Source organism: Cricetulus griseus, chromosome 3 (assembly GCF_003668045.3).
Source record: "Cricetulus griseus strain 17A/GY chromosome 3, alternate assembly CriGri-PICRH-1.0, whole genome shotgun sequence".
Classification (NCBI taxonomy): Eukaryota; Metazoa; Chordata; class Mammalia; order Rodentia; family Cricetidae; genus Cricetulus; species Cricetulus griseus.
In genome coordinates, this window is record NC_048596.1 from 116,130,525 (window position 1) to 116,274,703 (window position 144,179).

Here is a 144,179-nt window from a genome sequence, read left to right on the forward strand (position 1 = left end):
ACTCTGGTTGGTACCTGAAGAGACCACCTCTAGGCAGGAGTGTGTCAGAATCTCTAAGCAAGAGACATCTAGGAAAGCATGGACAGGTAGAGCTAGAAGAATTCCTCAGTTTCAGTGGAGTGTGGTACCACTAGCCTGGAATTCCAGCATTTGTGAAGTGGAGGCAGGAGGGCCAGACGTTCAGGGTTGTCTTCAGTCACATAAATCCAAAGCCAGCCTGAACTGTGTAATCTTTGTCTTAAAAAATGGTCTTTTTTTCTTTATATTTGTGTGTGACTGTATTGCATGTTTGTGGACACACTGTGTTATGTGTACACATAATTGTGTGTATATGCACATGCATGTCTGGGTCTGAAGTTGGTGTTGGTCATCATTCTTGCTCATTCTTCCAACTTACTCACTGAGGCAGGCAGGGCCTCTCAATCACACCCAGAGGTCACTGATATTGTTAGTGTCCCCAACCAGCTCACTCTGGGAATCTTGTCTCCACCTTCCCTGGCTGGAATTAAAGGTAGACTGCCACGAACATATCATACAGTGTTTACGTGGTTTTGGGGTCCCTCCACTTGTTTGGCAAGCATTTTAACCACTGAGCCAGCTTCCCAGCCCCCTCCTGACAGTCCTTTTCTAAGTGTGAGAAGAAGCAAGTCCCATTAGTGGCTGGCAGTTTGCCTTGGTTTCCCTCATAAGCCCTTTGGGAAGAAGGGATTTATCATATGGGGAATTCCCCAAATATACAGTGCAGTTCAAAATACATCAATTATATGTGGATAGAGGACCTGAAGCTTTGCTCCCCTCCCAGCTTGGGAGATGACCCAATTGGCCATCTTAGTGGAGGAGGAACAGAAGATGTACAGCCATGCTTCTCAAGATAGCTTTCTTCAGTCTCTTGGGGATCCTATCCTGTTCACAAATAGATTCCAGGGCCCATCCAGTTAGCTGAGCAGACACAGGTGCTTGCTTCTAAGCCTAATGACCTGAGTCAATCCTCGTTGCACCTGGTGGAAGGGGAGAACCAATTCCTTCAAGTTGTCTTCTAATTTCCACACGTGTGCTGTGCCACCACAGCACCCCCTACCCAGTACACAAATGAGTAAAATACATGTAGAAAAAATGTAAATGTAATGCAGGAAGCAGTCTTTAACATTAAAAAATGACAACAAACCCAGATCCAGATTCTGGGCACTCAGTCCTGAATAGACACTGTGGCACCCCGAGTGCCTGACACCAAATAGTGAGGATTAGAGCCTCCACACCTGTGACAAGCCTGCGGGGCCTTCCCTGATACCTTTCCCAGGTGAGCAATAGGGATTCAACCAGAAAAAAAAAAAGTTATGATCAAATAAGTTTAGGAGGAATTACTGATTTAAATGAAGTAACTATTTCCCACAGGCCTTCTCAGAGCCTTTACTATTCTAACGGGTTTATGATCACCCCTCCCCTGACTAGAGCTTGCACTATTACTTGAACGTGGTATTTATTATCTAGGGATGCTTTCCTCTCAGAACACTGTGATTGACTGGGTTGTGGAGAACAGCTTTAGGCACGAATAGCTTGAGATGTTGAGGCAAAGATTCCGGTCCTCTGTGACCAAGACTCTAGATCCTTGTTGTATATCCTGGTGCCCTGCCACTTAAGTGCCCATCTGTTCAGAAGTATGCCAGGGGAAATAGGTGTGGCTCTCCTGTTAGGGAAAGAGAACAAAAGCAGTACCAAGGGACAGCCCTGCATCTGGCTCTGGGGATTTGCCAGGCACTGTGGCACCAGACAGCAGCTGGAGCTGCCGATTTCAGCAGAGCCTGGAGGATTCTACCTCCAGGATTTCTGTTTTTATCCTTGTTTGTCCGAGGTGGGACGTAGATGCTGAACTTAGAATAATTTTTACGTATGAATCAGCTTTGATAGAGGTTAGAGGCAAATCTCTAAGAAATATCAACACAGACAGATTGGGAAATTGCTCTGGGTTAAGTGCTTGATACATAAGCTTGAAGATCTGAGTTTGAATCCCCAACACCCACATAGCAGTCCAATCTCAGGATCCCAGGGACTCAAGGGTTAGTGTTGCCAAAACAGTGATCTCCTCCAATCTCACTGAGACTATCTTTTAAGAGAGAAAAGGGGGAAGCCATGGAGGGAGACACCAAATGTCAACTTAAGGTCTCTGCATAAGCACACATGTGTGCATACACATTTTTTGATCTTGGGATAATTTTCTCACAGAACGTTTTAATTGATTGGGTTGTGGAGAATAGAAGTTCTTAGATATCCACACTATCTTAGATCTTTGAAGACCTTGGTATGCATCAAAAATATGAGTCTATAGCTCACCTTTTCTAGTTTTAAATATTTTTCATAAAGTTTTAAACTCCAGTGTGGTAAAATTTATCATTGTCCTTTATATTTTATTCTTATTTTTAATTAACAGAATTTGTCCACAGACTGAGGCAATAGAAATGCTCTCTCCAAGGCTGGTAACATAGATTTATAATCCTAGCATTTGGGAGGATGAGAATTTCAGTTCAAGACTATCCTGGGCTACATGTCTCAACAAATCAAAACAACAAATTAAAATAAAGATGTCCTCTTATATTCTTCTTTAAAATTCCAAGAACAGCTTTTCACATTTATATATTTAACTATTTAAAATTTACATTTATTTTTTGATAAAAGTGGGGCTGATCCCATATCTTTTTAAAAGATAATTTTTTAAGATTTATTACTCTCTGTGCAGGTGGCGGTCAAGGACAAGTTGGTGTAGTTGGTTCTCTCCTTCCACTTTTATGAGGGTTGTGGGAATTGAGCTCAGGTCATTAGGCTTTTGATGGGTACTTCACTCACTGAGGCATCCTGTCACACTGATCTATTTTCTCTTATCAAAACAAACTAACAACAAAACCCTATTGTTTCTTCAATAAAGAGGCTGATGAAACTTGAACTTGAATGATACTTCATGTCCATCTTCCCCTGTGGTCTTGATTTCCTAAATGATTGTTTTCTCATCTGGTCTCTTGAAACTAGGAAATCATTTTCTCCCAGTAACCTCCTTTTTTATTCTTTTAGCTTTCTGCCTTCTTACTGTGCCCTGTACTTTTATATGTAGCAATAAAAAGAAAACTATAGTCTCTCTGACCCCTCTACTACATGCAATTTAAAACTGAAAATAACTAACCAGTTACACTTAAAACTAACTGCAGAGACAGTGCCAGGCATGTTGGACTCGAGGGATGTTTGTTGACTGAAGAATGGATGATTCTCCTGTTGTCTGCTCATCTCTGACACTTCTGCCAGTGACCATGGTGACTTGACTCTGGCACTATCATCTTCCACTCTCTGCGTGGCACATAGTGGATGCCTTCTAGTTAGGACTGTGCTTCCTGTAGAATCTGTTGGCATAGCCAAGTATGCACCCCACTCCCCAACCCCATCCTGGGAGCAGCCACTCAGCTGAGACTGATACTTCACATGGAAGCACACACACAAAGGTGCTAGAAGCAACCTGGGCATGGTGGTGCACACTTGTCATCACAGCACTCATGAGGTTGAGGCAGGAGCATCAGAGGTTCAAGGCCAATGTGAAAGCCTGTTCAAAAAACAGGGTGTGTGGGAGGGGTGGGGGAGATGACTCTCCAGCTAAGGTAAAAGCATCTGCCACCACACTTGACTTGCACTCAAGCCCCATGACCCACATAGTGGAAGGAGAGAACAAACTCCTGCAAGTTGTCGTCTGACTTCCACTTCTGTCCATATATACACACAAATAAATAACAAACGTGAAATGGGAAAGGAGGTTGGAGATGCTATAAGTTTTATGTTCATCAGACTGAAAACGGAAAACTGTACAGCTGGAGTTCTTGCTTTTTTCTCCTGTTGGCAAGGGGTCCTTGAGCGAGTTACTTAATTGCCTTCTTTTGTGGTACGGGATTGACCCTGGAGTCTGGGGAGTACTATACAAGGGATCTTGTTGATAATATTCCCAGCTCTACTCTCGAGTCTGGGGTGTAGGTGGCAGGGTCAGGTGGGGGCACACAGGCTAAGTTGTCTGGGCTGCCTTTAAATTTGCAATCCTCCTGCCTCAGTCTCCCAAACAGCTAAAGCCAAGCACAAGTTACTTCTTTGAACATGTCTCTTCACCTACCAAATGAGTTAACACAAGTGAAGGCCTTAGAAGAGTGCTAAGCACATGGTTGAGTGCCCAGAAAGACTGTGTTCTTACTGCTTCGGCAAGAAATTCAGCAGAAATTCACGTTCAAAGTTACTTTCTTATATGCTGGGAGCCTGGAAGTTTATTATTGTTTTCAGATACTCATTCCCATAGGCCTTTAGGTGCCATTTCAAGTCTCAGATTCTTATCTTGCTTAACTTTGGGGCCAAGGAGGACGGGATGTGAAGGATCACAAATTGGCAGCCACGAAGGTACATGGTGACCCTGGATTTAAAATTCACATTTCGGACATACTTGATGCTTATCAGCTAACCATCCCTTCCACTTATTTTTGAGGCAGACTTTCTTCAAACAGTAGTTCTTAGCTGCCTTCCAATGCAAGGCAATCTTCCTGCCTCATCCTTGATAGTATTGAGATGACAGGCCTAAGCCAACATGGCTGGCTGACCAGCCCTTCCAGGTGTGCCTTGGGCTTTCCAAGCACCTCACACACCCTCACTTAAAGTTCCTATGTTGTAGGCATCTGAGTGTAGCACTCTCTCAGAAGAGGGAGAGAAGACAAGCAAGAAACATAAGGTTTGGAGTATCAGGCCTATGCTGCTTGCTGCCCAAGATGGGACTTGGGGGTGGGCTGCTCCTAGGGGTATGGGTTCCCCTACAGACATCACCCTTTCTACTTAGGACAGCAGCTCTTAGGAAGGCACGAAGATGAAGACTAGCTAGTCCTCGTTGTCATTGAGTTCCCTCAACTCAATGCATCTGTCCCTCTTCTCCTCAGAACAGCACACTAGACTAGAGCCATAAGCATCCTTTCTTATCACCCTGGGCAGAAACCTACAGTACCTGCCTCACAAACCTTCCAGTAGTTGGCAGCGTCTTCTTTCCTACCTGTCAGGAGAAACCTTCAGTATAATACGTGCTTAATAAATAGTGTAACATATAAACCACTTAGAAATGTTCAATAAACTCTGGTCCCTTTCTTATCCACTCCAGTGCCAACCTCTAAGTCTCCAGCAACACCTTAAAAGAGACAAACAACTTCCAAGCTCTGTTCTCCATTCGTTACTAGTTTCCAGCTAGCTGCAGAATAAAAGCCCTTCATAAACTGGGCTCAGGCTTCCCTCCTGTGGTATCAGCATGCATTAGCTGAATCCTAGTCAGATTGGGCCGCTCAGTGCAGTCCTCCCTCTCCGCCTTCCCTGGTCTCCAGCCCGGAATGCCATCTCCGCCTCTGCGCTCGCTTGGGCTTCCGGTCCGCTCCAGCCCCAGCTGGCCCATGACGCCTTTCTAAACAACAGCCGGGCTCACCCTGATCTCCTGCCCCGAATTTTCTCAGTAAAGCGCTCTATCATATCTGGCGGGAGCGTCGGAAGCGGTTTCCCACAGGGAACTGCAATCCAAAGAGGATCGCTGCTGTCTTTGGAACTTTCCGGAATCCCCTGACGCCTGCGCTCCCTGGTCCAGCTCGCCGGAGATGCAGTTGCAGTCGGTCTGAAGTGAGGGCGTGTCTGCTGCAGGTGGGGGGTGGGGGTGCTGGGTTCGTGCAATGGGGCTTCCATCCGAGAGGTCACTAGAAAAGGAGGGGCGTGGTTATACGGTTTTAAGGAGGCCGCACATCACCACCGCAGCTGCATCGCAGAGGCTTGTAGATCAGTGAGGGAAACTGAGGCCTGCGGGAGAGTGACTTGGCCTGGATCTCTGGGTGAGGGGCGTGCTCAGGCCTGGATCTCCTGGCTCCTAGAGGTAGAGGTGGCCTGCAGCGGCTTGAGCCTCGGAATTCGCCCCCGCCTGGGTCCCCAGGCCCAGGGTGGGCGGTGGAGCGCGGGTATGGACGGCTGGAAGGAGCGCAGGGGGCGGGGGCGGGGGCGGGGCGAGGCCGGGCGGGGCCGACACAGGTGCTCCTCATCAGGCCAGCGCCTGTGCGGAGCTTTATAAGCCGCCGGGGCGCGGAGTCGCGCGCCGCTCGCTGCAAAAATAGTGCCCACGTGTGTGTGCGTCCCGCGCCGCACAGACCCGCCGGCCGGCCGGCCCGCCCGCCGCCCGCCCGCTGGTCCCTCAGGGCGACGCCGGACCCCATGGCGTTCTCTCTGGTAAGAGCCGCCAGGGCGGGGCGGGGCGGGGCCGCTGTCCCGGCTGCCTCAGCTAACGGTCCGCTCGCTGTCTCGCCGCCCCACAGGCCCCCACCGCCGCCCCGGCGAGCGTCCCGGGCGGGGCGCCGGTCACATGCCCACGGTCGTGGGCCTCGTGGAGCGGTGTGGGGCGAGGGGGGGCAGGGAGCTTCCTCGTGACTCAGGCCTTTGGGCTTAAAGGCGCCGCGGCCCTCCGGGGGCGGCCGCTGGGGCCTCGGAGCTGCGCTTGCAGACTCCCGGTGGCCTCGAACGTATGTCCAGACGGGAGCTGGCCGCGCGGAAGGGAAGCCGGGCGTCCACGACACTTCCTCCTCCCGCAGCCGTCGCACGTGAGAGCCGAGGCGGCCCGCGGCGCCGGCGGCTCACGTCTCTCCAGAGCCGCCTCGGCGTCCCGTGGGAGGCAGGAGCTGGCGTCTCGCGGCGGGCGGCGCGGAGGGCAGCGGAAGCCCCTCAGGCTGGGTCCGCGCTCGGGGACGCGCGCCACGACGGCGCCGCCGATATGGCTCCTTTAAAGCCGAGGACTCGGGCCCCTCGTGCGGGCCGCGCGCTTTCCGAGCCCGGGGAAGTCACGTGGCTTCACACGTTCGATTGCTTCTGGAGCCCGAGCCCTGAGGGTGGAGCGGGCCAGGTGAGGTCGCGCGTGCGTGTGACCCGGCTTCGAGGGCTAGCCCCGGGAACCTGGCGGGTCTGGGGGCGCGGGCCGGGAGGAGGAGCCAAGCAGCCCGCGAGGGGGCGCTGGCGTGGAGCCTGCTCGTCGTCGTCCTCCTCCTCCTCGGCGGCGTCCACTTTCCTCACTCTGCGGCCTGGCCAGACGCGCTCATGTGGCCTCGCGGGTGTCTCTCAGCTTTTCTCAGGCGGCAAGGCCAGGTGCCCAAACTTGGGGGTGTCGGAGTGTAGATGGGTTCGCGTGGCCTCCAGCAATGGCCTCAGGTTTGGGGGAGCTGGGCGGGGGTAGGGCTGACAGGCAGCTTCACTGGGGCCTAGACGCCACCCCGGGAAAGGCCCACGCCTGCCTCGGATCCCTGAGGCAAGGGGACCCAGGCCAGGAAAGTGTCTTTGGTGGTGGGCCGCTCGCTCCGTGTGTTGCTCGGGCCTTTGCCACCCGCGTGGGTTGCTCTGCGGTTCCAGTCACCACGATATTGAGCTTCCCTTTCCAGGGGACCCTATAAGGCCACAGTTCCTGCAAGTGGCCCTCAACACGAGGAAGCATGGCACACCTGGGCTCCAGGGAACTGTGCAGCTTCGTGTGTGAGCGCCATGGTCTGGAGTAGCCCTTTGCGTCTTGCAGGCTGTACCCCACTGTACTCTGCCCTCAGATAGAATTAAGCGTGTGGAAAAAGTCGGAAGCACCCGAGACCCGGATTAGCCCAGGGCTGCCTGCCTCAGGCCTCCCCATCCCCCACAGCGGCCTCCAGGCCGACTCTGATGAACGCATTTCTCTGGCAACTGCTTCTTTTGGTCTCCCTGGCTACCGTGCTGCCTCCCCACTCTCTTCTGGCACCTGGATAAACTGCTGGTCTGCGTCATTTGCTGGGGCCAAGGCAAGTGGGTCGGGTTTAGTGCTCTGGGAAGGCATGCATGTACCGGCTTTCTCCAGGCCATCTCTGAGGTGACTGGGCCCACATGTACCAACACAGACTGTGCTGATGAGAGTTTTCACTTCTTGCTTCTGTTCTGTGTGAGTGTAGGAATATGAACTGTGTGTTTAAAAAGAAAAGAAAGAAAGAAAGAAAAACGGGCAAAACAAAACCTCAGAAATACAAGCTGGTGATTGTTTTCCTGTTATGTAGAAGAGATGGACGGCTGACTTCTGATGCATACTGGGGGCTCCAGTCTGTCAGGAGGCCTAAGGATAGTAGTGTTCAGAATTCACCACTGATCATTTACCCTTCCTTTTAATAACTTGCCTGGGATTCACAGAGCATTTTCTGTATGGTTTACCACACTCCACCCCAGAGTTTGCACAGTTATCTCAATTCAAGTTATTTGACACTGAATGCTCTGTTGATAGAAAGCTGACAGATATAGGTAAGTCAGCCTTGAGTATAAAAACACTTGCATCCCCTCCCAATGATTGTTCTACAGACAGCTTCCTGGCAAGAGGCTCCCCAGTGTGGAAGGGAACAGATAAGAGTTAGAGAGCTGACACAGGCAGTTAATGATCATGGGGACATTTGTCGTTAGGAATGGTCCTGAGGTCCTCTCAGAGTGTGAAGGAAGAAGTTGTACGATGGTAAGAACAACACCAAACCTGTTAACAAAGAGCTATTGATAATAACTGCCTCAATAAGTGTTTTCATCACGCACCATCGACTCATTGTAAAACATCCTTAAGGAGGATTATAAACCCGGATTATACAACGGTAAAATGAGTTGAAGATGAGGGAAGAGTAGCACCCACTGACCTATAGTGTATATGTATATGCCTCTCTAAAAGAAACAGTCATTAACTGATTACTGAAAAACAACTGCACACCCGGAGTTGGTGGACCTTTGACACCCTCCCCCCATTTTGATGAATCCCTGGCTTTTAAGTGTAGCAATAACCAAATAACAATAAGGTTGGGTTCAACCTGAAAACTGGTTTGGAGTCTGTCTGTAGATATCTCTATATAGAGTTCCCTGTCTTACAGTTGAGGCTCAAATATCAACTCCCAAAGCTTATTAAGTGATGGAATGAGATCCTGGATCTTTTTGTTGCTTTATCCCAACCAGTTACTTGTGTGCCTGTCAAGGATCAAAAGGTTATTGGTGATGGATGACTGGGTCTGTGGGCTGGTCCCATTTTTACATCATGAACTCTAACTGTAGTGGTAGCATTCTCCTATTGCTGTGGAAGTCAGTATAGGTCTTGTGAGCATTAGTGCCTGGAAGGAATGTGCTGTGTCTACCATTCCATGATGTGTCAGAGCAGTTAGTTGATGATCCCGAGAGCCAGAGGTCTGAAGAAAGGCTCTTCCCAACCTTCTATACAAAAGACTTTCATTTTCAACATAGATAAAATTTCAGTAATTTTTTCCTCAGACAAGGCAGATTTGAAATGATATAATTGGTTTTAATTTTTATTGTATTTTTTAGTAATTGTGTGTTGGAAGTTGTGTGCATGCCAGAGTGTGCATGTGTGGGGCGATCAGAAAATGGTTTGCAGGAGTCAATTCTGTCCTTTCAGCACAGGGTCCTAGGGCTCCAGACTCAAGTGTTTTTCACCTGCTGAGCCATCTTGCCAACACTCAAATTTTATATAATTGTTTTAAGACTGATAAAAGTAGAGTGATGTTTAATTTCACTTTTTCTGTCTTAACTAAAACTCTTCTAGTGATGCCTCTTAGATTTCCAAGAATTAGTAAGACTTAAAATTTTGTACCTCTCTCCCTCCTACTCCCTCTCCCTCTCCCTCCTTCCCTCCTTCCCTCTATCCCTCCCTCCCTCCTTCCCTCCCTCCCCCTCCCCTCTCCCCCCTTTCTTTCACTCTCTCCCTCCTCTGGGTACCATATCTGCAGGGTCTCCTTATGTGACTTAGGCTGACTTTGAACTCCCAACCCACCTACAGCAGCCTCCTCCTGAGTAATAAACCTGGCTTAGTCTGGGCTGGGCTTTTTCTATTGGTGGTGGGTTTTGTTGTTGTTTGATTTTTTTGTGTGTGCAGAAAATTGTAAAATTGTAAATGTTAATCTCCCAGGGCATAAAAGGACCCTTACCCAGGAATGAGGGACTGGGTCTTTAATTCTGGGCAAGGCTTAGTATCTTTATGTCAGCATTATATCTAGTCATGCTAGTAGAGGTTGGAAGGGTCTAGAAGGAACATTTATTTCTGTATCTTGCTCTTAAGGCTTTAAAGGAGGAGTGAGTATATTCAAAGCCTTTAGCATTTGGCTTTTTACATGAGAAAACAGGCTCTAATATAAACAAGGCAGCTTCTTTACCCATGCTTGGAAGGTTTTAGTAAAGATAGGAACTTCAACTGTTGCCTGACCTTAGCCTCTACCAGCCAAGCAATCAGGTCTGAGTTCAGTATTAGCCGATTGGGAAAGCAGAGAGCAGTAGGTGAATCTAGGGCGTCTATATGGAAGTTCTTTGCTAATGTATATTTTAGTGCTAAGTGTTGTGTGTGTAAGCTTCATTCGATGATTTGAGGTCCCTTACATAATTGACCTAAAATTATATCCATTTAAAGGGCAAATTAGTGAATTTGTAATTCTTGTTAAAGTTAGGTGGGGATTCATAACTCCAGTCCTAATGTTTAGACTCCTATCTTCTGTAGCTAGTGGTGGAGGCAATAAGAGAGTCAGGATCAAGTAACAATTTTTTTTTTTCTGCTTTGGAACAGCTGTGGTAATCTCATCTATAAATATGCTTTTCCTGATCTAAACTGAACTGACTCTGGGTAGAATTTGCCCCAAAGCACCAGGGACAAATGAGAAGTGGGGTTGGACATAGAGCTTAGGGTGAAGCAGTTATATGAATAATTTGGGTTTTTAATCTGTTGTTTGATTTAAAACCAAGAAGTATTGATTGCACCCTTTTGGCATTCATTAAGTCCTTGGATGCTGCTACTAACTCCACCTCCTTTGCTTCCCACAGTGCAGCATTGGAAATTTCCTTTGTTTCCCCCAGCCGTTGTTTGCAATCTGTTTCAGTTAAAAGCTGCTTATGAAAGTCTCATCTTCTTAAGCACAGACCCCAAGTGCTGAAAGTTTTTATGTTGAAGATAGGACCACTGAGTAGTAGGTATTTCTTGATTTCAGTACACAGGTGTATGATAAGTGTATTATTTCATATTTTTTGCATTTACTTTGCATTTGCACTCATGTGTACGTGTGTGTGTGTGTGTGTGTGTGTGTGTGTGAGTGAGATGGAGGAGTCCGTTCTCTCCTTTACACCATGTAGGTTCCAGGTTTTGAACATAGGTGTCAGGAAGGTATTTGAAGGTATAGGAAGGTATTTTCATGAGAAGTTGATACTCACATTTCATTTTTAGAAATAACATTATAGATGTAATTTATAATTCTTTGGTGTTACCGGGATTTAAAAAGATTCTTGTTAGGGATTATGCTACTGCCTTAATATTCAGTATGTTTTTAAGTGCTAGGGTGGGATTGTTCCTGTTCCTGACTGAATAGTTTAGATTTCAACTTCACTTCTTTGATTATTTCCTTATGGGTTGAATAGCTCCTTTTGAAAAGATTTGCTTGTTTTTTTTGTTTGTTTTTGCCTGAATGCATATATGTGCACCATGTGTGTGTCCATGGATGGTTGTGAGTCCCTGTGTGGGTATTGGGAACTAAATGCAGGTCCTCTACAAGAACAGCGAATGCTCTTAACCACTGAGACATTTCTAGCGCCAAGTAGCTCTTTTAGAGTACACTGAGTCAACACTCTTTGTTTTTATTTTTAAGGCCTTTTGTGCTGACTTCCCTTGAGGTAACTGGAGACTCCTCAGAAGGTTAGGTCTAAAGATTGACTTGAGTGCTAAAAATGGGCTCACTGTTAATTTTAGGAATAACTTGACTAATAGCGTTACTGATCTCTTTATTTTTCACCAGCACAATATGCTGGTATGGTACCATCTGGATGGATTTAGCACAGCTCCCTACAGTCTCCTTTGATAAGGTTGTGAGAAAAAAAAAAACCTTCCTTTACCTTGGTGGGCAGGTGTGTGTATGTGTGTATGAAGAGGTTATATGTTTTGATACAAAACTTTGTTGTTACACCTATGCACCCTACATTTTAGTTTGGGCTCTGATACCATCTGTGTTCTGAGTTGGCCTTTTCTCCTGAGTTATTATTATTAATTAAAGCTATAATCATGGAAGTGTTTTAAAGCTCAAAACATGTTGGAGACCTGTCTGCTGGTATACTTTGGAGTTGACACCAAGTGCAGGTTATAATTTCTAACTCTTTAATGGATGGGGGAGGGGGAGGCTTAGACTTATTTCTAAATGATTGTTTTTAATTTTATGTAGCAGTTGGTTATATAGCAAGAACTGGAGCTCATTTCTTCAGGCCTGGGTGTTTCATCTAGATTGTTACACCTTGACCTTCTGCTATGTTGATTTTATTTTACTTAATTCCTGTTTAATTCCTAATTCCTAAGATTGAAACTTCCTACTTTTTCAGTCTGATCCATTTGGTCTCGGCACTTACATGCTTTTTATTTTTCCATCTTGGTGCTGTATTCCTATGGTTCAGCCTCTTGGCTCCTTCCTGCCCCTCTGTATGGCGGGGGGTGGGGTGGGGGGCAATGAATTTCCATAGCTGTACCCACTTGTCTGTCTGAACAAATTTTGGATTTTTTTTTTTTACTGCTGTTTATTCTCAAGATCTAGACATTGATCTATCTGATGCATGTTAAATGTAGGGGTGTGTGTGTGTGTTTGTGTGTGTGTGTGTGTATGTATGTGTGTATATATTTGTGTTGGTATATGTGTGTTCTAGAGGGTACATCTCTGGTGTTTCAACCACTTTCTGTATTTTATAGGCAGGTCTCACTGAACCTAGAGCTCACCAGTTCAGCTAGGCTAGTTCACCAAGGGCTGCATGGATCTAACACTCTGGGCCTCTTTGTCCTGTGATTACAGGAACATGCTGCTTTGCCCAGCTTTTTATACAGGTGTTGTGGATTTGAACCCAGGTCTTCATGCATATATAGCAAGAAGATTGCCAACTAAATCATCTCTCCAGCTTCAGGTTTCAGAGTCTAAAACAGAATTAGTTCATTCCTTTGCTCTTCTATTAGAGTTAATTTAATTCTACTCCTTTACACAATTAGTAAACATGTTTTCCAACTAAATGTGAGACTCTAGAGCAGTAGTTCTCAACCTTTCTAATGTTGTGACCCTTTAATAACAGTTCGTTTTGTCGTGACCCCCAACCATAAAATTATTTTTGTTGCTATCATCTTATAACTGTAATTTTAGTATTGTTATGAATTATAATGTCAATATCTGATACTTTGATGGTCTTAAGTGACCCCTGTGAAAGGGTCGTTCAACCCCCAAAGGGTCACAACCTACAGGTTGAAAACTACTGCTCTAGTGCTATCTTTTATGCAAGAACTGTTTGACTATTTCTGTTTTCTATCACACTAGGCTTGTTACAGAGTGTTGCTAGGGAAATACATTGTTGGAAAAGATGGGAACTTACCTTTGGAAACTTCTAGCTTCTAGAACTGTGAAGTCTAGGTATAATTGCATACTTTGTGCTTGCTGTGGCCCTTACATGCTTCCTTTCCTTCTCCATTACCTTTCATGAATACTTTCAGTTTGCTTTCCCCACCGTCCTTCTCAGCTGTTGTTGTGTATCCATCCATACCTGTCACTTTTGTGGTGCTCTATCTTGCTGGTATTACTTTTGCTTCCTGGACATAGCTCCCTGGTCCTTGGTCCTTAGTGGATTATTGTTCTGGTGAGAACGTTTTAGTGAATCCTTTCTGTCTTCACCTTCTCAAGATAAAGAGTTTAGTCATAAGTCTTTTTCTTCTCACCGTCAAAACTGTTACCATCCAGTCACTTCAGAATTTGGGGTTTTAAATTTGGATTAAAATCTGGAGGGATATCTCAGCTGTTAAAGGCCAGGCTCACAATCAAAAATAAAAACAATTCCACACAAACAAAAACAGAACCCATGAACAGTATAATACAACACTCAGGAATCAAAAATTAAAAACTCTTTTCTCATCATATGCCAAGGGTTACTCTGAGAATAAATAGTCCCTCTCTTTCAAGGAGTCAGTCGTATAATGGGAACACAGGCATGTAAAAAGTTTTCTGCTATATTGTAAGTAAAAGTAAATTTATACAGAAATAACATGGGTAGTTATGTAAAAATTAAAGGCTTTGCCAAAACAGGCTTAGTGAGGGAAGAAATGATATTATGTGTTTAAAAGAAATAATGTGTTCATCTGAGCAGCATGGACTAGAAGGTGACTTTTAGGGAACTAGTACAATATCACTAAAATTTTAATTCAAAAGTGTACCATAAAGGAACATACAGGAGAAACAAGTGCATCTGACTATAAAAAAGGTATGCATAGAAATAGTTAACAGTGAGTCATGGAGACAGTTCAGCAGGTAGAAACTCTTGACATTGAGCCAGATAATCTGAGTTTGATCCCTGTGACCTATGTAGCAGAGGTAGAGAATCAGCTCCCAAGAGTAGTCCTCTGACCCTTATGAATGTGTGTGAGCACACACAAGAGGAAGATAAGTGATTTTATTATTTTTGTTATTCAGAACAGGGTTTCTCTGTGTAGCTTTAGAGCCTGTCTTGGAACCTGCTCTGTAGGCCAGGCTGGCCTCAAACTCACAGAGATCTGCCTGCCTCTGCCACTGCAGTGCTGGGATTAAAGGCATGCACCACCACTGTCTGGTAAGTGTGATATTTTTAAAACAATACTCAGAATCTTAGTGAGAATATTAAAATCTAAAGAACAAGATGATAATGATGGCAACAAATACCCATTGATGGTCAGGTAATCCCAAGAACCATGCTCAGGTGAGGTTGTAGGGATAATAGTAGTTATACCAGTGGCTAAGATTTATTACAGTCCAAAGATACGGAGAAGAACCGTAAAAGCCAGAGGACAGCAATAATATCTACTATTTGAATTCTTTGCTACATGTCCATAAGTAGTATTATGAATAAGTTATGATTAACCCCATCTGTTAACATGAAGAAATTTCATACTGACTGGTGTATACCTATAATTATAGCTACTTGGGAGATAGAGGCAGGCCAGAATGGACACTTTAGACTCTGTCAAGAATTTGTTAAAAGGGTACTTATGTAGCTCAGTAATAGAGCACTTTCAAGTCACAAGGCTTTAGTAGTCCCTGTATTGGAATAATAATGAAGAAGCTAGACCTCCTAGGTGTGGGGTTGTATGCCTTTACATCCCATCACTCAGAAGGCAGAGCAGATGGATCTTCTGAGGTTTAGGTCAGCTGAAGCTGCATAGTGAGGCCCTTTCTCAAAACAAAAAAAATAATAATTTGAAAAGCCAGACCCCAGAGAACAAGATTACCTGTTCTATGACTTCATTTATAAGGAGTCCAAAAATAGGCTAGACTAGACTAGGATATAGCTTAACTAAGAGTAGAGTGCTTACCTGTCATGCATAAGATGTCCTGGATTTGATTCTTAGCACCACGTAACACAGAGAATAGCACTTAATGCCTATAATTCCAGCACTTGGGTGGTATAGGCAGAAAAATCAGTTTCAGGGTTGTCCTCTACTACATAGTCAGTTTGAGACCAGCTTGAGATACATGAGGCCCTGACTCAAAAGTTACAAGTAAACATGTGAACAAGCCAACAGAAATGAGCTCCAGGACATTGAGAAACCTTGTCTCAGCAAACAGCATGGACACCTCTGAAGAACAGGAAACTTAGCCACTGGCTTCCACGTGTGCTGTACAGGCATGCAAATATACTCTGAACAATAAGCCCTTGGGGAATGGGCTGAAACAAAAATGCAGTGTAGAGGATGATAAAGAGCACAGAAAAACCTACAGTGTAGAAGTGTCTTTATTTTGAAAAAACCTGCAGTGTAGAAGTGTTTTTATGTTGCTGTGTTGTGGTACTCAGATTTATACAAATATGCAAGCATTTATTAAGTTATATGGTTCAGTCTCATGTTCTTTATTGAATGTATGCTAGCTTTCATTTAAAATACTTTTTAAAAAGAAACCTAAGCTGTTACTAAGATGAAGGAATTTTTCATGGCAAGGTTAAGGAACTTGGTCTTTATGGCAGAAATTCTCAGTGCTAGGTATGTGAACCCCTGCACAGGTCTCCAAAGTCAAAGGTATTTCATAATTCTAGAATACCTGTACTTTTCCTTTTTTATTTTTGGTTTTTTCGAGACAGGGTTTCTCTGTGTAGCTTTGGAGCCTATCCTGGCACTCGCTCTGGAGACCAGGCTGGCCTCGAACTCCCAGAGATTCGCCTGCCTCTGCCTCCCAGTGCTGGGATTAAAGGCGTGCGCCACTAATGCCCGGCTACTTTTCCTTTCTTTTGAGACAGAATCTAATAGCCCAAGTTGCTTGAAACTGACTGTGTAGCCCAGGTTGGTTTCAAACTTGTGATCCTTCTGCCTCACTTCCCAAGTGCTGGGATTATAGGCATGTGCCAGCACACTTGGTCCCATCAGTTGCTTTTAAACTGTGTTGGTGTTTGCACTCATGATGCAAAAGTGGTAGGGGTAAATACAGCTACTGGCACCTTAGTAGGAATCATGGCAGTGTCATTAAATTGCGGTATCCATCATTTTACTATTCATACAACACCCCACTAACCAAGTTTACATAAAAGTGTGCTTGAGGAAGTAATAAAAAATCAAGCTTACTAAATCTTGAGTATGTGCTGTGACAAATGGGAAGCTAGTGGAGAGCACTGTTCTTAATATCCAGGTAGAGTGGTTGTCAAAGTATTTCTATGATTTTATTTCAAGAAAAATTCATCCCCTACTTGAAAGAACACTGACAAACTAGGGTTGTTCAACTTAGAGTATTTGTTAAACAGATTTTTAAAAATGAACAAAATGTGCCAGTCTCTTCATTAGAAAATGACTGGCTGTGTTTGTTGCCAGTGATAAAAATTTGAGCTCAGAAGAAATTAGAATTTTGGAAAACTTTGACACTATATATAATATCCTTAAAAGATTCCTGATGAGAGTTGTGGTACTGTCAAAAAGTATGTAAATTCTTACATGGTCTGAAGAATTCAGTGAACCCGTATTTACCACATGATTGACATAAAGTATTATCAAGTCATAATGTAGGTTAAAAAACAAGTCCATCCAAAGTGTGAATTGAACTTATAGATTTTAATCTAACAATATTGTAAGGACACATTCATATGTTTTCAGTTGTCATGCTGTTATTAACCTTTAAGAAGTTAATGCTTAGCCGGGCGTCGGTGGTGCATGCCTTTAATCCCAGCACTCGGGAGGTAGAGGCAGGCAGATCTCTGGGAGTTTGAGGCCAGCCTGGTCTACAGAGCGAGTGCCAGGATAGGCTCCAAATCTAAACAGAGAAACCCTGTCTCAAAAAACCAAAACAAAAAGTAGTTAATGCTTATAAGGTTTGATGTATCAAAAACTAAATAATCAAAATTATCTGAAAATACCTTCTTTCCAGGTTCTATCTGAAAATGAATTTTCTTGATATAATTCAAAACAGTACATGTCAATAGGTTAAATAAAATGTAGCCAGCTTCTATTAAATTGACTTTAAAAGTTGAGAGTGCTCTGGAGCATGGCTCAGGAGTTAAGAGCACTTGTTGCAACCCAGGTTTGGTTCTCAGCACCTACATGGTTGTGAACCAGCTGTCTGTAATTCCAGTTCCAGTAGTACTTTACAATGTTTTTTTTTTTTAAGTTGTTTCCTCAAATTGACAACAGTTTAATAACTTCAGCAATGGCAAAAGGTTTCAATGAGAAAATACTAATAGGTCTATTTGCACCAAGGCTCTTCAGATCTACACCCTTAAAAATGTTAGGGATGTGTAGAGAGTTCTGAGAATGAAATGTTTGAGAACTGTAGTCCTATATGGGATGTTTTCCTATTTGTGTTTTTCAAAGATCTATTAATAGGAACATACAGGCAGAAAGAAAATATCCTGAAAGGTTCAAGAATTGCCCATTGGATTTGATAGAGTACAAAAGCAGTCTACCTGTGATAGCTTTAACTAAGAATGACCCCCATAGGCTCATATATTCTAATACTTAGGCCCCAGGGAGTGGAACTATTTGAGAAGGATTAGGAGTTGTGACTTTATTGGAGGAAGTGTCACTGGGTGTGGGCGTTGAGGTTTCAGAAGTCCATGCCAGGCCTAGTCTCTCTCTGGTTGAGGATCAGGATGTCTCAGCTACTGACCCAGGGCCATGAAGACCACCATGCTCCCTGCCATGATGATGATCTATGAAGCTTCTGAAACTGTGAGAAAGTCCCCAATTATTTTTTATAGGAATTGCTTTAGTCATGGTGTCTCTTCACAGCAGTAGAATAGTGGCAAAGACAGTGACATGGCTTGTTGGGAAGGAGAATGACATCTTATGCTTAATTTCAAGAATTAAAGATACACAAGGGTGTGGGAGTTAGAGGGTAGTAGGTTTCTCTATAGAGAAGCTGGAGAAGAACTGGGTGACTGCCAGAGCAAAGAGTGTGAGGCTATGAATTAGTACAAACATTGAAAAGAGTTGATTCTATTCACAGAAAAGATGAATGTCTAACAGGAATGTCTAACAGAGAGGTCCCAAGGGTGTGAGGAAAGGTGGATGTCAAAACTGCTCTTTGATAGAACAGTAGAACAAGAGAAAAAAGACAGTAGTAGGACTTATGTCAAATTGGGGAGGGCTTGAATAGTATCTAGATGACCAGTTGTCTAAATAATGATTTTTGAGAATGTCATAGCTAAGTTGAAATCTTGACCAAAGTCACCCAGTTAATACGGCACTAGAATTAAAATTGAGAACCCAGACTTCAGATTCCCTTTCCCCTTTATCTACATCAGGTAGTTTGATAGACACTGGAGAGGAGATAGAGACCAGATTAGGGAATAACTCTGGAGCATTGGTGTTTTATTTTTGAGGAATTCTCTGTGGTCAAAACTTAAAACCCACATCCTGAGTAGTCATGAGCTTTGAAAGAAGACAACTAGTGAATATCTGGATACTTCTAAAGCATAAGAAAGGAGAAATTGCTATTTATGTAAGTATGATTAAGGTGGCAAAAATACCTGTAACGGGCTGGAGAGATGGCTCAGAGGTTAAGAGCACTGGCTGCTCTTCCCAGAGGTCCTGAGTTCAATTCCCAGCAACCACATGGTGGCTCACAACCATCTCTAGTGGCATCTGATGCCCTCTTCTGCCATAAAGGTGTATGTGAAGATAGAGCACTCATATACATTAAATAAATATTTTAAAAAAATACCTGTAACAGAAGTGTAGTATGGATCTAACTTTCGTGAGATATCTGTATTAAGATCTTGGAAATATATCAGATCTTAATGCTTGGTACTTCTGTGGAGGTATAGATACAGGCAGTCAACTGCCTTATCGTTCATCAAATTGGAGAGTTAGTGGTACCTACAGTTAATAATGACTGGTATATGTGGACAAGAGCTATAGTCATGATGGCCATGTGCTGTCAACTATTTTGAGCAGGTTTCATAATAAATATCTCCTTTTGGGAGGCTGGGGAGATGGCTCAGCAGTTATTCTTCTCTTGCAGAGGAACCAAGTTCAGTTACCAGCACACAACTGTCTGTAAATCCAGCTCTGGTCAATCTGCCACCTTCCCCTGGCATCCATGGGCAACAGCAGTCATGTGCATGGGCATCACAAACACAATTTGAAGCTGAAAAATCTTTAAAACGACTCCCTTACTGTTCTCATAAGTGTATCTGAAGACTGTACTGTTTTCTTCTCAGACTGACAATAGAATTAATGAAGACTGTGTTTCTCTGTGGAGCTTTACAGCCTGTCTTGGAACCTGCTCTGTAGTCCAGGCTGGCTTTAAACTCACAGAGATCCACCTGCCTCTGCCTCCCAGGTGCTGGGATTAAAGGCCTGTACCAGCATCACCCAAGGTTTTCTAAATTCTAATCCATGGACTCTAGCTTTAAAACTCTCATTTGGAGGAGTAAACTGTGTATCCTTCATAGACAAACTTGAATTATTTTTTTTCTTTTTGACAGGGTCTCTCAACTAGTAGACCAGGCTGACCTCAGATTAACAGAGATCTGCCTGCTTCTGCTTTCCAAGTGCTGGGATTAAAGGTGTGTACCACTATACCTGGCCCAAACTTAAATTTCTTTCCTAGGTTCTTACAAGTCCATAGGGGACTAACAGTAATTCTCTTGAAGTCATCTCTCTAGTGTAGTTTTGTTGTTGAGTAAAAGCAGACCAAATAATAACTAGAGATGGTAGTACTTCAGTCATTGATGAGAATTGAGTGTCATCCAGCCAGGATTTTGATATGAGGAATGGTCACCATGTTCTCGGCCTAGAACATATACTGTATCTGAAGGCAAGGCCAGAGTTTTCCAACAAAGCAGTTCTAGTTTTTCTTATACCATATACACAATACAATTTTGTGATTTTATTTTTTCAGAAAACATAATCTGCATGGAGTGGATTTACATTTTTACCCAGACAGAGTGGTAAATGTTTATAATGCCAGCACTTGGGATATAGGGGCAGGAGGACCATGAGTTCTAGGCCATCCTGAATTATAAGATCCCTTCTCAAATCAAACACACTTTAGAAGAGTCATAATTGGTAGCTTGAAACCAGAGGTATAAAATCAAAAGGAAAAAACCCACTTTATTTCAGTAAGATAAATGTTTCTTGATGAAGGTGGCTTGAATAATACATTGGAAGCATACTTGTAATAGTGATACCATTATCTACATGGAATTGGACATCTGCCAATAGTAAGTTATTTATTGAGAATTCTAGCCATTTAACTTATGATTTTTATAATATAAACTCTACCACTCACTTTTTTTTATACCTTAGGTAATTAAGGCTCACAGTAATATAAGGTGATGGGCCTGGTATTTATAACTCAGAGTCAGTGACTTTGTTTTAACATAAGGACTGACATTTTAGGAAAAGAGTATTTCATTGTACAAAAAGAAAAATGATGTTTTTGTAGCTTGAACTTCACTTCTGAAGTAACAGTTGAGGCTCAGAGTTGTAGGGAACCACTGTGGGCTTTTTTTTTTTTTTTGTATCAGTTGTTACCCCTTGAGAATTGAGGCTTGATCTAAAATAATTTATGTTAGTAGATTCTTCATGAGGCATTCTAATAACATGTACAAAGGCAGAACTAATTTTATTCTGAGGCCAAATTTTTTGCTGTATTATCGGCTTTAAGTTTGAAAAGAATTAGCATTTTTCTCTTTCTAGGATTGCCAAGTAAACCTATTGACTCTAATTTAGTGATAGTTTATCTCAAGTTTTTCATTCATATAAAAGCTTAAATTTTTTGTACACAATAAAAAGACTTAAGTTGAGATTTAAAAAAAAAAAGTTTGCTGACAATCTCATTTCATGGTAAAATATGCCAAGACAATCGAAGTTACCAGGCAATAGAAGACTAACTAAGAAAAATCTGTGTTATAGTAAAACACATAGTAAAACATTGGTCTGGCCGGGCAGTGGTGGTACACACATTTAATCCCAGCAGAGGCAGAAGCAGGCAGATCTCTGTGAGTTTGAGGCCAGCTTGATCTACAAAGCTACACAGAAAAATCCTGTTTCAAAAAAAATTTGGTCTTAAAACATTGGCCTGAATTTAGAACTTACATGTTGCTAAAAGTTAAGATAGACCAGTGGTTCTCAGGCTTCCTAATGCTATGACCCTTTAGTATATAATTCCTCATGTTATGGTGACCCCCCAATCATAAAATTATTTCATTGTTACTTTGTAACTGTAATTTTGTTACTCTTACGAATCACAGTAGGCAAACCTAAAGGGATAGTGACCCATAGGTTGAGAAACACCGAGATAGACTATATAAAGTCAATGTACTCAACTATGGAAGTAGATAGTTTCAATTTTGAAAATGAGAAATCATTCTTTTAATTGGTGTTTTAAAAGAATCTGTCAAATCTATGGTGGATTAAAGTTTTAGGTAGTTTAATTTGTATGCTGTCTTCAGTATTTTAGTTAAGCTTCTGAAGTCAAATATTAGGAATGCTACCCAGGCAGACAAGGGCATGGGGGGTCATCAAATAAATAGTTGCCTTAGCTTTTTTTCCCTTTTTGATTTTTCAAGACAGTTTCTCTGTGTAGCCTTTGCTATCCTGGAACTTGTTCTGTAGACCAAACTGGCCTCCAACTCAGAGATCCTCCCGCCTCTGCTTCCCAAGCACTGGGATTAAAGGCGTGCACTACCACTGCCCAGCAGTTGCCTTAGCTTTTAAATACGTTTTTCCCTTATTTAATGAGTACATGGATCCTTTCTTCAGAGATCCCTGTAGTTGCCTCTGACTCATGGTGTAATTATATTAGTACTGATAGCATTAATTTGCTCAGCATATAATTAGGTACTAGGCACTGTGGTAAGTACTACATGTGTATTAATTCAGACTCCACATGCCATATATTATACTTTCATGTGTAGTGTGCATGTAAGAAAAGTAATAGGACTGTTCTCCATCTAATACTGAACAATACTGGTTCACTTATCACCCCCCCTCCCGCCCCGTGTGGTTATTCAAGGCAAATACTGCTACTTGCTGAGCTATTTGGGGTATAAATTAAACACCTTGCTTATTTTTATTCTAGCTACACAGTTACCTTAAACAAGACCTTTAATTTGTGGTACATAAGAAAGGGGGCATGCCAAATGACATTGCCCAGTTTAGGAATAGGATGCATCTTCCCAATGGTATTAGGAGTGATGCAAAATGGCTGGATAGATTATTTAAATTAGATTTTTTGTCAGGCTACTTGAAATAATAAGCATTTTAGATCTTCCTCATGAAGAATGAATTTCTCTCAGAAGGCTTCCCAAGCCTGCATGTGTCCCCTAGACTATTGTCATACTTTTCTCATTAGTCCTCATCTCTCCTGCAACTGCTGCTGGTCTATTAAGACTTACAGTTAATGATTTTCTTATTTTCAGATGTGGCCAAGATCCTGAGATTTTTATTTATAGCCCTTGTATTATAGTAAACAAAAATTAGGAGTTTTTTTCATTGTTAAAGGGTACTTTAAAATTTTTGGTAACTTCTGATTTAGAAGACACTGATAAGTACTAACACTCTACCATACTGGAACACTTTTGATAATGCCTCTCTTTTTTTCTGTGTTATTCTTTAGACCTCACCCTTTATCCAGCTCCCAAACACATTGTGGATTAGAGGCAGAATATGTTTACAGCATGCAGTAGCTTGTGTTGTGTGTTTATTTACAACATGATCAGATCTTAGTTCATTCTCTAAACTTTCAAATTGAATCTTTGTCTCACTTCTTGATCCTTGAGGATCAAGGATAGATAGAGGGCAATTAACTGTAGATAGAGGACAATTAATTAATGTTCATTAGGCAGTGAATGAATGAAGTATATAGCCTTACAATCTGCAAGTTGTAAATTCATGCCTTTATGAAGTTACAAAGTGAAGTTGAGTATCCTCTTACTTAGAAAAGACCTTTTGAGTGGTGTGAGTCAGTAAGGGTTTGGCAAACACCCTTGTAGAATTGAGTATTCTGGTGGCCTTCAAAGGCTTCCAAGTGTTTCTGTTTTCAAAAGCTTGAAGCTTTTGAAGTAGGATATTAATTTGTCCACTCAATACCATTCAGCAGTTTTAAAACTGTGAATGCATTTAATCTTCCTCAATGATCACCTGGATTTTAATAGATTAGACAAAATAACAGCATGCTGTTCTGTTCTATTTTGAGGAGAGATGCTATAAGTTAGTGCTGTTTTTTCTTCACACATTATTTGGGAATGATTGCACTCCCTAAGCTGATTTGCCTTAAAAAGTTAACTAAGTCTGTCCACTGGGTGTAGAGTCACATACTTGTAATCCTGTCACTAGGGAAGCTGAAGCAGGAGGATAGCTATGGGTAACCAACCACCTTTCTGTAGCTCCAGGCTACATATTGAAGTTTGGGCTAGCATTTCTCAAACAGCAGTTAAAGATTGGAGTAATGGTGTAAGGAGTTCTGAGTCATCCTATGTGAGAATCTTTCTCAAAAAAAAAAAAAAAAGAAAAGAAAGAAAAAAAAGAAAAGAAATTCAGTTTGTCAACTAGTGTGTCATTGCTTCAACATGTGGCCTTGAGTGTAGAAAATGAGGGAATTGAAATGTGAAGAATGATACCAGCAAGCTAGCTGCCCTTGGTACTAATAAATGGTGATACTTCACATTTTCCAAAGAACACCAGAGTAGTTTTTACTAGGGTTTGTACATAAGTCTAGATCTAAGAGTGTTTTTTTTTTTTTCAGTGATCCTTGCACAGCCTTTTCTACTCATAAACAGATTTATCCCTTTGGATGCTGTAGGTTCCATTTTTGATGCTTGCCACATCCTCTCTTGTAATTATATCTTTAGTGTGGAGACAACTGCTATGTGCCAGGCACCATGCTTTGTACAAGTCATCCAGAAGTTGGTAGGTCATCTTTAACCATTTCATACAGTGAGAAACTGAGACACAGCCCATACATTTTAAACAACCTTACTGGGATGATGTATCATAATGTATGTATCAGTGTATAGTTGTGTCTACAGGGTGTTTTGTAGTGCTGAGGATTGAACCTGGAGTCTTGAGCATATTAAACAAACATACCACTGAACAAACGCCAAGCCTTTTTTTTTTAAAAAAACTTTTTACTTTGAAGTGGTTTCACTCAATGAATTCATGATCCTCATGCCTCAACCTTTCCAAATAGCTGAAATTACAGATTTTTGTCATCTTGATTGGTCAATGAGTTATTTTATGTGCGTGAGTATTTTGCCTGAAGTGTACCATCTTCTGTGTACCATCTTCCTGCCATGCCCACAGAAGCCAGAAGAGAGCATCAGATCTCCTGGATCTGGAGTTCACAGATGGTTATGAGCTGCCAGGTGGTTGCTGGGAATTGAACCTAAATCCTGGGAAGAACAGCCAGTGTTCTTAAATGCTAAGCCATTGCTCCAGCACCCCCAAATTTAAATAACTAATCTCATATACATGCAATGAATTTTTAAAAGAAAGTAATGAGATTCAATATGACATTTTCATACATTTATGTAATAATTTTCTCCATTATCCTTTCTTGTCCCCTCACATACCTGCTGGCACCCTTCCTTTTAGTCACCCATTTTTTTTAGTCACCCATTTTTATATCTTGTTTTTTTCTATTCTGGTGGCCTGGTGTGTCTAATTAGGGTTTTTACGTGGGTGAAGGGTCATTTACAGGAGTATGGAAAACATAGCCAGTAGAGACACCAATGGATGAAAATGTCTCTCTCTTCCTTTATATGTTGTCTTTATTGTGACTGGTTTCTTTCATGTTTTCAAGGTTTACCAATATTGTACCATGCCTCAGTACATTTCTTTATGTCAAACAATACCAATATTCCAGTGTGTGGATATACTGAAGATTTGAACCAAGTCTGTCTGGTTCTGAAGTCATGCTAATTATTGTATGTGTACTGCTGGATTAAGAAGTTCTTGAGAAAATACCTTTATACATTAGTTGGTACTCACAATGTTCTGAGTACTTTGTTCAGAATAAAGAATCTATTTAGTATTTTGATATGTAGGCAATAAACTAAAGTTCTAGTTGCTTTTTGAAATTTATGGTATTGTTTAAAAATAAGAGGGTTGAGTCTGTTTATCATAGTATAGAAAACCTAAACATGTATTTCTCCATGTCTAGGAAGAAGAAACAGGAAGGATAAAAGATTGCTGGGACAACCAGGAAGTTCCTGCACTGTCTACATGTAGCAATGCCAATATCTTTCGAAGGATAAATGCCATTTTGGATGATTCGCTGGACTTCAGTAAAGTCTGCACAACACCCATAAATCGAGGAATTCGTGATCATTTGCCAGGTAAATTGAGATTTGAAAATTGGGATGCACTGGGCTAGCCTAAAACTATTTCTAAATAGTTCATGGAGGAGGTTGTATGGGGAGGCCTATGAAGAACACGTTGAGTCTCTGGCAGTACTTGCCCATTTCATGATTTTCGTTATGAATTGGACCCCCTTAATGTGTAGAGACTGCCTGTGATTAGAATAAAGATAATCTGTTCTGCGTGATACACAGGAAGGGTTGAATTAAAAAGACAAACTAGTGTTTATATGGAGGGTGGTGGTGGTGCTGCTGGTGCAGGTGCAGGTATAAATGTGTAATTTCAGCTCTTAGGAGGTGGAAATAAGGAGAAATGTAAGTTTGGGAATAAAAAAAAACATAATCACCAAGTATTAGTCCGGGTTTTTAGACCCAGAACCACAAAAGAGTATAATATGAGCCATATTGTTAAAGATTTTGTATAGCTATTTAAATTGTGGGGCTGGAGACATGGCTCAGTTGTTAAGAGTACTTGCTGCTCTTGAAGAGGACCTGGGTTTGGTTCCCAGCACCAACATCGGGCTGCTCATGACATCTGTAACTACGGTTCTAGGGGTTTTGACACCCTATCTGACCCCTCAGGGCACTAGGTACATAAATGGTGAATATACATGTATCTAAGCACTCACATATATACATAAAAATAAACATTTAAAAAATTTAGAGTTGAAATAAATTTAATATTTAGTTCAGCATACATTAAATACTGCCTTGTCAACATATCGTCAGTATAAAGATGTTCTAGTAAGCTGTATTCCTCCTCCTCACTCTGCCTTACTCCTCTGAGCACAAGGCCTTTTCTTTCACTGTACCTGGAGCTCGTTTTGTTGGTGTCCTCACCCCCAGCTTCCTGCTAGACTGGTAGCTAACAGTGCCCAACAATCCTGTTTCTACCCTTCCCCAGTACTAACATTATAGGCACATATGGCCACCTATAGCTTCTTATAGAGGTGATGTAGATTCTGGACTCAGGTTCTTATGCCTGCACAACAATCCCTCTTACCCATCAAACCATTTCCCAGCTCATCTCTCTCTCTCTTACTAGACCTGAGAATTAAGTGAATCTGTCATAGTTGATTAGTTACATTTCAAATACTAAGTAACCACACAGTGACTAGTAGCAACTGTATTGCCTGGTGCAGCCTTTAAGACATAAATATAGGTCAACAGACATGTAGTTTTCCCATGTAGGAGACTGCTAATCAGTAGGGGAGGGGATAGCTCCTAAAGATAACTCTTGCCAAGAAAGTATGGATGCTATAGTGTTTCATAATTTTTTGTGGGAGTTGCAACATGTTTTAAGAATGTTGATGGAATGTTTTGTTTGAGTCATTTTAGAAGAATACATTTTTGTTAATAGGTCTTTCTTTGAACCTCCAGATCCTGAATAATGACACAGAAACCTTTTATTAGTTATGAAAGTTTGGCCTTAGCTTAGGCTTGTTCCTAACTAGGTCTTGAAACTTAAATTAACTCATTTATAAATCTATGTCGTGTCACATTACCTCATTACCTCTCTTCAGTACCCTACATCCAAATTCCTCCATGTCTGGCTGGTAAATCTCCCCTGCCTCAGATTCTTTTCCAGAGTTCCTATGTCTTCCCAGAAGTCCCGCCTGTCCTCTCCTGCCTAGTCATTGGCCATTCAGCTCTTTATTAGACCAATCAGGAAAAGTGCATACAAATGAAGATAAACATATTAAGTGAATTAATTTAGTCTCAGCAAGACAAATTTTTTATTTCCTGTATAGACCCTAGATTTTTTTGTATAGGTATATAAAAATGATGTCTGCATATATGACATGAAAGTAGAAGCAAAACTGTCTAGGAGAGTAAAAGAACATTTTGTTTGTTACTCTGGTCTTTTCTGAGTTCAAAGATAACACTGGGAGGGGGAGCCAGCTTTTGGGCCTCCCAGAAGTGATATATCTGGGTCATGTGGTAAATCTATTTTTAGTTGTTTTTTTTTTGAGGGACCTCCAGATTGGTTACCATAGTGGGTAGATTATATTCTCACCAGCACTGTGTAAGGGGCTATCTGTTGTCCATATCTGAGTTAGCATTTGGTGGTGTGTGTGTGTTGGAACTCATGCGTAGACCAGGCTGGCCTTGCACTCACGGAGATCCGCTTGCCTCTGCCTCACAAGTGCTGGGGTTAAAGGTGTGTGCCACCACTGCCCAGCTATTTTATTTTAAAATTGTGTTTGTACACCATTGAGTGTAAGTGTTCATGGAAGCCATATGTGTTGGAGTCTCTGGAGCTCAAGTTAGAGGTAGTTGTGAGCTGCCAGATGTGGGTGCTGGGAAACAAACTCTGGTCCTTTTTAAGAGCAATAAGAACAATTTTTGCTTATTTCATATATATTTTTATCTTTTTACTTTTTATTGAACTATACATTTTTCCCACTCCCCTTCCCTCCTCCTGTCTCTTTCCACCTTCCTCCATACCCCCCATGCTCCCAATTTGCTCAGGAGATGTCTTTTTTCCCATTCTTAGGAGGATCCATGTATCTCTCTAGGGTCCTCTTTGTTGCCTAGGTTCTCTGGGGTTGTGGACTGCCTGCTAGTTATCCTTTGCTTTATGTCTAACATCCACCTATGAGTGAGTACATACTATAATTGTCTTTCTGGGTCTGGGTTACCTCACTCAGGATTTTTTTTCTAATTCTGTCCATTTGCCTTTGAATTTCAAGATGTTATTGTTTTTTACTGCTGAGTAGTACTCCATTGTGTAAATGTACCACATTTTCTTTATCCATTCTTCAATTGAGGGGCATCTAGGTTGCTTCCAGGTTCTGGCTCTTAAGAATGATGCTTTTATGAGCATAATTGTACAAAGGTCCTTGTGGTATGAGTGTGCATTCTTTGGGTATATGCCCAAAAGTGGTATTGCTGGGTCCTGAGGTAGATTGATTCCCAATTTTATGAGAAAGCACTGTGCTGATCTCCAAAGCAGCTGTACAAGTTTGCACTCCCACTAGCAATGGAGGAGAGTTCCCCTTACTCCACATCCTCTCCAGCATAAGCTGGCATCAGTGCTTTTGATCTTGGCCATTCTGACAGGTGTAAGATGGTATCTCAGAGTTGTTTTGATTTGCACTTCCCTCATGACTAAGGATGTTAAGCAGTTCCCTGAGTGTCCTTCAGCCATTTGAGATTCCTCTATTGAGAGTTCTCTGTTTAGATCTGTACCCCATTTTTTAATTGGATTATTTGGTCTTTTGATGTCTAGTATCTTGAGTTCTTTGTATATTTTGGAGAACAGTTCTCTGTTAGATGTGGGATTGGTGAATATCTTTTTCCCATTCTGTAGGCTGCCGTTTTGTTTTGTTGACAGTGTCCTTTGCTTTACAGAAGCTTTCCAGTTTCAAAAGGTCATTGTTGATCTGTGTCTGTGCTACTGGTGTTATATTTAGGAAATGGTCTCCTGTGCCAATGCATTCAAGGCTACTTCTCACTTTCTCTTCTGTGAGGTCCAGTGTGGTTGATTTTATGTTGAGGTCTTTGATCCATTTGGATTTGAGTTTTGTGCATGGCGATTGATATGGATCTATTTGCATTCTTCTACATGTCGACATCCAGTTATGCCAGCACCATTTGTTGAAGATGTTTTCTTTTTTCCATTTTATAGTTTTAGCTTCTTTGTCAAAAGTCAGGTGTTTGTAGGTGTGTGGATTGATGTCAGGGTCTTTGATTTGATTCCATTGGTACACCTGTCTGTTTTTATTCCAATACCAAGCTGTTTTCATTACTGTAGCTCTATAGTAGAATTTGTCAGGTATGGTGATGCTTCCAGAAGTTTCTTTATTGTACAGGATTGTTTTTGCTATCCTGGGTTTTTTTATTTTTCCATATGAAGTTGAGTATTATTCTTTCAAGGTCTATGAAGAATTGTGCAGGGATTTCGATGGGGATTGCATTGAATCTATAAATTGCTTTTGGTAAGATTGCCAAGTTTACTATGCTGATCCTACCTATCCAAGAGCATGGGAGATCTTTCCATTTTCTGATGTCTTCTTCAGTTTCTTTCTTCTAAGACTTTAAGTTTTTGTCATACAGGTTACCCCAAGATATGTTTTGTCACTTGTTACCCCAAGATATGTTTTATGTTATTTGTGGCTATTGTGAAGGCTGATGTTTCCCTGATTTCTTTTTCATCCTGTTTATCATCTGTATGTAGGAGGACTACTGATTTTTTTTAGTTAATCTTGTATCTTGCCACATTACTGAATGTGTTTGTCAGATGTGGGAGTTCCCTGGTAGAATTTTTGGGGGTCTCTTATGTATACTATCATATCATTAGCATATAGCGAAAGTTTGACTTCTTTCCAATTTGTATCCCCTTGATTTCCGTTTTTTTTTTTTGTGTGTGTGTGTGTGTTACTGCTCTAGCTAAGATTATATTGAATAGACCATGAGAATTTTTAACCTAAGAGCCATCCTGCAACCTGTTTGTTTTCTTTCTTTTCCCTTCCCTTTTTCCTCCCTCCCTTTCATTTATCTCTCTCTCTTTCTCTCTCTTTCTTTCTTTCTTTCTTTCTTTCTTTCTTTCTTTCTTTCTTTCTTTCTTTCTTTCTTTCTTTCTTTCTTTCGTCTTTTGGAGTTAGAGTCTTGGCTGGCCTGGGATATGCTATGTAGACCTCAAACTCAAGAGTCTGCCTACCTCTGCCTCCTGCTCCTGGGGTGAAAGGTATGTATCACCAACCCTAGCCCCCTGTTGTTTTAATGAGTGTTCTGACTGGGGTGGAATGGATTGTAAAGATAGTTTTAATTATTTACTGATAGCTAGTGAATATTTCTATGTGTTTGGTAAATATTTGCTTTATTATTTTTTTTTAGAACTATCAGTTCATTAACCCATATTTTTGTTATTTGTTTGTTTGTTGAGACAAGGTTTCCTTTGTGTAACAGTCCAGCTATCCTGGAACTCTCTCTGTAGACCAGGCTGGCCTCGAACTCACAGAGATCCACCTGTCTCTGCCTCTTGAGTGCTGGGATTAAAGGCGTGTGACACAATGCCCAGCTTCATTAACCCATATTAAAAATATTTTAGGTTTAATTCTCTGTTTTACATGTAGCTAGCAAAAATTTTCTCCCATTCTGAAGGCTCTCTCTTCATTTGGTTAACTGTTTCCTTTGCTGTACAGAAACTTTGTAATTTCAAGGAGATCCCAATTGTCATTACTTTTTAAGTAACTGGAATCCCATTCAGAAATCTGTATCTGGTAGTATTTTCTCTGCTTTCCACTAGCAGTTTCAGAGTTTTGATTCTTTCATTCAGGTCTTTGATCCATTTGGAATTGATTTTTATTCAAGGCAAGATATGAGAATCTAGTTTCATTCTTCTATATGTAGATACCCAGTTTGTCCAGCATCATTTGTTGACAAAGCTGTCTTTTTTCCCCTGATGTATGTTTCTGTTATCTGTTAAAAAATCAGGTGGCATGGGGCTGGAGAGATGGCTCAGAGGTTAAGAGCGCCGACTGCTCTTCCTGAGTTCAATTCCCAGCAACCACATGGTGGCTCACAACCATCCATTATGAGAGCTGGTGCCCTCTTCTGGTGTGTAGATATACATGGAAGCAGAATGTTGTATACATAATAAATAAATAAAATCTTAAAAAAAAATCAGGGGGCTGTAGTTGTGTGAGCTTATATCTGGGTCCTCTCTTGTAGTTCCTTGATCTACACGGCTGATTTTGTGCACTATAATGCTGTTTCTGTTACTACAACTCAGTACTATAACCTGAAATCAACTATAGTGATAGATACTTCCAGGATTATTATCTTGCTCAGGATTGTTTTAACTATTTGTACTCTTCTGTGCTTTCATATTAATTTTAAAATAGTTTTCCCCAAATTCTGTTAAAATAATACCAGAATTTTGATGGAGATTGTGTTGAATCTATAGATTGCTTTAGCAGTGTGGTTATTTTTATAACATTATTTCCTACCATTCATGAGCATCGATTGTTTGCATCTATGCTTGGTTTTGCAGCCTACCTTGAATCTGGTTTTGTTTAATGTTAGAAAGTTAATATTCATTTCGTTGCATATTACTAGCCTGTTGACCCAGCACCATTTGTATGTGTGTGTGTGTTGGGGAATCCTATGTATATGTGTTTTACTGGGAGTTGAAATGAAGACTGTACCTATATTGCTGGGTAAGTGTATTATCAATGAGGTAAATCCACAGTCCAGAAGAGTATTCTGGAAGTATAGTATGTTCCAGGTTTGGACTGACAAGTGGCTTGAATGCTGTCTGGTGAGAAATACTCTGTTCTTGGGCCAGTGAGATGGCTCAGCAGATAAGCAGTTTGCTGTCAAGCCTAATGATGTTTGACCTCCTGAGCCCACAGGTAACACCATGGCACATGTGCACCACACATACAAAAAACAATAAGAATTCTATAAAAAAGAGTTACCCTATTTGTATGTAAGTGTGGTTTGATTGTTCCCTCTGAAAACTTTCTCAATCTTCTGCCTTCCACATTCTACCATCTATGTACTCTTTCCGTTTTGTGGATATAGTCTCAAAATAGGGAAGAGAGGAAAAGGAACAGTTTTGGAAAAACCTCAGTCTGCCCATTTCATAGTAAGTTTCCACAAAATAATGGTACAGGCTCTGGCACAGGTGACTTGAAACAAATCCTAGCTCTGCTGCTTGTTTACTTTGACTGTAGCCAACTCTTGAGTTTAAGCTGGGAACAGTAACAGTACTCATTTATGGGGTTTGTGAAACTTGGATGTTGGTTTTAAATGTTGACATTTACTTGTTTTGGCTGTTAAAGAATTGATGCTATAAACATTATTGTACATGAATCCTGATATACAAATTTATCTAGTGTACACTCTGAAGAATAGTTAGGTATGGGAGTCTAGACCGATTTTCATTCCCACCAGAAGGGTACATCAGTGCTTGCTGCGTGACATCCTTAACTATTACTCTTTCTCAAGTGGCCTTTTTTGAGGAGTGCAGTGATACCATATATAGATTCTTATTGTTGGCTGGCTCTTTGTTTTTTAGACAGAGTCTTATGTAATCATAGCTGGCTACAACTGATCCTCTACTCTACCCCAGCTTCTGAAGTGCTGGGGTTATAGGCATATGCCACCAACATAGCATTGCATGGTTTTAATTTTGTATTTTCCTAATTTCTGGTTCGGTTAGACATCTTCAAATTTTTATTGCCCTTTTGAAATACTGTTTCATGCCTTGCTTGTACATGTCCTTGTGCATTCTCACTGGGAAAATAAGTTTTGTAGGCATGTGTTTATTCTGCAGTGAATTTGTTGGATGTATGCAGTTACTCTTCCACTTGGCTTATCTTTTTGGCTGTCTAATGTCTGTTTGTGAACGTAAGTTATTCATTTTAAGATAATTCAAATGTGTTGATGTTTATAGTTAACAATTTTATTTCATAGTTAAACTTTGCCCTTTTCAAGGACATAATATTTATGTGCTATCTTCAGAAAACTTTGGTCTTTTTATTAATGATATAAATGTTACTTAATACTTAAGATTTATTTTTATTTATTTGTGTTTATGTGATTATATGCCACATGTATACGTGTACCTGCAGATACCAAAAGAGGACATCAGATCCCCTGGAACTGTAGTTCACATGCAGTTGTGAACTGCCAGTATGTGTGATGGGAATTAAACTGTGGCCCTCTGCAAGAGCAGGAAGTACTCTTTTTTTATTTTAAATAATTTTTTAATTTGAATTAGAAACAAGATTGTTTTACATGACAATCCCAGTTCCCTTCTCCCTCCTGTCCTCCCCTACCACCACCCCCAACTAAAACCCTATCACATATCCTTTCTTCTATTCTTCCCCTGACTCAACCTTTCTGCTCCCTCATGACCTCTGCATCCTTCCTCTTCTTCCCTTCTCATTCTCATAGCTCTCTCCCCGCTCTTCCTGGGCTCTCAATTTGCTCAGGGGATCTTGACCCTTTCCCCTTCTCCAGGGGACCATGTTTGTCTCTCTTAGGATCCTCCTTATTTACTGGCAGAGTGGATTGTAGGCTGGTAATCCTTTACTCTGTCTAAAATCCACATATGAGTGAGTACATATCATGTTTGTCTTTTTGTGATTGGGTTACCTTGCTCAGAATGGTTTCTTCTAGTTCCATCCATTTTCCTGCAAATTTCAAGATTCCATTGTTTTTTTCCCGCTGAGTAGTACTCCATGGTGTAATGTACCACATTTTCTCTATCCATTCTTTGGTTGAGGGGCATCTAGGCTGCTTTTTTTTTTTTGGAAGTACTCTTAACCACCGAGCAATCAATCTCTCCTTACTCCCCCCTTACCTCCCTCTGCATTTTTCTTATTTCTTAGTCATTTGCTAGTATATAGAAAGATAAGCTTATTGCATATTGGTACTATAGTCTGTAACTTTGAGTTCACTTATAGATGCTCTTACCTATGCCTTTATAGATTGTTCAGAGCTTCTATATATACAATTATGTTGTCTGAAGATTATGGTAATTTCAGTTCTTTTTATTCCTTTTTGTCATAACTTTTCCTTCTACCTTCGTAATCGAAGGCAAACTAGAAATGATAGTATAAGCATTTTTGTGTTGCTTTGTAGTCTTGGGGAGGAGTGATGGGTGTTGAGGGTTTAACAGTAGGTATGCTGGGGTTTATGGATATTCTTTAAATGATTAAGGAAATTGTTTTCAGTTTTCTCAATGGATTTTTTGTTTTGTTTTCTTGCAAAAACTAGAGTTTTTCTTTGCATCCAGACGGACTTGGAGCTGATCCTGCATCACAGGTTGGCCTAAAGTTCATAGCATTGATCTTGTCTCACCTCTTGAGGCTGGAATTAGAGGTGTGAGCTACCATACCCAGCTAATGAATGTGTGGGACTTTAAGTTACATGAATTTTTTTGTTATTTTTCTTTTATGCTTGCTTCTAGGCTGGGAGTACATCTCAGTGGTAGTGTGCTTGATTAGCATCCAAGTTCAATCTCCAGTATTGGAAAAAAAATGACTAGAAAGCAGGTTGAAGTTAATCAATCAACAAACATATTCTTACCTCTATAAATGTGTGAATTTATAGTATTTTGGTATTCAGGAAAAAAAACCAAAGTAAAACTAGATTTTCAGCCCTTCAGTAAATCCAAATTCTTCATAATACATTTTATTGAGCATGTTGCTAAATTTGATTTTTGTACATGTTGGCCTTAGGATATTTGTGTCCGTGAACTTTAAAAATTATCTTGCAGTTACCTTTAATGTATCCTGGATGTCAGTCATATTAGCCCCTTGAAGCAAATTAGAAATTTCCTTTTATTTCCTATTATTTCTAAGAGTTCTTTTTAACATTTTTCTGATGTTTCTGCTTAAGTTTTGATGAAATTTACTGGTGAAGCCATATGGATATGGAGTGTTTTTTTGTTTTCTGAGGTAAATTTTTAAAGTTGTAATTGCATTTTAAAAATAGATACAAAAGTAGTAGATTCTAGCCATTCTTCTCCAGAGCCTAGTTTACTGAGACCCATATTGTTCTACCCCTAGAAGGGGGCAAAAGAAAACAGAGGTCCACCTGAACGATAGTTTCCCATCATTGCTTTTTCTGAATTCCCATGTCCCAGTTTCAGGCTGATGGAGAGTGTGTATTGCAAGTTAGTAAACTCTGTTCAATGTTGTCTTTAAGGGGTCTGAAGTCCAAATGATAGTCCATCTATCATCCTCCTCAGTGGCCTTTTTTAAAGGGATGACACCAGCTACTTTGACACTAGTTGGGCTAGTGAAGATGACCAGGTAGAGTTGCGTCCAGACAGGTTCCAGGGTCCAGGCAGGAGGGTTCACAGGTGGGAGATAGCAGGATTCCTTTCATAGACCAGTCAGTGGCCTGACAAGCTTTCCAAAAAGCCTGCAAGGACTTGAGAAATGGGAGTGATTAGATAATTCTACCTGGGAAATATCTCAGAGATTGGGGAAGATGGGAGGTGGTCTCCCAAACATAATTTCAAAAGGAGTAAGCCCCTCCCAGTAAGAAGTACATTGGGTCTTGAGAAGGACAAAGGGAGGAGGTTAACCCAATTTTTCACTAATCTTTGGGACCAATTTATTCAGTTTCCTTAAGAGATCTATTCATCATTTTTAATCTGGCCTGATATCTGTGGAAATTTCCAGTTAATACTTAATACCTTTATCAGATTTAGAAACATTTTGGTCATGAAGGCTGGGCCGTTGCCAGACCCCAAAGCTAGGGGCAGTCCAAATGTAGGAATTATTTCCTGAAGACGTTTCTTAGTAACTATTGGAGCAGTCTCTTTTCATGTAGGGTAGGCCTCCACCCATCCTGAGAAGGTATAAGCAAATATTGATAGCCAAAAACACTAGACCAAAATTCAGTAAAGTCCAACTACCAATGCTCCCCAGGACCATTTATTCAAGCCCAGATCTCTTGTGGAATTTTCCTTCCGTCTTTGGGGTTTGCAAGTGGTGCATCTAAAATTGGTGCTTCCAAATTTGTAACATATCTGGATCTGAGGAATTCTGCCTGTCTGTGGCCCCTAAGTGAGTGGCTTGGTTGAGATCCATAAACAGTCACCTTCTGGCAGCATTTACCATCCTTTTTTATCCTATGTGGCCAGTCTTGTTTCTCTGTCCGTCTTGCACCGGGGTGCTTTCTGAGCACTCCAGTAAACTGGGCTCTGGTAGGGTTTCCAAGACTTGGAGAGAACCCACTGGTTCTAGGACCACTTTCTGGTTGCCAGGTCAGCCTTTCTTTTTATTCTGGCTTCTGGGAAATCCCCTATTTGGTGTCATTTGGAATGGATGATGGCCACCCTCTTGGGTAACCAGATAGCTTCCAAAAGGGCTGATCTCTATATTTTATTTTCCTGCTAAGGTTAGTGATCCTCTTCCCCTGTATAGAGCCCATGGACATGGGCCATTGTGAAAGCATATTGGCTGTCAGTGTCATAGCCTTGTCTTTCCCCCAGTGGAGTATTTTAATCAAAGCTAAAAACTCAGCTTTTAGAACTGAAGTTACCCTGATTAAAGATTCTGCTCTTCTCTTGGCTTACCACCGCCACCCCTGCATCCCTGCTACCACTGCTATCCCATCTTGGATGAAACTGTACTCATCTGAATAATACCTCATTTGGTGTTTCCAGTGGGGTGTCATTCAGATCAGGTCTCATAGACTGGATCAGGTCAGTCACCTCAAGACAATTAATGTAAGGGACCCTCGGAGTAATCATCTGGCAGGAGATGGCAGGGTTGAGAGGACTGATGTCTTTCTGAACCAAATGCAGGGTTGATGCAGAAACAAGGCTTGGTATTTGGTCACCTAGGAGTTAGATATCCATTTCTCAGGTGCTCCCCTTAAGGAATACGTCAGTAGAGTGAGGGGTTGTCAGGAGCAGTTCATGCCCTAAAGTTTATTAGCTTTTTTTATCGCAGAGCAGTGGCAGCTGTGGCCCTTATACATGCTGGCCATGTAGCTGTGACAAGGTTAAGTCTCTTGAGCAGATACTGCCAATGGATTTTTCCAGGGACCCAGAGTTTGCATGAGGACTCCCTAGGCAATGCTTCTGACCTCATCCATGTACAAGTGGAATGGCTTAGCAATGTCTTGAGGACCAGGACTGGTGTAGACACCAGGCCTTTTTCAAGGCCCTGAAGGCCCTCTGCTCAATCTCAGTCTTTTCCAAAGGCTGTGTACCCCTGGTGCAGACCTCTCAGCAGATTCTACCAATCAATCCATAGCTGGCAGCATCCAACTGCCTCCAGGAATTCCTGTGCATGTTTTGTGGCAGGGCAGGGTGCATTGGGGTTTGTAGAATAGCTGAAACACATTTTTGAGAAGAACCTCAGTATGCTCCTGCCCTTTGACAGTAGTTGGTTTGAGTATGCCAGTGTGGAACCCATCGATATGGAGAGCCAACAGTACTTTTGTTCAAAAATTAAACCACTAGCCCCAGCCCATAGATACCAGAGGCTTGTGGAAGTTTCATCTAAAAAGGTATTTTATGAATATGAATATTTTGCCCGTGTGGTGGTTTGAATAGGAATGGCCTCCAGAGACTGTCTGAGTGTTTAGTCATCCGGGATTGGTGCCATTAGGATATATATCCTTGTTTGGAGTAAATGAGTCACTGAGGGTGGGCTGTGAGGGTTCAAATGTTCAAACCAGGTCTAGTGTCTCTCTTCCTGCTGCATGCCAACCTAGATAATAGAACTCTCAGCACTGTGCCTGCCTGCATGCTGCCATATTTCCCACTATGAAAGATATTGGACTGAATTTCTGAATCTATATAAGCCAGCCCCAATTAAATGTTCTCCTTTGTAAGTTGCTGTGATCATGTTTTTTCTTCACAGCAATAGAAACCCTAACTATGCCTGCATGTATATCTGTGCACCACTCGTGTACCTGGTACCTGCAGAGGTCATGAGGGCACTGGATCCCCTGGAAATGGAGTTACAGACTGTAGGGAGATGTAAGTGCTGGGAATTGAATCTGGATCCTCTGGAAGAGCAGCCATTTCTCTAAACTGCTGTGCAGTCTCTTAAGCCCCAGAAGCCCCATTTTAATTTTTTGAGGGATATTCATAGATCCATAGTGGCTGCACTAATTTATATTCTTTTTTGTTGTTGTTGTTGTTGTTTTGAGACAGGATTTCTCTGTGTAGCTTTGGAGCCTGTCCTGGCACTCGCTCTGGAGACCAGGCTGGCCTCGAACTCACAGAGATCCACCTGCCTCTGCCTCCCAAGTGCTGGGATTAAAGGTGTGCGCCACCAATGTCCAGCCCTAATTTATATTCTTATCAGCAGTGTATACTTTGCAAGTATTATTTATTTGGATAGCCCTTCTGCCTGGGGTGAGCTATAATCTCATTGTACTTGCATTTTCTTGATGGCTGAAGATGTTGAGGTTTTTTTTCTCATGTTAAAATACCTTGATGCTAAAAATACTTTTTGCCATTTTACATTTCTGCTGGCAATGGGTGCGGACCTCTCCCCCTCCCCCATTACTGTTAATACCTGTTGTTTAACTTTTTTTTTTTTCTATTCAAAAGCAGTCCAGGGAGAAATGAGGGAGTAGGGGTGGCGCTTGGATCAAATCCAAGGTCTTGTGTATGCAAACTAAGCATTCTACCACAGTGCCACATCTTTAGCCCTTGGATGTGGTTTTGATAATGAGTTTCTCTTTGGACAAATTACTTTGCACTTTTTGTCCCTTTTATTTTTAATTTGGTGCTGGTTATTCAAACCAGGGCTTATAAATACTAAGCATATACTCTATCATTCAGCTATAACTGGACACCGCAAAGTTTTTTTCTATTTTAAGGTGAAAGTAAATTACAGTTGCATATATTTATGGAAGAATATTATATTTGCAATAAAAGTGAAATAATCCAGTTGGTTAATATATCTATTCAAATGCTAATTTTTGGTAAGAACAACTAAAATTTACCCACCTAACTTCATTTCCCCTTCACCCCCACAATCAAGTCCAGTTTGTATTGACCAACTACTCCTAGGCAGGAGGCCTGCTCTGGAACATGGTCAGTATACCAGATTTATTTATACCGTTAAAGAAAACTGGCTTCCTTTCCTAGAACCAATTATTAACCAATAGCTTCTCAACTAGGGATAGGACTTGTGCCTACTCTATCGTATATGCTAGGTTTTGTCAGTGGGTTTAAGAAGTGACTCTGCTAAGTAGCATACTGTTTGGATTTGTTCTTGGGATGTTCAGGAATCTAAGCCAAGAGCAGAGGTACCTGTCTATAATACATTGGTGACACCTCAAATGGTTTCATTAAGATGAATTGAGTCAGAATATTGTAGTGTTGGGAGTATAAATGCCCAAGTTTTGTTACATTGTTAGTGTTGACTGAATTTCTTGTGGACAAGCCCCCACCTGGTTTGCATTCTTCAGAAGTAGATATACATACACATGATTGTTAGAAATTTCCAGTTGCTTTTTGTTACTGGTTGCTTCCTCTGTTTCTTTTCCATATTGTTTATTTTGTAGAAATTTGGAGCCTGTCCTGTAGCTTACTCTGTAGACCAGGCTGGCCTCGAACTCGCAGAGATCCACCTGCCCTTGTCTCCCGAGGGCTGAGATTAAAGGTGTCTACCATCACTGCCTGGCTGTCTACCAGTATTTTTAATTAACTGATGATTATTTTTAGAGACTTTAGCAAACTTAGGTTTGACTTTCTTAAAGCAAGAATATTTCATAGTTGATATTTTAGCACTTGTGTCAGCAGCCAATGATGACCATACCTGGATGCATTATTATGTTATGGATTGACAACAATTTCCTGCCCCTCTCCTTCATTTACTAACTGATGTAATTTTGTAAAAATAAGCTTTTACTGATTGTTTAACCTAAAACAGTTAGGAAAGACAGGTAAATGGTTGATTATTCTTATTTACTTTGTTTCATAATACTGAACTGATTTCTCCCAAGTTGACTAGTATGCTTTCCAGTATCATGGCCTAATGAATTTAATGTATTGGATCTGTCTTAATACATTGCAATTACCTGTCTTTGTTCACACAGTCCTATCCTTGAACAGCTGATTTTCTACTTATTTAATAGAGTGACTAATTTTTAAAAATCTATCAAGATGTGGAAAAAGTGTAATTCTCATGTATTCTTGGTGCAGAATGTTTCTGCTGCTTTGGAAAACAGTATAGAAATAGACAAAAGGTCAAGTGTAAATTGCCAAAAGACCTAAAAGTTGACTTCAACTTTTATCTAAAAGAAATAAAAACGGGTCAGAGAGGTGACTCAGTAGTTAAGAGCACCTACTATTCTTTCAGAGGATCCAGGTTCAGTTCCCAGCACCCACACTGAATGGCTTACAAAGTCCTGTAACTTAAGATCAGGTGATCCAACAAATGCCCTTGAATACTCATGCATTCTCGTGTGTGTGTGTGTGTGTGTGTGTGTGTGTGTGTGTGTGTGTGTGTGTGCGCGCGCGCGCGCGCACACACACACACACGATTTTAAAAGTAAATTTTTTAAAAATCTTTAAAAACAAACATAGGTTCAAGGGCTAGAGGTTTATTTAGCTTGGTGGCAATGCTGCTTGCTAGTGTATGTGAGATATTGGACTCAGTCCCCAGCATTGTAAAGAATTTATCATAGGTCTAAGTAAAAACTTATAAACAGACTTTTGCATATAATTTTTTCATACTGTGTCAAATGTAGAAACAACTAGTGAATGGATAAACAAAAAATGTTGATACCAGTAGAGCATATTATTGAATGATGAAGAATGAAGTCCTAATTGGTATTACAATATGGATGTGCCTTGAAAACAGTCTAAGGAAAACAAACTTTTAAAATGCTGTATATTGGATTTTTTGGTTGTTTTGTTTTTGTTTTTTGAGACAGGGTGTCTCTATGTAGCCCTAGTTTTCCAGGAACTTGTTCTGTAGACTGATCAGGCTGGCCTTGAACTTAGAGATCCGCCTGCCTCTGTCTCACAAGTGCTAGAATAAAAGGCATTTGCCACCACTGCCTGGCTTAAAAGGCCATATATTGTAAGGTTCTGTTTTGTGAATGTCAAGAGGCTGCATTGATTTATTTAATTTGACTAGTGGTTGCCCAGAGGTAGGTGGTGTCATAGGGGAATAGGAATTGCCTCCAGATAGTTTCTTTGGGGAGTGGAAGAATGTTTTAAAATTTAGTAATGTGGTACTCTGGGTATACTAAAAACCACTGAATTGTATAACAAGCTTGTTTGTTTTAGTGTATATATGTAAGTTTTGTTGAAATTGTGTCTCAGTGTTTCCCAGACTGATTTGGAATTATGGGGTCAGGTGATCCTCCTGCCTAATCCAAGTGGGAGGACTATGCCTGGTTGACTTGTATAACATAAATGGATAGATGTTACTAAAAAGAAAAAAAAACATGATGCACAGCCAGCAGAGACCCAACATTCTTAAATTACTGTAGTGTGCTTGAGAATAAGAATAACAACCATGTTTAAAAACATGCAAAGAGACAATTCTTTAGTTGACACGTAATAATCAAGTTGTTCTGGATGCTGCGACTACAGTTGTGAGCAGATAACACAGTATCTGCTGTCTTGTAGAAAAGCTATGAATAGTATGTGTGTGGGTTCGGGAGGATGGTAGAGGGGTAGCACAAAGACCTTTCAGATTATTCAGATAGGGGCCAGATAGGGAATGACTGGGAGACAGGGTTCAGTGGTTCTATCATTTGTACAGGTGGAGATGGGGGTGAATTTAGGGAAGACACCTCTCCCTCCCTCCCTCCCTCTCTCTCTCTCTCCTCTCCCTCCCTCCTCTCTCTCTCTCTGTGTCTGTCTGTCTGTCTGTCTCTGTCTTTGTCTCTCTCTGCAATTATCAGGATGACAAATCTAGTCGTGTAAAGAGTTGTTTTGAGATTAAGACAGGATCTCACTATATAATAGCTAGATTGGTCTGCGATTCACTGTTAGCTCAAGCTGGTCCAGAACTCATGATCCTCCTGCCTTAACCTCCAATGTTCTGGGATCATAGGCATGTGCCATCAAGCCCAGCTAGAGTCTGTTCTTAGACAAGGATGAGGGCAAAACAAAAGGACTTCTGTTCTGATGATGATTAAAGGCATCATTCATTTTAAGGGAAGTAATTACTTCAATATTTCACCTTTGACGTTGTGACAAATGTCTTTATAGGCAAATCATTCTTAGCATTTCAGTTTATATAGGAATGGATGTTTGTTTTGAGGGAGAGGGTGTACTGCTGCAGTAGGGAGTTAGAACTGACTCAACTACTGAACCATACCCTGAACCCTGTAAGAGATTATTATATTAAAACTACTAGGATAAGGTTAAGCAGTTTCTCTTTCCCCTCCAACACACACCAAGCCATGGTTTCTCTGTGTAGCACTGGCTGTCCTGGAACTTGATCTATAGACCAGGCTGGCCTCCTTCACAGAGATTCACCTGCCTCTGCCAAGAGCTAGGATTAAATATGTGTAGCACCACTGCCCAGCTTCAAAAAATTTTAAACTCTTACATTTATGGAAATGCTATACTTTTTGTCCCTTCCACAATTTGAGAGTGCTGCGTCATCACCTGGAGAGTGAAGAAAATTATCAAAATGACTCATAACTACTGAATGTTGTAACTATGATTTTTACATCTGGATAAAGTAAAATTCTCATTTTGGTTTCCATTTCCTTAATAAGTGGAGCTATTTTTTTTAAGCTATTAGTCTTTTCAGTCTTTCTCCTTGGCACAGGAAAGCTACCAGGCTATCTGAAAAATTCCTTAGAGAGTTATGATTGCTGCTTTTGTTTAAGAAATTAAAAGATGATGGGCAGATTTTAATTCATTACTATCTAGTTCCCAATAAGTATAATACTCTGGGAAACTGCTACAAAGCCAGGTTATATAATCACACATCTTTTGCTGACAAATTGAACTGTTTTTTAAACAAATTTTGGCTATGAATGATAATGGTGAATTAACACATGCATAGTTCTGTCCCTAAGTATAAAGGTGTGCTCACTCATAATTTCTATTTAGAATAGCTGTGAAACTAGGTTGACCCAGTATCTTTAGTTTCTTTCCTAATGAACATAAAAATTCAAACCTGTAAACGGTAGAATTCAGTTTTATATAGATGAATTGAGCTTTTCTTGTTTTGTTTTGTTTTTTGTCTCCCAGCAGCTTGATAACACTGAACAAAATGTAACTGAAGTAACCATGTTCCGACTGAACACCAGAGAAATAATAGTTCTACAGTTTTAAATATTACCTAGTACATAGGAAATGTAATTAAGTTGTTTGGGGTATAATTTTTGTTTGAGTGTGATGTTCATTCTTTACAGAGGACAGTAAATGCTGACTTGCTGTAAAGGAAAGGATATGAGATTAGAATTCCTGATTAAAGAAAATAGGGCAAAGAATACAGCTCCCAGCTGTTTTATTCTATTTGGGGGAAAAATACTTAAACCATTTCATAATCAAGGACAGGGTAAATTATACTAACAAGATACCTGAAAAACATGCTTACCTGGAAAATTTGAAACCCATTTCACTCTAGTCCAGGAACTCTCCATGTGTTCCTTCTCTAGTTTCATGTCTTCCTGCTAACACTTCATGCCATTTGTGTGATTATTTGGTTTGTCTCTACTGTAAATCAATGAAATCAAGATTTGCAGCTGTTTTTCCTCCATTCATTTGCTTTCCTAATGCCTAATGCACAAAATTAAGTCATTATAATCTTTTTTAACCTATTATGTTCCTGGAACTTTGAGTAACACCAGTGTTAAAAAAAGATACAAACAGGGGCTGGAGAGGTGTAGTAGTAGTTAAGAACACTGGGTGCGTCTTCTGGAGAAGGGGAAAGGGACACGATCCCCTGAGCAAATTGAGACCATGGGAAGAGGGGGGAGGGAGCTACAAGAATGAGAATGGAAGAAGAGGAAGGATGCAGAGGTCATGAGGGAGCAGAAAGGTTGAGTCAGAGATAGATTAGAAGAAAGGATATGTGATAGGTAGGCTTTTAGTTGGGGGGGATGGTAGGGGAGGAGGGGAGGGAGAAGGGAACTGGGATTGTCATGTAATTCAGTCGTGTTTGTAACTCAAATAAAAAAAAGAAAAAAATGTGGGAAAAAAACAAAACTAAAACACTGGCTGCTTTTTCAGAGGACCTGGATTCAATTCCCAGCAACCACATGGCAACTTATACCTGCCTGTAACTTTAGTTCCAGGTAATCTGACGCCCTCATACAGACACACATGCACATAAAATAAGCTGATTATGAACCCCAGCACTCATGAGGCAGAGGTAGGCACATCTCCGTGAGTTCCAGGCCAGCCTGGTCTACAGAGTGAGTGCCAGGACTGTTGTACAGAGAAACTGTGTCTCAGAAAACCAAACCAAACAAAAACATAAAAGCACTATTTTTTTTATCATTTTAAAATTTTTAAACAATCTTTTCTCATTTTACATACCAATCCCAGTTCCCATCCCCTCCCCTTCTCCTACCTACCCACAACCATAACCCCTCCACTCAGGGTAAGGCTTCCCATGGGGAGTCAACAAAAGTCTGGCATATCACTTTGAGGCAGAATCAAGGCCCTCCCCCTTATATCTAGGCTGAGCAAGGTATCCCTCCAAAGAGAATGGGCTCCAAAAAGCTAGTTCAAGCACTAGGAATAAATCCTGGTCCCAGTGCCAGTGGCCCCACAGACTGCCCAAGCCACACTACTGTCACCCACATTCAGAGGGCCTAGTTTGGTCATATGGGGGTTTTCCCCACTGTCATATTAATGTTCTTCCCTCTCTTTGACTAGACTCTGGGAGGTTGGCCCAGTGCTTATCTATAGATCTCTGCATCTGATTCCATCAGTTTCTGGATGAAGGTTCTATGATGTTAATTAAAGCAGTCATCAATCTGATTACAGGGGAAGGCCAGTTCAGGCACCCTCTCCACTAATGCTTAGAGTCTTAGCTGGGGCATCCTTGCAGATTCCCGGGAATTTCTCTAATGCCAAGTTTCTGACTAGCCCTATAATGACTCCCTCAATCAAGATCTCTTTTTCCTTGCTGACCTTCTTTGTCCTTCCCCCATCTTGACCATCCCATCCTGTTCCCTCATGTTCTTTTCCTCCTCTCCTTCTCCCCTCCCTTATCCCCTCCTAATTTTCTCAGGATATCTTGTTCATTTCCCCTTCCCAGGAGGATCCATATCTCTATTGGGGTTCTCCTTTTTACCTAGTTTCTCTGGGGTCATGAACTATAGGCTGGTTATCCTTTACTTTACATTTAGAGTCAAGACCATTTTGGAGATACCTACAGAAACAGCTATCCTGAGCTATTGGGAGCTCACTGACTCCTAAACTGTTTATTCGAAGCAAACATGGTGGGGATGAGAAGTGTATCAGCTGGGCAGTGGCAGTGCACACCTTAAATCCCAGCACTTGGGAGGCAGAGGCAGGTGGATCTCTGAGTTCCAGGTCAGCCTGGTCTACACAGGGAGCTCCAGGACAGCCAGTGCTACACAGAGAAACCCTGTCTCAAAAAAACCAAAAAAGAAAAAAAAATGCATGATATCTTCCTTCTCCTTGGGTTTATAAGTTGTATATTCCTCTTAAATATACAGAGTAAGTTTTCTTGTCTGTTTTCCCCTCATTTGTGAAACTGAAGACTGTTTTTACTGCATTTCTAAAAGCCTTGGTCTGTGTGGCAGACATCCCCATCTGCTGGACTATCAGAGTTGCACCACTATGAAAACTTGATCATGCCTTAATCACTGTCAGAATTACTTGTGTTCCAGTTTCCAAGGTTAGATCTTCTGTTTTATTTGAAGAATGAATGAGTGCAGTTACAGGTGAGGAGGTCATACAGAGGTAAGGGTAGAGGCTTTAGGAATCAGTACTAAGCATGGCATTTAAAGTTTTGCCTATATGTTGTGCAATTTAATACATTTTGAGAGGATATTTAATTTCTAGAGAATTCAGGAGATCAATAGGAAATTATTACAAGGATGGAAATGGTGGCATATACCTGTAATCCCAGTACTTGGGAGACAGAAGCAGGTGGGTCTCTATAGGTTGGAGGCCATCCTGATCTACATAGCAAGTTCAGGACAGCCAAGACTACATAGAGAAACCCTGTCTCCCCAAAAAAATTACAACTAATTAAAAACAGATGTAAAGCAAATACTCAAAACAAGGCACAAAATAAGCATAAAGCAATAGTTTTCTTCATCCTAATAATAGTTAGAAATTTAAATGAAAAATTATTCTGTGCTTCAGGGCAGCACCTTAGAAATAGACACATAAATAAGTTATCTATGGGGAAACTATTCTGAAGGATACAAAAATAGTATTTGAATGAGTGGAAAAACTTTTGCTTCTGGAATGAGAAGGATTACTATTGAAGACATGGATCCTAAAATGATTAAGAACACAGAGTCAAACCAGTTTCTTTAACCAAAAACCTGGCATGGTACTCTTTTCCCACCCTTTAGTCTCAGATTAGATATTTAGTTAGTATCTCCACAAAACATATTTGAGGGATTTTCCCTCGACTTGTTAAGTGTCACCTGAGCCCTATGAGTTTCCTAGAATGTTACTGAGAGGCATTCTGGGGTGGGGAAAAAAAGATTGAGCATCTGGAATCTCAAATGGCAACATGTTGGCCCAAATGGAGTGAGTAATATCTGAGAACACTTGGAAAAGGATGCCAGAAATTGGGAGAGTAATATCTTTAGTCAAGAATCTGGCAGTATTCCTCTTCTCTCGGTCATATACCTGGTGTCTTAGAACTGTGATAAAACACTATGACCAAGAGCAAAAGTTTGAGGAGGAAAAGGTTTATTTTATTTCAGCTTACAACTCTGCGTTACACTCTGTCACTGAGGAAATTCTCAGGGCAGGAACCTAGAGGCAGGAAATGAAGCAAAGGCTATGGAAGAGTGCTGCTTACTCCAACTTTCTTTTATAATCCAGTACCACCTTCCCAGGGATGGTTTCACCAACAATGGGCTGGGATTGCCACATCAATCACTAAGACACCACACTACAGGCAATCTGATGGAGGCATTTTCTTATTTGAGCTTAGCTTGTGTCAAGTTGACAAAAACAGATCTAATAAGGATAACTGTCAAGGTCAGTATGTCTTAGACTTCAGTACAGTGATGGTGATTCTAATCATGTTCAGGGCACATTTCCCAGGGTCACTGGTTCCCAGTTCTTGGAATACTTACTACATACATGAGATAGGGCTCTAATACTTAGATCCCTGGGGGATGCCGCTCAATTTCTTCTTACCCGTTTTCTTCTCAGTGGATTTTTGTTTCTCATTTACAAAATATTTGCCTCTCTTTTTTAACCCATTTAACAAAAATTGTGCTAATGGGTTAAAAGCATGAACTTTATTTGTTAACAAGAGCTAAAACATTAGAAAAATGAAAAATCAGGGCCGGGCGTTGGTGGCTCACACCTTTAATCCCAGCACTCGGGAGGCAGAGGCAGGCCTGGTCTCCAGAGCAAGTGCCAGGATAAGGCTGTAAAGCTACACAGAGAAACCCTGTCTTGAAAAACAAAAAAACAAAAACAAAAAAAAAAAACGTTGCATTCTGCTTTGAGAGTATATAAATACAATGATCTACATTTTGAGAAGTATAGTCTTATTTTTTTCTGTCTTCCCCCCAAATTGCAATTCAAAGGACAACAGAATAACAGGATTGAGTCTAAATACACTAAAAGAGAGCCTACATTTCCCAGACTCTTCCTATGGGTTGGTATGATCCTGTATTCACTAGAGAGATGGGTGTAGTTTCTAGATTTCTTCCCATCAGAGCTGCTTATCTTTCTAGTTTTTGTTCTACTTTCCCGTGGAATGAGATTTTAACATCAGACCTGTAAACCAGCTTCAAAGATAGAGTTCATTCATGGAATCCAGTCACTTACATTTTGGACAGCTCAGCTATTCTAAAGTATTATATTCAAGAGAAAACTAGTTTCTTCATTGCCTTAATCATTGAGATTTATGTAGGTAGATAAACCTCATAAACAAGAGTGACAGGCCTAAAGTATAAACCTCCAGTTTACAAGTTCTGTTTGTATAAAGCCCATTTAGCCTACAAGTCAATCACTTTGATGTTAATTATGAACAGACAATCATCATCACCAGGTACTTAGGAAAGCTACATCTCAGAGACCAAGACCAACATAGGAAAGAAGGAGAAAATGCCTTCTGAGGCATGTAATTGGGGGAAATTACAAAGTTAAAAGTTTTGCCTTTTTTTATTTGAAACTTGCTGTGTTTAAATTGTATTGTGATCTTAATTTCATTTTGTCATTGACCTCATGTAAAATTTAAAATCTCATTTTAATATGGGCTTTTTTGCAAATACTAAAATAAAAATTCAGTTTTACTTAGAGGATGTTATATCTGAGAACCCTTACCCTACTTAGTAAGAAGTATTTTTTCCTAGTAATGTTGGTTGTAAAAGTTTTTGTAGAAAAGACAAAACATCAAGAGACATAACTGCTAGTGACATTTTGATCTATTTCCCAGTATTTCTCTAGCAGACAGATTTCATCTATGTGAAATCTTTGAGATTGTACTATGTATTAAATTCTCTATTTCTCTTCCTTTTTCTGTCATTAATTTTTAAGGTTTGTATGACATTCAGCTATGTAAATAGATGCACTATAGGAGCATTAGATGCATGAAAAGAATTCTAAGCTCCCGTTATTTATATAGATTAAAAACAAGTATCTGTTTTATATACTAGTAAGAAATACCTGAAGTTAAAACTTTTGCTGTATCTGAGGTTATCCCTGAAAGACGACCATTTAGGAATAAATATCCTTTTGAGCTTTCAACACACATCTTTGATAATCCTCTAGAAATTGAACAGCTTATTCTGCCACTGAGTGTTGGGGATTAAACCCAGATCCTTGTGTAAGTATTCTACCACCAAGTTACTTGCTCTAGCCCTCTAGTGATTTTTGTTTATTTAGGGACAGTACTAGAGATTGAACTTGGGCTTCATGAATGCAAGGCTATTACTGCCTCAGCTATACTGATTTGATGTACTACTTGGAGACAACACTAAACAGGATATTGGACTCTAGAACTATAAATTGGAAATGTAAAGATAGTCAGATTTAACTCCCCTTCCAAAGTTTGTAGATTATATTAAGCTAGTCTTGAATCAACAGGTTTCATTTTTGCTTTCCTTAAGGATGTAAAATTACCATCTTCAAGTATAATACATGCATGTAGCAGTGAGACTTGGAAGCATCAGAATAATCAAGTTTACTTTTTGCAGAGTAAGTAGAAAATTATAGGAAAAGGGAGGAAAGGAGTTAGAGTTATGAATTAAATTCTTGGCCTGTGGTTGCTGCACTTGCCTTTAATCTCAGCACGGCAGAGGCAGAGGCAGGTGAATCTCTGTGAGCTTGAGGCCAGACAGGTCTACACAAAGAAACCTGCCTTGAAAAGATTTTGGAAGTAAAAGATTGTCTAGTGGTTAAGAATATTTAGTGCAAGAGGAGGATTGCGGAGGACATGAAGCAGAAAGGTTGAGTCAGGGTAAGAATAGAAGATAACAAGAATGGAGATACTATAACAGAGGGAGACATTTTAGGTTTACAAAGAAATCAGGCACTAGAGAAATGTCTGGAGATCTACAAAGATGACACCAGGTAACAATCTAAGCCACAGAGGAGAGGCTACCTTAAATGTTCTCCCCTGATAAATGAGATTGATGATATATGCCACCCGATAGCCCTCATCCAGCAGCTGGTGGAAGTAGAAGCAGACACCCACAACTAATCACTGAACTGAACTGGAACCCAGATGCAGAGAAGGATGAGTGAAGAGCAAAGGGGTCCAGACCAGGCTGGTGAAACCCACAGAAACAGCTGACCTGAACATTGGGGAACTCTTGCTCCCCAGACTGATAGCTGGGATACCAGCATGGGACTGATCCAGACCCCAGGAACATAGATTTCAGTGAGGAAACCTCAGAAATCTACGGGACCTCCTGTAGCATAGGTGTGGACTTTGGGAGCCCATTCCACATAGAAGAATACTCCCTGAGCCAAGACACACAGGGTTGGGCCTAGGCCCTATCCCAAAGGATACAATAGACACTGATGACACCCTATGGAAGGCCTCACCATCCAGGGGGAGCAGAAAGGATATATGTGATAGGTAGGGTTTTAGTTGGGGGTGGTGGTGGTAGGGGAGGCCAGGAGGGAGAAGGGAACTGGGGTTGTCGTGTAAAACAATCTTGTTTCTAATTCAAATTAAAAAAAATCTGCAAAAAAAAATATTTAGTGCTGTTTCAGAGAACCTAAATTTAGTTCCTAGCACCCACATTGTAGCTCACAAACATCTGCAACTCCAATTCTATGGCATCTGACATCGTCCCCTGGCCTCTGTGGGCATTACATGTACATGTTGCACTTTATACATGCAGGCCAAACATTCACACACATAAAATCAATAAATCTTAAAATTGAATTCTTGGTAAGACAGGATGGATTTAATGAAAAGCTTCAGGAGGACCTGAGTGAAGAAGAGAACAAACTGTTGATAATGTCCTAAGAAAATAGATCTGAGGAGGATATATTAGAATGACCCTGAACCTTAGTATCACAGAATAGGAAATATGAGTATGTGTTGGTCATTGGATTTATTGGTGCCAACAGGTCTAGATTTGTATTCTAATGCTACCTTTAGTAGTACTGTCATTTCTGCTTACTCTGGGCCTTGTTTGTTCTCCAGAGAGCTTTTCTCCAGAAAATTTTTCAGTTCTTATACTACTTTTCTTTGTGGCTTTGCTGCCTGGTACTAGAACTTTAAGGCTTTTCTTCCCTGAGATTTTTGCTCTGTGTGTGCAATTTGCTTAGTTGATCAGTTCTTATGAAAGAGCCTGAATTACACAGAGGACTCTTACTTGAAGAATGACTAAATTAATGAGAACTAACTTTAGAAAAATAGTTTATGTTGGAAGGTTCTTAATATATAGTTTATAAAATGCAAAGGAATGTTGAAAAGCAGAGATGTGGAATATAAGACTCCATTGTCTTAACTGCTTCTTCCCCAAGGTGAGTATCTTAGTTAGGGTTTTGTTGCTGTGAAGAGGTACTATGATCATGGAACTTTTATAAAGGAAAACATTTAATTAGAGCTGACTTACAGTTTAGAGGTGTAGTTCATTATTGTCATGCCTGGAAACAGTGGCACTCAGAAAGACGTGGTGTTGCAGATGTAACAGAGTTCTTCATCTTGGATCCACAGGCAGCAGGAAGAGAGCATGACACTGGGCTTGGCTTGAGCTTCTGAAAACTTAAAGCCCAACCCCTAGTGACACACTTTCTCCCACAAGCCCACACTTACTCTAAGTCATATGTCCTAATTCTTTCAAATAATGCCACTTCCTATAAGTCTATTGGAAAGGGGGCATTTTCATTCAAACCACCACAGTGAGTTTAATTTTCTACCTTTACAGATTTGGGTTATATGCATATCATCAGGCATCACGAACAGTCGGGAAATGACTGTGTGTGTGTGTGTGTGTGTGTGTGTGTGTGTGTGTGTGGTCTTAGTTTTACCTGAGTCATGTTCATAACGGGCCTGGTTTCTGTAGTCAGGGGAATAATAGTGTTACCATGGCTTGGATATGGTTTGAATGTGTTTCCCAAAGGCTCATGTATTAGCAACTTGGTCCTCAGAGTAGGGATAATAAAACTAGCTGGTAGGGTATCTTTTTAAAGGGGTTGGTATTTTGTTGTTACTGTTTTGTTTCTTTCAATAAATGGTTTCACTGCATAGTCATGGCTGTCCTGAAACATGCTCTATAGACCAGGCTGGCCTCAAACTCACAAATAATCCACCTGCCTCTGCCTCCTGAATCCTGGGATTTTTTTTAAGGCATGTGCCACCACTGCCTGGTTTAAGGGTCTCACATAGACTAGGATGACTTTGATCTAAATCTGTCTCTGAGGAGACTTTGAGCTAGTATTCTTGCTGCCACCTCCTGTGTACTGCATTGTTAGGCATGGCACATTCTTGAACAGGTAGAACTTAGGGAGAAGTCATTAGATGATAGAGGGCATTGTTTCTATAAAGGACTGAAATGGTAGGAATATGAATTAGTTTTCTGAGAAGATTGTTGTGAGCCCTCCCTTATTTTTCTCTTTCTTTCATCAGGTGATCTCTTTGACCATGACACTGTCTACAGTAAGGTCTCGACAGAGTTAGGCTAATGCCATGTCCTTGAACCTCCAGAACCATATGAGACATTCAATTACAGTAACAAATGGACTAGTATACCCATTTATATTTTTGGTTGTGAGCCTAGCCTTTAACGGCTGAGCCATCTCTCCAGCCCTATACCCATTTATAGACTATAAGTATGTCTAGTGAGGTAGAATCCTACAAGAAGATGCGATTTGCCTTTTAGATCAGTTGAATGGTGTAAAAAGAAAAATAGTTCAACAAATAACCAAGCATATGGGAGATTTTCTAAAGGCATGATCTTAGAGATTCATAAACTACATAATATCTGTCTTCAAATATTTATGTGGAACTTAACTCAGACTTGTACTTCACAGCCAGGCAGTGGTGGTGCATGCCTTTAATCTCAGAACTTGTGAGGCCCAGGTAGGTGGATCTCTGAGAGTTTGAGGCTAGCTTGACCTACAGAGAAATTGTTAAGTACTTTTTTCAACACCCCCCCCCCGTAATGTACTTAACAATTAGTTAGCAATTTATACCCATTAGGTTAAACACTATAAGTAATAGCAAATCCCAAAATATAAATTATTGATGATGAAGTAGAGAAATTGGAAGACTTGTGCATTGCTGGTGGAAAATGTAATATTGTACGACTACTGTAGAGAATGTATAATGCTCCATAAGAGCTAGATACAGAATTATCATGTGGTTCAGCAATTCTACATCTAGGAAAATGCCCCTAAATCAGCGTTTCTCAGTCTGTGAGTTATGACCCCTCTAGGGGGTTGAATAACCCTTTCACAGGGATTGCATATCAGATCTGTACATTATGATTCTAACAGTAGTAAAATTAGTTATGACATAGCAACAAAAATAATTTTATGGTTGAGGGGATTAAACAACATGAGGAATTAAAGGGTTGCAGCATTAGGAAGTTTGAGAACCACTGCCCTAAATATTTGAAAGTAGGAACTCGAACACATATTTGTACATAAATGTTCATAACACTATTCATAATGGCCAAAGTGTAGACCAGAAAACCAGTGGAAGACAAATGAATAACAAAAGAAAGTATAGCACACAGTGAATATTATCAGCTTTAACAAAGAGAATGGTTTTGATACATGCTACAACATGAATTAAACTTGAAAACATTATGCTAAGAAAAATAACTCAGATTCAAGGGATAGCTTATAGAATGAGTAAAATAGCAGCTATCAAAAGCCTGGGAGAGGTTGGTACTAAATTATTAAATGGTACAAAGTTTTACTTGGAAGAACCAAGTTCTGCAAGTGGATAGTAGTTACTAAAAAGATAAATTATATACTTAAAATGGTTAACATTTTATATTGGGTGTATTTTACCACAGTGAAAATTTCTAATACAGAATAAACCTTGTATGTTTAACTAGGTGAAAAAAATCATTCATTAGATTTGAGATAATAGATCGGAAACCTGTCTATTTAAAAAATAGTTGGAGGTGTAATGTAACACGAAAAATAAATGACCCAGAGACAGATATTGGGGTTCAAGCTGAAGATCAGAAAAGCAAAGCAGCCCGCCACTAGCTTTTCCTCTACCTCAGCTCAGACCAAAGGGGGGTGATCCTCGAACTGCTGAATAGTATTTCATGGTGTGTATACACAGCATTTTCATTATCCATTCATTGTCATAAAACAGTAGGTTATTTGCATTTCCTAGATATCATAGAGCAGCACTGAACATGGCTGAGTATCTGTGGAATAGGGTATAGAGTCTTTTGGGAATACACCCAAGAATGTAGTACAGCTGCATCTTGAGAGTATATCTATTCCCAGTTTCCCGAGGAATTGTCACACCAATTTCCATGGTGGCTGTACAAGTTCAAATTCCCATCACAATAAATGTGTTCGCCTTTCCCACATCCTTGCCAGCATGACCTGTCATTTGTTTTATTGATCTTGGCCATTCTGACTGGTATAAGATAAAATATCAATATTTTTAATTTGCATTTCCCTGATGACAAGAATGTTGAATATATAAGTGTTCCTCAGCCATTAGTGTTTCATCTTTTGAGAATTCTGATAAATTCTGTATCCAATTTTTTAATTGGGTTTTTGTTTTGGTTTGTTTTGGGGGGAATTTTTTTTTTTAAGACAGGGTTTCTCTGTAGCACCGGCTGTCCTGGAACTCACTCTGTAGACCAGGCTGACCTCAAACTCAGAGATCCACCTGCCTCTGGGACCAAAGGCATATGCCACCACTGCTTGGTGGATTTTTTTCTTGTTTTTATATCTACAAAAATATCTCTTGGTAAAGATCTTTGCTCATTATGTAGCCTGTCACTTTTTTCAAATGATGATGTCCTTTGCTGTACAGAAACTTTTCATGAGGTCCCATTTATTAATTGTTGGTCTTAGTGTCTGTGCTATTGGTATCCTGTTGAGAAAGTCCTTTCTCTTGCTGATGAGTTCAAGCCTGTTCTCCACTTTTTTTTCGTCAGATTCTGAGTCATGTTTGCATCTTGGTTCTGCTCTTCTGAGAGGGACTCAGTTTGTATTGCTTACTCTGGCAGGGAAGGACCTAGTGAATCTGGCCAGTTTCAATGATTTCCCGAGGCCTATTTTGAATTGTTTACCTCCTATTCAAGGAGATTCCCTACTGAATGTAGTGTTTTAGTGTTGGAGGAAACGGTTACACATCATCATCCTTTCAAGTTCGGAAAAGAATTGTACAGGGATTGGGTTCAATCTGTGGCTTGCTATTGGTAGGATGGCCATTTTTCATGATATTAATCCTACTGATCCATGAACATAGGAGATCTTTCCGTCTTCTGATGTTAACTGATTTTCTTGAAAGTATGCAGAAATGTGGTTTTGAAATTTCAGATGACTGTTTATCTTTTCATTTAGAAATACCATGTTTTACTAGATACATCTAAAGAGTTGGGGGAAATTAAAATACTGTCTTTTGAAAATATACTTTAGCCATTATTAATAATTAAAAAACATTTGGTTAAAATGTTTTTTTCACTAAGATTAAGTAGGATTTTATCAAATCATGTGGCCTATAGATTTTAATGCATTCTATAGAAACATCTACATTAAACCATATTTAATAAAGTCAGTTCTTACTGTTAAGCCAATTAGTTCAGCCTTTAGTTTCTCAATATTTTATTCTAAATATTTCAGTCACAGAAAGAAAGTTGAAAGAATTAGAGAATGAGTGGGTACCTGTAATATCCTCCATGAAGGTTTGATGAGCATTTTATCATAGTCTCATTATCACAGAGCTGTTTACTCCTCTAGCTGTTTAAGAGTATGTCTTACTTTTATAATCCAGTCCAAAGTAAGCTATAGATATATCTCACCCTTTAATATTCAGTATGCACCATTAACTGTTCAGCACTTACAGATTTATATATATTTTTGATATGCCAGCATTTGTATACCTTTACTAGTAAATAATATTGCACTATATTAAAATACTATATTTTGTTTTATCTTCACTTCGACTATTCCCAAGTTTGGGCAGTTATAAATAAAGCTGTTACCATTCTGTAAAGTTAAAGAAATACATACTTTTTATTTCTCTTAGTTGAATTTCTTAAGAGTATAATTTCTGGGTAGTGTGTGTTTAATCTTATAAGAAGTTGCAACCTTTTTCCAAAGCGGTTGTTTCCAAAATAGAATTCTGGTAGGTAATAACAAATGCTGGCAAACTGCTGTTTTCATCTGAACAGTGTGGTTGGTAGGTGTGTCCTTATGCTCCATTGTGTAACTTGAGTTTCTTTGATTGCTAACGGTGGTGGGAAAGCTTTGAGGATCTGGTGCCTTTTTAAAGATGAGGAAATTTTTACCTCTGAGATTCCTTCTATACTCCATAGAATTAGCTATTTGTTAGGTAAAGTTGTAAATACTTTTTTACATTTCATGGCTTGCCTGTTTATTTTCTTGTAGTGTCTTGATCAGAACTGTTAAAATTTGATAACATATAGTTCACTAAAATGTCTCAAATGTTCATTGCATTCTGTGAGACCACATTAATTTTTGTAGGTAGTATGGAGCAGGACATCTAAATTCATTTTCCCATTTTTCTACTCTCATTTGTAAAAAGTCTTTTGTCATTGAGTTGCTTACAGGCAGGCAAGCAGGCATTTGCGACTATACTGATTACAAATTTGGTGGAAAATAACCTTTTGACAATATAGAATCTTCCAGTATGTGATGGTGGTATATAAACATTGTTTTTTTTTAAAGACTTTATTTATTATGTATAAAACATTCTGCTTCTATATATATCTGCACACCAGAAGAGGGCACCAGATCTTACAACGGATGGTTGTGAGCCACCATGTGGCTGCTGGGAATTGAACTCAGGACCTCTGGAAGAGCAGTCAGTGCTCTTAACCTCTGAGCCATCTCTCCAGCCCATAAACATAGTTTATTATATGATTTTTCTTAGGTTACAAACAAGAAAAATATATACCACAATAAATTTGAGTACTGCAAAATATAGAATTTTTTCCTCTTTAGGAGTTTACAATTCTCATTTTAAGTAAAATAACATAAGTAAAAGCAAGAATAGCTGTTGACATACCAGTTTTTTCCTAAAAAACATAATAATCTATTAATGCATTTTCCCCTACTACTAACCAGTGTGTAAGAAGGAGGAGTTGAAGAGTTTTCTTTTTTAGATCTATATTTTACTAGGGTCAATATATGGAAAATATCTAAGTGAAAGTTGATATAAATGTGAATCAATTATGGGATTCTGGTTAAAGATGGAAATAAAGGAGAATAATATATAAAGGATCTAAAACAAGCAAAAGAAAAGTTCTAGATACCATATAAACTTGGGCTTTCTTTCCATTTATGTATTTTTAATTTTTAATGTTTAATTTAAATTATAAACAATCTTATTTTACCTATCAATCCCAGTTCCCTTTCCCTTCCATCCTCTCATGCCTCCCACCAACCTCCCATCCCATCCCCCTGCTGCTCCCTAGGGAGGGTGAGGCCTTCCATGGGGGATCATCAAAGTCTGTCACATCATTTGGGGCAGGGCCTAGGCCCTCCCCTGTGTGTCTAGGCTGAGAGAGTATCTGTCTTTGGGGAATAGGCTCCCAAAGTCCATTCGTATACTAGGGATACATTCTGTTCCACTACCAGAGGCCCCCTGACACCCACAATCAGGGGGCCTGGTTTGGTCCTATGCTGGTTTCCCAGCTGTTAGTCTGGGGTTCATGAGCTCCCCTTTGTTCAGGTCAGCTGTTTCTGTGGGTTCCTCAGCCAGGTCTTGACTCAACCCATTGCTCACCACTCCTTCCTCTCTGCAACTGGATTCCAGGAGTCCGACTCAGTGTTTAGCTGTGGGTGTCTGCTTCTACTTCCATCAGCTGCTGGATGAAGGCTCTAGGATGGCATATAAGGTAGTCATCAATCTCATTATAGGGGAAGGGCATTTAAGGTAGCCTCTCCACTATTGCTTAGATTCTTAGTTGGGGTCATCCTTGTAGATCTCTGGACATTTCCCTAGTGCCAGATTTCTCTTTAAATCTATAATGGCTCCCTCTATTAAGGTATCTCTTTTTCTTGCTCTCCTCTATTCTTCCTTGGACTCAATCTTACTGCTCCCTCATGTCCTCCTCCCCCCTCCTCTTTTCTTCTCTATCTCCTAACTCCCTCTCTCCTTCCCCTTGCTCCCAATTTGCTCAGGAGATGTTGTCCCTTTCCCCTTCGCCGGGGGACCATGTATATCTCTCTTAGGGTCCTTGTTTCCTAGCTTCTCTGGAGGTGTGGATTGTAGGCTGGTAATCCTTTGCTCTATATCTAATATCCATATATGAGTGAGTACATACCATGTTTGTCTTTTTGTGACTGGGTTACCTCACTCAGGATGGTTTCTTCTAGTTTCCATTTATATTTTTAAACAATGGAAAAGTTAAGAAACAAGATGTTTTGTAGAGTAAATTACATTATTTTTTATGCTGCATTGAAGGAACTTTTATATTACAATCAGAGAGAAGTATGGTTTGTTTCATATTATGGAAATTATCCTAAATGAAAGCATTCCAGAGTTCTTTTATTTTAGAATATCCTGTAAACAACCAAACCACCAGAACATGTTTATACAACAGTAAAATGTTCTCTTGAATTAAACTGAAGACATTTTGTTTAATTAAAAAAACCAAGCAAGAGAATGTAGAAAGATACTTACTTAGAACTGTTAACTTTCTAAGTACACAACACTCTAAGTATTTCCAAGCACTTTAATTGCCATCATGAACAACAACAAAATGATTTTGTCATGCTTTTCAATTCATTGATAAGAATAAAGACAGTACCAATTGGTCAGAGTCAACAAACCCTGATGCCCAAGATTGATATTGGCAACTAACATCGCACCAGCTCATAGACTTTAAAAGGCATTCTTGTTCTTTTTTTGTTCTAAATATGTTGTCAGGCCTCAGGGTTACTTTCTCTTCCTGACACTGACATTCATTTTTCATCTAATTTCTTTTTGCTGCGCTTTGAAATTAGTTTTCATTTGATCATTGCACTGTTGGAGCTCAGCTTCAAAATCTTTCAGCTTTGCTCTTTGTCTAATAAAACACCCATTTATCTTCATCTTAACTACATGCTCTCTTTCCATTTGTGCCAAAGTGCCCTTAGTAAGTGATCTTTTCTTGTTATTAACTGCAAAATAAGTCACAACTGCAGATTTTCCACTTTCATCATTTTCATAGTGCATATCATTTATGACATTATTCTGTCTGTGTGTCTTCTTATCAATATATTGTTATGGTAAAATCAGTGTTCGATATTTTCAGCTGCAGTGACACTCAGGGTTACTGTCTTCCTGGGATCCTTTTACTATTAACCTCAGTGACAGGATTGCTACTCACTACTGTAAGAGCCAAAGAGTCTGGTTATCTTTTAACATATCATCATAGGTTCCAGAATTACTTACAACTTTCGTATTTTACTAGAGAAAAACTTTTGAAGCATATTTATTAAAATATGAGCATTACATGATCATAATACATAATTTTTCTTTTCGAGACAGGGTTTCTCTGTATAGCTTTGGAGCCTATCCTGGCACTCGCTCTGGAGACCAGGCTGGCCTCGAACTCCCAGAGATCCGCCTGCCTCTGTCCCCCGAGTGCTGAGATTAAAGGCATGCGCCACCAACGCCCAGCATACATAATCTTATGTAAAGATTATAATTAAAGATTAGCATATTGATTATGCTATGAGCATAATCAATGCATTCACAAATATTCTGTTTATATTTTTTACTTTCTTTTATGACTATAATGTCTTTCTCCATCACTCTCATCTTTATTTGCTTTTCATTTGTGTGGGCTTCTACTCGGAACCCTTCTGTGTCATAAACTGTCAACATCTAACCAGACAAATAACTCCCACCAGACTGTTGTGAATGTACCACTGGTAGCCTTTTTTTGTTGTTGTTCTTTTCAGCATCATCTTTTGCTTTTTCCTTTTCTTCTTGCCAACTATTACTAAGTTATTCCAATGTGTACTCTATCACATCCCAAATTACCTCAGCATAAAATATTTGGTTATATGAATATTCTTAGCTCTATAGGACTAGTATCTTTTATTATCATTCTCTTCTGCAAGGATTTCAGGTAAGATATTGAACTTGTTTGGCTGTTATCTTGATTGACTTTAGCAGCCAGATTGATAAACAGATCACTGTCACTTTCAATGAATTGAGAACCAGAATGCTTTTTCTTTGTCTCCTTAATGACAGAGTCATGAAGGGCAAGAAGAAGGTCACATGCAGACCATTTGTGATTCAGAGGAACTTCAACAGGCACTGAAGGAATATACAGTCTCTCATTGTTTAACTATAACAATCACTGTCTTTTCCAACTTTAGTTCTAGGTTTTTAAATTGTCTGGAACTGTGAATCCAAAGTAACTATTTTCATATAGAAAATTTTTGGAAAAAGACAAAAACCAGATTATACATTCATCTTCTTCTTTGACATAGCCCAGTTTCCTCAATCTGCAAGATTCCATGTGTTTTGCTAGCAACGTATATGACAATTGTAATCATAAGGACATGTTGCAATTTCATCCTCGGCTCTACCTCATCTCTGGGGTCCCGCTTGATCAGGCTCCACTCCAGGCATACCATCAAATAATCTAGCAATTGGCAGCAGCACTCCATGAACTTGCTCTGAAAGTATTTTAACTTTATGTTCCTGAATTTATTTCATTATCTAATTTTAAGTGGTTTATGTTCCTGCTGTGTAAGCATAAATGAAGTGATACTGTTTGATGTAAATGCTTCATAAACTCAGGATCTACTGGTTTAAAGTCCATGTCCTAAAACAGCAATGGACTAAAAATAACATTACATTCTGCCCACTCAATATTCTGCTTTAGGCAGTCCTCAGATGTACTATCCATGTAGTCTATATCAGATTGTCAACAGTATCCACTGTACCCCTAAAGGCTAGGGTGTCAACTACAAGAAGCAAAAGAAAAGTGTGCTTTCTTTTATATAAACCTTGGGTGTTCTACCTAGGCAGTTTTTTTTTTAATTCTTTAGCTAGACCTTAGATGCTCCAGAGAATGATATCTCAAATAATATCAACTTCAGATTCACTTCATACCCTGAAGTATGAATAGAAAACCTCTCCTCAGTGATTTTCCTATATACATTATCTTAGTGCCTGGCAGCCATATAGCTTTCAAAGTTCTTGCATGGCACTAAAACACTGCTGCTGCTGATGTATCTATCCTCTACAGCAGCAGATTGATTTTGCACTTATTGGCAGCTCCCTCCTTCCTTTGCAACCACAACCAGTCCCAAGGCTATGTTGGTATAGAGATTTTTAAACTAAACATGGTTCAGGTGAACTTTTTTTTAAAAGATTTTATTTATTATGTATACAACATTCTGTTTCCATGTATATCTGCACACCAGAAGAGGGCACCAGATCTCATAACAGATGGTTGTGAGCCACCATGTGGTTGCTGGGAATTGAACTCAGGACCTCTGGAAGAGCAGTGGGTGCTCTTAACCTTTGAGCCATCTCTCCAGCCCTCAGGTGAATGTTTAATGACTAGTGAAACCCTGCTGGTACCTTGAGCTCAGAGGTGGGACATGAAAAGGTCATGGATCATCAGATGGGGTGTCCACAGAATATGTGACATACCCTCTAAGATTCCTGAGGTGTGAAGGATTGAAAATTGTGGAGAGACAAGATGGTTTTCTCTGTTAGAAGATTAGAATAGGCAAAGAAAACCACTTTGAGATAAAAACCACAAAGGTCTTTGAACTTACCACCCACAAGAAGGGCAATGATAATGAGCTAGTTAGGAACTCCAAAGTGTTTCTTCATGTCAAACTTGGAGGCATTGTGGAGAGAATACCCACAATAAATATAGCCCTCTGTTTATACAAGTCTTTTAATAAGGAAGATTTACAAAAGGAAGTGTGAACCAGACTTTGACCCTAGGTTTTATAAGTGTGTCTAAAATTTTATAAGGGCATCTACATGAATTATGACTTGAAGGATGACCCCTGACATAATGGAATTGAGTTTTAGGGATCAATATAATGGCTGTTTGGGTAAGTGGCAACTACAGAAATGTTTGGCTCATATCATCAGGAAGGTAGAATTTATTGACATCAGGGCACAGGGTGGTGAATTGTGGATCAAGAATGAAAAGACCATAGGCTGGAGAGATTGTTTGGTGAAATGCTTGCTGTGCAAGTCTGACAATCTCAGTTCATTCAAATCCAGAGAACCAACATAAAAACCATTCTTAGTATTCTCTACTGGGAGATGGGAGGCAAAGATGCTTGAATCGGCAGAATATACAGGTCAGCTTGCCTGGCATATGTATCAGTGGGCAAGAAAAACCTTCTCAAACGAAGTAGAAGGTGAGAGCCAACACTTGAAGTTGTCCTCATAATTCCATTCATGTGCTGTGGAGTGAACACATGTATATTTTACCCTAGACAACATAATATTTAGTTCACTTTTCTTCAGGCTTTACTAAAATGGGATAAAAATGTAAAATCTGAACATACTAATGTTTATTTTAAGGACTCTTAATAGAAACTGGTTTGAAATAATTTACAGAATTTTTCGAAGATTATTAAAAGCAGTTGATTAAAGTAATCCAGTGATCATATTTTTATAATGGGAAATGCAAAAGAAGCTTAATATGCTTGTTATACCTGATCCCTAATGACAAAGATCAGTGTATAGCTTAATGTTCAAGGCAGTACTTTGACTATTCTAGCTATCATGTATTGTCTGTCTTTTGAACAACTCTTCTACCTGTTTGGCACTCAGATTAGCAATAAAGTCATCTCTAGAGTATGAAATTCTAGGGAGTTCCAATTAACTCACATCAAGCTTTTACATTTGGTGAACAGTGTGAGATAAGGTTAAAACACAATCAGAGCCTGAAGATTGATGTTGATGACAGAGAACCATTAAGAGTATTGTTTAGGAACTTGGCTACCATGGGCAAGAAGTACTAAAGTAAAGATAGGATGAGTTACTGAGGAGGGAGAAAATTTAATTTATCCCTCTGAGACATCTTACATGCCCTGCAAATCAAGTTTAGAGTGGAATTAGTATATAAACCTTCACTACTCAAATCGTGGTTAGCAGAAGCACTAATATCGCCTCAGAGTTATTTATAAATGCAAATATTTGGTCCATCCTTGTGACGTACATCTGTAACCCCAGAAGTTGAACTAAATTGGGAGGATCTTTGTGAGCCCCAGTCCAGGCTTGGTTGGCACAGTTAAACCAAAGAAGTTTTTAGAAATATAGCTCTATTAGCTTATATTTTAAAAAATAATTTTTGTTAGTTCTTTGAGAATTTTTGTGCAGTATATTTTGGTCACCCCTTGACTTCTCCCAGATCCAATCTCCTCCAACCCACCCAATTGCCCACTTTTAAAGCTGTCAAGTTCTATTTATACTACCCATATGCTCTTGTATGTGTGGTCTTTGCTGGAGGGAGTTTGCCCTACTAGGGGCTTTACCCTTAAAGAAAACTAAATCACCATCTCCTAGGCAGCTATCAATTGCCAAAAGCTCCTCTACTAGAGCTGGGACTTCATGTCCAGGTCACCTGTCCGTGATGGAATTTGGTCTGGACTGAGTCTGGGAAGGTCTTGTTCATGCTATCTGAACTGCTGTGAATTCTTAGAGCCAATTGCCCTGCTGTGTCCAGAAAACAGTTACTGTTATCTACTACCTCTGGCTCTAAAAATCTCCCCATTCCTCTTCCACAAGGATCCTTGAGCCTTGGGAGGAAGGGGTGTGATGTAGATGTCTTGTTAAGGGTAGAACATTCTTCAGTTTTTTTTCTCTATACATTGATCAATTGAAGGTATCTATATTAATCACCATATACTGCACAAGTAAACTTTTTGACTGAAGGTTGAGAGATGCAATAATTTATGGGTATAATAACAAGTCATTAGAGTTTAATACTATATCCATTTAGCCGAATGAGTGTAGTAGTTTTCTCCCTTATGGTCTATCACCTGTATAATCACAGGTTCTATGATTATTATATAAAAATATATGGTGTTAGATATGAGCTTCAACTTGTGGAGTGGGACTTCCATTCATTCAGAAAGTGATTGGTTACTTCCATGACATTTGTGATACTGTTGCACTAGCATGTATATCTTGTACCTCACATGATTCACAGCTGGGTAAGAATGGTGATTGCTTTTTAACTCTGATAACATACATAGCACCTTCTAGCACTAAGCTAGCCAGTATAAGGGAATGAGGCTTTCAGGTAAGTACCAGCGTGATTTCTCTCCATTTAATAACTCAAGCAGTGTTTCACTGTTGAGTTCTGAAGGGTAATCAAGAGCATTAACAATAGCCTGTATATAATATTTGAGGGTTTATAGGACCTCACTGGCCAACAACTCCAAAAGAGATGACCCATTCATGGCACTGGATTTTTATTATTCTATGGTATATAATAGGGGCATTGGCTTGCAAGAATTTTAAGAATAACCATAAATCATTGTTACAATGGTTTCAATTGGCTGTGAAATCATTTGTTTGAAAAAACATTTGGGAGCAAATGACTCTGCCCTATCTTTATTACTCTGAGAACTGAACTTTTTGAATGGAGTAGAGATTAGGAAGAAAGCTCAAGTGTGGTTGCTGTACTGTCTAAAAAGAACAAGAGAGCACAGATTTTTGTTATTTCTTGTTGTGATATTTGTAATGAAAAATAACAATGATCCATTTAACATCCTGCTACTCAAACACATTAGCTGTAGTTTCCACATTGCTGTTCCAGCACTGTTCATCAACATACAGAATTCTTAAAATTATGGTGTAGATGTCATTCAGTAATCTGGGTACAGTGTTTGTTTCTAGCATGGCTCCTCTTTCATTTGTTTTAGTATCCATATCCCTCCCTCTCTTTCTCTTTTAATTGTGAAAACAGAGAACCTTTATGACATTCAGCCTTAATGATATCAAAAAGGATGGCCTCTAAGGCATTAAGGCACTATTCTCTTGAGGAGCCTAAGCAATTTAATGTTGAGTTTCTTTTAGTGAAGGAACTATGAGAGAGAGACAGGTTCTTACTGCTAAGGCTGGAAAAGATCAGAGTTGTGACTCTTAACACTAGGAGCCTTGAAACCAGTCTGGTTTACACCTGTGTAAGAATGTTTTAATTTAGCAAAGTCAAGTTGCTATGACTTAAGCATCGGAGGCTTATTAATTTTTATTATAAAAAATAGAAATTGGGGTTGGAGAGAGAACTCAGTAGTTTAACACTGGCTATTCTTCCAGAGGATGCAAATTTAATTCCCAGCACCCACATAGCAGCTTCTATAACTCCAGTACCAGGGGATCTGGTACATTCATTTGGTTTCTGCAGGCATGGCAAGCATGTGAGACACAGGCATGCATGTATGCAAAATATCCATAAACTTAATAAAGGTGAGAAAACTTTTAAAAGACTAGAAGTTGGGCTGCTGAGATAGCAAGTAAAAATGCTTGCTTCCAAATGCTGATCTGAGTTTGATTCCTAGGACCCACATGGTGGAACAAGAGAATCAACCCCCAAATCCTGTCCTCTGATCGCCTGCATGCATGCTTCCTTATCACAAATAAATAAAGGTGATTTTTTTAAAAGTTTATTTGGCTTACAGTTCTGAAGAGGGGAAATGTGGGGTTGGTACCAACATCTGGTATCAGTACCTGATGTAGATCTTCTTACTGTACTGTAGTATAACATCTGTTGACATCTTCTACCTCAATATAGAATTCAGGGGTTATTTTTTTGGTTTTTCGAGACAGGTTTTCTCTGTGTAGTCCTGGCTGTCCTGGAATTCCCTCTGTAGAAACCATGCTGGCCTGACAGAGATCTGACTGTCTTTGACTCCCCAGTGCTGGGATTAAAGGCATGCAAGACCAGGCCTGGCTGGAATTACATTTCTAAAATGAATTTTGAGGGACACATTGAAAGCATAGCCAACTTTGAGTTTATTTCCTGAGTTTGCTCAGTTGTTCAGGAATTTGGGAGGAAAACTATAGAAAGCTAACATTCTTTTACAAGTGTAGGTGTGTAAGAAAGTACACATCATAGGAAATGGCTGAGAGGTCAGAAGATGTGTCTGATCCCCTGGGACTGTGATTACATACGGTATGGTGAGCCACTTTGTGAGAGCTTTGGACTGAGTCCAGGTCCTCTACATGAGTAGTAAATGCTCTTAACCACCTTACCAGCCAATGGAAAGGATGACATTTTTAAAGGGAAAGAATTTTTAAAATTTGAGCTGACTTAAGCTTAATTGGAAGCTTTGTATAGGTATAAAACACACCTACTGGGAGAAGTTTTATATATAAAGAAAATTCTAGAGAAAGCATTTGAGATATAGTTCAAACCATGACTAGAGTAAGAATCACTGTACTAGATAATTTTTTAGTTTGCACAAAACATCCGAAAGGATAGTTGCTCTTACCACTTTACAGATAAATATTCTGAAAGAGTATTGTGATAAGGTCACATGGTGGTAGACCTGATGAGCAGGCAAGATCTGTCAGTCTGCCAAAGCTGCTTGATTTCTGGGTATGACCTCCATTTTTTTTTCTTTTCAAAACAGTGTTTCTCTGTGTATCCCTGACTGTCCTATAACTTGTTCTATAGACCAGGTTGGCCTCAAACTGGGGGATCTTCCTGCCTCAGAAGTACCAGGATTAAGGTGGTGCACCACCATACCAGGTCTGGCCTTCATTTTTTTAATCTAGTGAAAGAATTCTATGGTGCATTTAGGGTTTCTATTGCTGTGAAGAGACACCATGACCACAGCAACTCTTGTAATGGAAAACATTTAATTGGGGTGGCTTATAGCTCACAGGTTAAGTCCATTATCATCATGGCAGGACATGGCAGCATGCAGGCAGACATGGTGCTGGAGGAGAAGCTGAGAGTCCTATGTCTTGATCCTCAGGCAACAGGAAGTGAACTTAAGGTCACATTGAGTGTAGCTTGATCAAAGGAGACCTCCAAGCCCATCTCACAGTGACACACTTTTTTCAATAAGGCCACACCTACTCCAACTAAGCCATACCTCTAATAGTGCCACTTCCTATGACTGGGAAAAGATATTCACCAACCCCACATCTGACAGAGGGCTGATCTCCAAAATATACAAAGAACTCAAGAAGTTAGTCTCCAAAACACCAAAAAATCCAATTGAAAAGTGGGGTACAGAACTAAATAGACAATTCCCAAAAGAGGAATCTAAAGTGGCTGAAAGACACGTCAGAAAGTGTTCAACATCCTTAGCCATCAGGGAAATGCAAATCAAAACTACTTTGAGATACCATCTTACTCCTGTCAGAATTGCCAAAATCAAAAACACCAATGACAGTTTATGCTGGAGAGGATATGGAGAAAGGAGAACATTCCTCCACTGCTGGTGGGAGTGCCAACTTATACAGCCACTTTGGAAATGAGTATGGCGTCTCCTCAAGAAAATGGCAATCAGTCTACCACAAGATCCAGCAATTCCACTCTTAGGCATATACCCAAAAGAAGCACATTCATACAACAGGGACATCTGTTCAGCGATGTTCATAGCAGCATTATTTGTAATAGCCAGAACCTGGAAGCAGCCTAGATGCCCCTCAAACGAAGAATGGATAGAGAAAATGTGGTACATTCACACAATGGAGTACTACTCGGCGGGAAAAAAAAACAATGAAATCTTGAAATTTGCAGGAAAATGGATGGAACTAGAAGAAACCATTCTGAGCAAGGTAACCCAATAACAAAAAGACAAACATGATATGTACTCACTCATATGTAGATTTTAGACATAGAGTAAAGGATTAGCAGCCTACAATCCACACTGCCAGAGAAACTAGGAAACAAGGAGGACCCTAAGAGATACACACATGGTCCCCTAGAGATGGGGAAAGGGCCAAGAATCCCTGAGCAAATTGAAAGCCCGGGAAGAGGGAGGAGGGAGCTACGAGAATGAGAAGGGAAGAAGAGGAAGGATGCAGAGGTCATGAGGGAGCAGAAAGGTTGAGTCAGGGGAAGAATAGAAGAAAGGATATGTGATAGGTAGGGTTTTAGTTGGGGGTGGTAGTAGGGGAGGACAGGAGGGAGAAGGGAACTGGGATTGTCATGTAAAACAATCTTGTTTCTAATTCAAATAAAAAATCTGAAAAAAAAAAGAGTTCATAGTACATCCTTAGTTTTGGTTACCCCTTCCCATATCTTTGTAACCTCTGTACTCCCGTTTTACCAGTGGGTTCATCTTGCCTGGCAGATTAATATTACAGCATTCAGGGTTCATGGATGGGTAAAGACTATGAATGACTCTTCTCCCCTGGTGGCTTGCAAAGCAACATTAAGTACTATGAAGGCTAGCCAGTGAGAAGTTTTCAGGCCAGTTCCAGCTTGACTTCTGTATGTACTGTTGCAAACAACATGTGTTGAATCTTCAGCAAGAGAGTATTATTATTTAGTTATGGTGGGACAATCAAAAGCAGTGGCAATAACCTGTATTGTTTGGGGGACCTGCTAGACCAGTACTAGTAAGAAAGTGTTAACATTGGCACCAAGATTTTCATTTAATAACTCCTCTTCTAGTAGAAGTATAGTCTACCCATATGTTCCAACTCCTTTTCTTATTAAATATTTAACGTAGCTTACAAAGTAGTGGGTTCCAAAGACTGGAGAGATGACTCATGGATTAAGAACACTGACTGCTCTTCCAGATGACTTGATTTCAAATCCCAGTGTATTGGAAAAACCACAAACCTAAGTCCAGTTCCAAAGGCTCCCATGCTCTCTTCTGGCCTCCTGTGGTACTAGGTATAACACATGCATATAAAACACCTATACACATAAAATAAAAAGTCTTAAAGAACTGTGGCGGTTTGAATAAGAATGACCTCCATAGGCTCATAATTTGAGTACTTTGTCTTCAGGAAGTAGAACAGTTTGAAAGGATAAGAAAGATTAGGAAGGAACTGGAGAGATGACTCAGAGGTTAAGAGCTAAGTCTTCTAGAGGTCCTGAGTTTAATACCCAGAAACCACATGGTGGCTCACAACCATCTATAATAGGATCTGGTCCCCTTTTCTGGCATACAGATATAACCATGCAGATAGAGCATTCATACATTAATTAAATTAAATTTTAAAAAATTAGGAGGTATGGCCTTGTTGGTTTCAAAGGCCCAAGCCAGACCCAGTGTCTCTTTCTCTGCCTGTGGGTCAGGATTATTAGATGCTGGCCTCAACTACTTCTCAAGCACATTCCTGCTTGTGCTGCACGCTTTCTGCCATGATGATAATGGACTAACTAAGCCTGTAAGCAAGTCCCCAATTTGGTGTTTCTTTATAGCAAGAACAATGTCTAAGATAAAAATTATCTTATGAAATAATAGGTTTCTAGGAGTTTATTGTACATCCTTAACTTTACCCCAACCCCCTCCATCCCGATGTTCCATCCATATCCTCACTTAAAACTTACAAGGATTTCTCCTCCTACTTTCATATCACATGTGTTCTGTTGTCATATCTTTACTACTTCTGGCCCATTTCCCTCCCCTCTCATAAGCTCTTTCTAGTGACTATAGACACTCCAAATAAACATTCAAATCTAAAAATTTGAAGCTAGATTCCATACTTGAGAGAGAAGATGCATCATTTGTCTTTCTTTACTTGGGTTACCTCATTTAATGTATTTTTTACCTGCATCTATTTTGCTGAAAATTTCATACTTAGGTTTTCATTTCTAGCTGAATTAAATTCATCATATATGTACCATATTTTCACTTTCCATCAGTTGACGGACATCTAGGCTGATTCCATTTCATAACTATTGTGAATAGAGCCCCAATGAACATAGCTGTACATTATTCTTTGTAGGAAGATAGGGAATCCTTTGATTATATGCCTAACATGGTTCTGGTTGTAGTCTTTTGAGATACTCCACGCTGGTGTTTTTGGTGCATAAGTGCTCCCCTTTCCTCACATCCTCACCAGCATCTGTTGTTTGATTTCTTGATGATAGTAGTCATTCTGGCTGGAGTTAGATAGAATTTCAAAGTAGTTTTGTGTTTCCCTGATAGCTAATGATGATGAACATTTAAAAAAAAACTTATTAGATGGTGGACATGGTGGTACACACCTTGAACCCTAGTACTTTGAGGCAGAAACAGGTTAATCTTTGTGAGTTGAACTTGGTCTGCAAGCAAGTTCCAGGCCAGCTAGGGCTACATAGTGAGACCCTGTCTCAAAAATCAAACAAAAGCAAACCAAAATAATATAAAACACAAAAAAATGTTACTAGCCTTTTTTATTTCTTCTTTGGGATCTCTGTTCAGTTCTGTGGCCCACTTTTTTTTTTTTTGATTGGGTTGTTTTCTTGATTTTTTTTGTCTTGAGTTCTTTGTGTGTTCTAAATACTTAATCTTCTATCAGATACATAACTGGCATTCTCTAGGCTGACTATTTGAGAGTTTCCTTTGATTAATAAAAGCTGTCACATTTCATTAAGTCTTTTTTGTTTTGTTTTGTTTTTCGAGACAGGGTTTCTCTGTGTAGCTTTGGAGCCTATCCTGGCACTTGCTCTGGAGACCAGGCTAGCTTTGAACTCACAGAGATCTGCCTGCCTCTGCCTCCCAAGTGCTGGGATTAAAGGCGTGCGCCACCAACGCCCAGCCCTCATTAAGTCTTAATTATTGATTGACCTTACTTCTTGAGCAATCACAGTCCTATCCTGAAAACCCTTTTTCCTCTTGCAGCTTTTGATCTTAAGTTGAAGTCCTTGATCCATTTGGAGTTGATTTTCTGCAGGGTGAGAGGTTGGGATTTAATTTTGTTCTTATACATGTATATATCGTTTTCCCAGCACCATTTGTTGAAGATACTGTCTTTTTTACAGTGTGTATTTTCGGCATCTTCATCAAAAATCAGGAGGCTAAAGTTGTGTGGACTTGTATCCAGGTCCTCTGTTTTTGTTGATCAGTGTGTCTTTTTATTACTGTGGCTCTGTAGTATGATGACATCAGGTGTGGTGATATCTTTAACTACTATTTTTTACTCAGGGTTGCTTTGCCCCTCCAGGATCTCTTGTGATTCCACATGAATTTAAAGATTGCTCTATTTCCATGAAAAATGCCACTGGAATTTTTATTGGAATTGTAGTCAATCTATAGGTTTGTTTTAGTAAGTGAGCTGTTTTCACAGTATTGATTATATTTTTCTAGTTTATGAGCATGGGATATGTTTTCATCTTCTGATTCTTCCTCAATTTATTTTTTCAGTGTTTTATAGTTTTTTGGGTTTTTTTGTGTATGTGTGTGTGTTATGCCTTTCATATCCTTGATTAGGTTTATAACAAGTTTTTTGTTGTTTGTTATTGTTTGCTTTTCAAGATAGGGTTTCTCTATGGAGCTTGGAACTCCCTTTGTAGACCAGACTGGCCTTGAGCTTACAGAGATTTACTTTTGCTTCCAAATGCTAGTATTAAAGGTGTCTACCAACATGCTTAGCTAACAAGCTATTTTTTAAAAGGTTATTGTGAATTAGATTGTTTCTCTTTGCCTTCCGAGTTTGTCATTGGTATCTAGGAAGGCTAATGATTTTGTGTGTTAATTTTGTATATTGCCACTTTACTATAACTATCTGTCAGTTCTAAGAGTTATCTGGTAGAGTCTTTAGGATCTCATATATAACCTTAACATCTACAAATAGTGTTGCTTTGACCTCTTTCTTCCCTATTTTGTTCCCTTTATTTCCTTGTCTTACTGCTATAGCTAAGACTGCTAGCACCCTTATTGAATAAGAACAGAGCTGGTGAATATCCTTTTCTTGTTTCTGATTCAGTGGAAATGTGTGGGTTTCCCCCCATTTAACATAATGTTGGCTATAGGCTTGTCATATCTTGCCTTTATTGTGCTAGGCTATGTTCTTTCTACTCTTGAGTTTTCTTTCTCTGTTTTTCTTTTTCTAGTTTTTTGAGGCAGGGTTTCTCTGTGTAGCCTTGGCTATCCTGGAACTCGCTCTGTAGATGAGGCTGACCTCAAACTCAGAGATCTGCCTGCCTCTGCCTTCCCTAGTGCTGGGATCAAAGGTATGTGCTACCACCGCTCATCTTACTGAGTTTCTTTAGGACTGTTAACACGAAGGGATGTTGGATATTGTCAAATGCCTTTTCTTCATCCATTGCAATGACTAGGTGATTTTTGTCCTTGAGTCCACTTATGGTCATTTATAACATTCAGTGATTTACCCATGTTGGAATAGCTACAGAATAAATCCAGTCTGATGTTTTCTTGAAGTCAGTTTGTACCTTTATCATATATGTGTGTGTTCATTCATGCATGTGCATATCAGGGCACGCATGTGGAGACCAGAGGCAACTGCACGAGTCAGTTCTTTTTATACCTCTTGGCTTTTGAAAATTGAACTTAAGTCATTAGGTTTGGCAGGTGCTTTTATCCATTAAACCATCACTGACCCAGGTGTGTATAGCTTAAAAGGAATTTTTTCTATTTTTGTGATTAAAACATGAGTTAATTTAAAAGTATAGCCTTAGCTTGGGGAAAGGGTGGGCATGGGAAACAGGAGGGTGGTTAGCATTTGGGGTGGGGACAGCTCTAGTATGGGTCCATTCTTGCTCAGCCTGTACAGTAATAAGAATACAGCTTTGACGCACAGAGACAGGGAGCAAGCAGGGTATCTACAGCCAGACAGGAATAATGTAGATAGTGACACAGCAGCACAGCTTTAAAAAAAAAAATCCTCAAAAGGGAGGAGTCCCGCCGAGTAGTGGTGGCACACGCCTTTAATCCCAGCACTCGGAAAGCAGAGGCAGGCAGATCTCAGTGAGTTCGGGGCCAGCCTGGTCTACAAGAGCTAGTTCCAGGACAGCCTCCAAAGCCACAGAGAAACCTTGTCTCAAAAAAAAAAAAAAAAAGGAGGGGAGTCCCTCCCACAAAGAGACATTTCCCCCTCCAGAGTCTTTGCCTGGGTACACTCAGAGTATGCTGCAGAAGGCATTCCCTGGGTTAACAGCACTAACCCTGCTCACTGTCTTAACTGGCTCAGACTCTGCCAGGATCAGTCCCAGGTTGAGATGTTTTCTATTACCTGCTTGCTTTTCCTTGCAACAAGGGAGAGAATAGGCAAATGGAGTGCTGCCAGCCAGTCTGGTAGAGGCGGAAGCAGCTTTGGCCCTTATGAGAAAGGAGACATTGGGAAAAGATTGATGTGGGATGAGACATTGGGAAAGAAGAAATGACAGAAGCTAAAAAAGTTGAATTTTATTACTGTAGCTGGTAGAGGTGGGGAGTCATTGAAATAGTCTTCATCCTGGGCAGCACCTCTGAAGAAAGCACAGAAGTTAAAGGTGTCAGTGGTTGTTCATAGCTTGCCAGCCATCACCCTGAGGGATCCTGACAAGACAAATACAACCAGATGATGTGAGCTCCTGAGTATTGACTACTGGTTGTTTCTCTTATTGTAGTTTGTTAGATACTACTTTGGGAGTGTTTCCTGTCTGTTCCTTTAGTTGCAAAAGGGAAGAGCTGGGCCCTTGTGTCCACTTCTGGCTAATATCTATCCTATTGGTATATAAGGGAGCCTGGGTAAAATGGATTATCCAGACCTCCCTGTGATATGTGAGTTGTGGGCCAGGCCCTATGAGCTGTACCTAAAACTGCCTGATAACCCCCACCCTCCAAGATGTCCCCCTTTTCTATGATAAGTTGCTCCAGATAATCCCAGAACACCAGGTATTGTTCCCAAGAGTCTAAATATACAGTGTTTTTCTGATGGTTATCCCATTCCTCAGTGGTAAACACTGCTGTGTCAAGGTGCTGCTCAGAGGCCGCTTGAAGCACATAGATCCTATGTATTATTTGTTTTTGCTAACAGGATTGGGAAGCTTCACATTGGGCTGCAAAGCTAGGGCTTGAGCCACCAGCTGGTGAGAGTCCAGGACTAGAGCAGTTGGGGATTTGAGGTGGAGAACAGAAGGAGAGGGAGTGGCAGGAGGGCAGAGCAGTACAAGGGAGCAGTCCACATTGCTTTGCCTGTAGCTTTCCTGTCAGCAGAGCAGACTTCAGTTGTGCCTGAGGGCTACCTGGCCACCATTGGCAAGACTGAAGGGGAGGGTGCTGCCTCACAACCCTGACTTAAGCATTCTGCACCGGACTATTCCAAGTAGCTCCGTGCTATCTTTTCCTTGGAGGCAAGTCTCCTCCCAGTCGTCCCCTCGTGCTCCTCCCCCTGTTCTGTGAGAGATGATGCGGTTCTCTATCGCTAGGCTCTGCCGGCTGATGTCACTGGCAGCGGGAAGCATCAGCAGCCTGATCACATGCTACCTAGTCTGTAATGCAGATGGGATAGGGGTGTGTGTGGGGAGGGGGCTGTATGGCAACTATTCTTGTTTGAACGCCCCCAAAAGTACCGAGGCAGCGGCTGCAGCATCCAGACAGCTTGGATGACTTGCCCCTGAACCTGGGGAAACTATTATTGGTGGTATTTATTGTTGACAGTATTGAGAGAAACAACCCTTAACTCTAGGGGTTTGTTTTGCTGTTCACCTTTCCAAAGCAGACTTCCAGGACTCTGAAGAAACAGTTACAAGCAGGATGCTTTTCCCCACCTCTGCGCAAGAATCTCCCCGTGGCCTCCCAGATGCAAATGGCTTGTGCCTTGGCCTGCAATCACTCAGTCTGACTGGCTGGGACCGACCCTGGAGCACTCAGGACTCAGACTCCTCAGCCCAGAGCAGCACACAGTCGGGTGAGTGCAAGAGAATAAGGCGACTTGGCTGGGGGAGGGGGATGAGTGGGGTAATGAGCTAAGATACCAAAGCAACAGTTGTTCTATTCCCCTTTGCATCACTCCCCCTATATACAGGCAACACAGAGCTGTTTTGCAATCGATGGTAGCTGTGAATGTTGCAAGACAGATAGATGGCTGCTGGTAAAGGCAGATATGGCTTTTCTAACTTGCCCCGGCAAATTCCCTGGAGTTTTTAGTCTACACCTGAGGTGTCCCTGACAAGGGTCCCCAGGGTTACAACCTTTGGCAGATATGATCCATCTAAGCCCCTGGTGCTCAGGCCTGTCTTGGAGATGATGAAGCAAAACACTTTTAGGTGGGGGAGGGGACTTAAGGGACTGATGACTGGATAACCAGATTCTGTTCAGTGGTTTTAAAACTAGAAAGCTATATGTGAAGGTTGAGTAGCCCTGAGTCATAGCAAAGAAGATTAACTGAGCAATTTTATTTGAATTAACACTAGGATTGCATTAACATTAGGTTAAGAGCATCAATCCTGATGGGGATGGCTGGGAGAGGAGGTAACTCCCAGATAGAGAAAGGAAGAGGTGGTTCTCTCCTCTCCTCCCACCCTGTCTTTTCTGTTGAGGGTAAGTAATGGATGAGGGGCCACTCCCCTTTAGGGTCCCCTGTCTTCTTGGTGTAGGATTAATGGGAACAAACAAATTACAGGAAGTTCTTGACACACCTTTAAACTGTTTCTTCTCTGATCTTCCCATTACATGTTTATTCCCTTCTTACAGTATTTGGGAATAAACAGTATTGGCCAAATGAAAACCTTATGATTGTCCAGGAAAAATTGTGAACTTAAATGCTACAGTATTACTCAAAATCAATATATTTTAAGTTGTGTAATAATACAAAAGTATTAGCAGATTCTGTAAGAAAAGGGAAAATGGGGGACTGAGGTACCTGTAGCCATCTGCTATTGCTGCTGACAGTGGAGTACACTAAGCCTGCTATCCTTTCAGATAACCCTCCTCAGTCTAGGACCAGCAATCCTGGCAGCAAGGTACTATGTTGATTTCTCTGGCCACCACCCTATTTGGTACAGGAGTTTGTTTTGTTTTGTTTTTTAAAAATGCTTTTCAGAGTCTGGGGCTCTTAATGTCTCTTAGGCATTTTAATGCCCATTTATTTTGGTAAAATGCATTGGAGAAGATTTTTTTAATTGGCTTGTTGGTAGGATCTCTTGAAGGTAAAGTTATCTTGAGCACTACCTGCCTTTTATCTAACTACAGCTTTTTTGGAAAGGTTGGTAACTATCCTGTTCCCCAGGCCAGGAAATGTGTTTCTATTCGATGTCCTTGGCTTTGGAGACCACAGTACGTTCTTTTATCTGTTCTTTGAAACAAGCCTTGCCCTTTCTTTACTCCCACAGGATCTGAGCAAAAGAAGAGCTAACACAGGAGATGAGCACCTGTGTGTGGTCATCAGTGTCTGATTTGTGCTGGCATCAGATTGGGATGTGGCCCTTCTTTAGCTCTTGTTTCTCTTAGTACAAAGTTAGCTTCTAAATATAACTTTAGACTCATAGAAATTTAGATGTGTCCATCTTGAGGTTAAGAAAGGCTGCTCAAACGCTAGAGTCAGGTGATTGTCTGGAATGACCTGGGCAATGTAGCAGAACCTTGACTCATGAAAGAAAGAAAAGTTCAGTCTAGGCATAATCCTGTCAGCTTTCCTACTCTCTAAAAAACCTGTCCTTACAGCTATTGGTCAAAAAGGGGCATGTTTTTCTTCACTTTACATCTCAAGCACTTTAGTGATAAATACTACATGATTTTGTACATCAGGGAAGGAATGCAGTCTGAACTTCCGAGTTTGTAAAGACCTGAGGCTGGCCCCAGTGCAATGATCTAGCTGTGAAGACAGAATTAACATGTGGGTATCTCTTTCTTTCTGGGGGAAAAGACACACCCATCCCTCATCTCCATGCTGTGTTTGCCTTTAGGAGCTGTGGTGGTTGCCTTCTCTATTTCCTAAGCTCTGTGCCTTCGTGGAAAGCCCATATGAGGGTGCCATCTCCTAGAGTAGGATGAAGCCCTCCCACCAGCCAGCTGCAGTGCCAGATCGTGCACCCTTGCCAGTAATGCAGGAACACTCAGCCCACATTCCAGTGCCCACACTGCTTTCCCATCTGAAAACCAACTCACTCAGTTTCTTGAGGAAGGGAGGAGATAGTTCAATAGCTGCAGAAAATCTGAGTTATGCTTGCAAGCAGCCTGATGGCCTATTGTCTCTGTGTAGAACCTGGGTGCAAACTTATTGCTTAGACTCTGGTCGGTGATATTTTCTGTAGTAAGTTGTAGCCTCACAACTTAGTCTTTACCACTTTTAAGTATTTGACAGTGCATTGGGTGAGGTTGGAAAGTAGGGCTCTTGATGGAAAATCTTGACTATAAATCACTCAGACATTACACACCAGCTATATGCCAGGAACGGCTTTGGGCACTGTGAAGGTGTATCACTGAATAGGATAAAATTGTCATTAAAAATGTCTGGCCACCAAGCCTGACAACTAGGGCCTAATCCCTTGGACCCACATGTTAGAAGAAGAGAGCCAACTCCCAAAAGTTGTTTTCTGACCTACACACATGTGTATACACGGTACACACAGAGGAAATAAATGGAACTTGAAATCTTTAAAACAGAAAATTACCATGACTATCAAAGGAAAAGTCCTTTAATAGAATATCATGGCTGTGGAAGCTTCCTCAGTATCCTGGGATAGGGAATGGAGTGACAAATAGCTTTGTCACCTTATATTGATTTGTGTGTGTGTGTGTGTGTGTGTGTGTGTGTGTGTGTGTGTGTGTGTGTGTGTGCTGAGCACATCACATGATTTGTTATGCTTGCACAGATGATGAAAATGGCTCACAGAGGTTGCAAAAATACCCAAAGTGACATACCTATTGTCAGGTTCAGCATCCCAAACCTGTAGTCATTTGTTTTAAAATTCACGTTCTTCCTGTTAAACCCTTCTTGTGACCAGAACCTTAGTGTGTTAGACAAGAAGACTTAAGGTAACCTCATGTAGTGCAGGGACTGTGTAACCAGAGGTGATATGCTCCCTTGATAGAATCTCTTAAGGTGAGGGCACTCAGCAGACAGTTCCCACTTGCTTTCCACCTTTGGTCTCAGTTCATCAGCTTAAGCACCCACTGGATTTGTCTTTCTGCCTTTTCCCTTATGACTCTTCTGTGTGCTGCATTACTCAGCAGGAGAGTAAGGTGACTTTTTGAATCCATCTAAGGGACCTGGAAAAAGAGGCTCTTAATGACCACTTTGTACAGAAGCCCAGTGGGCAAGTGATATGTTCAGCTTAAGGATGACAGAGGATTGTCCTGTCTATTCTCAATCATTTTTAGACATCTCATTATTTACCTGTTCATTCTCTTTGCTTTCTGTCCTGTTGACCAGTTGAATGGAAACATCCCTTGTGTTGTGTCATTTGCAGACCTCCCCATTGATCCAGAGTAGATCAGCCTGGGATGACACAAATGTCTTTAGCATTTTCCCAGCCTTTTTCAAACTGTGTTTTTGAGGCAGCATTCAAAATAAGGTTAGGCTTCTATGTGGAATATGGACTTCTTGGACCCAAATCTGCTTCAACTCTCTACAAGCAGCCTCAGACTAAGGGCACATATATAGGAAAGAAGACTTTCAATACACAGCTATGTCTTAGGCTAGAAATAATGGTTCCTAGTCTAGATTATCTCTGTAATTACTCTTACTAGATAAAAAACAGTTGATGATGGTGGGCCTAATCCCACTAGAGAGAGCAGTGAGCTCGAGCTGAGAGGCGTGTCTTGCAATACAGGCATCCAGTGACAGTCCCTGCTGCTGTTCCAGTGCTGCCTTCAGATTTGGGTACCTCTAGACTCTTGGAGATAGAGGAGGCTTCAGAAAATTCCAACAGTGACTCAGCTGAAAATCCAGGGACTTGGCATAGAGAGAGAGAGAAGGGTGAAAGCAGAGAAAGTTAAAAATCAGTCTAAAAATATTACTGCTGATTTAGTCTCTTGTCCTCTGAAATGGCATTAATGAGTTGGAACCTTCTGCCAGGATGGTCTGTAAAGGGATGGTCAGGTCACTTGAGGGCATCTGACTTTGGGTCACAGTTTCCAGAAACTTGTCTCATTCTGTGGCTTGAAAGAGATCTCAAATCAGCTTAATTCAGATTTTCCCCTATTGTTGACATCCATCCCATCCCTTTTGCTTTGTCAGCTGTGCATTTTCTCTGTATGTATTTGTATATACACATTCTTTGTGAACCATTAAAAATAAATGCGTTTACCTAGATTTGTCTATAACAAAATAGTAATGAACTTTGGGCAGTTTAAAACAGATGTATTCACTTATTAAACTTACTGTTTTCATATTCTAAATTTGTCCTTTGCCTAGTGTTTCAGTAATTTCTTTGTGTGTGTGTGACCTTATCCTTTAATGACTGAGCCATCTCTTCAGCCCCAGAAATGTTCGTAGCAACTGTCTTGCCTTTAAAAAAAAAAAAAAAAAAACATGTATCTGCCTGAAGTAGTAGGCCTTAGCTTCCTTTGTGTCTTTTCAATGTGAGCCTTTTTACAACATGCAGCTAGTTCTGTCCATCACTTTCCTAAATTTGTTATATTCCATGTCATCCTTTTTATTGTTGGTGGTACTATGTTTCTCTGCCTCTCTTATTCTCCTACTCCCACACAGTATTTTTAGAAATTGGACTCTTTGTGAAATGTCCTGTAACAGTCACTTTGACTTCCTACGTCCTTCAGTGTTAGTCTTCAATTATGCTGTAAGAGTTTTATTTATAGGCGTTAATTTTTAAATTAAGGTAAATAATTTTATATGAAGCATGTTTATGTGTAGTAAGGGGAATAATTAGAAACTTAAGGAGCAAACCTAGGTTTTTTTTTTTTTTTAGACAGGAGTTTTCAAAGCTTTAATGTATATATACAAACCTTACAGGAATCTTGTTAAAATGCAGGTTCTGGTTCAGATCTCAAGTGGTGTTTAAGGTATTTTAACGAATTCTTATAATGGCCATAGCTAAGTTTTGAGACTTCTCTTTTAGGTACCCTGCACTTCTGGTAGGTGAGATTGATTGCTCATGTGTGGCTGATGATCTTAAATGATTTTGAACAAAAATGAGATGTGTCAAGGACATGAAAATAAGGAGACATGAGTCTCCTGGCAGTGCTTTATAATGTAGTTGGTGAATGATGCACTTCAGAAGATGGAGCTTGGTGTCTGAAACAACCAGACTTTGCTACTGCACACACATCAATAACCTCAAAACTAGTTTTTTGCTAAGATTGGCTAACACTTTTTAGAATTTAGGGAAAGATTCATATCTATCCAGAGTACTTCTGACATTTGTTTGATGTTCAGTACATGGAAAAGTTGCTATTAGTAGGAACTTTACTAAACCTGGTCCTGACCATCTTTTGAGAAAGTGGAGTTCACTAGTATGGGTTGTTATGCCATTGTTTTATTTAGATAGGCCATAGTGGAGGGATTTCTCTGTTGTTATTGTTGTTTTGAGACAGAGTCTCACTATGTATCTTTGACTGGCTTAGAGCATGCAGAACAGGCTGTCCTGGAACTCAGAGAGATCTTCCTGCCTGGCCTTCCAAGTACAGGGTTTAAAGGAGTATGTCACCATGCCAGGCCCCATAGATTTCTATAGATACAATTCCTGTCATTGATATATTAATTTGCAAGAGCCCCAAGATGATAACAGTTTGAATGTTAGCTGAAGTAGATAGAATTTGTGGCTGGTGAAACACGTATCAATACAAGTGAGTATCAACTGGAGTGAAGGAGTAAAGTCACCTGTAGTGGCTACCATGTTGGGTTTTGGCTCTTTCCGATCCATGTAAGAAACAAAAACAAAAGCACTTTTGGATAAAGACATAGTTCCCATAGCCCATTCTTGTCCTTCTTGGTGTCCCTAGATAGAACCCTATTAGTCCAGTCAGTCTCCCTCAGACATTTTTAAATTATTTTTATTTTTATGTTCACTGGTGTTTTAATTGCATGCATGTCTGTGTGAAGGTGTCGGATTTCCTGGAACTAGAGTTACAGACAGTTGTGAGCTGCCATTTGGGTGTTGGGAATTGAACCCAGGTCATCTGGAGAATAATCAGTGCTCTTAACTGCTGAGACATCTCTCCAGACTGGTGTCCTGAAATTGATCCTTGGAATCCATTTAAAGGTGGAAGGAGAGAACCAACTCCACAAAGTTGCTCTTAGACATCATGGCATGTATACCCACACATACATCATACACACACATACACTACCACTTGTCACATCATGGTATGTATTTACACACACATCACACACACGGTACACTACCAATAATAGTAACAACTAGTATTAAAAGACTGCTTCTTCCTGGTATTGGTTAAGATGTGAAGGGACTTAACTTGTCACTGCTGATGGGAATGACATTTTTAAATGTAAGCATTTTTACCACTACAGAATAATAATTGGTTAAATACAGCTACAATATTGACTGCATTTTGGAAATAAAAAGTTAAGAATGCATACAATTACTATGTCTTTATCTGGGAGAAAAACAAAGGTCATATTCCCGAGGATAACGGACTGGCCCAATCTCATGATAATAGCTGTTTTGAATGTATGTGTTCTGTCACAAATGGGAGTTGTTTGTCTAGTAACCCCAAGTGATGCCTTGACTTTAATTCCAGATTGGAGAGGTTTATTCCTGCCACTTGGAGGCCTGGAAAGAAACCAGCTCTGGATGGCCTGTTTTTAGAGCTGAAGTGGGGGGCAGTTATACTCACTGTTTATTGAACATTTTTTTATTCAATAATAAAAAATCTTAAGAGATGGATGGTGAGGTAGTTGGAATGAGATACCTCCATGAGATACCTCCATGAGATACCTCCATAAGTCTCGGGTATTTGAATTGGTTTTGAATACCCTAATTGCTTGGGAGGATTAGGATGTGTGACCTTGCTGGAGGAAGTATGTCACTGGGGGGTGGGGGTGGGGCTTTGAGGTTTCTGAAAACTTCTCCATTTAGCTCTCTACCTATTGCTTGTGATTTGAGGTCTCAGTTGCTGCTTGCTACCTCTGCTCTGTCATTGTGGACTCACTAAAACATGTTTTCCTTATTCTTCAGATGAATAAAATGTCAAAGCTTCTGTCTTAACATGGATGAGTCCCAACTTCATAGTGAAGCCCTTTTATTCTTTGTCCTTGTGGATAAAGGATGTACTTCTCTCAGATCACTCATTGCTTTTTCCTTCCTTTCTCTTCTCCCCCTTCCTCCCCTCCTCTCTTGCTCGCTCTCTCTCTCTTTTTGGGGGGGGGCGGGACGACAGTATCCCAGGCTGTCCTGGAGCTCACAGGTGTCCTGTCCCACATCAGGCTTTTATTCTTTTTGATGTTAGGTATTTGTTTATTGTGTGTTGGGAATTTTTGCTGAGCACTTTTCATCTGCTGTCTGATTATTGAACCCGGCGAGCAGTGTTGTGAAATAGTTGGTATTTCACCCAAGATGCCAGTGAGAAGAAAGAAGCCTCCAGGTGAGCTTCTCATAGTTACAACTGTCTGAAGGAAGTTTCAGACCAGGGTTTCCATACCAGGTTTGTTTCCTCAGATAGTGGACTTTATGAAATCATTCTGCTTCTATCCTAAATATTTGAAATTTGGGGCTACATAGACAATTTGTACCAGTTAGAAGTTTTCAGAAGAGAACCTCTCAGATGAGACATGCTTATGCTATAGTAGTCTGTGGTATGTTACATGCAATTCTGCATTTTAGCAAAATATCACTGGACAAAGTGAGAATCTAATACACTGCTAGCCAGTAAAGGAATATGGTTTTGACTTCTTAATTGTACTGCAGGTATATCCAGACATTAACTGCAGCTATAATCAGGGTCCCCAGTAGCGAAATCTCAGATGATAGCACTGCTCCTTAAACCTGGTGGCAGAGAGAGAACAGTTTTGCTGCTACTTGAGTCGCAGGAGCTCTGGTGTTCAGTCATCCTGTAACTTCTAATGAGGACTGGGTGGCCAGGTCTCCCAAACGCTCAGTTATTTGTACATTGTGTTCAGTGTTTCTGAAATGCTCTCAGCAGTTGATCCTGCCTTGGGTGACTATGGGAGAAAAGAAAAGGGCTCTTGTCCAGAAAGAAAATTAAGAGGTCATGAGCATTCCTTTTCTTTTCTTCTTTTTTTTCTCTCCTCTCTTTTTTTTGTCATCCTAGTATTAAGCATGCTCCAAAATCCACTGGGAAATGTCCTAGGAAAAACCCCCTTGAGCTTCCTGTCTCTGGATCCCCTTGGGTCTGATTTGGACAAGTTCCCAGCACCCTCAGTTAGAGGATCTCGCCTGGACACCCGGCCCATCCTGGACTCCCGTTCTAGCAGCCCCTCTGACTCAGACACGAGTGGCTTCAGCTCTGGATCAGATCATCTCTCAGATTTGATTGTATGTAACATGCTCAGGAATGGGGGGTGTGGAGGTGGAGTTGACTGTGTGTGTCCTAGGGGAAAGATGCTGCAGTATCTGTCTTAGAGCTTGAAACAGGGTACCCATCTACCAGGATGCAGGCAAGCAAGGAGATCATCAGGTACCTTCTTTATAGCCATTCATCCTTAGCAAACTCAAAGGCACTTTGAATTTCTGTGAGCAATACTTTTTATTTTAGGACTTGTACCAAGAGCTGTTACAGAACAGTTGATTTCAAAGTAAACATGAGCATCTTGACAGTGTTCTGTTTCTTGAAGTACATGGATGTTTCCTTTTTAGCCTTTAAACAATATTAGTTATATACCTCTGTGTATAATATCCCAAAGTTTATAAGTGGTATTTTAATAAATGACCTTTATAATTAATAATTAACACTGAAATTTTAATCAAGATTTGACTCCAGCTCCTGTGCTTTTGCACTGACCCATGCCAACTCAGTCTGAAACTATCAAGTTTATATTTTCCATGTTCTTTACCTACAGCCATGTGTGACATGAGCAATCTCCATGCTAATTAGTAAGGAAATGCATTAGAGTGGGTGAGGAGGATGGTATAAATGGTATATATAGAATAGCATAGACAGTATAGTTAGAGGGTAGAAGTAAAATACATGTGAATCTTCAAGGGGAAAAGAGGCAATGAGACAATTTTCTGAAATAAGATTCAGTTTAAGGGTCCTATCTCAACCTTGCTTTTCTGTTACTAAATGCCCTAAGCTAAATGTTTAATGAATAGGAAGGCTTGTTTCTCTTCTTCTTATCTCCATGCTTTCCCATGCATGGCTTTTAGAACCCACCCTAACTTCTTTTCCCATCTGTCCTGTGAAATACGGGATTACTATTGCCATTAACCGTTCATTCAATCTGTCCAGATTAGTTTCTAGAAAAACAACTACAGTCAGGTCCTTTACTTCCCTGGACTTGAGGTTACACCCTTTAAAAGATGGGTTTACATGAGGTGCTTGTTCTGTTTCATTACTGAGCTAGAACGCATCTTGGTATTTTCCTCATGATTGGCAAAAACAACTTTCTCAGATACCCATCTAAGAATTAGTATGGAAAGAGACAAAGCTAACACAAAAGAGGAAATGAAACAGTTTTTATATTTACAGAAAATATGCTATCAACAAATTTTAATATATACTTTTGACACTTAGAATTTCAAGATTTGATACAAATATATAGTATAACATGTTCAAATACATTTCTAATAGAGCACAGAGCCATCAGAGAAAAAGTTGTTTAGCCACAGGGAGATAGACCAGTAGGATATAGTTGGTCTCCTGAATAAAATGTGATAAATTCATTAAAATTGTTATGAGAACTCTGGCAAGAAAATACTGTCTATATGGAGAGACAAAATTTATTTTAACTATAAATAATCTATAAGTAATATTAAAAATGAATAGGAAAACAGATAAGAGAAAATATATCAAATCACAAATGTTAGATACTTTACATATTTTGTTGTATGATTATTGCTTTATAACAAAACTCTTTTAAAACTTGTATCTTTTTTCTTCTCTAGTCAAGCCTTCGAATTTCCCCTCCTCTGCCCTTCCTTTCTATGACGGGAAATGGTCCCAGAGACCCTCTAAAGATGGGAGTTGGGTCCCGAATGGACCAAGAACAAGCTGCTCTTGCTGCAGTTACTCCCTGTCCAACCAGTGCTTCAAAGAGATGGCCAGGAGCTTCTGTGTGGCCATCCTGGGACCTTCTTGAAGCTCCTAAAGACCCTTTCAGCATAGAGAGAGAAGCTAGACTACACCGGCAGGCTGCAGGTGAGTGTGGTATGTGTGATGACTGAGACCTGTTTCTAGAAACAGAATTGACCTTGTTCACACAATGGTGAACTCTCTGGAAGAAGGCTTGATAATGTGATAAAGTTTCCAGGTCTGTAAAGAACCATGAATTCTGTAGGGACAACCTTGAGAGACTGAGTTGAAAGAGGCAGATAGCCTGGCACACAGGCTGTGCCACAGTAGAAATGGCTGGCCCCACATCTTATGTGAGCTTCTGTGAAAATTGGCTGTGCCCTGCTCTTACTTTGGATTGTTGCATGAAAAAGACAAAATCTTGAAAATGATGCCTACAATTTTGTCTGCCTTTCCTATTTCTAATTCAGAGTCATAGCAATCACAATTTATTTTCTGGCTTTCTGTCCTGAGATTTTTCTGATTACATTCAGGGTAGTTAACCCCTGAGATATGGAATGTCACCAGATGCTTTGATCTCTTTGGAGTCCTTTAGTTTCTATCACCTAAATAATAAGTCCAGGCTGGAGAGATGGTTCGGTGCTTAAAGAGCACTGGTTTCTCTTCCAGAGGACCTGGATTCAGTTCCCACCACCATATGCCACATAACAACTGTTTGTACTTCCAGTTCCAGGGGATCCAAACCCTCTTCTGACCTCTGCAGGTATCAGGTGTGCATACAGTACACAGATATACTACATGTAGGCAAGACACCTATGTACATAATACAAAAAATATTTAAAATTTTTGTTTGGTTTGTTTGGTTTTGTTTTTTGAGACAGGGTTTCTCTGTGTAGCCCTGGCTATCCTGGACTGGCTTTGTATACCACACTGGCATCAAACTCACTCTGTAGACCAGGGTGGCTTCAAACTCAGAGCTCCACCTGCCTCTGCCTCCTGAGTACTAGGAATAAATAAAGGCCTGCACCACCACTGCCTGCAGAGGTGCATAATCTCAAGTGTGCATTCATTCTGGTTTTCACATTCCATTTGAGCTTAGAAGTAAATGAGCTACTTATATCATTAACTGCTAATGTTTCAGTGCTTTCCACTAAAATCATGGTACTGAGGTCTGCTACCAGACTGAATGAACGTTCTTTCTCTGTTACATTTGTTTGCGTAGAACTTGTCCCTGTCTCATTCTCTCCTAATAGTGTAAATAGCCTGTTTATCTGGTTGTTCTGATAGCCCATGTTTGTGCTTACTATGTAGCTATTATATGGTAGGCTTTCTGGAGGCTACTTGGTTTTGTATGAAATATTGCTAGCACTGCCCAGTTTCTTGACACAGTGACACATTAGCACTGTGCATGCTGGGGAATGGCCTGGTATCCAGGAGGGAATCATGGCTCATCTCCTTAAATGTCTTCCTCAGTGCTAAAGGGAAAGAGTAATTTGTCCTCACCTAAGTCACATTCCTGTGTGAAAGACCTGAACTGATCGCCAAGAACAGACTTCTGAAAGCTAGTAGGACAGGCCAATCTGAAGAGAGTTCAAACTGACACAGCAGAAAGGGCCTTTTGACATAATTGGGTTTGACAGAAGTAGGAAGCTGGGGGTTAGGGCAGAAATCCATCATCATATAGTGTGGGCAGCAGGGGAGCTCAGTGCCGGCTAAGGTGCTTGTGAGTGGGTTTATGGGGCATGGTAATGTTCTTATTCTGGTGAGTTGTGCTGACTTCTGTGGTTGATGAGTTCAGAGACAAGATAGGGAAATGGTAGAGTGTTCTTTTATCTAGGGGAGAAAGTCTACTAGGATCAGAAACTTGAAGGGCTTTGCATATAAAATTGTTCTGTCTACTCTTTATTTATAAATCCACTTAGTACTATAAACAATAGCAAGATAAAACTGCTTTGTTGGTAGTTTATCAGTTATATAATTGAAATTGCTTAAGTTGTGATCACTATTTTAAAGATTTATTATGTTTATAGTATTCTGACTGCATGTGTCCCTGCAGGCCAGAAGGGGGCATCAGATCTCATTACAGATGGTCATGAGCCACCATGTGGTTGCTGGGATTGAACTCAGGACCTCTGGAAGAGCAGCTAGTGCTCTTAACCACTGAGCCATCTCTGCAGCCCGAGTTGTGATAATTTTTACCCTGTACATCTGCTATTCCTTTCAATTTTATTGGAGGCAAAGCTGCTGAGGTAGGATTATCAAATACCTTAAATATTTGACAAGACATGATGTGTTCTATCTTTCAGGATAACCATGAATAATAGTCTCCTCACGGGCAGCCAGGTTGGAATTGTGACTGCTCTATTTCTTCACAATAAGTACATTTCAGAGAAAGGTAGTGACTGTTGATTGAACCCTTGTTTTTTCTTTGTTTCCTACCAAAGCTGTGAATGAAGCTACCTGTACCTGGAGTGGCCAGCTTCCTCCCCGAAACTACAAGAGCCCCATCTACTCATGCAAGGTCTTCCTAGGAGGTGTTCCTTGGGATATTACGGAAGGTAAGCTGCCCCTGAGATCTCTTACAAGAGTTGAAGGTAGGGTATATCTTTAAGCAGTGTGAGCCCTAGGCTCCTGTTTGGGGCATGAACCTCTGCCTCAGCAGAGTGTTACAGGAACAGCTGAGGGGAGGGTGCATTTCATAAGCTTTCAGAGTGCTTCTGTGTGTCTGCTTACACATGAGACCAGAAATCAATTCTGAGGAGTGTTTGTATCTCTTCTGAGTAGACTGTGTCTTGGTTTCTGTTCTTCCCCACCTGTGCAGCTGGATTGGTTAACACCTTCCGTGTTTTTGGCTCTCTGAGTGTGGAGTGGCCTGGTAAGGATGGCAAGCACCCCCGGTGTCCTCCCAAAGGTAATATGCCTAAAGGTAATAAAGACATGGTAGGAATTTTTCTCAATCCCTCACATGTACCGTACCACGTGGTGCTGGGATGTCACAGAAGCATGCTGGTAATGTAGGCACTCCAGGGTACAATCAGCACATCCTCTTCAGTGTTTCACATTCCTTTGTCCATCTGTCTGTCCAAACTTGCAGTGCTGTGGGGAGCTGCCACCAGACCCCTTCCTGTGCACTTCCCTCCAAACCTAAACCCCACCCCAGTGCCTTTCCTCTTTAATGTGTTTCAAGAGTATTCCTTTGCCTGCCTTTGCTGCCTTGGAGGTTGTCGTCTGACCTAGTTCTGAGATTCCCTTTAGAGTTGTCAGGAATGAGGACCAACTATCTGATTCCTCACTGGTCTAAAATGAGATCTTGCCCTGTAGAAAGGAGCAGCTATTTTCATTCTGCCCCATCTTCATTGAACTTAAACCAATGGTTTAATTAGGCTTTTAAAGCAATACCTGCATCCCCTGACAAACTGCTGTTCTTCCTGGCTCTGCTGACCCGAGCATGCTCTGTGCTCTGAGGTAGAGAGCTGTGTACTAGTGGGTGGGTCTTCTGTTCCAGCCCGATACTTCCTTCCCTTAGAGAAATAGGATATGCATTTCTCTCTTAGCTTGGGCATAAGGCATAGTAAGTGCTTCATTGGACCAGCCTTTTCAGGAGTAGAAAAAAAAATGTATTTTGTGTTGAGGGATTCATTTTAGTGGTAGAATGCTTGTCTAGCACCCACAAGACTTATAGATTCAATCCCAGCATCTACCTCCAAAAGGGGTGGCGGGGAGGGGGGGTCCTCATACTTGAGGCTCCTCCCTTACAAGAAAATCCCTGCTCAAAGCCATGGCTCTTCAGCCACCATAGAGGATGTTAAATAGCCACCCAAGGAATATTAAAGCTTCTTTTCCTTTTGTTGGGTATAGGGTATGTGTATTTGGTGTTTGAACTTGAGAAGTCTGTCCGGGCCTTGCTTCAGGCTTGTTCTCATGACCCAATGAGCCCAGATGGCCTGAGTGAATATTATTTCAAGATGTCCAGTCGAAGGATGCGCTGCAAAGAGGTGAGTTAGCTTGGTATCCTATATTACTTTCTGTTGCTCTAGTAGCTACTTTTTTTTTTATTGCTGTGATAAAACACCATGACCAAGGTAGTTTATAAAAGAAAACATTATCAATTGGATTTACAGTGTCATCGGGTTATAGTCTATGATGGTGGAGTGAAGGCATGGCAGTAGGAACAGCTGAGAGGTCACTTCTCTAAACTTCAAGCAGGAGGCAGAGAGCACATTGGGAATAGCATGTTTTTAAACCTCAAAGCCTGCCCCTAGTGACACACCACCTCCAACAAGGCCACAGCTCCTAATCCTTCCTAAAAAGGACTACCAACTGGGGATCAAGCATTCAAACACAATGAACCATTCTCATTTAAACCAACAGTCATTGTGATTAAGATGTCATGACCTAAGGCAACTTACAGAAGAATTAATTTGGGTTTATGAGTCCCAAAGGATAAGAGTTCATCACAGAGATGCACACCTTTAATCCCAGCGGTTGGGAGGCAGTGGCAGGCAGAGCTCTGTGAGTTCAAGGTCAGCCTGGTGTACAAGACAGCTAGGGCTACCCACAGAAACCCTGCCTCGAAAAACAAACAACAAATATTCATTATGTCAGGAACAAAATGCTAAGAGCTCACATTCTGTACCACAGGCACAAAACAGAGAGCAAATTGGAAGTGGCAGGAAGATTTTAATCTCAAATTCCATTCCCAGTGACCCAGTTACTCTAGCAAGGCTATACCACCAAAAACATCTCAAACAGCACCACCAAGTGGGACCAAGTTCAAATGCCTCCAACTTTGGGGAACATTTCTCATTCAAACCACCACATACCTTTCCTGTGTCAAGATAATTGGCACATCATGGCACTAGATTTTCTTGGAACCAGGGCAACAGTTCTTGCTAAGGCAAGAAGTCTGCTTTTCTTGTCCATGGTAAATAAATCATTAAATTATATTTCTAAATTTTTTTAAGGAAAAAGGCAACTGTCTACAAAGCCACACAGAGAAAGCCTGTCCCGAAAAAACAAAACAAAACAAAAGAATAGGTTTCACCCCAGAGGGAGGCATGTGAGTTATGCTGTGGAACCTGCTGGCCACAACTGACAAAGGGAAGAGTGGAGTGGCAGGGAAGGGGCACTGCTCACACACACACACACACACACACACACACACACACACACACACACAGAGAGAGAGAGAGAGAGAGAGCAACTGCTGTGCCTTGCAGAGGTAAAAGGAAGGTATGTGAAATGTGCACAAACAGTCCTAGTGCCAGCGAGGATCAAGCCTTCCTAGCCTCCTCTGCTCTGATCTACATTTAAATCCCAAACTTCTTCAACTTAGAGATGAAATTGAAAGCAGAAACTTTCTTTAATTGGACTAAACTGATAAAATCTACAGATATTTTCTCCTGGTTCTCAGACGGTGCCTGTGGTGGGTGAATAAATTCTCCTTTAGAACAAATCCAACCGTGGCTACTTTCCTCCCTCTCAGGGCTTTATTACTTAGTGTTATCAATTTGTTGGGTTTTTTTTATATAGTCTTGGCGTAAGCCTGTGTGTTCTGAACATGTGTGTTCACATTGGGGGAACTCATTGCATATTATCTCAGGCTTTCTGATTGATTTGGGTAGAGTCAGAAATCTCTTGTAATGAGACCCCCCCAAATGGTTGCTAGTGGATAGAGTTTTGAGAACCACTTGTTTTGAGTTCAGGAATTGGTGTGGTAGTGTTTTTATTAGGCTGATTCCAAAGAACATCACTTTTGTGACATTACTGAAATTTTGTTGCTTCACTGGAAGCTAAAAATATCTCTAATAAAAAAGATCAGTGCTTTCCAGGGGAGGGAGACATGAGTAGGCAAAGCACAAAGAACTTTTTGGGCTGTGAGATGACATTCAGATACCATTGCAGTGTCGTAAAAGTCATCACACATTTCCTCCAAACCAGTAATGCACAACAAGCATGAGGAAAACCCAGTGTGAACTGTGGTCTTGAGGTAGTGATAATCGTCAGTGGAGGGTCATCAACTAAAACAAATGTACCTTCTGGTGCAAATGTGGCTAGTTGAGGCTTATGTGCGACAGGGAACATGTGGAAAATGTCTGTTCTTTAGTGCAGTTTTGCTGTGAACTAAATCAACCGTTACAAAGTGAGGTCTTTTTTTTACATCTGTGTCTTAAAGGGGAAAGTGTCCATTAGGATGGTCACATTACTTTTAAATAATCCATTGACTAATCTGGTTCTTCGAGTTATAGAAGTTCCCCTGTGTTTTTATTGTTCAGCTTGACAGAAGCTATTCATTCTCTGGCTCCCACAATGACTCAAGTTCCCTTCCTTCTTTCCTCACTTGTCTGGTCCTCAGACATCAAGCACATATCTAAGATTAATTCATGAACTCTTTCCTCCTTTGTTTCCTACTTCCACACATGAGACCTTCACAGCTACAGGGCATCCAGTTTGCCTCCTGCCCCTGATGATACTTTCCTGTCTCCCACCCGCCCCTTACCACCTAGCAGAGATTGAGTCTCTTTGATGTACCAGCTGCAGGCTGTCCCCGTTCTCTCACTTCTGTAACTGTTTCTCTGTTTGCTGTGTCATCCACCGTTATCCATATGATATTTGACTCCCTCCTGTCATCTTCTCTAACTCAGCTAATTTACTCATTTCTACTCTTTCTAGACCCAGATGTACCTGTCTAACCTCCTGTCCTATGTAGACCCCTATATTCTTTGATATATCCTGTAACTCTATATTGCCCTGTGTGCAAAGAAGCCATTTTCATGGATTTGTAGGGCTATTGGCTTCCCCTGGTACCTTCTACCAGGCTCTCCAAACCTCAGGCTCTGTAAGTCTAGGTCTTCCCTGGTTCCTCCTTGCTTACCCTCTCAAAGTCTGGCGTCTATAGACTTCCATTGAAGAATGTCTTTACTTGTCACCTGTGACCATTGCCACCAGCCTTGTTCAGATCTTCTTTTGAATTGTTTTTACCTACTTGTGTTTGCTTCATTTCTCTTCCTGCTTCAAAACATTTCTAAAAGATCTTCACAGACTAATTTTCCAAAAATACTTACTGGTATTTGTAATCCTACTTTATTGTAACACCCTCTGCCTGCTAGACTAGGTTTGATTCTGGAGTCAAGGAATCAATGAAACTAGCTTTGTAACACCTCAGTTCTTTGTGCATGGCTTTACACAGATGGGGGGTGGGAGAGAGAACATGTTCCCACTATTGCTGACACAAAGCCCTCTAAATACCTAGGTTTAGGCCAGTAACCATTTTACTGATAAAAGTATTTCCACCCTTTTGTCCTTCATGCTTCTAGCTTTTAAATGTTCTATGAGTTCTACCTTTCACACGGACTCTTGTTTTCTTTCTTGGGAACTTATGCTCTGTTAGTTCCTGTGGCCTGTCAATTTGGTACTTCTTGCTTACTCTGCAGAATGAGCAAATTCTGTTGTAGTTTCTCTCACCCTTATGAACACATGGACACAGGAAATCCAATTCAAGTTGGGTTGGATAAGGATGCCTTACTGGAAACCTGTGTGCCTCACATGAGTGACAACACCCTTTCACCCCTGCACAACTTTAGCAGCTGCAGCTGTAATATCCAGAGCATGTGTTCTACCATACAGGAGGCTCTCTGAAGCTGCCAGCTGATAAACCTTTGGGGGCATTTTCAGGTGCAGGTAATCCCTTGGGTCTTGGCTGACAGCAACTTTGTCTGGAGCCCATCTCAGAGGCTGGATCCCAGCAGGACGGTGTTTGTTGGTGCCTTGCACGGGATGCTCAATGCTGAGGCTCTGGCTGCCATCTTGAATGACCTATTTGGTGGAGTGGTGTATGCTGGGATTGACACAGATAAGCACAAGTACCCCATTGGTGAGTGTCCTACTTCTGTGTGGGAAGGCTTGGTGCCCCTGGGAGTAAATTAAAATTGTAATACTTGCCCTTGAGAGTGGAGAGAGAACTGACCTGGGTTTGCAAATCATCTTTTCCTCCAGAAGTTACCAATACTGGCCCATCTGCATCTTGACTCTGCTCCTGTTTCCCACACTGGGAAAAAGGGTGATTGTAGGATTTATGATAATATTGGTGAAAATGAGGGGAAAAGTTGGTTGAGATTCAAAGTACACAGCCAAACCAGTTTAGGACAAACTGTAGCTAGTATTGCATTTAAAGACATAATTTACTGAGAACTTGCCCAGTTTCCTGTATTAAAAGTTCTTGCCAGCCAGGCGTTGGTGACGCACATCTTTAATCCCAGCACTCTCGAGGCAGAGGCAGGTGGATCTCTGTGAGTTTGAGGCCAGCCTGGTCTCTAGGACAGCCTCCAAAGCTACACAGAAAAACCCTGTCTTGAAAAACCACAAAAAAAGTTCTTGCCAGTCATGGTAGCACATGCTTGTACTTAGGAGACAGAAGCAGGTGGATCTCTGAATTCAGAGCCAATCCAGTCTACAGAGAGAATTCCAGGGCAGCCAGGGCTACATAGTGAGACCTTGTCAGGAAGCAAGGAAAAAAATGTTTTGTTTTTACATCTTTGATCTTGTCTAGAGTAAGAGACAAGGTCAGATCAAAGGTGCTTTCTGAATTTCTCAGAAACTGGTACAGCTATTGAGCTGTTCTACCCTAAGGTAGTCTGTCCTAACCACTGACTTTTGATCAGCTTTTCTGAGAAAGATTTAGTACAGCAACCACAGTGATGGGGTTTGGAAGTGGAGCAGACCTGAACTCTGATCGAGGCATATATATAGTTAATCCACCTTCCTAGAAGCTTGGTCTGCTCACCTACACTGAATCTGGTCAGGGAGGAGCACTGAGTGCTTGCCAGTGCTGTGCTGAAGATGGAGAACTAGGACTTCAGAGGCTTATAGGGGCAGGGATCGCACTGGCAGGAAGGGATTCTTCTGCTAGTTCCTAGTTCTCTAAGGTTCCTCTGGGTCAGACAAGGTTTGATCGCCATTTCTACCCTTCAGAGACAGTTTAGTCTGCAGCTTGGGTGCCAACTGAGCCCTTTACCTTTCTCTGCGCATCTGTGTGCATAGGAGGAACCCCATCCTTTCCCTCTTTGCTAAATGGTTTACACTAACATGTCTTACAATGTTACTGTCCAGTGTGATAGCCACCAACAGGAGGTATCTGTTGAGCACTTGGAATGCAGCTTCTCCTAGGTGTTAAAATATCTGGAACACAGCCAGGCAGTGGTGGCGTTAGCCTTTAACCCCAGCACTTGGGAGGCAGAGGCAGGTGGATTTCTGTAAGTTTGAAGCCAGTCTGGTTTACAGAGAGTTCCAGGACAGCCAGGGCTACACAGAGAAACCCTGTCTTGGAAAAGGAATCTTGAACACATAGGTGAACTATATTATTAAAATTCCACTACTTTCAATTTTGCTGTGACAAGCACTAAGTTAGAAATTACATACTTACTTACATTTATGTCAGACAGCACTGGTATAGAAACGGAGTTTTTTGAGTACTTAAGAGAATTTGAGCAGGAATGTGTAAGCTTGTGCCCGGTTTTCCTAGGGTCTGGTCGAGTGACTTTCAATAACCAACGTAGTTACCTGAAAGCAGTCAGCGCTGCTTTTGTGGAGATCAAAACCACCAAGTTTACCAAGAAGGTGAGTGTCTGGTTGATGCTCTTACTTTGAGAGAGACTTGAATCATTTACAAAAATGGCATAGTTCCAAGGTTAGGGCAATGAGCCCAACTGCCAAGTTGGCCTGAGTTCAGGGTTTGAGGTGGGCTTTGTCTCAGGGGACTCAGGAGGAAGGGACCAAGACTGTTAGTGCCTGAGTAGGTGTGGGTGGGGAGAAGTTCCCTCATTTTGATATTTATCTGAAATTGCTAAGTAGATTGACTTTTTTTAAAAAGATTTTATTTATTATGTCTTCTGCCTGCATGCCAGCAGAGGATACCAGATTTCAGTGGTTGTGATGGTTGCTGGGAATTGAACTTAGGACTTCTGCAAGAACAGTCAGTGCTCTTAACTACTGAGCCATCTCTCCAGCCCCTAGATTGACTTTCTTTATCCCCTTATACCTGATTCCTCTGAACCCTTCCCTGTTAAAAGGGATAATGGAGAGCCAGGGTTCATTTTGCTGAGCATAGGCAATATAAAGCCTGTGGCTGTCAAATGTTGGAAGCAACCAGCTCTTGTTTCTGTAGGATAGGAGTCTATCCACTAAGAGCCGTATTAGACCCTGGCCCACAATTCTGTCTAGCCTCCATTAGAACAGACAAACATCCTACATCCCTGTGTGTTCAATAATAAGCTACTAAAGTTCATCTGACCCATAAAACCATTTTATTTCCCTCTGTTGCTGTTCCTCAGGTTCAGATTGACCCCTATCTAGAAGATTCTCTGTGTCTTATCTGCAGTTCACAGCCTGGCCCTTTCTTCTGTCGAGATCAGGTGAGTTCCCTGGGCACTAGAAATGTCTACAAAGTTCCTATCACAATTTTTAAAAAATGTGTTAAGGTCCATTTATGGCATTGAGTATTAAAATTCTTAGGCAACTTGTGATGTCTGAGAGCATAGAGACAATAATCAAGAGGGCACAATATAGATAGCCTAGTCCACACTCTAGGTATGTCCGGTGCTCGTTGTATTTTCCCTTTCCCTTTCTGGGCTACTACTGTACAATATGGCCATTGGTGATGGTGGGTGCTTTTTGTTTTATTTTTTTGGAAATGGTCTTACTGTTTAGTCCTTACAGGCTATGGGACTCATGTAGCCAAGCTAGCCTTGAGCTTGCAGCAAGCCTCTTTCTTACTCACTGCTTCTGCCAGAGCCCCAGGATCAGTGGCATGTGATATCATACCCAGTTAGTGGGTTTGCAGACATTTGATAGTTGGGTACCTATGAATCAAGCTCTGCTGATATTTTTTCTAAGTCTGACAAGCATTTCTAAGTCTGTCCAACTACAGTCTCTGACGCTGTTTGCCTCTGGATAGCTATGAATACTGCCTAACCCAAAATTGTAATTTTAGGAGGACCCTCCCACCTTGTGAAGTATTGGTTTGGTTTTATATCTGGATTTCATGGTTCTCCAGCATGAAATGAGCATTGTATTGCAATGCCAAAAAGTTAAGCACACCGTGCTGGGACTGAGTTTTCCCCTACTTTATTTCTGAACTTCTGGACTGCTTTGGTATTTGTATCTGGGTTCTAACCACAGTCATCAGAGGTGGAAACTTCATGGAAAGTTTCCATGGAAACTTTCTATTGGGTGTCTCTGGGTGGTGGCACATGGATGGGATCTGCGTGTGTTTGGCAGTCAATGCTTTTTCTGACTTGAATGTATGTACACATCACCTGAGAACTTTGTTGAAATGAGAATCTGACTCTGGGTTTGGGTGGATCCTGAGAAGTCTGTGTTTTTAGTAAATTGCTGAGTGGTGTCTGTATTAATGTTTTGAAAGACCTCTTTTAAAAAAATACATTAAAATATGTTTTCATATATGCATACAATATATATTTTGATCATGTTCAACCCTACTCCTTTTCATCCACTCCTCTCAATTTAATCTTTTTGTTTTATTTTGGTGCTGTTACTCTTTGGGGTTTTTTTGTTTTGTTTTTGAGACAGGGTTTGTACCTGTGGTCAGCCTGGGACTTAATATGTAAACCAGGCTGGCCTCAAACTCAGAGATCAGCCTGCCTTTGCTTTCCAAGTTCTGGAATAAAAGGCATGCATCACTATGCCCAGTGTCTGTCTGTCTGTCTCTCTCTGTCTCTGTCTCTGTCTCTGTCTCTCTCTCTCTCTCTCTCTCTCTCTCTCTCTCTCTCTCACACACACACACACACACCACACACACACACACACACACACACACACACACCCCACACACACACACTAACTCACACACCTAGTCCTGATGTGCTACTTATGGTGGTCCATCTACTAAGGGATAACCCTTAAAGAAAACTGACTTTCTTCTTCCAGAAGCTCTCAGCTAGTAGTGGCTTGTGGGCTTTTTCCCTATTCATGCTGGAATGTTCATTGGATTGATCTTGTGCAGGCACAATCATTGAACCACATTTTGAAACCTCCTCTGGGATGTTTGGGAACATCCAGACTCTAGCATTCATCCATGCTTAGTTTGTCTTATAATGATGCTGTCATTTGCATGGAGGCTCTTAGATAGTCAAACACAGGCTCCCAAGGGAGCTCAGAGTAAGTTTGGGTAGTAAGGTAAAGCCTGAAAATAAGTATCTTTCTAAATTAGTGTTTATAGATCAGTATCTTTCACAGTGAATCCTCAGATTCTCATTCTTGGTAGGAGCCTTGCTTAGGGTTATTCAGCAAGCAAAACCAGTCACTTCTCACTGAGAAGAGGAAGGCGTGTCTCCTTATACTTGAGGCTGTAATCAGTTCTTCAGATATTCTCTCATGTTGGCAGACATAAGATTCAACTGCTCTGTAGGTGAGAAGGGTGGGGAATTGGGAAGCTGCATCGTCTTTGTGCACACCAGGAGCCTAAAATGTTTGCATAAGATTACACATTGCAAACAGGACAGCATTTGCCTTAATCAGTCAGAGCTCTGTTACTGTGAGAGGGCTAGCAGGAAGCATCTCTCGTAGTCCCACAGAAACCAGGGGCTTCCATTTCTCTTAAAGTAGAACCTTTATACCCAGGGCTAACACACACTTCCTGTTTCCCTCACCTAGGTCTGTTTCAAGTATTTTTGCCGAAGCTGCTGGCACTGGCGACACAGCATGGAAGGCCTGCGCCACCACAGCCCCCTGATGAGGAACCAGAAGAACTGAGATTCCAGTTAGAGAAGCTGGCCTTGCCCAGTGGCCTGTACTGCCCAAGGCTGGCAAGTCAGGCCTATACCCTGCACTGGCACCCAAGGAGCTAGCTTTCTGCAGACAAGGGAAAATTGTAGTCACCTTTGTACTTGCTAAATCTGTCTTTGTTTCTGCACTAATTAATGCACAATGAGTTTTGTCAGGTTTTGTTTCAGGGGGTGTGCCAGAGCAAGGACCCTCAGGCTCACCCTCAAGCAAATGTAGTTTTCCCAGATTCTAGTTCCTCATTTTGCAAATGAAAAGAAAAACAACAAACTATGTGTCCAGAAGGTATTGACAGGATGCCTACACCTGAGTTTATTTATGAAAGCGCTTTTTACATTCCTTGCAATACTGACGGTGGTGATGCGCGGGTTTCATTGGTTCATCCTTGCAGTTGCCATACAGTGCCTTTCCATTTATTTAACCCCCACCTGAACGGCATAAATTGAGTGTTCAGCTGGTGTTTTTTACTGTAAACAAACAAGGAGACTTTGCTCTTCATTTAAACCAAATCATATTTCATAGTTTACGCTGGAGGGTTTTTACTGGTTCCTTTTTACACTCCTTAAAACAGTTTTTAAGTCATTTGGAACAATAGATTTTTTTTTCTTTTCTGGCAGCTTTTAACATTATAGCAAATTTGTGTCTGGGGAACTGCTGGTCACAGTTGCAAATCAAAGTATTTGTAACCAAGGGAAAATTATTTTATTTAAAACTGGACTGGGGAGAGAGAGAATTAGGTCTGAGCAGCTGCTGTATATAGTTTTAAATGGTTTGTTGCACCTTCTTATGTTGCACTTATGTGGGGGGGGAGGGTTGATAGAAGTTTTTAATCACAGTCACAGGACTTTTTTCTTTTGTAACTGAGCTTAAAAATTTAAATAAAAAGGGCTGCTTTTTGGTGGGGGCAGTTGAAGGCTCACAGGAGCCCTTTCTCTTAGAGGGGCAAGTACCCTTCCTTACATCTTTTATTTGAAGAATGTATGAATCAACAGAGTTGACAAAAAAATGCTACTGGAATTTGAAAACTTGACTTTTTCTTTTTAATTTAATGACTACTTGCCCCTCTTAAGGAAGCTGTGTGCCAAAGACCAGTGTCATACCCCCTCCTCCCTCCTGCTGAGCTGATGTTGCATTGTTGCATATCCCAGCTACTCTGTGGGTTTTGTGAAGCTGTGTGTGAAGTCTCTACCTCATTGTTGTATATGCAGGCAAGACTGCACTCTCCTACAGATGTGTGGAGTAAGCTGTGGTGTACTTTTTTTGGCACATAATAAACACGTTGCAGCAGAATTGTGCTTTCGTCTCTGTGTCTGGGGTGTGTGTAGCAAGCATGTAAGATTCCAAAGAAAAGTCCTCTTGGATTTTCTGTAATGTGATTCCAGCCCACGGTGATGGTACATGAGCATATGGAAACCTGCCCCTCTGTGAGACCTGTTATATCCTGGTCAGCCACTTTGGAGATAGCTGTCCAGCAGCTGGGTGATTACAATCTGAAACAAGAGACCTGTATGTTTCGGTTCCTTGGCCATTAAGAATGCCAGCCACTCGATCCCTGCTTTACTGTGTGAGCCCTGGATTCACTTGTGCTGATGTTACCCTTTCTGAGTGGATGCTACTTCACTTTTTTGGTTCAGGGGTCTTTGTGTCTTTGTCATGGAATTCCTTATGTAAACCAGACTAGCCTCAAACTCATAAAAACCTGCCTGTGAAGCAGGCATCTTAAGTGCTGGAATTATAGCCCTTACACTAGAGTTTTTGTTACAGGCTCCAAGGGTTTATGACAGGCCTGACGATGACTTTTCAGGTAAAGAAGTTTTGAGCCAGCCTGCTGAACTGATGATCCTTGGGGAAACTAGTCTGAGGTAGAGGGACTTGGCCACCGTACTAACACACCCCTCCTGTGAGGTGCAGAAACTTACCTAGTGGTCATGATTCAAGAGTTCCCCTCCTGCAAGACTGTCTCTGTCTAAGCCTGGCAGCTACTTCATTGGAATTTCACTGGTAAGCTTGTGCAACACTTAGGGCAGGGCGTACTGATCTCTCCAGCCTCTTCCTGTTCCTTAGATAATGGCATCTCTTTTCCTCCCTCCACTAGCTACTTTCAGGGTAAGGACTTTCTGTGCCTCACCAGCTGACCAGGGTGATCGAGATGGATGAGTTGAAGGTTGAGGCACAGCTGTGGCCCTTTGTGGCTGGCACAATCTCCTATTAGGTTTGAGCCTTAGGATCCCGCCAGGGCCAAGGAACAGCTAGAGGAAAGGCCCTCCCTAGGCTCATGAGGGCACTGGGCCGTGGCTTAAGAGCCTGCTTTGGACTTGGGTATGGCAGAAGAGCCAGAAGATGAAGGTTGGAGATAGTGCCTTAACTGGTTGGGCAGTAGAGCGAACTGAGATCTTAATTTGTTCACATAAATGTTTGAGAGCTTTCTGTGAGCCAGCTGCTGTTTTAGGCACTGGAGTTTAGCCCTTCCAGTTTAGCTCATTCCCTGGTTGAGAAAGCACATCAAATGACTTTTCTGTTAAGACATTTTAAGAGCAGCCCCAATGCAATACTGTGTTGGGGTGTGAAGAAAAGCCCCTCTGGTGAAGCCATGTTTGCACTAACACCAGGAAGTGAGGGGAGCCTCTCCAATCAAGCTAGACCCTGCAAAGCTCTAACCTGAGTCACGCGCGAGATGGAAGTCAGGGATGACTCCCTCTACTACTTTACCTTTACAAAGCGCGGGCTTCCTGTCTGCCTCATCGCAATGCCTCGAAGCCTTTCCTAGACTAAAGCACACTAAAAGTCAACAAGAAGCCTATCAAGCAGGGAACTCTTTGGAGCGGAAACTCAGCCCAGCTACCTGCGTGCGCACGCGCAGACGCTCGCCCACGCCTACTGCCAGGTACCACCACTCCAATCCGCCAGGGGGCGCTGTGGTGCACCCGCGCGCCGTCCCAGCAGGGCGGAAGCGGCTTTCTGGCCTGCGCTTTATAGGTCTCTCTTGTGCTTCCTGTTTCCTCTTTTATCGGGACGCGTCAAGATGGTAGGTGTTTGGCTCTGGGGCCTCTGCCCTTTTCCATCCGCATCCATCCCTGGCTTGTGGCGGCCCCTGGCCCGCAGCGGGAAGCAGTAGGCCGGGCCCGCGCCGTGTCCGTCGGCCCGGCGTGCTTCCGCATGGAGTAGTGCGCGCTTCGGCCCCTCTACGAGCCCCGCGCTCCTTGGGGCGGACCGCGCTCGCGTCTCCCTCGGAAGGCCCGGGCTCGCCGGTGATTGTTGCTCTCCACCCTCAGGGCCGCGTTCGCACCAAGACTGTGAAGAAGGCGGCCCGGGTCATCATCGAGAAGTACTACACGCGCCTGGGCAATGACTTCCACACCAACAAGCGCGTGTGCGAGGAGATCGCCATTATCCCCAGCAAGAAACTCCGCAACAAGATAGCCGGGTGAGCGGGTGCCTGGCGGGCCGCCGGGGGAGCTGGCCGGGTCGGGAGAGCTGAGGGGTGCGCTCGCAGTGCCGCTGACCGGGACAGGTGAAGTCAGAGTCGGTCCTCAAAACCTAGTTGCTCGGCGTCTGCTGCTGCTAATGTCACTGAGGCCATGCTGCGCCAGAAATTTAACAGTGCTGGGTCTCCTAAGAACTAAAGAGTCGGGTCAAGGTTCAGATGCTAAATGGTGATCCTTGGCGGGAGAGGGTTGATGATCCTTGAGGGGTCTGAGAAACGAAGAGGGTACAGGAGTGTGTGTGTGGGGGGGGGTGTCTACAATGTCCTCTGTGTCTCCGGCGGTGAGTCGGTTCTTCATGTAGAAACGGAGTGGGGTTTGTGTCCAGATGCTATGGGGACCAGCGGGAAGCTGGTGTGGTCACTGTTCCTTGTGTTCCTGTAGCTATGTCACGCATCTCATGAAGAGGATTCAGAGAGGTCCTGTGAGAGGCATCTCTATCAAGTTGCAGGAGGAAGAGAGAGAGAGGAGAGATAATTATGTTCCTGAGGTAAACTTTGTGGGTCTTTCCCTGAACCTCTTATCTCCTGTCCAAGTGGAAATGGAGGCTCTTGAGGGTTGCGGGGCCCATTTGCGGTGAGAGGTCTTAGTCATTCAGCTCTTGGGTGTTTTGATACAGGGTCTTTGTGGCATTGAACAGGATCGCCTCAAATTAATAATTAAGTCTGCCTGCCTCTGCCTCCCGAGTGCTGGGATTAGAGGCATGAGGCACCACATCTAGCTAGACTAACGTAGCTGCCTATGGGTGTCTGTAATCTGCCTACCTCGTTGCAAGTTTTTCTGCCCCGTCCAAGTTAAGCCTGCTCTTTTTCCATATGGGAGCCCAGGGACTATGTCTCCACACACATATATCTCAAGTATGAGCTCGCTCTAATGGCTTTCTGAATACCAGTTAGAGTAGCTCTGGCATAAGAATGAAGCAGCCAGGGCTGTGCAGAGAGACCCTGTCTTCTCTCGCTCATTTTGCCGCATCATAACATCTGGTGGTGTGTGCCTTTCATCCCAGCACTGGGAAGTCATTGGCAGGCACATCCGGGGGCCAGCCAGGGTGGGATAGTGAGGCCTGATCTAGAATGGGAGCAGAGGAGATGGAAGGTAACACATTCTTAATTGGGACTTGATTCTTTCCCTCCCAGGTCTCAGCCCTAGACCAGGAGATCATTGAAGTGGATCCTGACACCAAGGAAATGTTGAAGCTTCTGGTGAGTGCTGCTGACTCCTGGTTGAGGGCCATGAGTGGCTTTAACAGTGCTTGTGGGCTGCCTGTTATCTGTGTGTTGAAATGGCTTTTACAAGACAATTTCAGGGTTGTGGGGCATTACTGAGTCCTTTGCATTTGTCATTGTTGTGGGGCTGGCTCCTAATGTCCCCCTCTTCAATTCAGCTCTGGTTCTGTTACTTGCTTTCCTTGGATACTTTGGGTTGTAATGGCAGAAAGGACCTCTGTTCTCACTTTCAGAATAGTAAGGCACTTTATGAGACAGCTCATAGTGTGTGGAGGTGATGCGGGCTTCAGAGTGCAGCTGAAGCTTACTGTGTGAGGATCTGCTCCTTGTGGGACAGCCTTAATTTCTCCTGAAATCACGTGGCTCCAGGACACGCTGGGCCCCTGGGTGCAGAGTGCGCTTGGGAGCCGGCCTGACCAGAGCTTCTCCACTCCTGGTGCTTTGTACTTCTGGTTCCCTCTTGGTTGTTGAGTGAATTGTAATGCCCCTTGACTGGGGTGGGGGTGTGTCTTAGGGACTGGGCCTCCAAACCCCTCCGACCGTGGTGCAGGATGAGCAATAGTATGCTTGCTGCCTTAGATATGCAGACTATGATAAAAAATGCTTACAGACGGGTTTTAGTTAGATAGTGGCAAGAGAGTGTGTTAAATCCTTTGGGTGTGGAAGGCAGGCCTAGGCCAATTCAGTGTGTCCTGGCTAGGGGGAGGGCCTGCTGAAGAAGCAGGCCTGGCAGGTTGGATGAAAGTCTAGACAGTCGTGTTAACTCACACAGATGTGTTTAGTCAGGTATGAACAGTCACTCCTGGGGTGGAAAGCCAAGCCCCTTGGCTGACTTTGGTCTAGAACCCAGCTCCAGACAGGAAGGTACTTTTCCTGCCCCAGACCCCAACCTGCGCTACTCACTACTGGTCATGTTGTTTTGTTGCAGGACTTCGGCAGTCTCTCCAACCTGCAGGTCACTCAGCCTACAGTTGGGATGAATTTCAAAACACCACGTGGAGCCGTTTGAATCTGTTCTGTCAGATTTTCAATAAACCTGAAAACCACTTTGCCTGTGTTGTCCTTGCTACTGTTGGGGTAGGAGGCTGAGGCAGGCCTCAGGACTAACTAGCCTGGCCATCGTCTGGGATAGAGCAGTCAGGTACTGAACACTAACAGGCCTGCATGTGCAAGCCTAGTGTGCTCTCGGACATGGCAGAAAGCCGCCTTGCTGTCGGCTTGTTGGGACCACATGCCCAATGGTGTCAATCAGGGTAAGGTAGGTGTGTCGGTTTTGGGTTTTTTTGTGTGTGTGTGGATGTTCTTTGCTGAGAGATAAACACTACAGATGGCACTGTTTAGCACAGAATTTCGGCCTGTTCGGTTTTTGATGTTAACTGAGCCCTAGAATTCAAGTGAAAACTTTCCCCTTTGTAATTAGTGGGTTTCAGGTGTTTGAGGGTAACCTGTGTCTTGTTAACATTTTGCCTATTTGGCATCTGTTGATAACTCCTTTGGCTAGAACCTCCCACAAGGAGGGCTTTCACCCTCAGGTTCACCAGCTGTAACTGGGATCCTGCACTTGGGAGGACAGAAAGTTGGATGAGGCCAGTCAGGGCTACAAAGTGAGCCCCTGTCTCATAACACCCCCCAACCCCCCATTTGTTTTAATGGGCTGAGTAGACAGCTCAGTGGGTAGCCTGCTTGTTGTCCAGGCACAGAGGGGACCTGAGTTGGGTCCACAGGCTTGGCTGTGCACTTGTAGTCAAGGCCCGGAGCCCTGGAGGCTCCAGGTGTGGTGAGAGACACTCAGTCTCAAGTTGGAGAGCAAGGGACATACCATACACCTTAAATATACTATGTTCGGCCAGGCGTTGGTGGTGCACACCTTTAATCCCAGCACTCAGGAGGCAGAGGCAGGCCTCTGAGTTTTGAGGCCAGCCTGGTCTCCAGAGTGAGTGCCAGGATAGACTCCAAAGCCACAGTGAACCCTGTCTCGAAAAAAAAAATACTGTGTTCATAGATTAATTAGAAGGCAGTATTGTTGGGGTGATGGTGCTATGTATATGCCTGAAGGTATGTATTTTATGGAAGTGTGAACTCTATATCCCCAAGGTTGTAACCATGCTGAGACCTGGGGCTTCTGAAGGTGATGAAGGGACTTCCGTTAGTGCTGGAATGAGTGTTATTTAGAGTGGGTGATTGTTAGCGGAACAGGGTTTATTTGGTTTACACATGTCACTGTTCAAAAGTAGTCAGTGCAGGAACTCAAAGGCAGGAGCTGATGCCTACCTTGGATGGGTGCTGCTTACTGGCTTGCTCTGCCTGCTTTATAGAACCTAGGACCCCCAGCCCAGGGATGGCACCACCCATATTGCAGCTCAAGCATCTGTAACTCCTGTTCCAGGGTCTCTGAGGCCTGGCTTCCAAAGGCTACACAGAGATACATGGAGACAAAACACCCATATGTTGACCTAAACAAAAAAAAGACCATTTTTGACAACATTGAATCTACCGGGTGGTGGTGGCACAAACTTTTAATCCCAGCACTTTAGAGGCAGGTCTATTTCTGTGAGTTTGAGTGAGTTCCAGAACAGGCTCCAAAGCTACAGAGAAACCCTGTCTCAAAAAACCAAAAGAAAAAAGTTGATCTACCCATTATTGCCGTCATGATTTACTTATGTAATCATATGGTAAGCTTCATATGGTAAGCTTAATTCCTCCTATTTTCTGTTCTTATTTCTGGGGTAGGTGGGTGGCTTTGAAGGTCTCGTTTTGTAGCTCTGGCTGGCCTCACAGCAGGCTACCTGCCTCTGCAGCCCAGGTGCTGGGATTAAAGGTGTGCCCCACCACATCTGTTTTATTTCTGTTGTGTGCGTGTGAGCAATCTCTTATACAGCATTAAGGAATTCTGATTGTGCTGGTGAGTTTATGACACCTTGAAACAAGCTAGAGCAGCGGTTCTCAATCTTCCTAATGCTGAGACCCTATAATACAGTTCCTCATGTTGTGGTGACCCCCAACTATAATATTTTTTGTTGCAACTTCATAACTTATGAATTGTAATATAAGTATCTGATATTTGACCCTATAAAAAGGTCCTTCAACTAACATACCCCTCTCCTCCCAGATGACCCACAGATTGAGAACAAACAAAAGGGAGCCTCAATTGAGAAAATGCCTTCATAAGAGCTGGTTGTAGGCAAGCCTGTAGGGCATTTTCTTAATTACTGATTGATGGGGGATGCCCAGCCCATTATGGGTGGGGCCATCCCTGGGCTGGTGGTCCCAGGTGGGTTCTGAGCAAACCAGTAAGCAGCACCCTCCATGACTTGTGCATCAGCGCCTGTCTCCAGGTTCCTGCTTTTGGTGTGCTTGTCCTGGCTTCCTGTGATGAACAGTGATGTGAATGTGTAAGCCAAAAAAAAAACTTTCATCCCCAAGTTGCTTTTGGTCATGGTGTTTGACCACAGCCATAGTGATCCTACCTAAGACAAGTTGTGGTACCAGGATAGTGGGGTGTTGCTTGACAGGCCTGACAGTTGTTTTGGGGAGGGTTGAGGAAGGACTTTGGAACTTTGGGCTAGAAAAGCTATTGAATGTTGAGAATTCAGTGAGCTGTTACTTGGGAGGTAACACTGAGAGCAAGGCAGGTGAAGGAGGCCTGGCTTGTGAAGTTTCAGAGGGACGAAAAGACTCCACTGGGCCTTTTGTCTGAAGACAAATGTCTGGTCAGCTGGAGATGAAGAATTGCCTGCGATCAACCAGAGACCAGAACTACTGAAGTAAAACTTGAGACAACGATGCTGGCAAGCTGGGGCTGAAGAATTAGCTGTGATTAAGAAGAGAGCAGTTGAGTAAAATCTTCTGGGAAGTGTTTCTCAGGTGTAAGAGTCACCCACGTGCTACTGGTTTTGAAGGCATGAGGGGTCATGGAGAGCAGTTGAGTGTTGGAACTGTATGACACGGCTAGCCTGAGTCCTGAAGAAAACCCAGGAGGCTGTTGGTGAAAGTGCAGTCCAGTTGTAGCAAGGGACCACGGGATGACCAAGAACAACATGAGCAGTGAATTGGAGCCAGCCTGAGCTTAGAAAACATGCTGTGTGTGCTGCTGAGGGTGGAGCCAGAGAAGTGACCCAAGCCCTCAGTAGCCCAGAAGACTGCTGAGTGGACCCCAGACTTTGGATACTGAGTGACTTACATAGTTGGAGTTTGGTTTTGCTTTGATTGTCACTGTGTCCTGCCTGGTTCTTCCCTCTTGAAGTAAGAATTTATTTTTTATTTTATAGGAGCCCACAGTTGAGAGAATGAATTTTTAAAGTTTTCTTAACCTCTGAGCCACCTCTCCAGCCCCAGCTTTAAATTTTTAAATGTTTGAATTTGTAATGACTGTGGGACTTATAAGACTTGAAATATTTTATTTTGTGATGTTCATATTGTGTGCTGTTTGGAGATGAACAAGAAAGGAAAAGTTGTGACTTAACAGTGATGTATTTGTGTGTCAAATTGACAAGGGGTTAGTTTTATGTCAACAAAAACTAGGGCTATCAGGAGGGAGCCCCAATTGAGAAAAGACCTCCATAAGACCAGGCTGTAGGCAAGCCTGTAGGGCAATTTTCTTTTTTTTTCTTTTCTTTCTTTCTTTCTTTCTTTCTTTCTTTCTTTCTTTCTTTCTTTCTTTCTTTCTTTCTTTCTTTTTTGAGACAGTCCTGGCTGTCCTGGAATTTGTTTTGTAGACCAGGCTGGCCTCAGAATCACAGATCTGCCTGCCTCTGTCTCCCAAGTGCTACAGTGTACTCTACCATGACTGGCAAAATCTGTTTTCTTTTTTTCTTTCTTAATTTCTTTTTGGTTTGGTTTTTTAGACAGGATTTCTCTGTGTAGCCTGGAACTTGCTCTGGAGACCAGGCTGGCCTAGAACTCAGAGATCCACCTGCCTCTGCCTCCCCAGCGCTGCCCCCATGCCCATTGACTATTGCATTTCTTACTCAGTCTTACTTGTTCCCATCTTTCTTAGGACTTCCTCCATTACCTGAGCTGTCTGATTTGTTGGCACATAGCTACTCCCAGCATTGCCGAGAGCCTTTGGTGTATCTAGAAGGCTGGCGATGGTTACCCTTTCACTGGTGATTTTAGCAGTTTAGCTCAGTTTGCTAATTTGTCTTTTTAAATTTTTAGTTTTATTTGGTTTTACCTTTTGTACTTTGTTCTGCTATAATTTTTTTTTTCTGGTGCTGGAAACAGAACCCAGGGCCTTGTGTATAGTGGGCGAGTGCCCTGCTCCTAAGTTGAAGCCCATCCCTGAGCCTTTGCTGTTTCCCTCATTTGTATGGCCTTGGGTTTCATTTACCCCAGTGAAGAGTTTGGTTTGTTTTTTTTGTTTGTTTGTTTGGTTTTTTTTTTTTTTTTTCCCAGTGTGTAATCTCCAGTTGTGAGTTCTCTCCCAAGCAAGCCTTTCACTGTTTTGCAATCATTATTTGGTTCTGGGTTTAGTATTGCCGTATTTTTCAAGCTACTATTTAGGATTGTGATTTTGCATTCTCTATATTTGTGTTGTTCAGATTTTCCTCTTGTTATTGATTTCTAATTTCAATCTCATTTTGGTCAGAGAACATACTCAGTAGGAATGAATTGACTTTGAGAATTGTGAGCACAATGTATGGTCTGTCTTGGAGTGTGCCAGATGCACACCTGTGTTAAATCAGTGCTTGATAAGTCTCCTTCAAGTGTTGTTGACTTGTGTAATTGTTTTTGTTGGTTTCTTGAGGCAGGGACTTGGGTAGCCTGGAACTAGCTGTGGAGCCAAGGATAGCCTTGATTGAGTGCTGAGATTACAGGCATATACCACCAAACCTACCAATTTTTGTTTACAATGTTAAGTTTCATCTGGCTCGTGTAGTCATATCTGTTCCCTCTGTCACTGCCCAAAGGTGTTTTTTCATTCCTTGTAGTTTCACCTTTTGTGTGTGTGAATCAAAAATGTCTCTTGGAGAAAGCATTGGTTTAAGTTGTAATTGGCATTCTGATAATCTCCACTTGCAATTGGATACTTACTCTGTTTTTAATCCATTTATGCTTAAGATAATTCCTGATACAGTGAAGCTGTTATGCTGCTTATTTCCCAAGGTTTCCTATTGTTTTGTAGCATGTGCATGTAATTTAACAAAATCCATGTTTTGGCTGCCCTGAGTGTAAGTGCAGTGCCTGCAAAAGCCAGAAGAGGGCACAAGATCCTCTGGAACTGGAATTACAAATGGTTTGGGGCTGCTGTGTGGGTTCAGCAACTTAACCCAGGACTTCTGCTGAGCTGTCTAGCCCCTGAATTATTTTCTCAAAGATTGTTCTAGATATTATCACTAATGTCTTATAACAAATTATATTAACATAAGCCTCTTTTTTGTTGCTTTTTTTTTTTTTTTTTCTTTTTGAGACAGTCTTACTATGTGTCCCTGGCTGGCTGTCCTGGAACTAACCCTATAGACCAGGCTGGCCTCAAACTCAGAGATCTGCCTTCCAAGTGCTGTAAGGCATGTACCACTACACCCAGCTCACAAGCCTCTTTTAAATAGTATGTAAAACTGCTCCTGTATGTGTCTGTTCCTCTTTCTTTTGTATGATTATCATGTACGGCTTAGGTACCATTTTCTTCAGTTCTTTAGACATTTTAAACAGCAAAATCAGTGGAGTAAGAGATAGGTAGCTTTTTAAGGTCAGTGAGTTGGTGTCACATTAAATGTAGCCATGGGCCTTTGTTCTTCCTAAGGAATCTGATGTCTGTACAAGCACAGTTTGGTTGTGTTCCAGGGCCACCTTAGAGTCTTGGTTTAATCCAGAGAATGACCTGGGTAGCTGCTCTTTTAGTTTTGAATGACTAGTTTTGAATGAATGTATTAAGCAAGCAAAAATAAAAGAAGAAATAGCAAGCAGCAGATACATGACATCCTCGAGCCTGGCACTTTTAAGTTCCTTGAAGGCAGCCAGCTGGAGTTTGACAGGTGGGCAGGGTGTTTCCCCTCAGGAGGGGCTTCCATGCAGAACAAAGAGCAAGCAACAGAGAAAGCATTAACTTGGGCACCGCCTTCATCCAGCAGTGCTGGCTACTATGGCTGGGGAAACTGCCGACATGGTGAGATTGAGTCATCTCTGTGGATGAGCCTCCCACTGCTGTTCCACCACAAGTGCTTTGGTACCATGGGATGAACTGGATGGAGCAGTCTCTGTTGAAAATGATTCCCCTTCTAGCTGTTCTCAAGGGCTCAGTGTTTTCAATATCTTAGACTCTTTGCTCTCCCTATTGCAGGACTGGGGCAGCCTGCCCCAGGACAGGGAGTCTTGGAGGACACTTGGATTAAACATGCTTGAGTCTGAGACAAGGTGGCCGGCCCATCTTGTTCTCAACAAGCCCAGGAGCATACAACACTTTACAATATCATTTACACTTTATCATAGGAACAAATTTCTCGAATCTCCATGATCAAAGTGGGGGGACAGCTGGTTTATAGTGTCACTACCAACTGATTCAACTTTGGTAGCTAAAAAGCTCCAAACTAAAGTTGCTGTTCTCTTCCAGCAATCATGGTACATTGTAGCAAGTTTTATCCTTGCGTAATCTTGTTTACTCTAATTTTGTATGTAATTCTGTGAACCTTGTTATGTTGTGGGACATTTGTACACTGTGTAAAGATGTATATTTGTGATTGGTTGAATAAAAAGCTGAATGGCCAGTAGCTGGGCAGGAGAGGTTAAGTGGGACTTCAAGGCAGAGAGAGGAACTGGATGAATCCAGGTGTGTGAATTTTGCCATCCAGACACGGAGGAAGTCTGACGTTCAGAATGGAGGAGAGGTAGAGAGATACATGCAGAACGTAGGTTAATAGAACTGTGTTAATTTAAGTTATAAGTGCTACTTGAAGAGCCTAGTAGTGGTGGCTCATGCCTTTAATCCCAGCACTCGGGAGGCAGAGGCAGGCAGATCTCTGAGTTCAAAGTCAGCCTGGTCTATAGAGAGTGTTCCAGGACAGGCTGTAAAGCTACACAAAGAAACTCTATCTGGAAAAAAAAAACAAAAGGGCAATGTTTCTGATGTTATCTGATGTTAATATTCTTTCAGGAACACCCAAGACTGCACTGGTTTTTTTTGTTGTTTTTTTTTGTTTTTGTTTTTTTTTTTGGCTTTTGGAGACGGGTTTCTCTGTATTGCTTTGGAGGTTGTCCTGGAACTCGCTTTGTAGAACCAAGCTGGCCTCGAACTCACAGAGATCGCCTGCCTCAACCTCCTGAGTGCTGGGATTAAAGGCATGAGCCACCAACACCTGGCAAACTGTCACCTTCTAAAGCCTTTTCTTGTTGAAGGTTCCACCCCACCTATAGGCAGTGACCTTAAACCAGCTTCCAAAGCTGGGTGTGTCAGCACAGTTTGTAGGCTAGTGTAGATTTGTAATCCCAGTCCTGGAGCCAGGTTTGATAATACATACCATTTACCCTGGATTCCTGTCAATTCAAGGCCAGTCTGGTTTACACTGAAAATTCTAGTGAGATCCCATTTCTAGAAAAGAGATGTAAAAAAAGTCCCCTGTGTAAGGACTCAGGCATTATGCTGGCCTGCGTAGCCCTGTCACCTGGCAGAATGCACTCAGGCAGTATGCTGGTCAGCCCAGGGGTCCAGGGCTGCTACTTCACCGCATAGTCAGCAGGAAGGTGCAAAGGACCCTTTAAAAAGGAAAACCCCACCCACTTCTCTCTTTCCCACTGTTCCCCTGGGGCAGACTGGGCTTTTCCTGTCTTCCTTTTCTCTTCTGTCCTCTCTCTGTGTCTCTTTACCTCTTTTCTCTTTCCTCTCCCCCCTTCCCTTTCTAATAAAACTCAATCTGTCTGCCTGGCATGTTTGTCCCTCACCCACCATGGACTCCGCCAAGGTCCCCCAGGTGCATTATTCCTAACACCCTCTCTGGGGAGATAGAGGAAGGAGGATCAGAAGTTCAAGGCTACATAGGCAGTTGGGGGCCAGCCTGGGCTACAGACCCTGTCTCCAACAACAAAAACCCTGAGTCTTTTGGGGATGAGGTGAGAATAATGTCAGAACCTGGTGCTTATGTAATGTCACTTCTCTGTCATGGAGGGAAAAAATGTTTAAAAGTGTTAGCTGTGTGGAGGGCTGGAGAGCTGGCTCAGTGGTTGAGAACACTGGCTGCCAGTTGTCCCGAGTCAAGTTCCCCGCACTCACAGTCTGTATTGGGGTCTGAAGCCCCCTCCTGGTGAGCATGAGGACATGCGTATACATGTAATTTTTACAAGGTGTGTGTGGATGGAGGCACTGGCGTGAGTAGAGGCTCGAGGCTGGCTAGGTGTCTTCTTCCACTGCTATCCATTTCTCCTGGAAGCATCTAGGCTGGTCTGGCCAGCAGCTGGCTGTACTTCCCAGGAGCGAGGATTGCAGGCAGGCCCCTTCACCTGCCAGCCTTCCTGGGGGTTCTAGGGATTCCAACTCCATGCTCACACTTTTTCTAAACTTATTTTTTATTTGCATCGGTATTTTGCCTGCATGTATGTCTGTGTGAGGATGTCAGATCTTGGAGTTGCAGACAGTTGTGAGCTGCCATGTGGGTGCTGGGAATTGAACCCAGATCCTCTGGAAGAGCAGTCAGTGCTCTTAACCACTGAGCCATCTCTCCACCCCTAACCCCCCCCCCCACCATGCTCACACTTCTACAAGTACTTTTACCTGCAGAGCATAGGCACAAAAACAAACAAAAAACCTGTCACAGCTCTCATCTTAAAAGAACAGAGGTAACTTGTTCTGGAGTCCTTTTGATTGACCCTGGCCTAGAAAGAGACATTACCCCAAATCCCAGGTTCCAACATGGAGGCTGTTTCATGACAGTTTTTGATTTTGGGTTTGTTGTTGTTTTTGTTGTTTGTTTTTTGTTTTTTGTTTTTTCTGAGACAGGGTTTCTCTGTAGCTTTGGAGCCTGTCCTGGCACTTGCTCTGTAGACCGAACTCACAGAGATCCGCCTGCCTCTGCCTCCCAAGTGCTGGGATTAAAGGCGTGTGCACCAACGCCCAGTTCATGATGTTTTTTATAGTTTTTCAGAACAGAGTCATAAATCAAGACAAGTTTAAAATACATTGGGGGTACATCAGGGAGACAGGTACAGAGAGATGAGGGAGCTTCTCTACAAGCCCAAAATGCTGCTGATACTGAGCTTGGGTTGGTGGAAGCTAATAGATTCTATGAGGTTCCTTGGTTTGTATTTTCTTCGAGACAGGGTTTCTCTCTGTAGTCCTGGCTGTCCTGGAACTCATTCTGTAGACCAGGCTGGCCTCAAACTCACAGCTCTGCCTGGCTCTGCCTCCTGAGTGCTGGAATTAAGGGCATGCACTCCCCGACTTTCTAAAAAGTTTCTATTAGTCAGAAGGTGTTTTTTTCTGACACAGGTGAGCAAGGGGAGGCTATTCTAGAACTAGCCTGAAATAGATAATAACCTCTAGAACTGCAATGTTCCCATCTCCCCACAGGATCGAAATGAATCAGTCTCAGTGGACACGGCTTCTTTTTGAGTTTCTGTTGACAAGAGTCATCTTACCACCACCACCCCCGCCGCAAAAAAAAAAAAAAAAGATTATTTTTGTCTTTCCATCCTTGGATATGTTAAACAGTTACCTCTATTTTTATTTGTGTGCCTGTCAAGGGTATGTATACATGAGTGTAAGTGCAAGTGGTGTCCAGAAGAGGGCGTCAGAGCCCCTGGAGCTGGAGTTGCAGGTGGTTGTGGGTATTGCCAACTCAATTCTGATCCCAGAAAGAGCAGTGTGTGCCCCTGACCACCAAGCCAATTTCTAACCTCTACCCCTATTTTTAGAGAGCCTCTTCAGCCTACCCTCCATCTGTAATTTCCACTCGGATCTCCTTTCTCCTGGACGATAACAGAAAGCCTTGATCTGCCCGAAACCCTCCCACATTGTTCCACCCACAGTGCTGTTCTTGGCCGCTGAGTGAATGCTATTGCTTCCTGGCGGCCTAGTGTACATCCTCCCGTCTAGATTAAACGGGGCCCGCTCCCCGCGCCAGGAACCCGGCCTTGCAGGTGGGGTTGGAGGCTGTGGTGCAGCAGGGCTGGAGGAAACGGGAAGGGTGGCGTGTGGAAACAGGTCCCCGCTGGCGCTGGCGCTGTTCCTTCTGCACCGAGGGCAGGCCAGGGGAACCACAGGCAGAGTGGGGTGCGTGTTCCCCGGGGTGCCCAGGCCGCAGGTGTGGACCTTTCTGCCGGAGGACTTTGTTCCCTTGGAGTCTTTCCTTCCAGACTCAAGACAGGCTACACAGCCTCAGGCGTGACAGTTGTGATGGCTTGAAGTTTCCTCTGGGTACAGCAGGATGAGACAATTGTTAGGTTGACTCAGCCTCTTCCTGGCTTGTGTGAGCTGCTCCACTCCCGACCCATTGTTTCTGCTACCACCAGGGAAAAGGCTTCCTTGTGACTCACGCCACACTTCTTCCAGCTGTGGCCTCTTTGAAGAAAGCAGGAAGCAAGGTTTTTGGTTCTTGCATTCTCTCTCCCTCCCTCCCTCCCTCCCTCCCTCCCTCCCTCCCTCCTCTCCTCTCTCTCTCTCTCTCTCTCTCTCTCTCTCTCTCTCTCTCTCTCTCTCTCTCTCCTTCTCTTCCCTCCCTCGTCCTCCACCCTTCTCTCTCCCCCCTTTCTCCCCTTTTAATGGGCGGGTCCGCCCCACCCCAGGCAGGTGCATGAACTTTGCTGTCCTCCAGGTTGGTGACTTCTGCTTTGGTCTGAAATGTCACTGCCTTTGGCTGCAGGGCATTGCAGAGCCTGCTCCAGGGGAGCTCAGCATGCCCTGAGGAAGAGCTCAGCCAGGAGGTGGGACTTTGAGGACAGCCGTTGATCCTTCCCTTCCCTTCAAACAGGTGACATCACCAATCTTTCTCTGGTGAAATCTAGGGCTTATGCCATGAGTTGTATGTCTGTTTTTCACTTATAAAGAATTAACATAATAAGAATTTATTGTTGGTGTCGCACGCCTTTAATCCCAGCCTCAGGAAGCAGAGGCAGGCGGATCTCTGTGAGTTAGAGGCCAGCTTGGTCTACAAAGCCAGAGCTATTACACAAAGAAACCCTGTCTCAAAAAGCCAAAAATAGGCCTGGCATTGGTGGCGCACGCCTTTAATCCAGCACTCGGGAGGCAGAGGCAGGCGGATCTCTGTGAGTTCGAGGCCAGTCTGGTCTCCAGAATGAGTACCAGGATAGGCTCCAAGCTACACAGAGAAATCCTGTCTCAAAAAGCCAAAAATAGATAAAATTTATTGGGGGGCTGAATGTGGTGGCATACACCTTTAATCCTAGAACTGGGGGATGTAGAGGCAGGAGGATCTCTATAAATTCAAGACCAGCCTGGTCTTACCCAGTAAGACCCCACCTCAAACAACAACAGAAGAATTTATTGGGTTTGGGGACTTACCTCAGTGGTAGAGCACCTGCCCAGGAACCACAAGGCTGTGGGTTCTGACCCTATCATCATGAGGGTGGGGGGATTTATTTCACTGAGAACCCATGGTGGGGGGTGCAGCAGAATTGATAGTGCTACTAGGCCAGATGCAGAAGAGCAGCTGCTGGCACGCCATGCTGAGCTGCCTGCCCTGCTTGCAGGAGTGACCCGGACTCATGCACAGCACGCAAGCTCTCTGACTCCAGCTCTAGCCCCAGCCCCTACTTTTTATGTTGAGATGGGATCTCATTAAGTTGTCCAGGCTGGCCACGAACTCACTCTGTAGCCCAGACATGCCTTCAACTGATGCTTCTTCCTGCTTCCACCTCCCCAGTAGGAATTCCAGGACTCTACCACCAGGCCTGACCTGTGTTACTATATCCCAGGGTCTGTCCCACTCTGTTTATTCACCCGAGCAAGGGACAGCACTTTACTAATTATTAATCATGGACTGTTTTCTTATCTTGGGATCTAGCCCCATTTTCAGAATTTCCTTGAATTCTTCCCTGAACTTTTTTTTTTCTTCTGACAGTAAAATTGTGCTGTTTTTCCTCACACTGACCCATTCTCCACTTCTTCAGAGAGCAGCTGGGTGCCCTGCAGTTCAGTTCCATCCTGACACAGGTGAAGGGTCCAGCAGCTCTGCAGGTGGCTTTTGAAAACTTAGCCTGTGACCCTGGACTGCTGATGTGAGGCCAGGCTCCACAGCCCACTCCTCAGGCCTGATAATTAGCCAACCCCAGTAGGAACTCCCAGAGCACAACTGCATGGAAGAAAGTAGAGCCAAGTGGAGACCAGCTGTGAGGCCCCCTCCCCCACCCACCCCACCCTCCCAGCTGCTGCTTCCGCTCCATGTGCAAGCGTTTTCTCATCACGGTGCTATGGACGAAGCCACTGGCCATCGAAGACTAATTCCGTCTCCAATCCTGTCCCCCCAGCTCAGGGCTAAAGCTAGCCATGGCTGGACACTTGATTACCAGCCACACACCCGTGCCCCACTTCAGAGCCTTGTGAGAGCAGACATGTCTGTTGTTTAGAAAACACCACAAGACTTAGGAGCTCCACACTAGGAACCAGGGACAAAGACCAAAAATACTCACCCCTAATTGTGTCTGCCCTCATGCACTCTGAGCACTCTACACTAAGTTCAGTGTTGAATCGTGTCAAATCCCTGGAATAATGTAGGTGACGGGGACATTTGTACTACATTTGTGTATGCATGCGTGTGCACTGTACGTGCTCCTGGGTATAGGGGTGCACGTGTGCACATGTGTAGACCAGAGAAGGGACACTGAGTGTCCTGTTCAACAGGGTCTCCCACTGAACCCGGACCTCAGGGACCCTATGTCTCCCTTGCCTCCACCCCCACCCCAAAATGCTAAAGTTACAAGTGTGTATACATCACACCAGCTTTTTATGTGGCTTCTGGGATTTGAACTTACATCCTCGAGCTGCACAACAGGTGTTCTTACCCACTGAGCCATCTCCCAAGATCCCACTTATGCAAAATTAACCCATCCTGAAAATAAGATATGCTTTTACATCTATACCTTTTCTCTCAGGAGTGTTGTTCAAAATTCAAAAGTGCCCCTCCCCCCAAATGCAGAGAGAAGCCCTTCCTGTTGTGTCCCCTGGTCACCATGTCCTTCCTATGGGAAACTGATTTTGTCTTTTTCTTTGTATGCATCTGGAGCATTTAAGCATCGTGCTGGCTAGTTTTACATCAACTTGACACAGGCTAGACTCATTTGAAAGGAGGGAACCTCATTGAGAAAATGTCTATAAGAGCTGGCTGTAAGGCATTTTCTTAATTAGTGATAAATGCGGAAGAGTCCAGCCCATTGTGGGTGGAGCCATCCCTTGGCTGGTGGTCCTGGGTTCTATAAGAAAGTAGGCTGAGGTGGGCAGTGGTGGCGCACAACTTTAGCCCCAGCACTTGGGAGGCAGAGACAGGAAGATCTCTGTGAGTTCGAGACCAGCCTGGGCTACAGAGCAAGTGCCAGGATAGCCTCCAAAGCCACAGAGAAACCCTGTCTCAAAAAAAAAAAAAAAAAAGAAAAAGAAAAGAAAAAGAAAGCAGCAGGCTGACCAAGCTGTGGGGAACAAGCCTTACCTCCATGGCTTCTGCATCAGTTCCTGCCTTCAGTTGAGTTCCTGTCCTGACTTCCTCCAGTGATAAGCAGTGATGTGGAAGTGTAAGCCAAATAAACTCTTTCCTCCCAACTTGTTTTTTGGTCCTAGTGTTTCAAATCACAGCAATAGTAACCCTAGCTAAGAAAAGTGTATTTAGCATGGAAACAGGTACTCGCTTTCCTCCTGTTCGTGTGTAACTGGTTGTCTTTGATCTGTAACCCCTGGATTTTGTTTGTTTTTATGTCTATAACAAGGTGAGAGAAAGGGACTAGGGAGACGTTCCATGGGTAAGTCACCTCCTACTCAAGCATGAGGACCCAAATTCAGGTCTCCAAGCATGGGCGGTACACACCTGCATTCCAGGGCCGGAGGCAGAGACTGGCAGATGCCCAGAGCTCACTAGCCGGCTGGCCTAGCCAGAACAGAGAGCTCCAGCTTCAGTGAGAGACCCTGTCTCAAAACTAAGGTGAAGTGACAGGAAGAAAGCCGACAGCCTCCTCTGGCTCCACCCGCTCGTTCACAGCAAATGCGCACATGTGTGCTCCTGGAAAGTGAAAGTCACGGAATTCTCATATGTGCCGTCACCACACAGCGTACTGCCCGTATTGTTAGATCCCTTCTCCATAGAGACCCAGTTGATGAACCTACATCGACACATTAATCAATCTCCCGAAGTCCACACTTGACATAGGGGTCACACTTGGCACTGTCGAGCTGTTACATTTGTACGCTTTGGTAAGCGTGCCGTACCTTTGTGTCACGTGGCAGAAGCAGCTTGTGGGGAGGTTTGTTTTGGCTCGTGGTTTCAGGGGAGGGGGCTTGGCGGTGTGTAAGGACTGACAGCATCAAGGCTGTGAGGAATGGGTGAGAGATGGGGTGCCACACATCTTAGCAGACAGGAGCTGAGAACTCCAGACTAGAATCCGAGCTCTACCCCTTGTGACCTGTGTGCACCACTAAGGCCCATGTCTGAGTTTCCATAGCCAGCTGGAAACCGAATGCCAGCAAAGGTGTTAGATGGACACCATCCTCTGCCTCTCCCCACCCAGCCACCTCTGACAGTCAGAGCGCTGTGCTGTCCCCCGCTGCTTTGCTAGAGTCACACTCTGCCAGCCCTTCTGGTGTAGCTTCCTTTACATAAAGTGTACCTTGAAGGTTCCTGACTGTATGGATTGACAGCTCATTTCTTTTTAGCATCAACCTGCTTCCAAGTTTGACAGTTGTGAGTGGATCTGTCTAAACATCAGGGTGATTTTATGTAGATGTGGTTTTTGTCCTTTAGGCAAATATCAAGGATTGTGCTTGTCAGATCTTGTGGTAAGGAAAGTTTTCTTTTCTGGGGCTAGAGAGATGGCTCAGCAGTTAGGAACCTGAGTTCAGTTCCTGGCACCCATGTGTTGGCTCACAACCATCTATGGCTCCCGTTCCAGGGGTGCCAGGGCCCTCCTCTAGTCTTCTTGGGCTCCTACACACACACACATGCATGTTTTGTTTTTAAACTACCAAGTTCTCTTTTGACATGGCCGTTCCATTTTGTATTCCCAGCAGTAGTGTGATGCGCTCCGTCCCTGTTGGCATTCGGTGTTGTCCCGTGCAGACTGCCAGTCCACCATGTATGGCTTTGTTTTACTTGGCATTTTCCTACACATGCAGTATCACTACTGTAGCGCTTATTTGTCAACTGTTTGTCTCTGTTGGAGTCTTTGACCCATTTTAAGATAACAATACAGTCCTTTATCAGATGTTTACTTTGCAATGTTTTCCTCCTGGTCTTTTTACTCTCTTGATACTGTATTTCAAAGTAGAAAGTCTAGTTCATCAATTATCATCATTGGCTGACACTGATCTTTTGTTTTTTTTAGAGACAGGGGTTTCTCTATGTAGTCTTGGGCAGCCCTGGAACTCTGGAGACCAGGCTGGCCTCAAACTCAGAGAGATCCACCTGCCTCTGCCCCCTGCGTGCTGATGTCAAAGGCGTGCGCCACCACTGCTGCCACTGATCTTTTTTGTGTGCATGAAGCTGTGTATGCATTGCATATGTGCTTGTGGATGTGGATTCAAGTGCACAGGCCAGAGGTCAATGTCCGATGTCTTCTCTGTGACTCTCTACTTTGTTTATATATGTATATATATATTTATGTATTTATTTTTGTTGAGATACAGTCTCTTACTGAACCTGGACTTTACTATTTTGGGTGTACTGACTGGCCAGCAAGCTTCAGTGATCTTCCTGGCTCTGTCCTCCCAGTGCTGGGGTAATAGACAAACATCACCATACCTGGCGTTCTTTACAGGGTCCTGGGGATCTGAACTCAGTTCCTAGTGTTGATCAGTGATTGGTCTACATAAGTCTTCAGTCTATGGTTTTGCCTTTTTTTTTTGTTTTGAGAATTTTCTCGGAGGTTGTTTTACAGGAGTTTAATAGTTGTACCTTCTATATTTATACCTGTGATCAATTTTGAGTTAATTTTTATAGCAGATATTATGATCTGAGCCTAAATTCACTTCTGTTTGCATATGGATATGTGAGCATTTGAGAAAAGTAAGACTGGCTGATGCTATATGAGTCTCTGGCTGGGCTCTCTGTTCTGCTCCACTGACAGCACATTCTTTCCCCCACCGTTGCACCCCCTCTTGATGACTATACCTTCAATTAGTAAGTATTGACGTTGTTGTAGAATATGATTTTAAGGTGTGTTGCTTTTGTTTATGCTGCACTTTAACTCTGTGAAGCTGTGATTATTTGCCTGTCTAAAACACCCGATTGGTCTTATAAACAGCTGTATGGCCAATAGCAAGGCAGGAGCAAGGATAGGCAGGGATGGCAGGCAAAGAGAATAAATAGGAGAAATCTGGAAAGAGGAGGAAGGAGCAAGAGAGAACAAGGAGAGGAGGATGTCAGGGGCCAGCCACGAAGATAGCCATGGAACAGGAGTGAAAGTCAGATATACAGAAGTAAGACAAGGAAAAAATCCCAGAGGCAAAAGGTGGTTGGGATAACTTAAGAAAAGCTGGCAAGAAACAAGCCAAGCCAAGGCCGGGCATTTATAAGAAATATTAAGCCTCCATGTGATTGCTTGTTTTCTTGTGGTGAACTTGACCCCTCTGGCTTCTACAATCCTTCCTCCCCCCCACCCTTCTGCAGGATTCCCCAAGCTCTCCCTAATGTTTGGCTGTGGGTCTCTGCATCTGTTTCCATCAGTTAATGGATGAAGCCTCTCTGACGACACTGGGCTAGGCACCAATGAGTGTAGCAGAATATCGCTAGGCATCATTAAATTGACTTTTTTTTTTTTATGGTCAGTCATGTTTGGTTCTATCCTAGGTCTCTGGGCTATGCAGCCTCTGAGTCCCGGTGCTCCAGGCAGTGTTAGATGCGGGCTTCCTCTTCTGGCGTGGATCTCAGGCTGGACCAGTCATTGGCTGGCCACTCCCACAATTTCTGTGCTACCCTTACCCCAGCACATCCAGTAGGCAGGACAAATTGTAGGAAAAAGATTATGTTGCTGGGTTGATGTCCCAATCCCTCTACTGGAAGTCCCGCCTAGTCACAGGAGATGGCCAGTTCAGGTTGTTTATTCCCTATTGCTAGGAGTCGTAGCTAGGGTCCACCCTTGTAGATTTCTGGGATTTTCCATTGCACTAGGTTGTTTGGTTCTTTGGTGGGGGGGTGTTTGTTTCTGTTTTTCTGAGACAGGGTTTCTCTGTAGCTTTGGGATCTGTCCTGGACCTCATTCTGTAGACCAGGCTGGCCTTGAACTCATAGAGATCCTCCTGTCTCTACTTCCCGAGTGCTGGTATTAAAGGAGTGCACCGCCAAGGCCTGGCTCCCATTGCACTAGGTTTCTACCTCACCTAAAATGCCCCCCTCTTCCAGTGGTCTCTTCCAGTGCTCTCCACCTCCATCTCCTTTCCATTTAATCCCATCTGTTCCCATCCCCACCTGCCCCCAATCCACCTGCAAAATCTCTTCTCTTTCCCCTTCCCAGGGAGATTCAAGCAGTCCCCCTTGGGCCCTCCTTGTTACTTTAGCCTCTTTGGGTCTGTGGGTAGTAGCATGGTTCTCCTTTACTTTATAGCTATTATCCACTTATGAGTATATACTATGATTGTCTTTCTGTGTCTAGGTTACCTCACTTTATTTTTTTCTTGTTCCATTCATTTGCCTGCAAATTTCATGATGTCATTGTTTTTAACAGCTGCCTTGGTTTACTTGGGTGAGGAATGGAGCTGTCATTCTCACTAAGCTGTACGAGGTGTTTCTGGGGCAGCTGTACTGGATAAAGAGCTTACTCCTGTGAGTGCTGGCAGCATTCAGTTCTTGCTGGCTGTCAGCTGTGGGCTGCTGTTCCTTTCCCCATACAGCAGCTGGAGACATGGTAGCTGCTTTGTTAGACTAAGCAGGGAACCATTGGGCAGTGCCCTAAAAATGCAACCTAATTTTAGAATTGTGAGAAGGTATGGGGTGGTCCTTGAATGCAGTGACTGGTGCCCTTGTGAGATGAGGGACACAGAAACACATACATGGTAATATAATGATGGATGCAGAGACTGAAAAGATACATTGACAATTCAAGGGACATCTGGATTGCTGGCAGTCACCAAGAGCTTAAGCCCAGTGCTTCTCCTGAAGAGCCTGCAATAGCCCTTGGAAACTAGTTGCAGCCAAATCCCAGACGCAGCACCCATCACATGTGCCATATTCTCATGGTTAGAAGGCAGTCAGCAGGCCCAGGTCAGAGCTATGAACAATGGGCGGCAGGGGCACCCTTGGGAGCCTTAGAAGTCAAAGTGTCCAAGTCCATATACAACACCATTTCCTTACTTTCCTGTGGACATCTGGATGACGGGACTGTGGACAGAATATCCTTGGAGTATATCCTCTAGTGAACATTTGCAAGTCTCTCTAGGATATAAAGATAAAGTCACTGAGTTGAGGGTTTATACTTTTTTCCAGATTGCTCTCCAAGTGGTGGTTAACAATCCAGTTTCCACTAGTGATGTGAGGAGTTTGTTTTTTCTTATTCTCCTATTTACTGTGGTCAGTTCTAAAACACGCTAACCCCAAAGGCCTTTGTGATATGTAGCCATTTTCCAGATATTCTGGGGTGCGAACACTTTATGTCTTCTGAGTGTCATCTCCAAATCAGGCTATGTTCTCCAGCCTCATTTATATCTCTCCTAGAATTTATAATTTTTATGGATAGTTCTTTTGGATTTTGCAAGCTTTGGTAAAATGTTAAGACTTTCTAGGTTTTAATGTCAGGCAGTGTCTTTACACAGATCTCCAGCGTTCTGCACACACTATTCACACACACGCTTCCTCTATTACCCTTTTCAGCTTAGGTCCCCACCCTACCCCGGGTCTTCTAATGGTTGTCACTCCTGGTTTATCCTTTCTCTCCTCAGTCATTCTGAGTTCTGTCCTGACAACTTCCCCAAGCTTTCCTGGTGAGTATCAAGGACAATAATCTATCTTTACCTCTACCATTTAGCTTACCTTTTGTGCCTGCTTTCCTCCATTGCTGGTTGTCACTGCTACAACCCTACACCACCACCCCTGTTCTCTCTCTCTCTCTCTCTCTCTTTCTCTCTCTCTCTCTCTCTCACACACACTCACTCATTCACTATGATCCTTTTCTTCTACATTTGCTCCCTTACTAGATCTGACCTCTAAAGAGCATCTTTTGCATCTTCACAGGGGCTCTACTGAGCTGTGTCTGCATGTCTGAAGTTACCCATGCTCACTTTTGGCAGCTGAGACCCCCAGTGGTGGTCTCTAGTTCCTTGCAAGGGATCCATCTTTTCTCTCCTTGAGTGCCATGTTCTGCGGTTCTGCGTGTGGATTTGTCTTAGGCATTGCTGTAGTTTGGGGTCTCTTAAAAAGCCACATCTTAAACGTTTAGTTCCCAGTGGGAAGTGGTAGAGACTTTAGAGTGGGGTTCTTCTGGCTTGGAGGGGCATGCTCCAAAAGAACATGATAGGACTCTCTTCTCCTTCCTCATCCAGTTCTCCATCCAATGTGTTACCGATGCCCAGGAGTGGACAGAAACCTCAGTAACAGTGACACTTAGGAGCACGGCACTCCGTCTCTGCATCTTAGCCTTTGTGGAACTGCAGTTGTCTCTGCTGCCTTTGCATTTGTTTTCTGTCTTTAGTTCACTCTTCTTTTGTTGTGGCCAGTCTTCCATGAGACCAATACATAGACTTTTGCTTGTTTCCCAGACTCTAGAACAATGGTTCTCAACCTCTGGGTCTCGACCCCTTTAGGGGTCATATATCAGATATCCTCCATATCAGATTTTACATTACGATTCATAGCACAATTATAGTCATGAAGAAGCAACAAAAATAATTTTATGGTTGTGGTCACCACAACACGAAGAACTGTATCAAAGGGTTGCAGTATTGGGAAGTCTGAGAACCACTGGGCTAGAATGTCTCATGCGGATCTTTTCAGATCTGTTCTTTTAAAAAATACTATGTTTACTTTGTAATTCTTATTGCTTCTTTTAGCTCTTCAAAAATGTTAGGATTGCTCATCTTGAAGTCTCATTCTCACTGTTCTGTCAGCAGCGTTTGTGGTGAGAATCTGTTGCCTCTCAGCCCATGGCAGTGGAAGCTGCTTGGCCCACAGTTATCTTCATACAGGATAAAGACCTGTTGTCCTCCATGAGGACTCAGCGATCAAACTGAAGAACTGTCCACAGGCCCCTGGAGAGTTGTTAAGTTGCTGGTTTGTTCTATGAAATAAATGCCTATTCCTAATTTAGAAAGATTAGTCAATAGCAAAGAAATGACAACAAATGACTTCTTAAAAACAAATAGTTTAATTTCATCCAGAAAAAAAAATACAAGTTTAAAGATGGCAATGACATGTCAGAGTGTTGGTTTCATCTTACAGTATTATGCTCATTAAAAACATGAAGAGATATTGCCTTATACATTTCTAGAATCAAATATCCCATGTTAGTTATAAAATATCAACCACTAAATATCCTGGTGTGCTTTGTTTTTATAGGGCATATTTTATAGAAATGGTATAAAATAAGGCAGGCTCTTAGAAATTCAATTATAAAATTTTAGGAAAAAATGGTCACATCCACATTTTTCTCCAACATCTCCAGAGATCACAGCTACTGCTTAGAACCAGGTCTGCAGATGTGGCCTCTCTGTTGCAAGCTAGAGTAAGACCCATCAGCAAAAAGCCTTCTCCACTGACATCAATGAAAAGAGTTCAACATTGTGCTACACTGTGCTAAATTGTATCATTTTATATTTAAAATCTGCATTATGAAAATAAGTCTATGCACCAAGTCATAAATTTGGTTGTGGCATCTGAAGGTGGCTTTGGCTTTGAAGTATTTTTAAATTCATAGAAAATGTCAAACTTCTAATAAAATAAATAAAACATTTAATAATTGGAATAATCAACCTTAAGTTTATCTCATTTGCTCATGGATTTGAGACACAAGTCACTTCCAGTAGTGTTTCAAAATGAGCAGCTGTGCCTCCTGAGACTGGTGACAAGTCACCAAGGCTGCTCTGCAGGGCTCCCAGGCTGACACAAACCAGAGTTCTTAGGTGCCTTACTAAGGAGCCTTACGGCAAGTGCGTGCTATGGCAGCAGATGGTGCCACAGAAAGTTGACATCCCCCTGTCTGTTCACAGGCTCTGCAGATGAGGGGATAGTTCTGCCTAGCATTGAAAGACCTAAGAAACTGCAGAAGCCAGCAAGGACAGCACCTCAGGCCAGATGTGCACCCCACACTATTCCGGAGGAGGGCGGAGGCTGCGCAGCTTCTGTTCATCCAGGGCTTTCCAGTACTTGAAGTTGTCGTCTAGGTGCTGCATAAGGTCAGGTAGGTCAACAAAGGCTGGAGAGAGAGATGGGGATGTATTGTCTTCACACAGCCTTTCTTTTTGGGTTTGGGCTTCCTTATTCTCTTTCTTGGGCCTTCCACCACAGAGCTACACCCTGGCCCCAGCATTTTAAGAAGGACCAAGGGAGTCAGTGTTATGCCAGACTCTGGGGAGAGTGAACTAGAGGGAAACCTGTTCTCAGCCCCCTGAACTGCAGGCATCAGCTCTCCATCCCCTCCCTTGGCTGCAGCCCTCAGAGCACAGGGAGCTGGGGACATCCTTGAGATCCTCTTCTGGATACCTCTTATTTGACAGGCTCTTTACCCTCCAGGATGGCTTCTTTCTCTCTTCCACCTTGGCAGTCTAAGTCCCAGGTGCTACTTACCATCTAACTAGCAAGGTAAGGAAGGCCCTAGGTTCCTTACCGTCCCAGGCATCAAACATGTCTGTGATGAAGTAGTCAATGAAAGAGATCTGAGACTTGGGAATGCTGCAGGTGTTTCTGTCAAAAACTGGCATCGCCACAGGCAAGCTCAGCTGTTTCTCTTCATCAGTCTGCAAAGCAGAACACCCCATGATCTCAGAACCCACCCTGCCACAGAGCAGTCCCACAGGCTGAGAGCCCATGTAGCACTAGCCAAGCAAACAAGATCTGCCAGACACCATGCTGTTCTCGGAGTAAGGACATCCCAGACCAACCCAAGCATTTTCAATAGCAGGAAGGAACCCCCCCCCCCATGCTCCCCACAATGTCCTGCAGGTAAGAGTCCAGGGTGTAGCTAGCACTTGCCTCCGCTGGAACTGTCACTATCCACAAATATCCAACATGCCCACACTGGTGCCATAAGAAATGAGCAAGAAACACTGTCCCAGGGGCTACTTCTCAGCTATGGCTGTGTTGTCTAGCTGGGAAGACTATGAATAGACCTAATAACTAGTAAGGAGGTGGCATCGATCCTAAAAACCTCCCAGCAGAGAAAAGACTGCGGCAAATGCTACACCTGTAAATTTAAAACTGAAGTTTAGAATATCAATCTTTCCTAAACTCTTCAAGATTAAAAAAAAAATCCAAGAGAACATTTCTAGTTCATCCTAGAGAGCCAACACACTCTAATAAAAGACACAGACTCAAGTAGAGGGCAGGGGGGTCAGTGTCAGATAACAGGGAGGTCAGCAGTAGGCTATGGTGGCACACTGTGTATAGGTCAATCACTCAGAAAGCAGGAAGATTTTAAGTGTAATGCCAGCCTATAATGTTAATATGATGGGGAAATAAATCGTGTTGTAACTATTGACACAGAGTCTGCTCTTCTGGTCAGCATAGTGGCAGCAGCACTTTCTGCAGCTTTGCTGATATCTGCTCCACACTGTCATCAGCATTAGATGTTGTCAAGTGTTCTGGGTATGTGTGTGTTTGTGTTGTTTTAAGTCAGAAGCTCATATATAGTTCAGGCTACAATGGCACTCAATAGCAGCTGCTGAATTCCTAATCCTCCTGCCTCCAACTCCCAAGTGCTGGGATTCCATTTGTATACGACCACACCTGGCCTCGGTATTTTCAATTTAAACCTTTCTACTGGTATTGCTAGAATTTCGCTGTGGCTTTCATTTGAATTTCTCTGATGATGTAAGGTATTTTTTCATGTAATTATCAGCAATTCATACTATCTTTTGTGAGATGGCTATTGAAATATTATTTCTAACTAGGTGGCTTGTCTTACTATTGTAATGTAACCTGGGTACATACAGTCCTTTGTCAGAAATGACTTCTATTTTCTCCCAGCTTTAACGAAGTCTAATGTATATTTTCTTTTTTCCATGGCTGTTGCTTTCTGTACCTAAAAGTCTTTGTCCATTTCAAAGTCACTGGGGATATTCTGCAGCAGTTTTCTTTAGTGCCATGGTTTGGCTTTTCTAGTTAGGCTAATGAGGCCACTGTGAATTGACATATCTGTGCTCTTTTCAATGCCAATCAGAAAATCTTGGGAGAACACCCCTTCTAATATGTTAAAATGGGATGTTCTTTAAGTTCTAGCAATGGTTTATGAGGTTGTCTGGCCATCTATCCGTAAATTTATTTCTAAGTAAGTTTTTGCTTTTTATTACTATTTTAACCAGCATTGTTTTAAGTTTCATTTTTTGGTTGTTAGTATGTAAAATACAACTTGACTTTTATATATGGAGCTTATTGTCCTATATGATCTCACTAATAAAATCTAATAATTCAGTAATGTTATGTGTCTTGGGAATTTACACACATACATTATCTGCAAATTTTAAGAAGTGTTATTGTTGAGGAATATTATTTTAAGGTTTGTGACCTCTGTTTATGCTGCATTTATTTAACTCTGTGAAGCTGTGTTACTGTGCCTGTTTAAAACACCTGGTGCTCCTAATAAAGAGATGAACAGCCAATAGTGAGGCAGGAGCAAGGATAGGCGGGCCTGGCAGGCAGAGAATAGTATAAATGGAGGACTGAGGCAAGAGAACACAAGGAGAGGAGGACTTCAGGAGCCAGCCACTCAGTAATCCATGGAGAAAGTAAGATTTACAGAAGTAAGAGAACAGGAAAAGCTCAGAGGCAAAAAGGTACACAGGATAATTTAAGATAAGTAAAGCAAGCTAGATACAAGACAAGCTAAGGCTGGATATTTCAAAAATAAGCCTCCGTGTGTGATGCATTTGGGAGCTGGGTGACGGTTCCTGTGACAAATGGATGCTGAGTTTGGTCTAGCCTTTTCTGTAACTGGAGCAACAGCTCTAAGACTCTCCTCTATTATTGCAGGACTCTGGTGAATCACTAAAATAAGTGACCAGCCCTGCACGTCTGGGAACAGGCCTACTAGGTGATGGATGACACAACCCTCTACACTGTTGGACTCCGCTTCTCTACACTCATGGTCTTGAGAAACAGACCGTGGTGTCCCGTGGCACTGCCTTTGTCAGGCATTGACAATGGGTAAGAACTGCCTCCTTTCCCTTCTCATAAAATCTGTTTAAGGCTGGCTTGTTTCTGCCACACATGTTCAAATCCCCTCTGTCTTTATCTTAAGCTGCAGACTGTAGGTGGCTGATTCTGCTGATAGTTAGTGCATACACTCTATGATTATGGATCCCTTTCTCTTTAGGAAATGTGTGGTGATATTTTGTTTCCAATCTAATAAAGCCTGCTCAAAGATCAGAATGCAGAGCTAGCCACAGCCATAGAGGCCAGGCAGTGGTGGTGCACGCCTCTAATCCCAGCACTAGACAGGAGCTCAGGGTATTCATTCGGCCTTCAGTCTCTAGCCACACACTGAGGACAGGATTGCCTCCCTTTTGGTCTTAGCCTTGGTAGATGTAAGAAAGCTTTAGTGGCTTTGCTTTTCTAATCTTCAGCTTTAACCCCAATATCTGTCTCTGGGTTTTTATTATTTTTACATCAGAAATGTCCTACTTCTGGAAGTTGCCTGTCTTGATATCTTTTGTCTGAATTGATAAGGCTGTTAATCTTACATTTATAATTTTCACACTTGAATGGGTCCACCATCTTTCTGTTCTTTATATTTACTCTCTTTTCTAGTCTGCCCATAGTTGAGCTTTTTGTTCTTATTTTGCTTGGTTTTGGAGGCAGGGGTCAATCCTCCCGTCTCAGCCTCCCACGTGCTGAGATTACTGGCATGTATCACCATGCCCCGCCTCATCTGTTCTGAGGAATGTTCTTTTAGTGGGAGTGTTTACCTTACAATATTTAATGAAATTGAACTGAATGTTGCTGTTACGATTAGGTAGAACTACCATTTGCATTTACTTCCCATTCCCCCACCTTCTTGGTATAGACAGGCCTGTCCTATCAAGCTATGACTGTGGAATGACAACCTGAATTCTCAGTGTTTAACTCAACAGTGTCAACCCTGCCACACTTCATATAAATGCAGATGTAAGGCCATTCATTCCTTCTATATCCTTTTTCTATCATATTACTTAGAGTGTCGACCCAACGATCCAATGTGAGAACCTTTGCTTAAAATAATCCTAGGTCTTAATACAGAGAAATTTAGAGAATAAAAAAGTTTTATACAGCTACCCAGGAATCTACCATTTTTTTTTTGATACTTTTCTTACATCCTGAAGAGTCAAGTTTGCACCTGTGATCACTTCCTTTCTCCTTTTTTTTTTTTTTCCCCAAGATGGGCTTCTCTGTAGCTTTTGCAGCCTGTCCCGAAACTCACTCTGTAGACCAGGCTGGTCTCAAACTCACACAGATCCTGAGTGCTAGGACAAATGGCATGTGTCACTACCACCCAGCTTTCCTTTCTACTTTAAGAACTTCTTTTAGTATTTCTTACATTGTGGATTTACTAGTGATGAATTGTACTAGTTTCCCCTTTTCTGAGAATTAGTTTATCTCATCCTGATCCTTGAAGGCTATTTCACTAGATACAGAGTTCTGGGTCAACAGTTTTCTTCTATAAACAGCTTAAACATGATGTCTCAGTGTCTTCTGGCCTCAAATGTAGCCCTGTCTGGCCCAGAGCTCTCTAAGGTTAGACTACTGAACTCCCAGAGATCTATCTGCCTGCCTCTGCCTCCTAACAGCATGGGTCAAAGGTGTGCACTACAATGCAGACCCTTGTTATATGCCAAGCAAAGCTCTGCTACTGGAATGCCCTCACCCTCACTGGGCTGTTTTAATCTGTGTGCATACATCTTATTTAAAACAAATACTTTAGCAGTTTATTTTCCTTCTGTTCCAGGATGATGTGAGACCATTGCTTTTAGGAGAAACCTGCCAACCCAGGGTTCCAAATCCAGCAAAGATATCCAAAGAGTGAAGACAAAGTAAATGAAGACAAAGATAAAGAACACAATTTGTCAAAATAAATGTACAAAATAAGAAAAGTTCTTTAAAGATGGAATCTATTTCAGAGTTCTCTTTCCTAGTTTTAAGTCCATAGCCTTATGGTGTTCCCCCATTCTAAGCGTGAGTGTGTGCGTGCACGCACGCATGTTTGTGTAAAGACTTAAGATATAGCATCTTACCTGTGAAAAATACTCTTCTGAAATTCGTGCAGCCCACTCGATGCAGTACTCTAAGGGCCGGCAGGGGTTGGACACATCTGCACACTTAATCATTATTCGTTTGATAAGGGCCCGGTTCTCTGGAGTCCTGAGCATAGTGTTCATGACTTCCTGATTATTGCCAGTTTCCTGAACCACCAGAGAAATCAAAGCAATCAAAATGGTGTCTTCAGGCCCACCACCTAACCTTGGGTTCTGTGAGCCAGGAAGGGCTGTTGCTGGGATCTACAGTGCTGAAGGCGTCACACAGCAGGGCACTGAGCACCTTTCTTTCTACAAGGAGGAAGCTCAGCAGGGCTCATCAGCACTGGGGACTGGAAAACCTGCCCTTCTTTTCTCTCTATCTCTCTCTCTCACCTTTCCACCAGCCCAGTCTTCACCGACAGACCCTCATACTGCCTTAGTATCTGATATACAAAGGACACAATGACCTTTTCTTTGGATCTGTATTCACAAAGACTCTGGGGTCTGAGGAACATATAATTAGAAACAAGGGCAAGGGTCAGGGTGAGGTGACTTGTCCAGAGCATCCCTGCTGAGCCTCAGCTTCCTATTCTACAGTGTCCTCTGCCTTGAGGTCTGCCGTCCTCTTTCTATGGCCAAGGTATTAACAGGAACTCCCACCTGCTCCACACCAGGCAGCTCCTGCCTAGCCAGGTATCAGTGTGTCACCCTTGCTAGGTAGCTGTGGACTGCATATCCCAAGTCCAGAAATGAGGGGTAACGATACCGTTGGTGATCCCAGCAGAGGACCCTTCCCAGCCCTTCTCTGCAAGGACAGCTGCTGCTACCACGGAATGCACCCACTGCAGAGCGGCTGCTAAGTGCCCTCTAGGAGTCAGGTGTAGTGGCGCACACCTTTGATCCCAGCATTTGAGGGGCAGAGATATGCAGATCTCTGTGAGACTGAGTCCAGCCTGGTCTACTTATTGAATTTCAGGCCAGCCAGGGGCTACATGGTTAGAGCCTGGTTATAAAAAAAAAAAAAAAAGCCCTCTAGGGCTCCAACTGACCATAGAATGTTCAAAATGGGAGAAAACATTTTGAGACGGACACAGGAATGCAAAAATGTGTTTACAAGTCTATTTGCATGTTCTATCACATGCTCTCCTGATAGATATTTGCACGTTAAATGATTAAAAAAAAAACAAACAATGAAAAACAAAATTCAACCAAGTGTCACGGCTCACTCCTGTAATCCCAGCACCTGAGACAGAGAGAGGTAGGAGAGTCACTGAGTTCTAGGCCATTCCTGGACTACAGAGTGAAGGCCTGTCTCTAGATACATAGGCAGGCAGGGAAAGGAAAAGGGGAAAGGAAAGGAAGAAATCAAACGAAAGAGAGGAAGAAAAATGGAAAACCAAATTCAACATGTCCCCCAAAGGCCCTGCTAGGTCTGAGTTCATGGCACTGGTGAGTAGGACGCCCAGATGAAGGGCTTCAGGATAAGTTTCACCTCATTTCCTTGTTCTTCCAAGGGTTTTCTGATGCTGTTGATAAATTTGTTGACATGTTCGAAGTGCTTTGTCATCTCTGTGGCCAGGACCATGTCGATAATACCCTGGCGTAGTGTCCGGTAGTCATTCCTGTTTTAGACGACAGAGAGGCGGCTACGTGTCACTGATTCAGAGTAGTGGCTATATTCAGTTTGTACAAATAATCTTGTACATACATTTGTATGTATGTATGTACAAATAATCTTGTACATACATTTGTATGTATGTACATAAGTTTGTACATACATTCCCAGGATGTATGTCCCTTGCTGCTATCAGTCTAGTTCCACTGGGAGACACCCTTGCCTACATCACCAAACAGTCAGGATGCAATAGCTGTGAATCACATTGACAGCTATGTAGTACAATGCACATCGTTCTCAGGATAGAATAGGTTGTAGCAGGGATAAACGAAGACCTTTCCCCATCTTTCCCCCTCCTCTCTAAAGACAGTCTAGTTGTGTAGTCCAGGATGGCCTCAAACCCATGACCTTCTTGTATCAGCCTTTTAAGGCTGGGATTACAGACCTGTGCCACTACTCCAAGCAAGACTATTCTCTTTATACCTACAACCTCCACATTCATTAACAATGTGCCTTGCATGGAGGTACCTTGAGACCCAGAGAACTTCTGATAGCCCTTCCATTAACCCTAGTTTGCAAGCCATGAGTGTTGGTAGATGCTAGGCACCAGCCCCCACGGGGTCTCCTTGAGTTGCTTGTCAGCCAATAATTAGAGGTACATCCTGTTTTCTAGTCCTGGATTACAGCCCCAGCCATACCCCACTGCCATAAAAAACACAAGCGCTTATACCTGGGGTTTTTCCACCGTGCTGTATGTCTGTACATAAGGCTGCTCCCTCCCTGGAAAAAAGACAGGCACGCACACACATTCTCCTAGCACAAATGACCGAACGTCTCTGCTTTTAACTAAATCTCCAGGCTTTCACCCGATACTCAAACTTAGTCATGGCACGTGTGCTGCAAGTGGAGGTTCCATTAGACCTAGTCGTGGCGTGGGAGCCACAATGAGCACTGTTCCAACATGACCTCTGTTTCAGTTCCTGCTGCCAAGTTCCTACCCTGATTTCTCTCAGTGATGGACTATTACCTGGAAGTGTAAGATGAAATAAACCTTTCCTCCTCAAGTTGCCTTTGGTCATGGGTTTTTATCGCAGCACTAGAAACCCCAGGTCTTATGTATTCTCTGTAAATTATATACTTACAGTCGTATGTGAGTAAAACTTATATTAAGCCACCTCTGAAAGTCTAAGACATGACACAATGTCTTAGAAATCAGGATATTCTTTTTTTAAAAAAAAAAACTTTATATAAAATTTTCCTTCAAAATCCAAATTATTTCTCATGACTTTTTTTTTTCCTCTTTGAGCTCTACTATGTATTAGGCACTGGGATAGACACAAATAGGAAACTGATGAACAAAAGACACGTGACTCTGACCTGAGCTGGGGGAGTGGTGAATGCAGGCCTACAATCCTGTAGGACTGCCACAGGAGGACTTCAAGTTTAAGGCCAGCCCAGCCCACGTATCGAGACACTGTCTCCAAACATCTAGCTGGACATTTAAACACTCAGTTTTCGTTGGCTGGGAATAGAGCCCAGAGCCTTGTACATGCTGGCAAGTATGTACCACTGAGCCATGCCACTTTTTAAAACCTATTTTTTTATAAATGTGACAAGTGCTAAAGAAGTTGTGACTGAAAAATTTTGAATTTCACTTAGCATGAGAACCAGAGAAAATGCTTCCCCAGGGTAGTGACTTGTAAACAGACAATGGCAAAAAGTGTGCTATGTACAGAAGGTGAAGAGGAGTGTGCCAGGCAGGTCAACCTGGGCAACTCAGCAAGCTCCTGTTTCAGTGGGAGAGCTCTCTTGCTCAGCATGCTCACCGCCTCAGTTCATCCCCAGCATGGGGCGCAAGGTGGACCAGCCCTGGGGGCTGAGGAGAGTCTGATCATGGGTTTGAGGGTGGTGTGGGTAGTGTACTTGTTTTCAGTATCCATGGTGGGGACAGTGGAAGTGATCGATGACTACACCTGCAGTCATGGTGACTAACATCTCAGCAACAGTCTGTTCTCACCTCTCCAAGTTTTTAAAGATATTGCATTTGTCATTTTCAAGGGTCAGCCGGAAGCCCAGTGCTGCGTGGTGGCTCTCCAACACAGCAAGGTCATTGTACAGCACAGCCAGCTCATTCCCTGAGTTGCAGAGGAACAAGTTGGTTCTCCCAGGGTGATCCACATCGTGAATCGCGGCAGCAATGAGGGCGGCGACCTCGTCAATCCGATCTAAAGTTTCCTGAAAACAAGAACTCTTTTGAAAACCAGTGTGTATGACACCAAAACAAGCATTCAACAGAGGCTTCTATCTGCCTTTTCACTTTTTTTTTTTCTTTTTTGAGACAGGGTTTCTCTGTGTAGCTTTGGAGCCTATCCTGGCACTCGCTCTGGAGACCAGGCTGGCCTTGAACTTACAGAGATCCGCCTGCCTCTGCCTCCCGAGTGCTGGGATTAAAGGTGTGTGCCACCAACGTCTGGCTGCCTTTTCACTTTAAAGTAAGGGTTTTCTCTGATTTCTGAGAAAACCACATTGTCTGAGAAAATCTTGTTTCCTTTCTCTGCTCTGCAGCAGTGGTCACGGCTGCTGGAGAGCACTCCCTGACTGCCAGCTGCGTGCAAAGCACAGGTGGTTTGCTGCCAGTCTTTCTCCAGACCCGCCACAAAAAAAGCCCAGAGCTTGGGGTTTCTGACTTAGTAATACTGTGTAAGTCCAAATAAAAAAGTAACTTCAAAAGTAAATACTACTTATATGAATTGGGATCTCGCCCACTTTTCCACTCCTTTTTGGTGCGTTTTTAGCTGACACAAGGTTCTTGTGAATTTTGGCAAAATGATCTGGAATTTTTCCACCTCTTCCAGGGTCCTAAAAAGGTTTATGTAGTTAAAAATGATTCTCATAGGTTTGACTCCTTCCTGTTCTTATTAATTTAGAGGCAGTAGCTCTCCATGTAAGTAAGGCTAGCCTTGAACCCTTGATCTAACCTCAGCTTCCTCAGGCTGGGATTACAGGTATATATCACTAGCCCAGCTTTTATCAATTTGTATACATTTTTCAAAAAAAGAAACCATCAGCTTTTACATTTTTGTTAATATAGGTTTGTGAAGTACTTTTTTCTACCATTTCCTTTTTCAAATTTATATGTTTTCCTTATTTCTGTTTTGATACTTGATTGTCTTAATTCCAAAGGCCGATGTGGATATTATTGGCTCCCCACTCCCTCACAATGTAGCCAAGGATAGCCTTGAATTTCTCGTGGTTCTTCTCAAGAGCTAGGACTACAGGAATATACTGCTATGCCCAGCTTTCCTGTGTGCATGCACACACGTGTACACAGATGCACATACATGTGACTGAGTATGAACACATGAACGTGCACATGCATGTGGAGGCCAGAGGCAACTTCAGATGTTGTTTGTCAACAACTGTTTACTGGGGCTGGAGAGATGCCCGGTGGTTAGGCTGCTCTTCCAGAGGATGTAGGGTTAATTCCCAGCACCCACATGGCAGCTCACAACTGTCTGTGACTCCAGTTCCTGGGGATCTAACACCCTCACCCAGACATGAATCCTTTAAAAAAAAAAAAGATTATTTATCTGCTCTTTCAGGACACATCTCTCTCACTGGGACCTGGGGCTCGATGGTTAGACTGGCTGGCTAGTGAGCCCTGGATTCCGCCTATATCTGCCTCACCAGTGCTGGCATTACAAGCACAGAACACACCACCATGCCCCCCTTTTCCTGTGGGTGCCAAGTGCTTCCCTGGCTATCTCCCTAGACCACATCATTCTTTAGGTTTTTCATTTTATTCATTCAAGCACATGACTTCCCAAATGTGAGCTGAACACAGAAGACACAATGAACATGACACACTGAATGGGGAGAGGCCATGAGGCCTCAACCCTACACAAAGCACTACAGGCAACAGAGGAAAGCTGGAAGTCAGAGAGGCGGGCTGCCCCAGGGGAGAGCACAGCAATCAGTTGCCCACTGCCAGTGATCAGCCCTGAAAACACACAAATACGTTTATATGGACTTCACAAGCAGTATTTAGAGATATGTTTATACATATGCATGCAATAAAAATTGATGGAAAAAGAGGCCATGAATTTGAAGGAGAGCAAGGAGATGTATAAGGGAAGGCTTGGAGGGAGATAAGGGAAGGGAGAAATGTTGTCATCTTAAAACATAAATAAAATAAAAGCTGGAGCTGGGCATGGTGGCGCATGCCTTTAATTCCAGTACCTGAGAAGCAGAGGCAGGTAAATCTGAGTTTGAAGCCAGATCTATGTAATGAGACTGTGTCTTAAAAGAAATCATTTTGGGCTGGAAAGATGGCTCAGTGGTTAAGAACACTGGCTACTCTTTCAGAGGTCCTGTGTTCAATTCCCAGCACCCACATCGTGGCTCACAACCATGTATAGTGGGATCTGATGCCCTCTTCTGGCATAAAGTCATACATATAGATAGAATACTCATAAAATAATTAAAAAGATATTCGGGGGCAGGCAAGACCGCTCAGCATGTAAAAGTACTGGCCATCAAGCCTGACAACCTGAGTTTGATTCCAGAGACCCAGTGGTGGAGAGAGTGAACTTCACAACTTGTCCTCTGACTTCCAAGTACAAGCTGTGGTGGACATGCGTGTTCTCATGTGTGCACACACACATACACACAGACTAGTGCACATGAGGATTCTGTAAAAAAGGATTACATTTGGAAGTATTCTATAAATGTGAAAATAAGGTATATATCTAATAAGCTTGTCTTATAAATTAATTTCAATTTAAAATTATAGTTTTTCATGCTCACTTTGGCAGCACAAATACTAAAATTGGAACAATACAGAGTACATTAACATGGCCCTGCGCAAGGATGACATACAAATTCAAGAAGCATTCCATATTTTTTCTAAATATGAAGTTGTACTTCATGAAATTTTATACCTGTATTGCGTAAAAAAAATAAAATAAAATTCTTTAGTTTTTCACTTTAGCTAGGGACACTCTAGGGTGTGGATTTCAATAAATACTTTGACTATCATTTTAAGCAAGGTCTGGCTGTGTGTGTATACCAGCAACCCCAGCATTTGGGAGCTAGAGACAGGAGGGTAAGGTATTCTAGACCAGCCTTGACTACACAAGACCCTGTCTCAGAACTATCTATATTGTTTTAGGCTAGCTCTGAATATATCTGTTCAAAAGCAACACACCCCAGCAGATTGCCCTTTAGATGCTAAGACTCTCCCTGACCACTTGTCTCTCTGGATTCTTACCCACCTATGGACTTGGTCTTGATCTTTCAAATATCAGAACCGGACTAGAGGTTAGCTCTCTCACTTCCCAGCACTCAGCCCAGGGTTTGCTGTGACCTGAACAGTTGGCCTGTATGTCTCAGGCACAGGGTGGGGGTGTAATGAAAGGGGACTTCATCACAGGGGTGTATCTGAAGAGCTTCCAACACCAGCCATAGAGTGTGAAGCTGAGTCTCTGTGGGAGAAGGAAGCTGCTCATGGTGGTCACAGTCAGATGGCAGCACTGTGAGAATGCTCCAGAGGGGCCAGGGGAGAGGAGTGATGGGGACCTCATCGGGTGGGGAAATGAGAAGGAGGTCTATCTGAGGTCAGATGGTCAGACAGGAAGGGGCTGAGAGTGAGGTGGTAATGGACTCGGGCTCACGGCACAGGTGAGCATCCTAAAGAGGTTCAGATTGAAACCTCCTCTCCTCCAAAAGAACAGGCCTGCTCTGTTTGGTAGCTTTCTCCCCGGGACTTCATGTTGCTTCTTACCCTCTCATGGCACAGCTGAGCCTGTACATTAATCTACCAATCGGCTTCCTCTGTGTGCCAAGGTGCATACAGGCGAGGACTGAGTGGTTCTATTACCACACAGTGAAGGCAACGGAAGCAGAAGCTAGACTCACCCTACAGTTGCTGTTAAAGGCAGAACACAAACATTCCTTACCTTTATTTTGTTTCTGGAAAGAAAATAGGCAGTGGCATGAAGCACATCCGCAGCGTGTGTGGAATTATGGTAGGGGTTAGAAGAATGATAATTGGTTTCAATAATCTGAAACCACAATCTCAGCGTTGCCTCCGAGCATTTTAAGAATTCACAGATTCCAAAACGAGCAAATGTTTTGAGACCTAAATAAATCAAAGGCCTACAAAGAAAAATATCCACGATATAAAACAAAGCTGGGAAGAGATTCAGGACCAACAAGCAAAACCAAGTCAAACTGCAAAGTGCCCAGGGAAGCCAGTTGGCACTTTAGGGCAGCATTCCATGTGGGAGGGGGGCAACACAACAGTTTCTGCCTTAGCCTTCTTTGGGCATCCTCATTTGCTGGGTGAAGTTTTCCACCCTGCTTGCATCAGTAGAATCTTCAGAACCATCTCTATATGCTACCTGTAATCCTACTCTCATATGTTATTACTGATGTCCTGTAAAATAACCACTGTGACTATAAACTGGACACAGCCACCTATCAGGTGACTGATCACCTCAACTATCTGGAGGTAGGTGTTACAGTCTAAAGGAGTTTACCACGAGAAGGTAACCAGCGGCCAGCAAGTAAGGTCCTTCCTTAGATTGGCACTTTGATTTACTGCCTTGGCTTGGAAGGTTAAGAAATCTGTCCCATGGAAGCCATCTCAGAGATCATTATAGGATTCAACCTGGCCAGACTTAACACAGTTTCCATAGCTGTTATGGTTCTGGTATGTAAACTAGGAGCTCAGAGACTCTTTGTCATGGGGGATGCCAATCCACTCTGCTTGACTATGTGAAGTGGAAGTCTCAGTGTAGACAGCTCACCCAGTGAGCTGAGACCAGGTGAGTCATCCCACAGCTTAGCAGAGCCATCTCTCCCCAAACCAGACCACACTCCTGGATGGCATTGGCTGTGGATGTCCAGTCCTATGTGCCAAGACCCCTGTGGTTAGCAGCTTTTGCTCGGCAAAACCCAAATTCCTACTCTGCAACCATAAGCCAATGAACATAACTAGGGTGGAATGTCCTTGTGTGGGCCACCAACATGGCAACTAAGATCTGAGGCTAGTTTTATCAAATGTGTAACTATTTGTTCTAGGCTTTGGGGCAGGGGACTCTTTGTTGCTACCTAATAGTATCACATACTGGAGAAATAATTAGGAACCACACACTGGAGAAATTAGGAAATTTCTATAGAAAACGGCTATCTGAGGAAGCCATCACAGCTAGGCAAACTGCCTGTGGCCCAAAGACTCAGGGCAACTTGAAGTCCCACTACTCCTTCCTCAGCCTTTGCCCTCAGCCAAGGAACAGCTCTGCACATACCAATGCTGCTTGGGTGGCTCCCTGTCCAGGCCCTGGGAAACCAGCTCAACGCACCTATTTTGGGTAGCTGCTTCCAGCTCAAAAATGTCAAAGTCCCATTGTTCTTCGTCTTCTATGGCCAGGGCAATCCGTGGTGGGATGTCATGAAGGGAGACAGGGATGGGAATACTGGTTGAAGACGGCTGAAGGTCTGCAAGGTGATGTAATTTGGAAAGCAACATTAGTAGGTTCGTGGCACCTGGTGTTTGGGGTGGGGCAGTGCTACATTAGAAATGCCTGCTTTGTTTCTGAGGCTTTGAGGCATACCCAGAACTTACTGATGAGAACAATCGTTTCCATCATTTAACCTGGACTGCAGTGTTACAGTGATCTAGGAGGTTAAAAAACAGAGAACTTACTTTTTGTTGCAAGGGCATACTCATTTCCTGAAAACCTTCGTAAGCCATCCTGGTGAAAATCAGGGAAACAAGAGAAAGCACGGTTACAGCTCTTCTTTCCACCTTAGATAAACTAGGTGGTCAGCTGCAGAGGCAGCCCACAGCAAGGCTGCCCCAGTCCAGCAGGCTGACCACTGTGGCCAACCCCAAATTCAGTCACTTCCTGGGTGCTGGGCTCTTTTCCTGGAATCTAAACTTGGGCAAGGTTGACACCAATGAGATGACCAGCATGCCTGCCCCATTCCAGGACTAACTAATGCTCTAGTGACAATCCCCCTCCACCCTCTCCAAATTCGGCTGTCTCTGGGACACTTCTCACCTTTTTGGGGGAGGGGGATTTTGAGACAGGGTTTCTCTTTGTAGCTCTGACTACAAAGATCTCACAGAGATCTGCCTGCCTCTGCTGGGATCAAAGGCATGTGCCACCACCCAGCCTTTCTCACCTTCTAAGTGGGTTCCTCTCCTTGCTCCCTGAGTACCAGACCAGCATCCTCTATGCTCCAGTACCACAATCTCTCTCATCCACTCCCACTCCACCCCATCCTCCCCATGCTCACCCTTGACCTACAGGCCACAGTTAGAGGTTACCACTGGGAATCACCCTACCTTCTAGAATTTACTGTCCAAATCTTACTTTTTTGAAATCAGATAGTGGGAATTGGGAAGGAGTAAATTTTATTTCTAAGACAGCTGGCAGAACACAGGTATGGTTTGCCTTTCTTGTGGGAGCTCTACTCTGGATGGGTTGCAGTGGTTGGTGTCCAGGGCTCCTCAGGAGTCTGAGAGACACACCCATAAGGGCTTCTTTCCTATGAAGTTACCCAAAGGCTGGAGGGATGCTTAGGAGGTGAAACTATGCCCTGTACCCTGGCACTTTTTTAAACATACAAGCAGGTGACAGTTCTGTGTTGCAATTTGCCATGTAGCTTTTCATTTAAGGTGTGATGTTCTGTTTGTTTGTTTTCTTTTTGGTGCTGGAGATAGAACTCAAGGCTTTGTAAATGGTAGGCAAGCACCATACCACCAAGTGACACTCCTATCACTAATATGAAACATTGATGTTTTTTCTTTTTCTCAGCTTTTGTTGTAGGATAATCTTTTTGTACACTGTGAAGATGTGTCTTTGCCAAGGTGCCTTCTGATTGGTTTAATAAAGAGCTGAGTAGCCAATAGTTAGGCAGGCAAGAACAGGCGGGACTTCTTGGGAGATAGAGAAACTTGGGATAAATCTAAGCATGCTGGAGAAGCCAGTGAAACATGGAGGGAGTCGGAGGTATAGAATGGAGAAGTATCAGCCATGTGGCAGAATGTAGATTAATATAAATGAGGTAAATTGTAAGAGCCAGTTGAGAACAAACCTAAGCTAAGGCCAAGCTTTCATAGTTAGTAATAAATCTCCATGCCACTGTTTGGGGGCTGGTGGTCCCAAAATAAAGTCAGACAATAGGGTGTGGTGATGTATACACTTAATCTCAGCACTTTAGGAGGCAGAAACAGAGGGTTCTCTATGAGTTCAAGGCCAGCCTGATCTATCTAGCAAATTCCAGGCCAGCAAGGGCTATATAATGAGACCTTGCTTCAAAATAAAACCAAACAACAACAACAAAACCAAAACCAAAAAACAAAATAAACAAAAAAATACTGTAATATAATTGAAAATGTCTTATTTAAATAAATGACTTGTAACCCCTAAGTAACACTTGAGAACAGGATCAACAGACTTCTATAACATCATTCTTCTGCTCCCAGCTGAAGATTCCCTGGGAGGCAAGCAGTAGACAACCACTTAGGCCAAGCATAGCTGAATACAAAGGACTCTATTGGTCCCTACACTGGATGTTCCCCGCTTGACTTCTAGAGCCCAGTTCAGATAATCTCTGAGAAAGCAAACAGGAACAGACTGTGGTAGCCTGGGCAAATGAACTTACAGACACTAAGCCCCCAACAAGGTCAGTGGCATGAGGATCGTCCTCAACAGTAAACTGTGGTGAATATAACTCTGTGGTTCTCAGGATCTCCAGCACGCGGTCCAAGGCTTCTGTCACAGGCATAGGACTGTTTTCCTGGGCGGCGTTGATAATATTGATCACCTAAATCATGGAGATAAAAGACATGAGTTTTGTAACCTTGAAAACAATCAGAGAGCAATCAAGAGTCAAGCTGGTAATAGTTTGTCATTATGTCACTGTCAATGTTAGTTACAGTGTCTCTATCACCCATCCTCTCTTCAGAGGAGACAACATTATACAACTGAAAGAGTATCTTACTGCTGCAGGTCCCTGTTTTCTGTCAAGGAAGCAATTCACTGGGAGTCCCAGGGGCTTACATACTAGTGAAGACCAACCTTGGTGATGGGTGCCTCAATCATCATAGACTGTACCCGGGCCAGAGAGGAATGTCTTCTCTGATTGGAAACTGTGGAGAAAAGGGTGAGAAATCAGGGTGTGCCCAACCTTGGGCATATGTATAGACTCCAACGGCTTTATACCCTCCCTTCCCAGGAATCAGTGTGCTCAGCTACACACAAAAGCTATTGGGAGTAACTGCACACGGACTAGGCTTTCCCTCCTTTCCTTACATGATAAACCTGGGCTCTGCACTACCAGTCCTGCTTTCCTCAGTTCTAGGTGCTAGCATGCATGCAAGACCCCATATCCTGAACTTCCGATGTCACAGGTCATAGAGAAGACGGAGGGAGCAATTTAGCAAGTCAAGGCCAAACAGCCTCTTTTTTTTTTTTGTCTACAACAATAAGGCTTTAGTTATACCTCTTGCTGCTCTCCAGGAGTTCTAGAAGACAGTGCCTTTTGTTCCGTACAAGGTGGAAGCAATGGACTAAGCTTTTTTTTTTTTTTTAAGATTTTATTTATTTATTATGTATACAGCATTCTACTTCCATGTATATCTGCACACCAGAATAGGGCACCAGATTTCATTATGGATGGTTGTGAGCCACCATGTGGTTGCTGGGAATTGAGCTCAGGACCTCTGGAATAGCAGTCGGTGCTCTTAACCTCTGAGCCATCTCTCCAGCCCATGGACTAAGCTTTACCACTTACTAAAATCAATTGATTTCTGTTTCAAATTTCTAAGCTTCTCCCTAGTGCTGTCCTTCAGTGTGTTTAATTTAGGTTAATCAGGTAACAACATTACAACTAGGGTTTTGTTGTTCATACCCAGGCATGGCTCTTCTGAGATGAGAGAAGCCTGGACAGGCAGGAAAAGAATGTCCCAAAGCTGTGTGTCTCTGTGAATACCCCACTGTTAGGGTTACCCAAGGCCGGAAAGGATGACTGTCCAACAAGATGATGCCTCAGCCTCAACTTGGCGTCATAGAAATTAAGGCTAAAGAGAGATACTAAGGTTAACCAGGCCAAGAAGCCTTGAATGCTCTGCTTGGGGGTCCAACAAAACTCAAATCTAATTTCAGTGATTAGCTGCCAACTTCACATTTTATACAATAAAGTCACTAAACAAAACTGCCACCGTCTTGTCACGGTCAGAAAAGGACTTGCTCTTACGTAGGAATATAATGAAAATGACACGTACTTCTCACCATGGTAACAGAGAGCTGCTGGGCAGCATGCACTGTACTCTTGAAAACCTCCAAGTTGCATTTAAGGATGGGAAGTAAAACATTTGTTAATAAGCTCAACTTACTCATTTCACAATGTATACATATTCTAAAATAGCTGATGTTGTCTGATAAATATACACAATTTTAGAATTTGTGAATTAAAAGAAATTTTTATTTTAAAAATAACTTGAAAAAAATCAAATAGCATAAATGCAATGAGGTAAGAAAAATAAGATGCAAAAAGTTCTGTGTGTAGAGACGACTCTGAAGAATCTGCAAATACACTCACTATTCTATCTTAGATTCAGTAAGTAGTAAGTCTACTACCTAAGTTACCGAGTAAAAAAAAATCAATATACTAAAACCCATTGCATTTCTATGTACTAATGCCATGTAATTAGAAGTGGAAGTAAAAACACTGTTAAAATACTATCAAGGGTTCTCTGGACAGGAAGGGCTCACAAGGCCTACCCCTAGCTATTGTCAGTTATAACTTCTGGGGGAGGGAGAACTGTTTTCTTCAGGAATGTGGCCCCTGGTAGGTTGCCTATACTTCAGTGATTGGTCCTATGCCCATGTAGATATGGGCAGCACTAAATAAACACAGTGGGTTAATTAAAAGGTGGGCGGAGAGGACATGAAGTTGGGAAGGGACTTGATCAGCATGTATCTAACTGATCTTAAAATTTTTATTTCAGATGAGAAGGTGGCACACACCTGTAATCCCAGCACTTGGGAGATGGAGGCAGAGGATCAGGAGTTCAAGATTGTCCTGAACTATATTGGGTGTTTGAGGCCAGCCTGGGCTATATAAAACCCTACTTAAAAATAATTGTATTTCAGGCCTGGTGTATTGGTGCATGCCTTTAATACCAGCACTAAGGCAGAGGCAGGCGGATCACTGTGAGTTCAAGGGCAGCCTGGTCTACACAGTGAGTTCCAGGATTACTAGGGCTGTCTTGAAAAACAAAAACAAACAACAACAACAAAAAAACAAAAATTATATTTCAATCTGAATTTAAATAATATTTGGAGTTTATTTTATTTTATTTTTTTGGTTTTTCGAGACAGGGTTTCCCTGTGGCTTTGGAGGCTGTCCTGGAACTAGGTCTTGTAGACCAGGCTGGTCTCGAACTCGCAGAGATCCGCCCACC

The 144,179-nt window shown here is 42.3% G+C and overlaps 3 protein-coding genes, 1 long non-coding RNA gene, 1 other non-coding gene and 1 pseudogene across 5 annotated transcripts in view; 4 read left to right on the forward strand and 2 right to left on the reverse strand.

The window, feature by feature from the left end:
* The first annotated feature begins 6,432 nt into the window (after nucleotides 1-6,432).
* Cpeb1 (cytoplasmic polyadenylation element binding protein 1) lies at nucleotides 6,433-99,175 on the forward strand. Its single transcript, XM_027408285.2, has 12 exons — nucleotides 6,433-6,919; nucleotides 25,671-25,845; nucleotides 74,694-74,882; nucleotides 83,168-83,391; nucleotides 84,961-85,213; nucleotides 87,532-87,645; nucleotides 87,909-87,998; nucleotides 88,946-89,082; nucleotides 92,762-92,960; nucleotides 94,608-94,702; nucleotides 95,416-95,496; nucleotides 97,757-99,175. The coding sequence occupies exons 1-12, from the start codon at nucleotides 6,545-6,547 to the stop codon at nucleotides 97,853-97,855; spliced, it is 2,031 nt and encodes a 676-aa protein (XP_027264086.1). The 5' UTR covers nucleotides 6,433-6,544; the 3' UTR covers nucleotides 97,856-99,175.
* On the reverse strand, nucleotides 59,964-60,724 carry LOC103159683 (annotated as a pseudogene).
* A 1,982-nt stretch (nucleotides 99,176-101,157) lies between the features above and the next one.
* Rps17 (ribosomal protein S17) lies at nucleotides 101,158-103,632 on the forward strand (the record flags this gene model as incomplete). Its single annotated transcript, NM_001244040.1, is given in 4 exon segments — nucleotides 101,158-101,309; nucleotides 101,752-101,857; nucleotides 102,504-102,569; nucleotides 103,522-103,632. Coding segments are annotated over 4 exon segments (405 nt in total), but the record flags the coding sequence as incomplete, so codon positions are not given.
* A 21,306-nt stretch (nucleotides 103,633-124,938) lies between these two features.
* LOC118237826 lies at nucleotides 124,939-130,472 on the forward strand. The gene is made up of 3 exons (XR_004769140.1): nucleotides 124,939-125,060; nucleotides 127,847-128,020; nucleotides 129,798-130,472. It is a non-coding gene; the product is annotated as an uncharacterized LOC118237826 (long non-coding RNA).
* Pde8a (phosphodiesterase 8A) overlaps nucleotides 124,944-144,179 on the reverse strand; it is a 130,819-nt gene continuing 111,583 nt past the window's right edge. The window contains exons 13-22 of the mRNA XM_027408283.2: nucleotides 141,793-141,863; nucleotides 141,377-141,538; nucleotides 139,410-139,458; nucleotides 139,066-139,201; nucleotides 137,659-137,857; nucleotides 133,719-133,936; nucleotides 131,579-131,708; nucleotides 130,084-130,251; nucleotides 125,487-125,616; nucleotides 124,944-125,075 (exon numbers count right to left, since the gene is read on the reverse strand). Of these exons, the coding sequence (XP_027264084.1) occupies nucleotides 124,969-125,075; nucleotides 125,487-125,616; nucleotides 130,084-130,251; nucleotides 131,579-131,708; nucleotides 133,719-133,936; nucleotides 137,659-137,857; nucleotides 139,066-139,201; nucleotides 139,410-139,458; nucleotides 141,377-141,538; nucleotides 141,793-141,863 (1,370 nt within the window). The 3' untranslated portion in view covers nucleotides 124,944-124,968. The remainder of the gene's footprint in view (nucleotides 125,076-125,486; nucleotides 125,617-130,083; nucleotides 130,252-131,578; nucleotides 131,709-133,718; nucleotides 133,937-137,658; nucleotides 137,858-139,065; nucleotides 139,202-139,409; nucleotides 139,459-141,376; nucleotides 141,539-141,792; nucleotides 141,864-144,179) is intronic.
* Nucleotides 136,500-136,605, forward strand: LOC113831053. Its single transcript, XR_003483951.1, has one exon. It is a non-coding gene; the product is annotated as a U6 spliceosomal RNA (small nuclear RNA).

Excerpts from the sequence above, each read along its gene's own strand:
- Cpeb1 (XM_027408285.2), top strand. The coding sequence starts at position 6,545 with ATGTCCAGACGGGAGCTGGCCGCGCGGAAGGGAAGCCGGGCGTCCACG. Across the intron at positions 6,920-25,670 it reads CTGAGGGTGGAGCGGGCCAG|GAAGAAGAAACAGGAAGGAT; the intron begins GTGAGGTCGCGC and ends CTCCATGTCTAG. Across the intron at positions 25,846-74,693 it reads AATTCGTGATCATTTGCCAG|ACTTCCAGGACTCTGAAGAA; the intron begins GTAAATTGAGAT and ends TTTCCAAAGCAG.